At 41.2% G+C, this 144,179-nt stretch overlaps 3 protein-coding genes across 5 annotated transcripts; 2 read left to right on the forward strand and 1 right to left on the reverse strand.

The window, feature by feature from the left end:
* The first annotated feature begins 1,137 nt into the window (after positions 1-1,137).
* LOC104556675 (5-hydroxytryptamine receptor 5A) lies at positions 1,138-11,960 on the forward strand. Its single transcript, XM_062004770.1, has 2 exons — positions 1,138-1,920; positions 11,628-11,960. Exons 1-2 carry the CDS (start codon positions 1,138-1,140, stop codon positions 11,958-11,960), a joined length of 1,116 nt encoding a protein of 371 aa, XP_061860754.1.
* A 5,466-nt stretch (positions 11,961-17,426) lies between these two features.
* CCDC93 (coiled-coil domain containing 93) lies at positions 17,427-71,889 on the reverse strand. 2 transcript variants are annotated; one of them, XR_009819463.1, is made up of 24 exons: positions 71,764-71,889; positions 70,485-70,598; positions 68,113-68,207; positions 65,458-65,569; positions 61,308-61,406; positions 59,974-60,030; positions 55,540-55,640; positions 51,800-51,839; positions 50,291-50,383; positions 49,531-49,581; positions 48,462-48,548; positions 43,836-43,952; positions 38,904-38,966; positions 38,676-38,749; positions 38,044-38,125; positions 36,653-36,724; positions 35,480-35,551; positions 35,117-35,225; positions 31,103-31,185; positions 25,585-25,622; positions 24,176-24,260; positions 21,509-21,622; positions 19,384-19,497; positions 17,427-18,477 (listed from the first exon to the last, which is right to left on the reverse strand). XR_009819463.1 is itself a non-coding variant. In XM_062005074.1 (23 exons), exons 1-23 carry the CDS (start codon positions 71,803-71,805, stop codon positions 19,444-19,446), a joined length of 1,854 nt encoding a protein of 617 aa, XP_061861058.1. In that variant the 5' UTR covers positions 71,806-71,889; the 3' UTR covers positions 17,427-19,443. The 2 variants fall into 2 exon arrangements, 1 of the variants encoding a protein (XP_061861058.1); XM_062005074.1 differs by having other exon boundaries at positions 17,427-19,497.
* Positions 71,890-110,108: 38,219 nt separating this feature from the next.
* Positions 110,109-123,679, forward strand: INSIG2 (insulin induced gene 2). Of its 2 annotated transcripts, none has more exons than XM_062004669.1 (6): positions 110,109-110,152; positions 114,249-114,589; positions 117,119-117,243; positions 119,644-119,810; positions 120,228-120,327; positions 120,790-123,679. In XM_062004669.1, exons 2-6 carry the CDS (start codon positions 114,346-114,348, stop codon positions 120,829-120,831), a joined length of 678 nt encoding a protein of 225 aa, XP_061860653.1. In that variant the 5' UTR covers positions 110,109-110,152; positions 114,249-114,345; the 3' UTR covers positions 120,832-123,679. The 2 variants fall into 2 exon arrangements, with proteins under 2 accessions (XP_061860653.1, XP_061860654.1); XM_062004670.1 differs by having other exon boundaries at positions 110,116-110,197.
* The last annotated feature ends 20,500 nt before the right edge of the window (positions 123,680-144,179 follow it).

The following is a 144,179-nucleotide window of genomic DNA, read 5'->3' on the forward strand; positions in this document are numbered from 1 at the left end:
CTGTCTTAAATAGGACGTAAAGAGGGAGGTGTTCCCGGCCACTTAAAAATTTCATTGCATTTCAGAATGCAATTCCCATGTGCTCGGTACCAAACCCATCACTAACCTTACAGGCTGCGTCCGGCAGCAGTGCTCGGCAGAAAGAGGCCGCTTGCTCGAGGCGAGGTGAGGCGCTGGCGGGACCTTTGAGGGGAACGTGGTGGGCTTGGGCCGTGAGGAGAGGACGTGCCCCGTCACCTCACGGCGGCTGCGGGGAGAAGGGAGCGCACGGCCGCCTGAGCGGGGCTGCGGGGAGAAGGGAGCGCACGGCCGCCTGACCGGGGCTGCGGGGAGAAGGGAGCGCACGGCCGCCTCACCGGGGCTGCGGGGAGAAGGGAGCGCACGGCCGCCTGACCGGGGCTGCGGGGAGAAGGGAGCGCTCGGCCGCCTCACCGGGGCTGCGGGGAGAAGGGAGCGCACGGCCGCCTGACCGGGGCTGCGGGGAGAAGGGAGCGCTCGGCCGCCTCACCGGGGCTGCGGGGAGAAGGGAGCGCACGGCCGCCTCACCGGGGCTGTGAGACGGCGTCTCGTCGCCTCACGGCGGCTGTGGTGAGAAGGGCATGTGCGGCCGCCTAACAGCGGCTGTGGGGAGAAGGAGATGGGGTGTCCCGTCGACTCACAGGGGGTATGAGAAGGGCGCGTGCGTTCGCCTCACGGGGTCTGTAGGCAGAAGCGTCCCGTCCCTTCCCGGGGCCTAATGAGGCGAAGCTGCCGGAGGCGGCGTCTCCCACCACACCGGAGCGGCCGGCGGGGCTCGGCCACCGCCCCCGAGGCGGCCGCTGGGCGGGGCCGGACCGGCGGTGCCGCCCTCCCCGCGCCCGCCCCTCGCCGCCGTCCCCGCCAGCGTCCTCGTCGGCGCCGCAGCCGCCCGCGACGGGCGCGAGGAGCGGCGGGCTTGGGCGGCAGCAGGGCCCGGAGGTGCCACCGCTCAGGGCGCGGGGGCTGCGTTGAGGCGGCGGCACGTGGCGGGCTGCCGCTGAGGGGAGGCGCGGGTCGGGCTCCTGCGCGCCCACAGCGGGGCTGCGGACGGCGCCGGGGCTGCGGGTGGGCTGGGAAGGGGGAGAGTGACCGTGTGCAGGAGTAGTTGAGGGACCGAGCATGGCGGAGACCCTGGGCCTCTGCACCCCACGGGGCCAGTGTCAGGCCAGCATGGGTACCAACGCCTCATCGGCCAACGTAGACACCAATGCCTCCTCGGCTGACTCCGTGCTGGTGGGTGGCAGCACGTGGAGGGGCCGGGAGCCCTACTCCATCTTCACCATCCTCATCCTGACCCTGATGGTACTCCTGACGGTGGCCACCTTCCTCTGGAACCTGCTGGTGCTGGCGACCATCCTGCGTGTGAAGGCTTTCCATCGGGTGCCCCACAACCTCGTGGCTTCCACAGCAGTGTCGGATGTGCTGGTGGCGGCCCTGGTGATGCCGCTGAGCCTGGTGAAGGAGCTGTCGGCCGGGCAGCGGTGGCGGCTGGGCCGGGAGCTGTGCCTGGTGTGGGTGTGCTTCGACGTACTGTGCTGTACAGCCAGCATCTGGAACGTCACCGCCATCGCCCTGGACCGCTACTGGTCCATCACCCGCCACCTGGAGTACACGTTGCTCACCCGCCGCCGCATCTCCAATGTCATGATTGCGCTCACCTGGGCGCTCTCCGCTGCCATCTCACTCGCCCCTCTCTTCGGCTGGGGTGAGACCTACAGCCCTGAGCAGGAGCGCTGCCAGGTCAGCCAGGAGCCCTCCTACACCATTGTCTCCACTGGCGGGGCTTTTTACCTGCCTCTCTGCGTGGTGCTCTTTGTCTACTGGAAGATCTACAAGGCGGCCAAGTTCCGCATGGGGGGCCGCAGGAGGAACGCCGTGGTGCCCGTGCCAGAGGCTGCCCAGGTAAGGCTGGGAAATGAGGAGAGCCCCAACTGCCTCCCTCCCCCAGGCACTTGTGCCTTGCATCTGCCCAGCTGTCACCCCTGCATCCATGGTTTAAGCACAGCGAGAAGACACATGCCCCAGGGCTCTTGTGTGAATTTAGATCTGTTACAGACTGGATGGGAATGGTAATTGGCCAGTCAAAAAATGCTACTCTTGAAGAGTTTTAGTCTCTTTTTTTTAATTAAGTGTGCTGTAAGAGTAAGTGATGGGTGCATTTGCTGCCAGTCTGGAGAGCTATTTAAAAATAATGTCTTTAATCTGAACCTACCATTCCCTGTTTATTTTTCCTCTTTTTACAGTGTTTTGGGGGTAAACAAAGACATAAACAAATTCCTAGGTTGTGTACCAAGTGCATGCATGCACATTTAGGTGCCAGCACAGACTCTGAATGTGATCTATCAGTGCCTGAATAGGTTTTAATTAGCAGATTATGCACTTTATTAGGTGCTTGCACTACTTTACCATCAATAGTGGGAACATACTGTTAACTGTGTAGTATTGAAGCAATGAATTATTTCTATCCAACCCCCACCATTCTATGATTCTATTTTTAAATTACCAGCTGTCTTAAAAACCACATCCTCCTTCTTATCCCAAACATTGCCTGTAATCCTGCAAAGCCCTAGACATATGGGAGGTCCCATTCGTTTTGGGGATACAACTAGCTGAAGGGAAAGCTGTGTCACTGCAGAAGGGTTGGGGCCAGCCTCTTGTGCCCCATTAAGTCAGCCTGCCTTCATGATGATGCTGTCACTTGTGCCATGTCACCAAGGTGTCTCCTCCTCTCTGGACATTCAAACCCCACCTGGACAAGTTCATGTGTGAGCTACTGTAGGTGGTTCTGCTCTGGCAAGGGGGTTACCGACTGGATGATCTTTTGAGGTCCCTTCCAGCCCTTGAGATTCTGTGATTCTGTGCTTGGTAGTGCTCACTGTAAACTCCCTCTCCATTGTCACATACCCTGACTTTCACTCCTAGCTGTGGAGGAACTGACCATTTTTCTGTTCAACTGGGACTAATCCTGCAGAGCCTTACACCTCTGCTAAATCCCTCTAACTTTGATTTGAAGTCTTGATAGGAAATACTACAGTCATGAATTAAAGTCTGTAGGTTGTGTCCCTTGATTCTAGCAAGTGATAACAGCACTGGCAATTATATGTGGTCAGACTTGCAGATTTGTGTCCTGATGTCTTGAAGATATTTCTAGTATAGATTTATGAAGCTGTCTTCTATGCAAAAGCAGAAAATGTTTAAGAAAATATGAGAGTCTCCTCTCATGACGTTTTTTTTTCCTCTGCAGCTTTCATTTGCTTGTTTGCATGTAATTTTTTTCCAAGTTGTTATAAGTATGATTAATGTACTGCTTAGAGTTAATGTATAATCTTCCCAAGCACAGTAGGTAGCTGAATATTTACAGTGGTTTTGCATGCTTTATCTTTTATATACTTACATAGTCATGTATAAGATTCTGGGAAGCTAAATGAGCTGAGACATTGCTGCTTAAATTTTAGCCTATACAGACACGGGTTATTGGTATGCCAGTTTTAACATGAACAAGTCTGTCTCCTAATTGTCATTGTTCTGTCTGCAGAAGCCCTTGTGTGGGCACAGCAGGGCTGGCAGCTAAGTGCTTTTTGCTGATGCAGTCTCTGGGAGCTGGTTTAGGCTATGCTGACAGAAGAGCTCCTGTCATTGTGAGCTGCTACCTGTTTTGGAGGGATTGGCAGTGTAGCTGTTATTGGAATACCAGCAAATACTCAAGCCAGTAGCTCTTCATCTTTTGTTGGCAGTGATTGGCATATGAAATTGATATATAGCAGCAACTTTCCCCATTGTCCCAACAGCTTCATTTGCTGCCTTTATAAGTCTTTTGTGAGTTACATACAAACCTTTACTCCTTTACTTATCTAAGGGAAAAGCTGATACCCAGCTGCACATTTGTATCTTAAATGAATCTGTGGATCAAGGGAGCTGGCATTTGGGATGCATTTCTCCTTAGTTTTCTAAGTTAAGATACTGAGACTTACCAAGTTTATCCTAATCTCATGTAGAAGCAGGATACATCATGTCCACAGGAGCAGTAGTAGTTCCCAATGAATTCATAGAATCATTATGGTTAGAAAAAACCTTTAAGATAAGAGTCCAAACACTCATCTCACACTGCCATGCCCATCACTAAACCATGTCCCTCAGCACCTCATCTACATGGCTTTCATATATCTCCAGGTATGGGGACTCAACCACCTTCCTAGGCAGCCCACTCCAGTGCTTAATAACCCTCTCAATGAAAAAGTTCTTCCTGATCTACAATATAAATCTGCCCTGGTGCATCTTGATGCTATTTCCTCTTGTCCTATCATTCATTACTGGAGAGAAGAGACTGACATCCCACTTTGTTACAACCTCCTTTCAGGTAGTTGTAGAGAGTGATCGTATCTCCCCTCAGCCTTCTCCAGACTAAACAATTCCAGTTTCCTCAGTTGTTCCTCATCAGAATTGTTCTCCAGACCCTTCCCCAGCTTTGTTGCCTGTCTCTGGACATGTTCGAGCACTTCAATGTCCTTGTAGTGAGAGGCTCAGAACTGGACACAGAACTCAAGGTGCAGCCTCAGCAGCACTGAGTACAGGGCAATGATCACTGGAGCTGAATTGTCACTATTGTTCTTTTGGCAAAACACTATTTTGTTTATTTTTTACATGCAATCACAAAGATAACATTGCCAGGGGATGTGGCAAGCCTGGTGAGATGATCCAGCTTTGCTTCTCCACATCCAGGGGTAATTGGGCTGTCTTTGTCAGCACTTTCCTGTATGATGGGGCAAATTCTGTTCCACTAATTCTCTATTTCTTTCTCATCTAATGTCTCTTCTACCTTTATTTTCTTTTCTCCCTTCCATCTCTGTGAATCCTCACCTGTCATGCTCACCCTTTTGTCACTGTTACTCTGGGTGTGCAGTGCCCTCTGCATCTGTGTCAGTTCTCACTTGGAGTGCCTTGCACTAGTTGATCTGGGTGACAGTAGAGGAGCTTTTGGCAGCTGGTGCTGATAGCTGGCAGCTCTTCCCAGGCTGTTGGTCAGTAGTAACAGTGGTGATCCCTGCTGGGAGAGAGACACACATCTGTGTTGCACTCAGCAGTTAGCTGTCAGGTAGTGCTGAGTTGAAGCTGCATGCCAGGCTGCAGTTGTGGCTTGAGCTATATACCCAGCAGTGTAGCTGGTAAATACCAGCAAGTTAATTTAAGAAGAAAAAAATCTGAGGTCATAGTACTCACAGTAGAACAATGATGATGGTACCTTGATGTTTTTGCAGAGTGCTTTTCAGGCAACAGAGCCAGGTGCCAAAATGCTGTGCTGTGTTTCTATACTCTTACAGAGATGCTGAATAGAATAGCTACAAAATATTTTGAGGTGGTTTTGGTTAAAATTTTACTTGTGTTTTTGAAAAATGCTTGTAAAGTCTGAAAAACATGGAGGTGAGGGAGATGGACATGAACATCTGAGGTTCATCTCGTTTTAATGAGAGCTTGCTTCTTACTTTCCCCTGATAGAAAAAAATGCAGAATTAGGACCCTAAATTAGAGTGATGCTTGTGTAAATATTTGTCTGCTAACCATAAAACACCTTAAAAAGTGAGTTCTACAGTAAATGCTGATGCTATCCTAAAAAAGATAATGACATTCCATCACTGACGGAGAGCTATACTCTGTCACACCTTGCTGACAATAAGTAATAATTCTCTCTGTAAATAGTGCAATTGAAATAAATGACACTGCTTGAAGAACAGTAGATACTGTTGGATAGTGCCTTTTTAAATCAATGAGGTCACTTTTAGCATAGGTTCTGCCCAGCAAAGCCAAGATGACAGAATCTGAATGTCAGGATTACTGACATGTAGCAGTTGCAGAGTCAGGGAACATTTCTATGTGAGGAGTTAAAACAAGTTCTGTTGATGGCTGGGTTTGGATTTTTTTCTTTCTCCTCTCTCAAAGTACCTTGTATAGTGTATGAGTAATGGGGTCTGATCCAAAGCTTATCAGTTCTGTGAGATTCCTTCCCATCACTTAGACAGTATCAGGCCCCAGAGCTCCAATGGTGAGTGTTGTTCTGCATCTTGGCCCCTTCACCTCTCCAGACAACACAACTGCTCAGGACCAATATGGGAGAGAAAACATATTCTCCTTCTTCAAAGGAGCCACAGGCTTTCTATTTCTTATTTCTGCCTCTGACTGTAGAAAATGACCAGGAGTGTTACAGCAGATGTCAGCTAGGAGAAAGGTGAGGCAGGAAGCCAAGGGCAGCAGCTAGCTATTTCCTGGGACAAATGCAGAGCCATTCCTGCTCACAGCAGAAGACAATCCTGTGAGATTAAGCAGGTGTTCTTTTCACTATGAAATGTACTGTTTGCCATGTTGGTGGAACTTCTAAGAAAGTGTAGACATTCGTGTGCTTTGATCCTTCATGATTTTCCTTTTGGCTGGGGGTGACCTGCTGGAGAGCAGCTCTGCAGAGTCCTAGTTAAGAAATTAACCATGAGCCAGCAATGTGCCCTCGTGGCCAAGAAGGCCAATGGCATCCTGGGATGCATCAGGAAGAGTGTGGCCAGCAGGTTGAGGGAGGTTCTGCTCCCCCTCTACTCTGCCCTGGTGAAGCCTCATCTGGAGTCCTGTGTCCAGTTCTGGGCTCCCCAGCTCAAGAGGGACAGAGAACTGCTGGAGAGAGCCCAGCGCAGGGCCACCAAGATGAATAGGGGACTGGAGCATCTTCCTTATGAGGAAAGGCTGCAGGAACTGGGGCTGTTTAGTCTGGAGAAGAGGAGACTGAGGGGAGACCTCATTAATGCTTACAAGTATTTAAAAGGTGGATGTCAAGAAGATGGGGCTGCACTTTTTTCTGTTTTATCCAGTGACAGGACATGAACTAATGAACATAAGCTGGAACACAAAAAGTTCCACTTGAACGTGAGGAGAAACTTCTTTCCTGTTGAGGTGAGGGAGCCCTGGCACAGGCTGCCCAGGGTGGGTGTGGAGTCTCCTCTGGAGGTTTGCAGACCTGCCTGGACATGTTCCCGTGTGACCTTATCTAGGTGGACCTGCTCTGGCAGGGGGGTTGGACTGGATGATCTTTGGAGGTCCCTTCCAACCCTGACCATTCATGATTCTATGATTTCAGTTCCTCTTGTTCAAAGAGCAAGAAGTAGGCCAAAGCTGCACCAGGCAGTCAAAATGGTCTTTGGTAAATCACGCCATAATAGGCCAAACTCTGACTTGGTGGTAGTAAGGCAACTTGATTGATGTTTATCATCTTTACTGTTGTTTTGTCAATGCACACCTTGGAGGTATAGTACACATACACAGTACCTGCCATGAAAGACCAGTAATAGCAATCATTAAAGCTATAAGGAGTATTTTAAATCAAAGGATTTCACCAGAAGCTCCTTGGTGGCATGTCTTTTTATAATGCTGCTAGGAACTGGGAACATATGGCCCTGGGAACATACAGCCATTCAGCAGTAGTAATTTACTGGTGAGAGACAAACAACAGAAGTGGCACTAAACTGTAGCTGCTGGTCAATGCCCAGAAGAATGAATTCTGGAACTAAAACCAAACTCCTTTGTGTCTGTACTTGAGAGCTCTTTTCCTTCATTTCACTCCCTTTATGATCCTCTCACTGGAAAACAGTCATCTCTGCTCTTCTCAGAGCCTTTTGTCTCGGAAATAGCGATTTCAGGAATTCAGAGCCTAATTCTAGCTTCGGAATAACAGTCCTCTCACATCAGCTCTCTTCCCACTGCTCCTGACTCGTAGAGCTTGAGTGGATGCAAGGAAATCTGTGAGCGGGACATACTGTGCTGCTAGCCACTGAGGGAGAACTGTGTGCAACGTGGTGTAGATGCTCACATAGGAGAGAAGTCTCCAGTATAAACTAAGGCATCTCCTTGGATTACTTTAATTCAGAGTCTGTGACCACCTTTTCCCCTGTCACAGGCTGCTTGCTAGCACTCAGCAGCAGGCCCAAATTGGGGGACAGGTTTTATACTGGCATTGTCCTTTGTTCCACATGGCACAGGGATGACAGGTAGTCTGACTTACAGGAGAAACTGGAATCAGGCAAAGCCTCCAAGATTGGCATCAGAAACTGCTGGTCCGCTATATTCAGAGTGTAGTTAAAGAATATCACAGCTGGTAGGGCTGGAAAGCAGCTGCATCATCTTTTTGGCCTGTGCTCTTGTTCAGACAATGCCAAATTACAGTGGATTGCCCCATGCCTGCATCAGAAGGGGGAATCCTTTAGCATGGCTCTGCTGCCAGCACTATTGCCTACAGTAGGCTATACTCTCCGTGTACTTTGTGTGGGTTGGCTTGTTACAAACAGCCTTGATGACATAGTTTTGGGGGCTGATAGTTGTAGCAAGGATAATCTTGCACCAACCAGGCCAGGGGGATGAGTCAGGTCTGCAGCAAATTTTAAATTCTAAGGAAAGGTTGGACTTTTCCCAGCTTTGCAGCCTGCACTGGTACCTATTTTCTGACACAAACAGCACATCCATGGTTACCTTCAAAAATCTAGTGGGGCAGGGATGAGATGCCGTAGGTGTGTGGTCACCAGGCAGGGAGGGAGCAAAGCTGATACCTGCACAGGGGCACTGAGCACAAGGCCTTGCTAGGAAGGCAAAGGCTGTGAGACCTCACTGAGCATTGCTACTAGTTACCTTTTCAACAACATTCTGTGTATTCTTTTCAAAGGATTTATTATGGGAAATTCAAGCAAAATATCTCCACTCTGCCAGGGATACTTACGCAGTTTCTGTAATGGAAAGTTCCATAAGAGATGCCATTATTTTTTTCCTTCCTAAAACATCAGGTTGTTATTTGCACTTTTATTATTATTACTGTTAGTACAACATTATCAGAAGTCCCACACAGAACTAGGAAAAAAATAACTGAAAAAAAAAGCTGTGGCAACAGAGAAAGTAGAAATTATGTATATAGGAAGACAACTGCTGCCCTGTAATTTACAAAAAGTACCTTGATCTGTTTTCACTAGCTCTTTAGTATTCAGAAGCCTAACAACCAGGGGAGTTTGTGGAAACTCTTCTGATTTCAGTAGGAGCTTGACCAGGCTGTAAGTGTTAGGGAAAACACCTGAGGGCTATGGTACCTTCTATCAAAATAAATAACATCTTCTCACAATACGAAATTAAGTCATAAAAGAGTCATTCCTAGTGAATTTTGCAGCTCGGGCACAAACCTTCTGAAACCTGAAGTACTGAGAGGGCTCTGATTTAATGATGGCACACTAAAACTCTATCTTTTGAGCAAGAGCTGAAGGTTAAATATAGTACCAAGCTATGCCTGATGCTAGTGACAAAGTCCCCTCTATGGCTCTTCCCAAGAGGCATGCTTATGTAGCTACTCCTCAGGGCTAAGACGTAATCTTTCAGGGTTGCTTGTCACAAATTTGTCCTCGTGTCACGCATTCATCCCTTTTTGCAGAGCGTGTCCTTCTGCAGACAAATGGTGTGATCCTTGCTACATGAGGGGTGTCCTACTTTAATTGTCAGGACAGATGTGATTTTCATTTTCCTCCATTATTTGCCTGCGCCCATAATCCGCTGCTCTTACATCCTGCAGCCATGTCTCACGTCTGAGGGTGAAGACAGCAATATCCATCTTCAAGAGTGATTATCTAGCCACTGTCGGTGCTTCCCTCTCTGAGTTGCTGTGCTCACACTAAATAGAGGCCCTCCATCTATTATAAAGCTTGCACAGAGGTGGCAGGCACATGTGGAATATGTAGCTATTTTCACAAGAAGCCATCTTTGGAGTGGTGTCCAAGTCTTGTGGTGCCTGTGAACTAACACTTAGGGAAATTTTACAGCCTCGGGTTGCACCATTAAACTATTTACTGTGCTCAATTCAGAACTGTAGTGCCTAGAAGAACTTTGAACTTGCAGAGACTTTAATCTTCAGATTAAAATCCCAAGGGAGTATCTTTTTCTGCACAGACTCTTCACCGAGGAATGTCTTGCCCTTAGCAAGAGAGGAGGAGGCAAGAAGCCCCAGTGGCAGCTGGAGTAGCCAACATCTTCCCCCTCTCCTGTATAAGTTCTGTTTAAGCCAGAGTTGAAAAAGTGTTTCCCTGAAAACAGAATACTTTTTGTGTGAATATTGAGTAGATCTGAGTAAAATAAAGGTGACAGAAGAGAGAAAATTAGGATGAGAAAATGCTGTTTCTTGAGAGGTTCACTTTCCAATGAAATAATACTGAAATATTCAATTTTATCTCAGGCACTTATGATGTTTTGGGAGGTAGGGTAACAAAATATTGTCAGTTTCCAAAGATCAGACACATATAAACTAACATGAGCCAGCAGTGTGCTCTGGTGGCCAAGAAGGCCAATGGCAGCCTGGGATGCATCAAGAAGAGTGTGGCCAGCAGGCTGAGGGAGGTTCTGCTCCCCCTCTACTCTGCCCTGGTGAGGCCTCATCTGGAGTCCTGTGTCCAGTTCTGGGCTCCCCAGCTCAAGAGGGACAGAGAAGTGCTGGAGAGAGTCCAGCACAGGGCCACCAAGATGATCAGGGGACTGGAGGATCTTCCTTATGAGGAAAGGCTGTGGGACCTGGGGCTCTTTAGTCTGGAGGAGACTGAAGGGAGGATCTCATTAATATTTACAAATATCTAAATGTTGGATGTCAGGAGGTTGAGGCATCACTTTTTTTTTTTACTGTATCTTGTGAGAGGACAAGGGCTAAAGGAAAGAAGCTGGAACACAAAAAGTTCCATTTAAACATAAGGAAGAATTATTTCACTGTTGAGGTGAGGGAGCCCTGGCACAGGCTGCCCAGGGTGGGGAGGCTCCTTCTCTGGAGGTTTACAAAACCCACCTGGACACATTCCTGTGTGACCTGATCTAGGTGGACCTACTTTAGCAAGGGGTTGTACTGGATGATCTTTGGAGGTCCCTTCCAACCCCTACCATTCTGTGATTCTATGATTCTTAAAATTTCATTTGAAATCCCATTCTTTCATTAAACAAGGTTCTGATGGAAAGGTTTTCCTGCAAATTTAGCTGATTTTTTAGGTGTATACTGTGTCTGTTTTGCACAACAAGCAGTAGGGTCAAGCCTCTGCCCCCAGCAGGGATGGGATTTTGAGCTCTTTATCCAGATAGGCTGAAGAAAATAACATTATCTTGTAGTCAAAGAGGTGCACCTTCCTACTGCCGTAGAGAAATGACCCAAAGGGCCTGCAGTGGAATGAAATGAGTTTACGATTCAGGCCTGAAAAACCCTGAAGTTCACACAACAGCATAAGAGAGGCTGGGTTAGCAGCAGACAGAAGGCCTGGGCCTTTGTTATCCTTCCATAACAACCTGATTTCCGTTAGCTATCAAGGCATCCGATAAACAGTAATGTCCACAACACACAGCACACCAGTTACTCTCTATTTGGCTTTGCCTGTCAGTCACACGCAGCAGCTTTTCCAGCATAATGAGAGGTCTGGTAATTTTGTCACTCTGGGGTATTTTCTTTCTTTTAGCACAGAAGGAACAGAGTTGGGGTCTTTTGTGGTAGGTGCACAGATGCTGTGCTGTCATTTAAAAGTGCTACTTAGCTCAAACAAATCATCTTGGTAAGAATCCATGTTTGCTTTTGTTTTGAGGTGAAGGAAGCTTCGCCTGAACCACAGATGGTGTTTACAGCTCGTCATGCAGCTATCACTTTCCAGACAGATGGAGAAACGTGGAGAGAACAGAAAGAGAAAAAGGCAGCTCTGATGGTTGGCATCTTAATTGGAGTGTTTGTGCTGTGCTGGATCCCCTTCTTCATCACGGAGTTAATAAGTCCCCTCTGTTCCTGCAACATCCCCCCTGTCTGGAAAAGCATCTTCCTTTGGCTTGGCTACTCCAATTCTTTCTTTAATCCTCTCATTTACACAGCTTTTAACAAAAATTACAACAATGCCTTCAAGAACCTTTTTGTAAAGCAGAGGTAAAAGAGGACACAGAGGAGACAATGATTCCTGCGTTGTGTAATACAGACATTTGTCCAGGAAAACATGCTTGGGATATTTACAGTTTTTATGCACAAGAGCTACTTGAGGGGATTTAGGAACAAGAAAAAATAAGATGGAAGGTGTTTGGATATAAACCTACTGATGGTTTACAGTTTCCCCCGTGGAAATACTTATGTGCCGCTTCAGGGTTTGGCAAAGACCGAAGCTGTGCAGAGCTCTCTGCACCGGCCCGCGTCAGGGGCTGGGAGTGAAGCACTGCCCGTGACTGTCAGATGCGAGCAGGCAAAGCCCATCCCGCGGCTCTGTCCCGCCCCCATCCTCAGCCAGAGCACCGGGAGAACCGCTAATGGAGCACTGCTCAAGGGTTTGTCCTAAGAGCAGGACCCTGGCTTCTGGTTTGAGAATTATTTGGAAAGGAATAAACACGCTGTGTTCAATGAGTTGGTGAACTGATGTGAAATTAACATGGATGGCTGAGCAGCTGGACACCACAGCCCAGGGCTGTGTCCTCTCCAGCCAGCAGCAGCCCTTGGCAGGGCCTCTTGGTGTAAAATCATTCAGAGCTCCTGAGAACGTGCTCACAATGCTTGCACAGGAGCAGGCTCTAGTGTGGAGCTTTTTGTACTGTCCCACTCCTCGAGGCTCAGACTCTCCCCGTTTTCTGACACCCAGATGAGTTCATGCTAGACACCTGATCTCCAAGTGAAGGCAGACTGTATGCATTCCTGCCACCACATAACTAAGCATGCATTTGTGTTACAGACACCAAACACGTATTCACTCACCATGCTTGGCTACGTGGTAGGTGAGGAGCTGCCTGGTACTGTCTGGAGTCCTTGCACCAAATATTGTGCTCGTTACCCTTCCTGACTGAAGTCCACAATTTGTCAGCTTGCATCAACTTCCTCCTACTGTAAGAAAAGTCTTGATGTTATTGGGGCTAAGTGACTCCAGAAACCCCAAAGTTACCCAAAACCAAGCTTTAACTTGTTTTTTCAACAAACACCCCTGTCCCAACAACATATACATAAATAAAAGGTATTTCCACGCATACTGCTGAGTCTCTTTTCATATTTGTTCCTCTAGTGAGTTTCACCTCCTCTCCCTCCCTGGGAGGATGAGGGGTTGCCAACAGCACCCTCTCATCTCCTCCCAGAGCTTCTTTAGGTACCGTAAGGGCAAACCACTGTAGCTCTGATGGGGCTGGGCAACACTGCAGCTTCTTTGGCTCCCCATGATGACTCTGGGCACACCTGCATTTGGATTTTAATCACATGGAATCAGAGTTTATTGGGGGGGAGAAATATACTCCCTTGGGTTCTGGCCTTAATCTGCTAGGTGCTGCTTTCTACTTCCATGCCCATACTCCTGCACCACAGGCACAGTGTTCCTCCCACAGCCTGGGGTGCCAAACCTGTCACTCGGTGTGATGGAACACTAAGTGTTGAACAAGCAGCAGCCTTGATTAAAAGAAGGTAGAACTGGGGCTATTTTACTTACTCCCTCGGTGCTTTATTTGTGTGATTAATTACTCTTGTTATTAAAGAAAGCGTGCAAGCATGCCTCTGCCTGGCACCTCAAGTGTTACATTTTAGATCTTCATTTATTACCATGTTTTCCTTGATGGACCAAAGAAAACACAGAAAATACAACTCTAATGTGAACTAAGATAAAATACGCAGTATCTTGAATATCCAAAGAGAAAAAATGCACAAAACCCAGCTATTCTAAAACACCATTTGGCAGTGCTTAGACATACAATCATTTATTACCCCTAACAGAAATTGCCAATTTGGATTACACCAGTCATTTCTGCTTGTAAACTGTGGAGTACTAGTTTGGATTCTATTCCCTAACATTCAATCTGCTCCTACAAAACTACACTGGAGACTACTGCCCAGCAGAAGGACATTGCTGTATCCTGCAGAGGTATTGCAATTCAGGCCTCAGAGTAATGAGGGGAGTGGAGCACCTCCCTTATGATGAAAGGCTGAGGGAGCTGGGGCTCTTTAGCTTGGAGAAGACTGAGGGGTGACCTCATTAATGTTTACAAATATGTAAAGGGAGGGTGTCAGAAGGATGGAGCCAGGCTGTGCTCAGTGATGGCCAATGATAGGACAAGGGGCAACGAGTACAAGCTGGATCAGAAGAGGTTCCAAAGAAACACAAGGAAAAACTTCTTCCCTGTTCAGGTGAGGGAGCACTGGAAGGGGCTGCCCAGATGGGTTGTGGAGTCTCCTTCTCTGGAAACATTCAAACCCACCTGGACGAGTTCCTGTGTGACCTACTCTAGGTGATCCTGCTCTGGCAGGGGGGTTGCACTGGATGATCTTTCAAGGTCCCTTCCAACCCTTAACATTCTGTGATTCTGTGAATCCATACATTGTACAGAATTCAAAGAGCTTTGAAAGCTCAGAAAACACTGATAACTTTCAATGCCTCTCTCTCCAAGAGATCCACATCATGCTACAGTTTCCACAGTCAAAGCTTTTCATAGAATCATAGAATGGCAGGGGTTGGAAAGGACCTTTAAGAGATCATCTAATCCAATGCCCCTGCAGAAGCAGGGTCACCTAGATCAGGTCACACAGGAACGTGTCCAGGCGGGTCTTGAAGACCTCCAAGGAAGGAGACTCCACAACCCCTCCCTGGGCAGCCTGTGCCAGGGCTCCCTCACCTCAACAGTGAAATAGTTTCTTCTTATATTTAAGTGGAACTTTTTGTGTTCCAGCTTCATCCCATTACCCCTTGTCCTGTTGCTAGCTACCATAGAAAAAAGGGATGTCCCAACCTCCTGACATCCACTATTTAGATATTTGTAAATGTTAATAAGATCTCTCCTCAGTCTCCTCCAGACTAAACAGCCCCAGTTCCCGCAGCCTTTCCTCGTATGAAAGATGTTCCAGTCCCCTGATCATCTTGGTGGCCCTGCGCTGGACTCTCTCCAGCAGTTCCCTGTCGCCCTTGAGCTGAGGAGCCCAGAACTGGACACAGGACTCCAGCTGAGGCCTCACCAGGGCAGAGTAGAGGGGGAGCAGAACCTCCCTTGACCTGCTGGCTTTTCATAAATTTTTTCTTGTGCCCAGGAGCTCCTTTCAGCCATACTACAGTCTGTCCTTATAAACAACTGTTTTACATGAGGATTCTGAAGCCTTTCCTACATGAAGACTGATGCCAAAAAACAGCTGTAAGGTTTGTCTCTGAGAACAGCTTTACAAATCCCTGTGAGCCACAGCTCAGCAGGCAGTAGGGGCATCTGATGAGGGGCATAAGCCACTGGCCAGCGGCTCTGCCCACAGGGCTGGCGAGGGGCAGCGCCTACCCGCAGCAGCTCTGCTGCCACCGTGGCTGCAGGGACATTGTGCCTACAACCTGCTGTGTGCTCAGAAATATTTTTATCTGAAGGCCCATCCCTGGAGTATGTCATCTACCACCCAAAACGCTGCGTGGCCTACTTAGGTGCCTAATTTAGACAAGCTGGCGCTCAGGAGGTGGGTGTACCAGCAAAGCACAGTCTTCCAGCTGTCTGTTTTGCATGAGTACCAGCAGCTATGCACAGGGGGACCTAAAAGAAGTAATATCCTTTCTCTCCTGCAAATGATTTTATGTTTTAAGAGAAATTTCAGCAAAGCACTGCCATCTGCTACAGTGTACATTTGTACATGGCTGGGTACACCCATAGCACAGGGCCGACGGAGGATAAGGGGTAGAACCTGCTACCTTGCCACCCAGTTAAAATGCTTTTGCGTGTCACACATTTCTCCATCAAATACCGTTTGGTTCAGGAACCTACGCGCTAAGGTCATGCTTTAAGACACAGGTATATCATGAAATAAAGAGGAAGAATGGAAGAAACCTTGAAGAAAATATTGGTCTCATTTTAACTGGCTTTCAAAGATTTTCTTCTATTCAAATCAATAGTGATCTGCTGCAGTACTGCATTTGTTATATTGTAACAGGAAAACTGGATGTTGTGGTGCTTGGGTTTGAGTGTATGTCGCCCATTTCACTCAAAAGATATTTTACAGGTGGACTTGTGGCACTGCATTTAAAGAAAGCTGCCGTGGTCTAAAACACAAGTACATGCCTTGAGTTCAGAGACTGTCAGTTTCTGAAATGAAGAGAAGTCTTACTGTACAGGAGTTTATTCATCAGAATAAATATAAACAAACCCCTGAGATGCAAATTAAAGCTCTGAGCAGGCTCTATCAAATAAAAACAAATAAAGGAAGTTTTGCTACAAGTCCTGTAAATGTTATTTTACAAGCCTGGCAACACCAAATTAACTCAGGGCAAGATCTTTAAATGGTCAAATCCAGCAGTACTGAGAAACTCTTAGCTCCCCCCTTGCAATCAGCTGAAATGGAAAGTTACAACAGATTCTGCTTACCATAGGTTTGTACAGTCCTTTGCATACACACACCTACATTGAGAATTTAGTGCCTCAGCTGCACAGCTCCATCCCCAAACTGTGGGCATTCCAAATATTTGTTCTGTAGGTCAAAATAATTATGCAAAGAAGATCTTAAACCTCCAGAAAAGCCTCAGTATGCACTGAAGCTTACTGACTCGAGGGAAAACCAGCACTTCAGAGCACTGCCCTCCTTTCTTTGGAAACTCCACATAGAATTCACCTCCTGCTGCCCCTCACTTTGACAAATGTCATCGTGTTGCTGAAAGCCCTAATTAACTTGGTTGTTTCTGTTCAGCATCAAAGCATCTGGATACACCTCCCACAAATCCCCTTCCCACAGGTAGCCACAGCATGATATGTGCTTGTTTCTCCCACCACTGCTCACCAAGGACTGCCTAATCAACTGGTTAAGACTCACAGCCACCAAGGGAACGGGAGGAGGAGGCTGGCTGTAGTAGAAGTGCCTTTTGGTTCCTCCCCAGGTATCAGAAGAAATGGTACTCACAACACACAGAGTCCGTGACAAAGCAAGCCACAGCTGATGGAGCATTTCCTATACCTCTTTCCCCTCGTTTTCACACGGAGATCTGAATACAGGGATAGCATCTGTCTGCCCTGGATTTCAAATCTACTGTAGAAAGAAATTGAGCCATTACAGTAAGTTATAATCTGACCTCTGATTTACCTTCTATGAGCACCAACTGGATCTTCCCAAACCCCAGATTTATGTCTTAGTCAAAATCACTATCTCCTTCCCAGCCAGAGCAACACATCTAATGTTTTTATATTCCATGTCAAAGTTACCTGTTACACAGTAACCTGGAAAGAGTGAAGTTTAATGTTGTACTGAACAAATAATCCCATCAATTATTCTGCATGCAAGTTCACTACTTACCCTACCTAGGAAGTTTTGCTTGACACTAAAGCAATTTTGATGCAAGTCATACAACACAAGTTGAAACGTCCATTCAGGTTATTTCTTTACAAGTTCATGATATGCAAATGCATTTTAGCTGGAATTCACAAACAGGTTATCTTGGTGCCAAATTTAAATCCTTTAATTTACAAATTAGAAGGAGAATAACAGTTTTTACAGAGAGCAAAGTTTGTAGCCATAAATAATGTCTCCTCATATCAAAGCTGTCTACAGAAAGTCTGCAAGTAACACTCAATCCAAGTTCCCTCCTTTGAAAGAACTAGGAATGTGACTTTTCCTTTCTTTGAAGGTACTCTGGAATGTAATGTTGCCTTCATTGTTTCACTAGCTCGGGAAGACTGACTTTTTTAATAGATACAGAGAAGCAGCTGGTACACATTCTGTCACTAACTAGTGAGGGGAGTAAGGTACAAGCTGGCTCCGTAGAAAGGTTTTGGTTTTGTCTGTAGTGCAAGAGGAGGAAAAGTGTTTTGGGTTGTCACAAAACCAGTCCCATTTATAAGAAAGTATATCTCATGGACCCTGGTGTATCACAGTTCAGGCAGTTCACTGCATTTCACTTGGACAGACCCTCAGCTATCTCCTTGTGCAAGGCTCAAATGCTGAGGCGTCTCCATTTTCAATGCTGCAGAGTTTGCATAAATTCACACACCAATATCAAATCTCCCGTTGTATTCAAAAGGAGTGGAATCAGCTGTTGTAGTGTGATGAACTGCTGCCATCTCCACTGAGAAAGCTGTATCTTAAGCAGATACTTGTAAAAGACAAAGGTAACCTCCCATGGATCTCCTTTGGTTTGAGGGTTTGTGCCAAATACCAAAACACCAAGCAAATACCAAAATGAACACAGTAAGACAAAACAAAATGTTCCTGATTGCCATGACACAACAAAACACCCTTGGGAGGGAATATCGACACACATCATCTTTTAATGCACTTATAATTCAAAAGCATATGAAGGCTTCTGAAGGAAATTCCACCTTAAAAACACAACAGCAGGGAGTTGCTGGATTCCAAACATTCTTTATTTTCTATTTGCTGCCATGGAAGGTGATGGAACAGCGCTGTGAGTGTCCCTGGGCAAAAACAACATGGGCTTTCCTCTCCTGAAGGTGTGATGTACATTAAGAAGTCAGTCCAAAATCCTGAAGTACAAAAAGCAACTGAATTATAAAATACCATATATACAGATACAAAAGATGTTTCAGAAAGTGTTCCATAAAGTTTCTGAACTGTGCAGGGCAGCTCTTCAGCAGGGTAAGCACGTGGTTGCCTTCAGGGGCGAGCATCTGTTTGTCTCAGCAGAATGTCTGAATCTCTATCTTCTGATATTACAGGTGACACAGACTTTGCTTTTCATCCCAGCCAGGGATAACATGACGGTCCTAGTGTTTTTCCTGGAGCTATTAATTTAACAAGCACACTCTCTCTGTATATAAAAATGAAATTTCCAAGAAATTTATACAACAGCTAGACTTTATAAAAATATAGATCTATCATTTTACACCAGGAATTATCCAAGGTAAGCTTCCATTATGTCTTAACCATTAGAAATGATTTCGTTATCCTTTAGAATCTTATCTATGGCTAAAGTGTAAATTAACGTGAAGTTATTAGCTGGTGAAGAGAGTTTCCATTATCTCATTATGTGGCTTTATTTTTTGGCCAAAATTAACAAATCACTGCATTCTGCAGTGCTGAGCTTGTGCTACTGGACATAGTCCACAGTACATATCTACTTATTCCAGTATGTTGAGCTGATTCAGTGTTAAAACCTCAATGTAAAAAAACCCCACTGTCCTGACTGTGGGGGAAAAAAAAACCAAACCCAAACCCAAATAAATAAAATTAGACAATATTTCTATTTGCTGTACTATGTTAAGTCTTTACTGTGAGGTGGAGGCAATAATGAATAATACAGCCATGAGATGAAGGAATGTAAAACTGAATACATACTGGGAAAATAAACAGACTTTTACAGCTGTGCGTATATATTTTTATATATATATATATATATCTCTATATATCTACATTGCAGTTGGAACTGTCACCTCACAAACGAGGTTCGATGGGTTGAACAATCATCTGTGAACTTCAGCAGCTGGAGTTTCTCAGGATGAACCTGCTTTCAGCTTGGACAGCAGAAGTTCATTCTTACGACATTCCTGTTAACAGAAAGTGGACAGATAAGGAGGCAGTTGCTCTTCACTCTGCTAGTTTTATCTTCACATCAGCAAAACTAAACCCTTTCCCTCTGAAAGAGGGCACTGTCAGCAAGTTTGCTGATGATACTAAACTGGGGGGAGTGGCTGACACAGCAGTAGACTGTGCTGCCATTCAACGAGACCTGGACAGGCTGGACAGTTGGGCAGAGAGAAATCTAATGAAATTCAACAAGGGCAAGTGTAGTCTTGCATCTGGGAAAGAATAACCCCATGTACCAGTACAGGCTGGGGAATGAACTGTTAGAGAGTAGCGTAGGGTAAAGGGACCTCGGGGTCAAGACGGAGAGCAGCATGAGCATGAGCTAGCAATGTGCCCTCATGGCCAAGAAGGCCAATGGAGTGTATAAGAAGGGCTGTGGGCAGTAGGTGAAGAGAGATTCTCCTCCCCCTCTACTCTGCCCTCATGAGACCACATCTGGAATATTGTGTCCAGTTCTGGGCCCCTCAGTTCCAGAAGGACAGGGAGCTGCTGGACAGAGTTCAGCACAGGGCCACAAAGATGATGAAGGGATTGGAGCATCTTCCTTCTGATGAAAGGCTGAGGGAGCTGGGACTCTTCAGCTGGGAGAAGAGGAAACTGAGGGGTGACCTCATTAATGTTTACAATATGTAAAGGGTGGGTGTCAGGAGGATGGAGCCAGGCTGTTCTCAGTGATGGACAATGATAGGACAAGGTGTAATGGAAAGAAGCTGGAACATAAGAGGTTCCAAAGAAAAACTTCTTCACTGTGAGGCTGAGGGAGCACTGGCACAGGCTGCCCAGATGGGTTGTGGAGTATCCTTCTCTGGAGACATTCAAAACCCATCTGGACAAGTTCCTGAGTGACGTACTCTAGGTGCTCCTGTTCTGGCAGGGGGGTTGGACTGGATGATCATTCGAGGTCTCTTCCAATCCTTAACATTCTGTGATTCTGTGATAATGTTACTCCAATGTAATCGTTATTAAACTTCACAATGTTCAAGCCAAAAAAAAAGCTGCTCGACCATTCATCTAAAGCAAATCCATGTTCTCACTTATAAATTGAATAAACCCGAAACTGAAATTACTTTTAGGTCATCTGGAACTCCACAAGACAGTTTGTAAAAAAGTCAGTGTTCAAGAAACTACTCTAGGTCAAGAAATATATTTACATAAGTAAATACCACCCATTTTCAATACCACAGTCATGACTTCCTTTGTTTTTAAAGATAACAAGGTTGAGTACAAGTTCTCTCACAAGGCAGTTCAAGAAAAATGTCTTATTTATGTCTCCACAAGAAAAAAAAAAAAAAAGTAAAATTTCCACCTAACCTGCAACTAGGACATAAAATTCTTTGTCAGAAAAGCAGCTGAACAGTCCCTGTTATTCTCCAAGTACATTGTCCAAAACAGGAAGGAACTGTCTCAGAACAAAATAGGACCAATTACAGAACGATGTTTTTCCTTCAGACATCTGAAGTCAAATGACAATTTTGCCTGGCAGCAGTACTTTGTCATTCATTATCATGGAGACAATAATTAACAGAAGCACATGATGATGAAAAGCTCAGGAAAGGTGAAATCAGTGAAGTGTTAAACAACACTTCCACAGTGGATAGAAAACAAAGCTGGTTCCTACAGGTATTTATAACTACTGAGACTTTGGATTTCCTCCCTTACTCAGACATATTTCCACAACATTCTTTGCTTCAACTCTCAAATGCTCACAGATCAATCTTTCAAGAGATTCCATTTGGAAACTCAAATATACAGTTTGGTTGGTAACATTGTCCTTCCCCTGTAACATGAAGGGGGAAAAAAGGACTTCCACATTCAGAGTCCAAGAATCAAGTAGAAACAACCACTGAGAGACATCAGAAACATGGTGTGATAAGAATCACATCAGGAACCTTGTGAACATATTAATACAGAAGTCAATTCAAAATGGGTGACTGGACACTTGGCAGCTTACATTAGCAAAAACAGTCTTACCTCTTTAAATTCTTTCACTGTTTTAAAGTAAAGTCTCTGTTTCTCTAGAAGCTCTAAGTACTCATCATTCAACTGGTCTCTTCGCATTTTGTTTTCTTGCTTCTTCTTTTCCATCTGTTGGTATACAGGAAAGATGAGAGATCATACACACACACATATATAGTGTGTAAGAAACAGCTATCTATAAGACACAATGAGATGCAGATGTTTCAGAAACAACACCCCTGGCTCATACTTCAAAGGCAACGTTTAGGCCAGATCTTTAAAGAAAAACCCCAAACAAACCCAAAAGCTAATGCTGGAGTCTCAGCACCAGTGGCACTAGAGGTGCAGGAATCTTGCTCACTGAACAATCTTACCAATGACACAGTGAAATTAAGTAACAAAAAAACAACCAAACAAGTAAAAGGCTGCTGAGATCTTGTTTTGGTTGGTTGGTAGTCTCAAAGGAGAAGGGCAGGAGACATGTTTGCTTTCCTAGGCAGTGTGGTACTTGCTCAAGACCCATACTTAAGTTACATTTGTCATAAGAGATTTCTTAAGTCCCCTAAGCAAAAAGAGGACTAGTTCTGTTACAGAACACACTGCCTTCCTCTCAGGGGTATTTCTGTTGAAGTTCTTCCATCACAGACAAGTTTGCTGCTAGACTAGAGAGTACTCCTCTGGTGCTAAGGCACAACCACATAAAAAAAGCCCTGTTGTATTCTTCTGTCCCCAAAGTATTTTTGTATTCTTCTGACAGGTTTTTACCTCCTAAATTTTGACATAGAAAAATACCATTCCAAACCCTGCCAGAATCCCCTAAAGCCCAAACAAGCAGGTAATTGCACAGCAGCTGAAATTGCTGCATTTCTGGATGTATCTATCAACATTCATCTTATTGACTCTTATGCTTAATAGAAATGAGCAGATCACAAACTTGCCCTGACTATGAACACTGCCAACAAGGTACATCTCCTCTACAAAGCCAGCTGCTGTCCAAAGCAACAGGGCATCTCTCCTAATGTAACTGACCAGGGCCAGTAGGTTTAGCATTGCTAAAACATCTAGGAACTAGATTCTTGTGAAGAGATAAGGCCCTATTACTGTCCTTTAATAAATTGCTTCCCTTATGCACCACCATAAGGAATCTCTTGACACATTCAAAAACCAACCTGCTCTGTCCTGGGGAAGTCTCATAGGTATCTGTAATCACACTGAAAGGCTCGTTCACAAGTTACGTGCTCTTGGCAACAAGTATGTCTGATTTCTCCTTCGGCCTCTTTTATGATGCAGTTACAATATGATGGGCTTTGAAAGCAAATATTTCTGTTCAGGTGTAAGGTCTTCAAAGTTGTGCAGAAAACAATTGAAGTGGATGTACTTTAAGAGTGAGTTGTGAAACTCCCTAGTCCAATCCCCCTGCCAGAGCAGGTCCACTTAGAGTAGGTCACACAGGAACTCATCCAGGTGGGTCTTGAACGTATCCAGAGAAGGAGACTCCACAACCCATCTGGGCAGCCTGTTCCAGTGCTCCCTCACCTGAACAGGGAAGTTTTTTCCTTTTATTTATTTGGAACCTCTTATGTTCCAGCTTGTACCCATTGCCCCTTGTCCTATCATTGCCCATCACTGAGAACAGCCTGGCTCCATCCTCCTGACACCCACCCTTTACATATTTTAAAACATTAATAAGAACCTCAACCTCTCAGTTTGCTTTCACTCCTTGCATTTTCTGTGCAGTTACTCATTTCTGTGTAACAGAGGACAAGACAGAAAAAAATCCCACTGAACTCCTGTGCAGTTTCAATGTGGGGCAGTTGCTTGCTGCAGCAATTAAAATAATGTCATTCTTCCAAAAGAAAAATGTAATTACCTCCCAGCTCATCTTCACTAGTCAGAACTGCACTGTTGTAAAGTATTTTCATAATCTCATGAATATGTTGGCATATGAAAATGTAAGAGTGAAACAATGCAACAGCTGCAAGTTAGTAACTACCTGTTGTACATAAATATGCTTGACTTGGAGCAGCTGCTGGGCCTCATGTTTTCATTGCCCCAAGGCCACTTAACAGAAGTCCACCAAAGCTGTGCTTTTATAAAATAGCCCCCAAATGTCACCAGAAGCAGTTTTGCCTTCTGCTCATTCACAAAACCCTTTTCACTTGCTGGGACAAGACACTCATCAGCAAGGCTGACCCTTTGTAAATCAGGTTAAAACCAATAAAACCAATTCCACAAGGTGTCAGGTGAGCACTGCAGCAGGGACAAAGGAAGGTGATGGCTGGGCCTCTGAGGTGCTGCTGACCCTCTTCTCAGCAGAAGGCAGCTGCAGTCAGCTCCTGCTGCCTGAGAAATTGAATCTGAGAGGCAGATCTGACTGCGCCCACGCAATCCCAATGCAAGAACTCTCACTGACTGCAGGAACATCCAGCAGTCCAAGCACTGCCAACAATAAAGCTAGGGGCATAAGCTTACTGTCAGGAGAGAGGTGTTACACCTCTGTTCTACTCCATTCATTGACATTTTAGTGGTGAGAAGTTTCTTACAAATGTGAAAAGAAATAACACTTGTTAGTTGCTTGCTTAATTTGCACCTCACATGGATTTCTCCATATAGCTGTTACCCAAGAGGCTTTTCTGAAATGATTCCCAGGTTCTAATAAAGAGAGTGAGAAGAGTCTCAGACCTTCATTCGATTCTGTTTGATGCCTTCTACAATCTGCTCCATCTGCCGTAAAAACTGCTCCCGAGAACCAGAAGATGCCATTGCTCTGGAAAGAATAAAAAGATATCAGCTGACAGGGATGTGTCTCATCTACAGTTGTCTTCCTTATGTGCCCATGTCCAAGAATTCACATTGCTTAGTGTTCTATGTAAAAATCAGTCTTCTTAATCACTGATTTTAGGTAGCAGTGCAGCTCTTCAGCTGGTATAAACTATCAAAGAGATGGGAACAGAGGCTAGAGAGCTGATCAAAAGTGCTCTCCCTGCCAGCTCAAGTCTGTTCCTTTCTCTCATGTGTTGTACAGTAATAAATTGCTATTAAGTAACCAAAAGCACAAACTAAAGAAAACCTGCTGTTGTGTACATTAACAAGGTGAATGGAAGACTGGGAGATCAGTGAATAAATCAATCATTTCACACCCTAATAGGGAAAGCCCAGAAATAATTTTGGACTGGCAACATATCAAACAGATTAAGAAAAATAACAACAACAAAAAAATATAATCCCCTCTTCACAGCCACCCAACAACAACAAAAAGAAACCCCAATCCAAATCCCAGTGTAAGTTTTCTACTGACTGGACAGAATCAAAAGGATCTCATCATTGAGCAAAACAGATCTACAATCCCTGATGCAAAGGAAAACATCTGACATACTTAAACCTCATTTTTTGTTGTAATTAAAGGGACACGAGTGTATAGAAGCAAGTAAAGAGATAATTACTCTGGGGGGATGGGAGAAAGCTCAGCAATTCACAGCAAAATTATAAAAAGATAAGAGGAAGAATAGTTTAAAATTGTGGAATGGCCATCTCCTCCTCCACAACTCTCATGAACTGTCCTGCTGTGATAAAATTTCATCCTGGCCTTTGTTATTCTGAAGTGAAAAAAATCAGCAAAAAATAAATGCTGCCTGCAACACAGACTGATATTTGACTTCAAGTTCCAAGGAAGCCAAGATTTTACCTACAAACTTCACATTATATTCAAAACCTTTAAATAGAGAGTTAGTTTATAACATACATGTATGAAATATGTCAGAGTCTAATGTTTTGTACATGCTGTAATAACCACTACTTCACAAAATGGAGAAAAACGTTTCAATGAAAGCCAGGAAAATTAGGACAGGACTATTTCTTTCCCTAACTGCGACAAAGCCAGGTATTAAAAACATATGTTGACTATAAAAGTTAAGTAAATCCAAGTCTGTAATTTCCCAAACATTGGCTTAAACAGAATTTAAAAACCCCATTTTATAGAAGTTTATGTTCTAACAAATTTTTAGTTTCTATAACTTGTGCCCACTCCCATTTTTTTCCAACCAACCGTACTGCTCGCTGCAATTACGAAGAGAAAAAGGTCCATTACTTACTGATGAAAGTTGTCATGAATAGAATTCAGTAAGTTAACCTGTGAATTAGAAAAATAAGAAAATATACATATATCCTTTCCAGTGTGATTTTTCATAGGCAATAAAATGAAATTTAGTTTAAAAAATTTACTACATAGTTATTTCCCTGGCAAGCAGCCAGCTGTGTGGAAAGCACCATCATCTTTCTCTCAGATGAGGAACCACAATCCTTTTGCATTCATAAAATCTATCCCAATGGAAGGGCCACAGAAAGTAAAAGCAAGTCTTGGACCACAGTTGAGGTTTTTGATGTTACTGACACTTGGTTTTACCCCTGAGAAGTCTCCTCCAGACTGAAGCGATGAGGTAAATGGTGTGTACATGTGTTCAACATGTGTTGAAACCTGACATACAACTAACTTACTGGTGCTCATCCCATGTTCAGCTGTGACAGAACACAAGCTTTTGCTGTGGCTATGGTAGGTTCACATAATTAGGCTGCCGCGTCCTGCACTTGGGCCACAATGACCCCATTCAGTGCTACAGGCTTGGGGCTGTGTGACTGGAATGCTGTCCACTGGAAAAGGATCTGGGGGTGTTAATTGACAAGAGTCTGAACATGAGCCAGCAGTGTGCCCAGGTGGCCAAGAAGGGCAATGGCATCCTGGCCTGTATCAGAAATAATGTGACCAGCAGGGCCAGGACAGTGATTGTCTCCCTGTACTCAGCACTGGTGAGGCTGCACCTTGAATGCTGTGTTCAGTTCTGTGCCCCTCACTACAAGAGCGACACTGAGGTGTCGAGAGACAGGCAACAAAGCTGGAGAAGGGTCTGGAGCACAAGTCTGATGAGGAGCAGCTGAGGGAGCTTAGGGTGTTTAGCCTAGAGAAGAGGAGGCTGAGGAGAGACATGATCACTCTCTACAGATACCTGAAAGGAGGCTGTAGGGAGGTGGGGGTCAGTCTCTTCTCCCAAGTAATGAGCTATAGGACAAGAGGAAAAGGCCTCAAATTGCTCTAGGGAAGGTTTAGATTGTAGATTAGGAAGAACTTTTTCACTGAAGGTTGTTAGACACTGTCCCAGGCTGCCCAGGGAGGTGGTAGCGTAACAATTCCTAGAGATACATAAAAGCCACAGTAAGATGAAGTGCTGAGGGACATGATTTAGTGGTGGGCTTGGCAGTGTGAGGTAAGTGATGATCTTAAAGGTCTTTTCCAATCATAATTATTCTATGACAAAGCAGAACTGTTTCACTTGGGCATATCCCTGACTATGTTTACATGTCTAACAGAATAGCAAATGAAGAAATATTATTTTAAAATAAGAATAACCACCCCCGCAAAGAGACCCAGAAAAAGCCCCAGGCAATCACTGCCCAAACAAAAGAAACCCAGACTTTATCAACAGTATTGAAGGTGACAGCTTTGAAGGTATTGGCAGCATAGCTTTACCATGAAGCTGCAACTCAACTCATCACCCTAAGCAAAGGATTGCCTTGGGGAAACAAACCAACCCAAACTATAAAGCAACACAAAACCTGCAATTCTGCCTCTGAGACTGGAGCCACTATCCCCACATGGTAAAGACTCACCAAGCAGTGCAGCAACAGTAGGTGAATTTCTGCACTGCTCTCATCCTGCAGATGAGGTTTTCATGCTTCCCAACAGCCACACACCATTACTTGCTTTGCCTATATGTATTTTACAGGCTGTTTAAAGGTGCCATTCTGTACTTTTTAGAAGTTCCCTTCACACACATGGCTTCTCATGTAAGATTCTAACTCTGCACTGAATCAAGATGAAAATAGAGATTTACAACACTTTCTTCCTACCAGTATAGGCTCTCCCAGCTAATTAAGCTCCATATTGACTATTCTCATAGAATCATTTGGCCTTCTGTGTAACCACCTTTGATTTTTTTTTTCCCTTCCTTTCTATTTATTGCCAAGAGCAATGAAATTCACCAAGTAGCAATAAATGTGGTTCTCTCTCTCTGCTTTGAATGCTTCTTGCAAATCTCCTGTGGTTAAACCTTCCAGGCAGTTTCTCCTTTTGATGAATATTTGAGAGTGCTCAGTACTAAACAAACCAAAGTGCTGCAAACAGAACACATTTGCCCCACTGCTATGGAAAGCTAAATTTAATCTTCCTAAATCTAAACCCTTCCATCTGAATGAGATAGTGATAAGCACACAGATGGCAGAATCTACAGTTGTTCCTGACCTTACCTTGAAACATTCAAGCAAACTCTGACCAGACTCCAAAGCAGCTCAGAGGCTTAAGAACTCCTGTTACTCAGAGGGAACAAACTATTGCACGACTCATCAATATTTGCCGAGTCCACAACCCTGCCTCAAGTTAATTCCAACAAGTATGTGTTTAGGAATGTAATTACAGTTTATACTGCAAAGCACTGAGGTCATGAAAAGCAATACTGTACAAAGTACTGATGTGTTCCATCACAAACAGGAAAATCAGTGCATAAACTCCAAAAGTCTGACATGAACAAATTAATTTAAGAGCATTTTTAAAATTAGTCTTTCACAAACTCTTATTAAAATACCATACCATTACCATTTAATGGTAATATGGTAATGGTAATACCATTACCATAAAATACCATACCAATACCATTTCCACAGAGACCTCTTCTGTCAGAACTATAACCTTCACAGCCCAAATTCCACTGTAGAACAATTCCTGCTATTGTCATTTTAAAGCAGTTAGGAAAATCTTTTATGAAACGGTTGGTTTGGGGAAAAGGAGTGGGGGAAATAAAAGACAAGAAAGAGCACAAGCCTATTGCAGAAATGTCTGAGAGGCATAGATGCCAAAGGCTTCTTTTATACATTACAATATTTGCTTTCTGAAATATTGTCTCCAGTATTAAAAGCAGCATAAAGAACCCTATATTATACATTTAACAAAGTTAAGATTGCACCATAAGACATTCAGACCTCTCTCGTGACTGACATCAAGCTAAAAGAAACACATGATCTACTTATTTGTCTTGTGAAATTATATGCATGTAAGTCAAGCTTAGAACAGAAAAGAAACCAAAAAGAACTCCCCAAACCAACCAACCCTCTCTGCAAAGGCATTCAAATATATTGGCAAGAGTATTCCCAATTTCTACAACCATGAAATTCACCTGTTCTGTATTGGTGGCTGGTTTTTATGTGCTCATTTAAAAAACCTCTTTTTAAACTTGCAAGCTTGTCCTCAAAATAAATAAAAAATGAATCTGTATTAACCTCTAACCTGAGGGAGAAATTACATTCTGTAACTGCTACTTGGTGTATGTAGTATTTGAAATCTGGTATATTGTTATCTGCAACTTGCTTTATATTATGAATACATGTCACCATTTGGAATAAGAAAATGAACCCAATGAAAGACCACAGGAAAAACAAACCATGTGGAAATGATCTGACAGATTTAGGTAAGGCATTTGCTAGGACCACTGGCAGCCATTAAACCACCCACTCTTGCACAGGGATGCAAGATTTACAGCTTGGGTTCCCAAATGTTCTGTGTGTAACTGACATGACATGGCATCATCACTGGTGGTTTGTAACAAGCTGATGTTTTGAATACTTTCAAGGGAGTATCTTAATGGTATCTTCAGGAGATGAAAGGTAAGTTATATCACTAATTCCAAGATAATTTACTTGAGGATCTGCAGGATTGTCTTCTGCTAAACTGAAACCTCTCCCAGAAACTAGGTATTTCTAGATCACGTGTAGGTAGATCTGCTTTAGCTGGGGAGTTGGACTAGATGATCTCTAAAGATCCCTTCTAACCTGTACCATTCTATGATGATGATTCTATGAACATGTCAATCATCACTGTAAGTTGAAGTTTGGGAAGATCCTGCTTTGCATCAATCATAGAGCTAACTCAAAATACATACATATAAAACTATACACACCTTACCCCCAATAATAAAAGCCACAAGGCTCTAATTCAGCACAGGACTTGAGATGCTTTTTACACATATTATTTATGTGTGTTGATAAATCACACAGTAACAGAAGTTAAAGATTATTGTGATGCAGCTTGGATTCTGACAACATTCATAGAGCAGGACAATACTTTTCTGCAAAAGAAAAGGCCATGACACTGCAGTCATGCCTTTAAATATTTCTGTCAGGGTAAACTGGGGAAAGGTAAAGTTTAGAATGGTAGTGTGAAACAGTATTCTGGGTTGGGGTTGGTTTTTTTTTTTCATCTTCCTGTCCTCCAGAAAAATCTCCAAGAAGCCAAGTCTTCTGTTTGCTATAGGAAAAACATACTATTATCTCTTGAGTATATCTCGCAGTAAGTTCTGCACAGAAGTAGAAGATGGATGAGTTTTCCATCAGACTCGCACTGAGCACTTTTTAAGGTCATCAAAATAGAAGCAAGTAAACTGTACTTGGTTACTGTAGAACTCAGTAAGGGAATCAGGAAGGGGTGAACTTGTTTTTTTCCCCCCACAGTTCACATGCTCTTGCAGATGTCCAACGTTATGCTATCCTGAAGGGTTGCTGTTTGTCCAATGTTCCTCCTGCTCCCTCAACTACTCCTCCTCACAGTTTTACCAGGGGTGCAGGACTCACAGCATCGGTTAACTGTTGGAAAATATTCTTTCAGCAAGCAACTGTCAGGATCACACCCACTCTAAAGGACCTACATAAATTAATGACTTGTCTGCACTGAAACACTGAAAACTGTCTGGCACATGTATTAGAATCAGCTGCTTAAGGGAAGGAAATGGTTCCTCATCTTCAAACACAGGAGAGAAAGTGTCCTTATGTAGAATTTTGAGTGCTGCTTGTCTCACAATCTAAACAAAGATATTTAAGTAACACAAAACTAACTAATGTGTTCCTATTTGATTAGGATAAAGAGAGAAGCCTGAAGTATTGAAACATTACATATTTTAAAAGTAATATCATAATTTGTATCAAGTCTTGACTTCACCTTTACTAAAGTCATGTCCTTGTCAATAAAAAAAAATACATAAATCACTCGATTAAGTCATCCCAAGAAAAAGGTGAACTCTATATAGTAGGGAGAGACAAAAATCATGTCATTTTCATGAAAACTACTCTTCTGATCCTGATCCAGTAAAACCACCAGTGACTTTGGGATAGGCAGGCTCTGATGTTGCTGAGAGCAGATGGAATTTGCTCTCCACTGTTACTTGCTGTAACATTAGTTCATAATTAATTATTTACCCAAAAAAAGAGGAAAAGAGTGGAATCTGGTCCTGTGATAACAAGAGAGAGAGATTTGCTAATGAACTGTTACTCATGTTTTGTGAACCCAGTGAGCAGTTTAAAAATGCTGTACTCAAAGCACTTCTTTTACATCACTGGCCATTTCCCCTTCAATATTAAAAAGATTCTTATGAATCAGTTGTTTCCTTTTTACTTACAAAGACTGTTAACTCTGCTCTCACACAAATGAATATGGTAAAACCAAATAAAAACTCTTTTATCTCCTTCTCCATAGACTTTTAGAATATTTAGAAAACAGTCATAACATTTTCTTACCTCCTTTTCCAAATATACTTTCTTATCATCCAGTGTATTATAAAGAGTAAAGAACTGCTTCGTTTCTTTGTGAGTTGCCGAGACTGCAAACAACAACAAAAAAAGGGTAGAATAATAACAGAGCATGAGGTGAAATGGCATCTGTAAAAATACTTTGTAGGCTTTATATATTATTCTTTCCACTATCAATAATGGAACACACTCTTTAATACATTCTGGAAGAATATTCCCTCTGCATGTAAATCTCCAGCAGGGCTTGCAGCTATCAGATTTTATGAGAACAACAGAGCTCAGTGTTTAAATTAAGCCTCAACTGCTGACAGTCCTTTACGCGAACATATGTTGGCACTATCTGCTGTGCTTCCTTGCCACTGTCTGCTCATCCTTCCTTCAAAAGCTTTTCCCTTAAATCATATAGGCTGCTGTGCTGCTGACAGTTGCCCTGGCACATCTTGCCTGTGGTGGCAGAGATGCAGAGGCTCAGCTGAGGCAGGTAGGAAACAGATAATCCCAGAGTACTCTGTGGAAAAAGATATACTCCTACGTTTCAGCCTCCACATATGCAAGATGTCCAAAAAAAGCTTTTAGTGTTTTAAAGCCTTTTTTCCTCTCCTTACAATTTATTTGTGCTGATAGAATTAAAGAATACTGTCTTTTCAAATAATACTTTCTGGTGTGGATGACTGTAGATGTTGGTCATAGGCCCATGGGGAAGGTATGGGTCAGGCATGCATTCCCTCTGGGCCTGTAAGGTGATGACTGAGACTCAAATCTGTCAAGTGTTCATCTATTCCCCAGTTCTTCAGTGCCCAAGGAAACTCAAGGTATTTGTGATTCCCAAGTAAAGATCTCAACAGAGAAGGGCAGTTAGCAAAAATTATTATGGTTCATATATTGAACACTGTCTAGAATTCTGAACCTGGAGAACAACATATGGGTTAAGAAAAGATAAACCTGAGTGAAATCATGTTCATCACATTAATTCTAAAGGCTAACATGTTGCCATCTTTAAACAAAATAGCAATGGGCTTGGCAGTGTGAGGTTAGTGGTTGGACTCAATGATCTTAAAGGTCTTTTCCAACCAAAATGATTACATGAAAAGCTTCACTGAACCTTTGAATGAAACCATTTACATTTCCTCCCACCTCACAGCATCATCAAATAGCCACACTGTAAAAGAAATTCCAACTTTTGATTTGTACAGTTCCATTCTCCAGCTGAAGCCTGAAGGTGAATGCTTTAGCGACAGAAACCCAGCAGTGGCCACTTTTGCAGCAGCAAGACACTGGGGACCAAAGAGCTCCCTCACTGCCACAGACTGACCACATGCTTGGCACACGCTGTGGCCTTGAGGAACATACTGGGTACTGGGAGCCTGAAAGCATCCTGGGATCCAGGAAAGCCTGGGGTAGGTTGACGAATTAGTAGGGGCTGTTCAGCATGTTCCACAAAGATTTTCCAACTACTGAAACCAAGCTGCTCCTTAAAAAACTGCCCAACCACAGGGCTCGCCAACAGGCTTGCTTCAAGGGTACTCTCCTTATTAGTTTGGCTTTTGCAGGACTGCTGCCAAATGGGAGAGGCTTTTCTCAAACTGTTTCCTTTGTGCATCTCTTTCCTTTCTTACAGCAGCTCTGGGAGTCACACATCTTTCATGAATGGATTCCACATACCAAGTCAGAGAAAAACTTTTCAGGATTCCTATTGGGTTAGGAGGTTGTACCAGCTTAGGGGCACAAATCAGAGCCCATGTAAGACAGACAAAGAAAGAAGAAGAAGGAGGAGACAACTGGCTCATTGATTCTCTTGAAACCACAACTTTATGTATTCAATAAAGGGATTAAGTTAGGTCAAAAATAAAAGTCAGAATATTGGAACTGAAAAGTATTCTAGTACAGAATCACAAATCACTGGGGTGGGAAAGCATCACTGAAGACTGTCTTGTCCCACGCCCCTTGGATCAAAGTTCAAAGAAACAGGTTTTCTAGTAACTTTGAAGGTCACCTAAATTTGGCTAAATTAAAATCTACTTCAAAACACCACAATTCACGGGAAGACCTGCTGGAGATTTTCAGCATGTTTTTCCAAAAGCCTACTCTGTGCAACGCAGGTTCCCAGCCACGACTGTGCACTGCGTTATCCTAAGTTACCACACAGCTTTTGTACTATACAAAACAAAGTCTCATAAAATTCAAAGTTTCTTAAATCTACATCCAAAACTGCACAAGTCTCTTCAACCTTAATCTTTCTATACTTCAGATATAAATGCCAACCACATCTTCTGAGCAGGTAGATGCTCTGACCATAGGTTGTCTGAATTGTCTCAGATGTGACAAACAATCTGTAGAAAATTTAATGCAAGACAACAAAGTTGCTTTTATAGCTGGACTTGATTAAATAAACTTTATGGTACATAAAAAGCAGTAGAGGGAGGAGGAAGTACTGGATTTGTACTCTCTAAAGAAACACATCTACTTCGTGCATGGAGTTAGACAAGACACATGGAAGACGGCACACAACCCTCCTCAGGCAAGGGATTTGAATCAAAACTAGGTAACAATTTTCAAACTGCTCAACCATCAAGAGGTTGGTTCACACACATATTTAATAAATGCAGAAAATCTTTAAAATTAGCTAGTTCTTCTTTATGGGAACCTATTTTAGCTTATACTGGAACACCATCTACGTTAAACATACACCAATAACTGGCCTGTTATCACTTTAATGGAAAAACTTCTACATCTTATCCAGTTTGTATGGATAAATCCACACCCTTCCAAAAAGTCAACCGAGTACATTTCTCCATTTTATAACGTCTTAGCATAAAAAAAACAAAGGCAATTTGTACTCTGATCATACAAGATATTGCAGGACAGTTATAAATCATGAACGAAGGAGAATAATCCCTTCAAGAACTTGCTTTGACTTCATAGTTCTTGACATAGTTTGGTTCAGAACCAGATCTCTCAAGTTAATGAAAACAATCCAATGTTAAAAGCTATTAATTAATTAAACAAGCATGACTCACATTTACAGCAACCTCATTTGTAAATGTGAGTTAGGAACTTCTTAAACACACTGGTCATTAACGTAAATGACTGGACCTGTTGCAGACAAAACTTAATCCAGAGGTACCGCACATCAAGTTTCACCCTTAGGAATATTCTTATAGGCAGCTCTGTGGAGAGAGACCTGGGAGTGCTGGTTGGCAGCAAACCAAAACTGAGCCAGCAATGTGCCCTCATGGCTAAGAAGGCCAAAGGCATCCAGCGGTGTATTAAGAAGAGTGTGAGGAGCAGGTGGAGGGAGGTTCTCTTCCTCCTACTCTGCCCTGGTGAGGCCTCAGCTGGAGTCCTGTGTCCAGTTCTGGGCTCCCCAGCTCAAGAGGGACAGAGAACTGCTGGAGAGAGTCCAGCACACGGCCACCAAGATGAACAGGGAACTGGAGCATCTGACAAAGAAAGGCTTCAAGAGTTGGGGCTGTTTAGCCTGGAGAAGACTGAGGAGGGATCTTATGAATTGCATATATATTGTATAAATACCCAAAGGAAATGTGATGAGAGGATGGGGCCAATCTTTTTTTCCATAGTGCCCAGTGACAGGACAAGAGGTAACAGGCACAAGCTGGAACACAGGAAATTCTACGTGAACATGGGAAGAAACTTCTTTCCTGTTGAGGTGAGGGATCCCTGGCACAGGCTGCCCAGGGATGGAACGGAATCTCTTTCTCTGAAGGTTTCCAAACCCACCTGGATGTGTTTTTGTGTGACCTGATTGAGGTGAACCTGCTTTAGTAGAGGGTTGGAATGAATGATCTCAATAGGTCCCTTCCAACCCTGACCATTCTGTGATTCAACTTCTAAAACATAAGATCTATAACATGAATACCAAGTGACCCTTAAAATACTACAAAATTAGCGAGTGCTGTTGTTACACGCCATATGCTCAAAATGTAATTGCCCTCCTTCCAGGGCTTTAGTCCTCAGCAGGATGCTCCTGCTTGATATACATACCCTGACTGTAAAGTTCAATAAATCTCTTCTGATACTGTGTTAGCTCAGCTCGGCTGGGTACTTCATCAATCTTGCGTTGTAAAATGGCTATTTCTCTGTTTCTTCGTGCCTGAATAGAAAGTTAGGAGGGGAGAAAACAAAGCCTCTTCTTGTTCTATTCTTAAAACGGATGAAGTTCCCCCCCAGCAACATTTTGTTACTAAATAATTAATTTAAGAGCAAAACAAACAGTACACATTGGCTGAGGCTCAATTGATTTGTGACAAGAAAACTTTTAAAGTAGAACAATGAAAAGAAGTATTAGAAGTTACAAGGTAAGAAAATAATGTCAGTAGTTTTGTGCATTTAGAAAGAGTTACTCACCAGTAAGAGTCGGATCTTTTGAAGTTTCTCTTTCTCAGTTTTGTACTGCTGTTCTATGATCTTATTTGGCTCCTAGGATTTGAGAACCCAAAACAATTGGGAATTACAAGAGCATATGAGAGCTGCAGTGCAAAAATGTGCTGACTGGGCTTGTTTTCTGTATTTTTCTATTTCCATCTAACGGCCCCCACAATGACACCAACATTTGCTGTTACTGTTTTTAACAATGATTCACGATCTGAATTAACTGACATTTTACTGTGAACAAGTGCATTTTCCTAGCTTTTAAGCCTTTGATGTTTCAGCTTTTAAGATTTGTCGACTTTTTCTACTACTTTGCAACAGTCACACTTAAAGACATGTATCAGAAATTGTTCATCCTGCTTGTCTGAGTTGTTTATACTTTGATTAAGTGGTAGAGTTAAGGATAAACATGGCCCAGGACAGAAGAGAAACCCTCTGATGTATATTTTCAATTTCCTGGGTCGTGGACTTTAAGATGATTTTTCAGATGATATTTTTTCTTTGAATTTCCGATTTCAGTTTACATTTTATCTTGTTCATGCTGTGCTCAGAAGGACACCTGCATCACCAAACCTGCAATCTGTATCATTCCAGAGGCAGAGATATATCAAATGTGTACCCACTGAAAACACAAGCCATTCAAGCTTTTCCTCTTCTGTTCATTCATTATTCATTGCCATCAGGCTGGATGCACTTGTGTTAAAGACTAACCTCTGACAGCTGCTCACGGCATGTAATGTACTGAGCCACTAAAAACTTGTGTTTTCATTCCTCAAAGAAATCCACTTTTAAGAAAAAAACAACTAAAATAATCATGCTTTCTGGGAAAGACTTGCTTTTGTCAGAGATATGCACTGGTCTTAACGTCCAGAGATTCTTCTCTGGTGCTACAAAGAAAGAGGTAAAAGCCACAGAAGCGTCTATGAGTAAGCCCCATGGATTCTGCACAAATAATGAAGAGCACCAGAGGTATTTTCAGGCTACTATATTGCTATGACTGTTAGCCTGAACTGTGGCTTTACCAGTGGGGAAGAAGAGAATTTTTCACACTGCAACAGATACTTAAATGTTTACAAGAATGTCACAAAAGTCAGAAGGACCTAAATCAAGATTTTAAAACATACATTGAAAGTACAAACTTGCTGTTACCTCTTCCTCCTCATTTTCCAATGCCTCAGCTTTCAAGCACTCAATGTTTTGTTGGAGTCTCTCCATTTCTTCCTTTAATACAAAACAACAAAAAAGTGTTAACTGAGGCTTGTCCTTTTCACAAGGGAGATTAAGAAGCTTGACTACACACACCTTTAACAAAAATCGAAGAGCTGACCACACACTTTAAATTTGGAAGATTAAACAGCATTCCCTGTTTCAAGGCAAGGCATCCATTATTACTCATCACCTACAACTGTCTGCTTCTATCAAACACAGGAAAAGAATTATTTATTGCTTGCAAATATACTACATCTAGCCAAGTCATCTAATGAGTGACATGGAAAATGAAACTGCGGAAGCAAAGGAATATCACAAAAGCAACAGAATGACAAGGAAACACAACATACAGCATTTCTAAAAATAAACAAATGTAACATTACTTGCAAGGTAGTTTCCATTACAATCCTTCAGAGTTTTCCAAAGGAGTATGGATGGGAAAATGAGGTTCCTATGCTCAGTCTATGCCTCAGAGCACTATTTCTTTTTACTTCTTTGCATTCTATTAAATCCCATCCACTACTGTTTAAATAGAAGAAAATGAAAACAATTATCTCGGATCATATTTCCAGCCAGTCCATAAACACAGCAGCAACGGAGAGCAAAACACAACAATTAAGCAGTAAAACTGAAATGTGCTCTGAAAACTGCCATAGCTTGTAACATTTCCTAGTACATCCCAGCCTTGTTTCTTTTAGAGTGCTGCTCCAACACTAGGGCTCTTCACCAAGCCCTCCTCTTTGTCACTGTACCTCTCCTCAGGTCACTGATGGCTGCATTACCCAAGAAGAGAAAATCCATTTAAGGCTGTGAACAGTGCAGGTGGGTATCTAATACATCTCAACCTTAAACTTAGGTGTTAGTGCTCCCTGTCACTCCAAGTCAGTCTCTGCAAGGCAGTCACGGGAAGGAGAAGAGCCACAGCTGTGTCCACTACAATGCCAACCTGCTGTGATATCTCTAGGAGCTGCCCTCTATGAAAGAGTCCCCAGGCAGAATAGAACATTGAAGACCCTACTAATTCTGATGCCTTAGCAGCCTTCCCTACATGTCCCTGCCCCAGGACAGGGGGCAAGTCACTTCTGGTTAATCCAGTTCCATCCTTCTTGATCATCTGCCTTGTTGCAGATTTGCTACTCTGCAGAACTGGGCAACTGCCCATCATTCTGCTGCAAATGAAGCTGGTGGCAATACTCTATAAACCTGCAAATACCAGTAAAGGGGCAGGAGGATACATGACAGATAACTGACAGGGACAAGAAATTGGGAAGAAGTGTAATGCTTATTTACCAAGTTTTAAATGAGTCCTTACATAAGAAACTAAAACTTACCCTACAGTGTGCTTTGAACTCTTGCTCCTGGCTTTTTAGGTTTTCGTTCATGGCTACCAGCGCCCGCAGACTCTGTAACATGCTAAATATGAAGATCCAGTATACCACATTAGATTTTCAGTTTCTAATTTAAACAGATGGAGAACTGAAAGACTTTAGAATAAGCTTAGTTCTGAACACACTTTGCAATAAAATCTGTGGAAACCAAAACCTCAAATACCACCACTGATAACACCAAGGTCAAAATGAAAATGTCATTTAACACCGAATACTTTGATGGCTTTGCTATGTTCTGATCTCATTCTTGTGGAAGTTTTGAGAGAGACTCCTACTTAATTTATGTGAGATGATGGCTTCAAATATGAAGAAAATAAATCAAGAAAGCCTCATTTACTTGTCAAATGTGTCTAGGGCTCTTCTGCTTTAAACACCTACAATTATTTTCAACTACAGACTGACACTTTTCATTCTGACTGAATACCATTTTCCTGTCTCTAGAAAGTGAGCTGGAGAATTATTTAATTTAAAAATTTTAGTTATTTCTTTAGGTTGTCAAAGCAAGAGACATTGAATAAATCATTTTAAAACCATAATTTCTCAGAATTTCAAAGGTCACAAAGGAAGGAACTTACCTAGAATCTGCTTGAGATTCTATTGTTTCTAAAGCTGCCAACTCTTTGTCCAGCTTTTCACTGTAACTCTTAACCTAAGGGTTGAAATTAATAATAAATTGAAGTACACATCCACACATAACATGATTCATGGTCCTTTGCTTTCCTACACCATGGAATCAGTGAGTTGTCAAACACTTTCACCAATTAACACATCCTTCTAAACACAGGAAAACAAAGAAAGATTACCTCAGTTAATGTCTTTGTTGCTTCAGTACATTTTGCTTGTAGATCAGCACATTTGGCCTGCAACTATTATGAAAGAGAAAGAGAAGAGTTTGGTTCCATATTCAGTACTTGCACCTGTAATGGAGAACAGCAATATTGGAGCTGCTAATGATGGCTGTCACAGGCCAACCATCATAATACTGTCTTTTCTTGTCATCCACTCTGAAAGCATGTGATTGCAAGAATCACGATTGAATAACTGATTAATAACAACAAGCATTTTCCACCTAACTTTTTAGAAGTACTCGGTCCAAGAATAAACAGCAAAACTTCTGCAGGATGGATGCCAACAGAATGGTAATTTATGGGAAAGGTTCTCTGTCAAAAGGCTTAAAATGATTTAGCCTGGTTGTACTGTCCCAATTCCTCAGAGGGCTAAGACAAGAGGCCTATTTTGTACTTCTGCAAATAAGTTAAGGTGCTTCAAGTGCCATAGCACCGTATCAGAGACATGCCCATACCAAAAAAACAAGCTGGTTTATGATTTTCTTCTTAGATTTTCCATAGTTACACAGAAGGAAGCAGAGAGCAAAACACTGCTGGATATTTCACTTGGCAAATAACTTACAGAGGCTAATTTTAGAAGAACATCCTTCTTTAAAGTCCTTATGATTGAAGAAAACCTTGCAAATAGTAACAACAAAAATAGGACACAGGTTACAAAAGTGGTGAAATGCTGCAAATGAAGAAATGAACATCTGGCTTTCTGTTCCATGTCTTTTCAAACTGATTTAGTTTGCTATTTGCAACATGGAACTGTGACTCAACATTCCACTCATCTCTTTCCAGAGCCAAATGTACAAAAAGAAAGCCTTTCCATTGTATCTTTCACCAAGAATTCACCAACAGACTGAATTCTAACTAGCTGAATTATAATTTAAGCCTGCAGTCCACATCTGGTGAAAAGGGACATAAAAATGAAAGAACTACTTGTTAGGAGAACATTTGCTGAAATTTATTGTAGTATTGAAGCTAGAACTTCACAAACATCTTTTTAAAGAGGGGACTTGAATTCAAAGCTGTCTTTGGCAAGCAGTAGGAAAAAATTCAGCGAGCAAATTTTTACTAAAGTGATAAAAGACTTATATTTTGCTCATAGCTGTCAGTACTTTTGTCCTCTATATAGCACTGAGACTCTCAGGTACTGGAAATAAGCAACAGAGAATTAAAGGGCCCTCAAGTGTTAAAGTGACAAACAGCATGACAAGAGATTTTGAAAATACTTCAGTTTTTCCTGTGTGAAGTTCATTTGGCAGTTAAAACTAGATCTGTAATGAAGTAAGGACTCTTCCAATTTTGTGTAGCTAACAACCATGTTTCCTCCCCACCCTTTCTTCTCAGCAGTATGTGGAATGCAAGCAAATACACTCATTCATAAGCCAAGGAAACTGGTAAAGGAATGAAAATGCAACGTATTGCATATACACACATATATCTAGTTACAGGCATATTCTGTGTTACTAATTCAGTAGCCACACTATGCTACAATTCTCTAGAACATAGGAGCCATCTGCTACAGAGAAATTGCTTTCGATGATTTCAGTCATTGAGAGAGCACACAAACCGCTGGATCCTTTCTGCTTTTCAGATCATAACAGCACAACAGAGGATAGCTGCAAAAGCCACCCACAACTGCTAAGGTTGTTCACCAGCCTCACTCACTGCTCAACTAGACAGGAAATATCAAGGAAACACTATGGCTGGAGAACTGTGCTAAGACACATTGTCATTTTTTGACACCTCAGCTAGCTGTTGCAGTTTACTCGTGCCACTCGTTACCCACACACACACACACTGAACATGCGGCCGGTATGTCTAACACTGCCTGCAGAAAAACTGCAGGTGGACGTGAGCTGCTGGACAATCAGAACCCATTCAAAATCTGTACAACTGGACTAGGACATCCTTAAACCTGAGCAAAAGTGCCCTCTTTTGTAACAGGGCAGTGCTAAACCATTGCTGGTTATGACAACAAAGCTGCTAATCTGGAAGAGGTTTGGAGTTGCTCGCTGACAGCAGACGCTGAGCACACCTGCATCCAGCTCCACTCTGCAACACACACGTGGCACATCCCCATCTCCCTCTGTACCTATGTCGCTTACAGCCTCGGTGGTTTAAAGTAAGACACACTCAACATCCTCCTCTTTCCCCTCACTTCTAAAATTCCAAGGATATCATTCTGTAATTTGTGTTTCAGCTTCAGAAAAACACCTCAAACTAATGTGGGTGTTCACACAGGATTTACCTGTCTGTAAGCCCATATTATGGAAGGCCAGACACTTCAGCTTGCATTTACATGCTAGGTATTGTCAGTATTTATTTCTTTACTAACAGTCACTATCTTGACAGGGCACCAAAGTTCTGTTTGACATAAACAGACATGGAAAGAATAAAAGACTTCAGTAAAAGAGTATATTTCATTCCACTATATCATAATACAATTATCATAGATATAATTCTTTCTAATATTTCACTCTAAAAAGGGGAGGAATTGTGATGGACATGGCTTACTATTTTCACTGTGTGTCAAATGTAACTGATGTGCTTTTAACTATGAAAAAAGCTATTTCTAACAGATAAGGCATGCCAGAGGGCAAAAAATCCAGAAAAATAGGAGTTTAGGAAGAACAAAATTAATTCAGCATGTTCCAAAGGAAATGCATTCTAATATTTACTAGTTTAAAACGTTTCCTTTCAAGTAAAATAAATTAAGAACCTACAGTGGATCTCCATAAAGCTTTTTGTTCAAGTTGGAGAGAAACAACCAACAGGGTAGGCAATTAGTCTTTTCAGCTTTCTGTGCATAAGTTGAACTTCTATAGCTTTCTTTTAACTTATCACTTGATTGTTATCCAGAGACTTCAAAAAATGGTTCACAGCATATGCTGTACTGAAAGGTTATTCGAGGTTTAAAGGGATAAATATCCTTTAAAGAAAAGACTTTATTGCACTGTTAAAGACTTTTTAATTCTTTTTTTTAAAAAAAAAGGAGAAAAAAAAGTTAAGTCTAGTAAGTGGCTGAGCAGGGAGGTTTAAAATCTCGTGTTCCCATAGTTATACCATAGAAGGTAAGGCTTTCAAAGCTATCATTCTTCTACCTCTGTTGTTTTATAAGACTGAACATACCACTGTCTCATAAAACATGCCACACAGACATCTATCATTCAGAGCCTCTGGACTCCCAACATTTACTAGCCAAACCAGTTAAGATGTAAGGCTGATTCACCACAAGGTTGTGCTGTCATTCAGTAGGATGTCAACCAACTTGAGAGTTGGGCAGAGATGAATCTCATGAGGTTCAGCAAGGGCAAGTGCAGAGTCCTCCAGTTGGGATGGAACAACCCCATTCATCAGTACAAGCTGGGAGTTGACCAGCTGGAGAGCAGCTCTGCAGAAAGAGACCTGGAAGTCCTGGTTGATAATAAACTAACCATGAGCCAGCAATGTGCCCTCGTGGCTAAGAAGGCCAATGGCATCCTGGGATGCATCAAGAAGAGTGTGGCCAGCAGGTCAAGGGAGGTTCTTCTTCCCCTCTACTCTGCCTTGGTGAGGCCTCATCTGGAGTCCTGTGTCCAGTTCTGGGCTCCTCAGCTCAAGAGGGACAGAGAACTGCTGGAGAGAATCCAGCGCAGGGCCACCAAGATGATCAGGGGACTGGAGCATCTTCCTTATAAGGAAAGGCTGCGGGAACTGGGGATGTTTAGTCCAGAGGAGACTGAGGGGGCCGTTTAGTCCAGAGGAGACTGAGGCGGCAATCTCATTTATAAATATCTACCTGGTGGGTGTCAGGAGGTTGGGGCAGCACTTTTTTCTTTTGTATCCAGTGAGAGGACAAGGGGTAATGGGATGAAGCTGAAACACAAAGAGTTGCACTGCATGGGTGATGGAACCCTGTCACAGGCTGCCCAGGGAGGGTGTGGAGTCTCCTCTGGAGGCTTTCAAGAGCCACCTGGACACGTGCCTGTGTGACCTGATCTAAGTGGACTTGCTTTAGCATGGGGTTGTACTGGATGATCTCTAAAGGTCCCTTCCAACACCTACCATTCTGTGATTCTGAGATTAAGATGTTACTGACAACAGTGGGACAAAACAAAACAAAAAGCAGATGAAGGATGCTGGAACACTGCTGTTCTTGACAGAGTATCAACCACATAAGTCATCAGTTTTTCCTCAAATATCATTTGTTTTTTGGCAAGCTCTTCCAATTACTGACTCAGATGAAATACGCTTCCATCAGATTTTGCAAGCTAAAGATGGCCTAGTGCCAATTACAGCAGTATGCGTAATTAAAAGCAGCATTTCACTAATGGCATAGCTATTCCACTTACACTTCTCAGTATTTAAATGGCAACAGCCTAAGTATGTTGAAATACAGGAACGGTGGTCTTGCTCTTACTTATAGATATGAACAGAAGATCAATCACAAATTCAAGAGCCTTTCCCCTCTAAAACAAAAGTGAAGGTGTGAACCTGGCAGTGACTATGCATAAACATCATCCCCCCAAAAAAGTCTTCTAGAATTTTTTAGAATAACTTCCTAAATTGTTTCTTGAAACTCTGAAAACAGTCCATTAAATGCCATAGCTAACAAGTCAAATGAAGATTCTCTCTTCCTCTCCAAGAGAAGTAGGCAAAAACAACCCCAGAAAAGCAAATTTTGGGTTAGCTAGCCCCTTCCTCACAGACAGGCCTATACAATTCTTTAATATGAAACCCACTACATTGTCTCAGTAATAAATGTGCAAGCAAGACATTCAGAGATGCCGAAATGAATGTCCAGCATGACAAATTGCTGGTACAGAAGTTAGCTTGCAAATCTTTTCTGGATGGCAAAAACTTTGTGATCAACCACATTTATCAATGTTTTATTCTTTATTACACAACAATACTTACCTCTTCTAGAAGTTTGGTTTTCTGTAAAATCTGTTTATTCAGAGATGCCACCTTCCTCCTGTGTTGCTGGGCAGCTCCAAGCCTCTCTGGTCGCTCCTCAGCAGAAAGTTCAGATTGCTAAAACAAACAACAACAGCTTGTTAGACCTCACACCATTAATTTTTTTGGTTGTTCAGTAGCTCAGGAAAAGCCAAAACTGGACACACTTGTGATATTCCTTATCACAAACTGTGTCCCACTACTCAACAGAAAGGATGACTTACCAGTTTATCATATATAAAGACAAGGAAGCAGCTGAACAATTGAATTATACCCTAAACGTAACTGGTAAAGTAAGCTAAAATCAAAGTCAGATGCCTTGGAGTGGGTGGGAAACACTGCAGTATACAAGAATAAATAATTTTTTTGCATCAGCATTACAAGTAAAACTGGTAGAGTTCTTAAACAGAAAAAATACCAACATGCTAAAACCCACTTAAGCAGTGGTATTTACAGAATTTGTTGAATCAGAGCTGCTCCAGACCTCAATGAGTAGATCTAGAACTTTGAAAAGCCTTACACAATTGTTTATTCAGATTCTGAAATACTGTCTTAGATACATCTTTATGCTGAATCACAATGACATACTCAGTGTGGTAGATACATTTACCACTCATGTTCTATAGACATCAGTCTTTGAAGACTACTCAATTCAAAATGCATTGCCAAGAAAGTGTCTCAAATACATAATGAAGACAGCAACTGGGGTCCAGTCTCCTGTTCTCTCTGAATTGTGAAAGAAAAGCTGCCAGAAACATTTCAGGAAAAAATACTTATAACAGAAACTGTGTATTTGCAGTAGACAAAAGAATGACTGAAAAAACCAGTGACAGATGTCTAAATGATTATCTGCCTGAACATTATTTGTACCTTTTGAAAGCCCTCACTTAAAAATTTAGATCCCTTTTTGTAATTTGCTTCATGCACTTAGACTTCTTTTTCCAGTTAATCCAATTTCCAATACTTTGTTAGAAATCAGTTTCTAACACTTTGGGTGCTAATTTGCAGAGTCTGTTAAGGACTTCAACACTAAGTGCTTTTTGAGTAATTGCCAAATATTGACGACCACTACAGTGTGTAATCAATCAGCACAACTGTTACAATAAGTATGAAATGCTCCTCACTCACACTTGCTCCTGGTACCCACTCTAGGCAGATGAGTAAGCAGGTCATCATTAACAGTTTAATTTTAAATCAAAGGAAGAGGCTAATGTGTTTTACTCTCCTCAACTTTCTGTGTTACTCATACTAAAGAGCACATTAACGATTTGTTATACTTTTACATCCACAAAGACCATTTCTTACATCTTAACCCAGCAATTCACATATGTACTTTCCATTTGCCTCAGTAACAATTGTAACAAATACACACTCAGATTTACTTATTCCTCTCAGTATCTAGCCAAATCACATGCCCACTTCCCGTTATGCATTCTAAGAACCCATCCTTCTCAATATACCATTAGCCTGTCTAATATGCATGACATGCTAATCAAGAAAAACTGTAAATGCAAGAGAAAGAAATGTGAGCTAAACCAGTGTGACACCAGTCTTGCAAAAACAGTAAAAATCCACACAGCACAGCTGTGGTGTAAAAGAAAAGGTTGTGTCTCAAGAAGTGGACTGTTAGAGCTTGCTTTTTGAAAATTGGAAATAACCATCACTGTAATACAGAGGTTTCTGTAGAAAAATCCTCCTGGTCTGCAAATGAAAAAGCTGAGGTTAAGCCTCACACAGGTAAAGTCAACTAAGGATCTGCTCTGCAGCAACATCACAGCTTCAAAGTTACTCAGGAATTGGGTTCCAATTTGTGGAGAAAAATGCATCTTTCACCACAGAAGGAAGAAAGCACAAACTCTAAAAACTACTTTGCTTTTGATACTATTTTTGTTACCTGGTCTCTTACTGGACTGAAACAGCAGTTGCCTTTTGAACGTCATTTAAGAAAGCTGTACCTGAACAGTTGTGCTTCTGACTGTTTAAAGCTACCAATTTGCTGCACTATCTCACAATAAGAACTTCAATTACACCTGACAAAAAGGGATACACGGATATATCCTCCAGCTTTTGTTAACACACATTATCCCCACCATTGACAGATTTAGACTCCCTTCTGCATTCTTCCCTGCTCCATGCAACTGCTCAGCTGCACTGAAAAGATTTAGCCAATTCAAATAAACCATATCAACAAGAAATGTTGGTAGCCTGATTTTCTATGGCAGAGCTTGTTCAATTAAACCACCAGACTAATTATGCATTAGGATTACTAATCTATAGTAGCTCAAAAACTGCTAGCCAAAAGAAGTGCCTAATTCTAGACTTTAAGAGCCTGTTTTCCATTGTTCAAAAGTTTTAAATGGGAAGGAGGAAGGAAATCCATGCAATTAATGTTACTCTTTGTAATGAGATTCTCTCACACACTTTAGTGCTATAAACTTTCTGATAATTAAAAGAGAGAGAATTCCATCATTACTCTACAGAACTTCACTTTTTTTTCCCCAAAAAGAAAAAACTCTCTGTGCAAACATAAAACCTTGTAGAAGTAAATTTTGATTATATCTTCATGTTCAACCAACTCCTACTAGCAAATAGTCTTCAGAGGTTTAGATCTGTGACTAATTGCATCATAGTTGCCTCACTTTGAACTCCACTGTATGAGGCTCACTGGATAAAAAAAGCCCAAACACTTCCCAGCTTCCAGTCCCATAACAGCTCACATCTAGTTTCAGTCAAGTTCCACAAAGACTTTTAGCAGTTATTCCAATGCAATTTGCCATCATTTCTCTTTGACACTTTCTCGAGGCTCAGGAACTCAAAGATAAAAAACACTGCATGTCACTTCATCTTTGAGGGTTTCTTCATACCAAAAAATATAAGAATATCTAATTTAGTATCTTCCTTGAATGACAACCCCTAACCATACCAAACAGTGGAAATGCTTATTGTATGTCACTTCAACCTGACTCTGTAAAGTGCATAGTAATCTGCAATGTAGGATTTCAGAAGTCCAAAAATATTCTGAGTCAACTTCTCAGGATAAACTTAAAAACAGCATTTAAAACTGCTGAAGAGGATTCTCCAGCTATTTTTGAAGGGGGTTGTTTTGAGACAGAACTTCCCTAGTTTTAGTCATTTTCTTGTTTTACCAGGGAACAAGCTTTTTCTCTTATTCCACTCCTGGCAATACCCTTCGTTATATATGACCATACTTACAAATTCTCAGAGGAAGAATACTTCTTACACAGTAAAATCAAAGCTAATTTGGATAATTTGCATTAGAAATCTATTGATGAATAGACAGATAAAAGTCAGCTTAATTTTCTGTTGGGATTTTTAGAAACTGAGGACTGACACTAGAATCTTCCTTCCAGTTTACCCAGCAAGGTAGCACTGCAGCAGAAAAGAGGGGAAAATGTAGAAAACTGCCAAAAATGACATCTTGTAACAAAGGTCCTGGCATATGTCAACATCAGATCTAAAATTTAGTTTGCCAGCTATCTTCACTGGGCATATGGATTCTATTAATACTCTGGTAGGCAAATAAAAACCACTGATTCTTTTAATAACCCAAACATCGTTGATTCTTCAATAAACATCCTTAATTCTCTTTTCCTGGTGCATGCATGGTCACACACTTTTTTTTTTTTGGTCACATCCAATAGATTTGAAAAGCAATATATTTTTGGTTTGACTTGCATCAGTTCTTACTTTCTAGAGTATTAATCATTATTCTACTATAACAGTCAAGGTCCTGTTGCCTTCCCTCAGAAAAGAAGAAATGTAACATTGAAATATGACCCTTGGGCTTCTGTTCTTGCAATCCTTCATAATAAAGAAAGGCCAAGAATTTGCTATAGACTCTGTTGAGTTATAGGATTTATCTCCCAAATGGGAAAGCTCCATACCTCATATATGTCAACCAAAGGGAAGAAATATGAGAACACTATTGGACAAATACGAGCGACCTATAACTCATATGTGGCAGTGATGTATTGTATGTATTAATTGCTTGAAGAGCCAGATTTTCTTTTCACATTACTGTAAAAACCATCACAGTTGAACACAATAAATGGAGCTAATGCGCAGATTTAATTGCCTTGACCTCTATAAGCAACAAAGGTTTGGTTTTGATGAAACTAGACTCAAAACTAGAGACCTAAGGCACGATTGAGAATTTCAGACATTCCAGTGTCTGAAAAACTGTGGAGGAAACTTGGGACTCTTCTTTAAGCAGGGCCATGGAAGTCTAATGCTGAGCTTAACATTTTAAAATGCATTAAGAGTATAGGCCTCTAGTTTGAACAGCTATCAACTTACGCTCTTCTTTAGTCATGAAAACATTTAAACAGGTGCTTAAATCCAAACTACTAATCCATGCAATTCAGTAATACGTACTATGGCAACAAAACCTTGTGCATGTTTAAAACATTTTCCTGAATCCTGACTATGTTGCAACCCACCATATGTATAAAATAGTGTTTTATACAGAGAATAATAACACAGAATTGTGGCATTGTTTGAAGCTTGAAAACTAAATTAATAAACTATCAGACATGACTTGGTAAAACAATAAGGTCACACACTTACCTTTTCAGCATATTCTGACACTATTTGCTTGATTTCATCTGATTGGAGTCCAACAATCTGGCCAACAGTGCTTGCTGTCAATTTGCCCTGCAATTGTGTCAAGAAGATGTTTGGAGTTTTGGACCTGCTTCTGCTTTCTATCTGGCAATTTCACAAAGCTCTATTTTTACCAGTAAGGTACAAAATCTTTATACTGGGTAAAAATCTCTAATAATTAAAATAGACAAAAGAAACATTCCACTCCCCAAAAAACTTTGCTGATGGAACCTTTTAGCAAATTTTAATTCAGATTTTCAAAACAAACCTTATTTCTTCTCGTATTCTCTATACTGAATTTTGCATGTGCAGTAATAAAACTCACTATTATTCCACATTTTTGAGCCAAACCATAACAATGCAGCTGTGTGAAAGAAAGTACTTTTGAAATTGGCTGTATGTACGAAAACAATCTTCAAGTAGAACTAAAGTCTACAACGGATTTCAGTAGAAAGCATGTCAATCAACTTTGAGGCTAGACTAACTACTACTTTCTCTCCTGTGACTTCAGTATAAACAGGAACAAAGCGTAACAACCGAATTTCTTCCCAGTCTGATCACCCAGAAATCAACATGAAGAATTTTCAATTACATTCTATCATTAACAAGACCAATTGAGAAGATACATATCCAGTATTTTCAGCGTCTTAGACTAATGGTGTTGTTTATAAATCAGTGTTTAAAAAAACATCTTGAAACACATACACTTTTCCTCCCCTCTCCCCAGTAAAACAATTACTCCTCTGGATATCTTCACAAGATGAATGAAGTAAGATCATGGTTCCTCTTGGGCAGCTGCATTGTGATGTCTTTACCTTTACTTCCTCTTGTAGAAACCACTTGAAAGAGGCACTTATTTTTAAGACACCAGCCGCATAAAAATTACTGTCTTCCTAATTCAACCAGACCTTTCACGAAAATTTAAACATAGTCATTCCAAGACTTCAGACTCAACTGCAACCCAAATTTAGGAATAACTGCCATAATCAACCATAATTTAGACCAAGCTGTACCAGCTTTAAAAGCTGCTTACCTCTTCTGTTGCCATTGCAGCCATTCCAGTCATCAGAGTTTTAATGCGGAGCTAGGGCAAAATGCAAGGAATTATAAAAGGAATTATCCTGCATTATTTAACTTACTTCTGCCTAGTGACAGGGACACATGTATACAATTAGTATCATATCATGTGCATTTTAATGCATGTCATGAGACAGTAAGTCTATGGAAGTTAAAGGTGGCTGAAGTTGCCAAATGTAAGAAAAATTCCTTATAACAGTACATGTTCACTCAGACTACTCAGCTCCAAATGTCAACCAAAACCTGATCATTTTAAAAAGTTTGCATTCAGAAACAAAAGTTGATTTTTTTTTTTTTAGTATTAAACATCAAGAAACATTAAATTTTGTGCATCAATTTCAGGTTCCCCATTCTCCAGTGATAAGCAACTCGCACTTCAGCTAAGTATGGAAATTTTCCTTCTTGGAGAGAATGACTGGGCAGTGATAACTGCTGCCCTCCCCCCAAGTTAGTAGCACCCACAGAATCACAGAATGTTCGGGGTTGGAAGGGACCTTTAGAGATCATCCAGTCCAATCATCCTGCAGAAGCAGGTCCACTTATATCAAGTCACACAGGAATGTGTCCAGGCAGGTCTTGAAGATCTACAAGGAAGGACACTCCACACCCTCCCTGGGCAGCCTGGGCCAGGGCTCCCTCACTCTCACAGTGAAATAGTTCTCCTTATGTTTAAATGGAACTTTTTATGTTTCATGCCTACTATGTATGTGGCACACCTCTTCAGCAGCCTGGAGGTCATCTTCATCACAAGGGTCAGCTTTTCCTGCTGCTGCAAGCCCTGGAGGTAGCACAACTTTTTTATCTTCAGCCTTTTAAAGAAAAATTAAGAAAATATTATCTCTAGTTCCAGCATTCTAAACAACTAAGACATCAAAGAGAAAACTGGAATATAGCTGTTCTGTTTTTATGAATACATCTCAGCTACTAGAACATCCTCACACTCCAATTCATGCCAAGTGAAATGTAACCTTCACTGATTTCACAAGTATTTCAGCTGTTCAAGGCAGTGTCTCTGGCATGTTACAGACACATTTGGGACAAAGATCCCTTATTCCACAGCCTTCTCAGAACTACCAACCCCACAAGGCAACTAGCTACCCCAGAATATGATGTCTGTTATATAGGAGAAAGATGACTTTTACATAAATCATTTTTATAACTTAATATTGGTATAACAAACATCCAATATTACCAAGTGTAAAATGGCCTGGTTCACTCAGAAGAACTCAAACCACTGAACTAACGAGAACTGCTGACAGATAGACTCAACTTCTAGTTCACTCTACTGCACCATTAACCTAATCTTCTATTTCTGCCTCACTGGAGACTCAATTCACACAACAAACAGGATGACCATCTAATACAGAATATTCCACAGTCAGTAATATTTTTGAAGAAACAAAATTAACCGTATAAACATGACTGTAGTCTGGCAGTTACTTCAGGAGAAAAACGGGTATACGTAGGTTGGGAATCATCTCCACGTATAAAAGTTAAATAGTAAATTTATACATGGAATATTGAGATAATGAAGAAGGGCAATTTTAATATACTGTATATATTGTTGTGTTCATGATATGCTTAATGCATTTTGTCATTATCTCTGTCTGCAATAAAAACTTGTAACCAAAGCACTATCTGTACTGAAACAATAAAACTGCAAATGATCTGACAAGGACATTTTATGATTCCGTGATAATCAAAAGCACAGCAAGGATGCTGCCTTTCAAGAGGCACTATGATTTATTTATGGCATAGTGTCATGCTTCTCAATCACATTAAATAGCCTGTTATGTAATAAATGCTAAAAAAAAATCTCTTAACAAGCTGAATAATTCTTTAAAAAGAAAAGAAAAAACTCTTAAATCATCATATCATAGATCACATAGTTGAAAGACACTCTCTAAACAGACAGGAGGTGTCATTATCTCACATTAAAAAGACCAAAAACAAACAAAACACCAAAACTCCTTCTCTTCTAAGAGAAAAACATTTGCAAAGTGTGATCTCTGAGTACAGATGAAGAAAATCCTTTAAAAGAGAAAGGAATCTACTGCATCTGTCATGGCAGGCAAATTTTTACTTCCAGTTAGCCATGTTTGAGAGATGGTAATAACAACTGCAGTTATAGCTGTTTATTCTGCTTCATTCCTTACAGAAACCAATGCTTCAACAAAAACAATGCAATTCTTGCCATAATTGGAGTATTTATAATGATTTTTTACCTGTTCTGTTTTTCCTGCTTGTCTGCTAAATCCGTATCTCCTAAAAGAACAACAGTAAAATGAAAGAAATACATTGTTGTTTACAACTTTCACAGATACATCTATCATTCTATCAGTTTTAAACATAAGAAATGCATTAAAAAATTAATTGTTTAAGAAAACAAATAGTTTTGGAATGTTCCAAATAAACTAAATAAACAGTTACTGCAGCATATTTACAGAATAATTTCGTCTCCATTTACTCCTTCCATCATGATCCGCAAATCTAGGCTGTTCATGTAAAGCTCATGAAAGGAAAAAGCAATGATCTCTTCCCTTTGGAAGTTAATCCTGAGCTATTAACTATATACCACCAAATTTTGAAAAGACCTCAGGAAACTCTTAGTGCAATCTGTACTCCCCAAAACCACATTCATGCTTGTGTGCTTTCTGCAATTTCTTTCTGAAGCACAGTATTCAGAGCTTTGAACACATACACACACAGATACACAGAGTTTTTTACATGTGCTTTTTGAGCATGAGCTAAAAATGACATTTGAGCTATGTTGTTATTTTGGAAATGTTATCTTAAAGAAAAAACAGGTAGAAAGAAATTTTGGATATAAGCAAGCAATTGTCTTCAATACTACACAACACTAAACAGAGATATGAAAAGAAACAACGTTCCCGATTGATGAACTGAGAGCTACAACTGTTTTATTCCTCAAATACTGCAGAAGCAGGACTATTTATAAGCCTTTTATGGCTAAAAGTTATGTGATCCTCAGCAGCAGTATCGTCACCAGTATTCCATTTAATTTTCAAGACTTCACCAACATTGTTCTCTCTGCATTTTAAAGCTTGGCAAGTACAAAGTGTGTGGCAGAACATCACCCTTCCACAGCATATACTTCAAATTGTATTAGTATAAAAGCATTTGTAAATAGTATTACCATTATCATATATCTGTTCTCAATTTTTGTAGAAGCACAATCTTATTTTCACACAGGCTAAAAGCTGCATCCAAGTAATGAACTGCACCAGAACAGTAATAAAACAAACTCAATCATCAGTTATACTAACAGAGAATCCAGTTGCCTCCCAGAGTTTAACATTTCATATCTGTTATACGAACTAACTTTGTACTTTGCAGAAGAATTGCTGACAACACACAAAGATGAAGCAGTGAAAGCCCTGAGCTAAAACAGACTATGCAACTGTGTGGAAAGATGCTCACTGGCATCATCCTGCTCTCAGGCCAGGCTCTGGTCTACCACATTCAAGGTGGTTTGTGATAAACTCTAAGCTGGAGGCCACAGGATCAAAATCCGATTTAGAACAGGGCACTGTCCCTGGCTGTATCTGAATAATAGTGCATCAGGACATTGCAAGTCCCTATACTATTTGTTGGACAATGAAAATTAACTTTTATGATTAACGTGCACTGAAAGGTGCCATTTTTATTACAGTCAAGGAGCATTTAGGAAAAAAAATCCTCAACTCATAATTTCCTATAACTGCCCTGTGTACACAGTAAAAGAATGAAAAGCTCACTTCAAATGTTCAAATTATTGAAATATTCAACTCTTAAATCTACCAAAAATTTACTATTTGCCTTTTTCAGTAGTGTTCTAGTACCCCTAATAGTGTTAAAGAGAGAACAGTAATCCCTACTGCCCCACAGATTTCTGCATGTATCTATGACTGAATCCTTATAGTCTTGCTAGTTTATTACCAGGTGTACAGGAGACATACTATCACCTTTAAGAGTTTCTTTCTCTATAAAACCACACAAACCAGATATTTGTATGTTTCACTACTGTAATTTTCTCAATGTTATTTTCGCACTACATTAAAAATAGCTTTCTGATCAAGAGTTTTAGGCTTTGAGAATTCATTAAGAAATCATCACCAGAACACATTCAAACTCTGCAACTATCCTAACTTTCTTCCACTTCCATCCAGTTCATGTTTAGCTCTTCATATCAAATAGCTAACTGTATTTGTCTTTAAGTACTGTCCTTCCTTTGTGTCACTAAATAAATGCCCAAACACCAACTAACTCTTCTCCTTTTGCTTTTCTGCTTAAGACCTCCCATACCATCAAGATCATCTCAACAAATACTATCTGAAGGGGTACTTTCCTTCCCAAAAGCTCACAAGCTCTTAGTTGTCTTAATCAGAAACCACTCCTCGTATCTTTGTACTGATGCACACTATACAATAGAAGTTCCCTTATATGTTCACTGCCTCCTGCTTTTCTATACTTATTTTCTCTCTCTGTACTTTAACTTTCTCCATCATTCATTTTCATATAAGAGATTTTCTGTTTTCCCAGCAGAAATGAGCTTTACTTATGTGTCAACTGTTCCACAGTATCTAAAGCTAAAACAAGCTGTGAAGATCTATAGAAAACATCTTTTTATTTCAATTTTCAAGCTGTACAGTGATTTCAGGTTTTCCCTCTAAACAAACCCAACCAACTAACTAAAATTATTCTAGAAAAATCATATAAGAAAATTCCCTTAAAGTGCATATACTATTGTATACAGTTTTTGTTTATTTGGAGTTGTCCACTGACACTAACATATAGTAATGACACTGAAGCAGTACAAGCAACTATAGACAGCCTAGGAGTAGATTAGTTCCTAATTTTTCCACATGAGCCCTTTGGATTCCCACTGATGAAATATCACTGACCTGCTCTCCTTCAAGACTACACCCACAGAATTTCTGAATGTTGCATTAGTAAAATTAGCTGTTTAACACATATATAGAAGAGGCACTGTAGTTCCTTGTAGCTCTGTGTTTTGAGCAGATTAGCTCATTAGAGCAACCAGTCATCTCAGGCTTTTAAATCTGCTTCAGATTCTTCAGATAACTGCACTGAACTCCACTGGTGATAGAAGAAAAGTTCTACAGTTAACCATTTGTATATAAAGTTTATGCTGTATCAGAAGAGCTCTGCTGAATAATAGGACACCTAGATGTCTCTCAATAGTTTAATTTTATTAGGAACACACTAAGGATTTCACCCTACTTTAATGGAAAATAAACTGGAAGACATTAATTTGTCCAACACTGCTTCCCCACAATACTGCCACAAATGAAAGGGGAAATTAGAAGCAATCTGCAACCAGGACACTTGTTGATTTCCACTGTATGTCAAGAGAAATATACAAAAAAGGTAAAAGGAAGGTACTCAATATAGTAAGACCAAAAGAAAAATTAAATCTATGGCTTTGGGGGAAAAGCCAGAGCAGATACAAAACGAAATTCAAACGTCATTTGCATTCATTAAGAGCTCAGACAGCAGACAAGTTGCACACATCACTGAGCTATGAAAAGAAAACTGGAAATAAAAACTAGAAACTCTGTAATATTAAAGTGTTTGGAGAGCTCTCAGTAAATCAGAGGAACTTCCAAAAGTAATGGGTAACTGCAAACCTCGTTAACTTGGCCTCTATAAGGAAATTTGCAGAAAGTAAGAAGACAAAGCACTAAACCACGATTCAGCCTCCTCAGGTAGCAAACATATTAGAACTACAAGCAGCAATAACAACTATTTTTTCCCCATACATATGTGGATAGTCCAGTCCCAGAGTATTCACAGTACGGACAAACTGCAACTAGATAGAAGTAAATCTGAAAGCTTCTCAAGCAGAAGAAACTACCCAACTTCACCCTAATCCTAATTTATGTGGAATGCTTCTAAATACACACAAAACAAAACCCACAGACAACTAAATGAAGCCTTTCACCTGCCATACTCCAGAAGCGTAGCATGAACCTTTGATTCCTCGTCTAGCAGTTCTTCAGCTCCCTTCTGACGTCTATATTTTCTCTGGGGTTTATAAACCTCCTGTAAGACAGTGAATGAATTCAGAATCGTTATAAAAGGCTTTTCTAAAATAAACAATGAATTGTTATCCAGAGTGATGTTCACCACTGTTTGTTTTCCAGCTCAATGTACTTACCCAAATAATCATCCTTCACTTTCTCTCTTTGTAATTACATAATAAAATCTTACTGAACTTACTTTTAAACAATTTGCTATAGAGACTGTCTTTCCATGTTTCAAAAAAATAAGCTATAAATGGATATTTAACAACAAATGGGACTTCAACCTTCTCCAACACGTTTGAAAGATGATTAAAAATTAAACAGTCAACATCTATTAAAAAAAGGCTTTATTTATCTGATAATGTCAAGTGTCTAGAAATGTCTTCTTTGCAAGTTAATTATTTCTAATGTCTTATTAGATAATTAACTGTAATTATTATCTACTCAAGGACAACAAGTTGTAATGGAATTAAAGCAGATTTTATTCTAATTTAAGAAACAAAAACATCTTAAGATGTCTGGTACTAAAATCATTTGCTCTCATGCTATCCCAATGTGATGGACAACAGCCAGTAATATAAAACAAGGATTCGCAAGTACTATGAAGTCTATTTTGTGCTGTTAGAGCTACTTCCAATTTCAAGACAATATCAGAAAAAGAATTCTATCTCAAGCGCAAACAAAACAAAACCAAAAACCAAGTCAAACAAAAACTCATAATGAGATTCTCAGCTTCCCCCAAAATAGAAACTGGAATCAAGATAACATTTACTTTGACTGGAATTTTTTTTGTTGTTTGTTTGGTGAAAGATTAAGTTGCAGTTGAGTCTATATTGCAACATTTCTGTTGCTGGAATAAAAAAATTTGAAGTTAATTGAAGTCTAGTAGCCAGTGCAATTCTGCCAGCAAGGAGACTGGAAAAAAAACTAACCAAAAACCTGTTATGCAAAGGTGGTTTTTACAGCAATTAATATTATTTTAAAAAGTGGCCTTAATCAATGAGATAACATTTTCTCTTCTTTTTCTGAAAAGAAATTCCAGTCCCCCATCACAGCAGAGAGAAACATCATAACCACCAAATAATTAGCCTCAACGCTGTCCTCTCTTCTGGTCTCTTTTACATCCATATATTTGAAATCCTTTAAGGGCCAGGCTCAGAACACTTAACAAAAACACATTACACAATCAAAACTTGAAATCAGAGCTTGAGTTTTCCAGGTGTACTTTTAATTTCAGAAAATATTATTCACATGGGACAAAAGATTCAATGCAAGAAGTTATCAGCATTCTAAAAAAAATTTTAAATGAAGATTATTTTTTACTTGATCTGACTTTTTGTACAACACAAACTATTATTTTCAACAAGTGATTTCTGCACCATAACATTTCTGAAATAGCTTTCAGTCTTTATCAAAGACACGTAATCCCAAAGTATATTCACATAAGTGGAAATAGGCAGTATTCCTTGGCAAGTTTCTCTTGAATTTGTCAGTTACCCTTTGCAATTTTTACTTCATTTCTAATCTTAAATTTCTGTCATCTTTGTTACCAGCTATTAAATCTTGCTGCCTTTTGACTGGCATATGAAAAAGCTTTGTATGATCAAGAATCTCTCACAAAATGTACTTTCACATCTACAGAAAAGCACTGTAAGTCATGAAATTAATTATAGCTTTTATGATGGCATTCGGTATTATACTTGTGCTATATGAGGTATAGGAATTATAATATAAACATTAGTCTTGGCATCAGATAACTGAGTAGCTGAACAAAACCACTGCAAGATAATTTCAATTCACTAGACAGTCACCTTTCAGCAGCAGTAGTTCTTATTCCAATAACCATTACTAATATTTAATATTCCATTTTCTAACCTTTTGGCCTGATTGTGACCATAAATCTCACTGTATTGCTCTCCTGAGAAGAGTATGTTCTTAGACCAGAGTTGCAATAATGAATTCAGACAAACAGACTAATCTTTCATATCTGCTGGTCCTCTCTCAGGAAAGTGTATTTCTCTTACAATTCCAATGCAAAATGATTTAAAAGGGACCTTCCAAAAAACCCTTCATCTAGTAGCTGTCACCTTCTTCTTCCAGTTAATATGGACAGGTAGGAAAGCTTGTGCACTTTTTCCCCTGAAAAGTCACTCTGTATTGTTCTACACTACACTTGTGTTGCCTTATGAGATCTCATGAACTAATCTTCTGCTAAGAAGATCAGATGTCAGTTGTAGAAAATCCTGACAGAGCTCATATATTTAAGGAAGGGATGATTGTCTAAGAGCAATGAACAAATGTCAGAACTTTAGCTACCAGGAAGATGCACCTAAAAACTAAAGATCTATGATTCAGGGGAGAAATACAATACACCTTTATAAACCCTGCAGACAGATCCAAATCGGGGACAGTTGCCAGCATGCTCAAAGGCAGGAGAGCTATTCAGGACAGCTGAATAGTGCAACATACTATCAAACTTTTAAGACTGTACCTAGTTTTCTTTACTTTCCATTTTCTGTTTAATTCTTAGATTCAGAATACAGAACTATTCTCTTAGCTGCAGAAGTAAACACATAGATATCTGATTCCAGGACTGAGACCTAGGAAAATTAAGTGCCCCAATATACTAAGCAAGTAAAAAATCAGTTCAATGGCTTCAATCAGCAAAGAAACATCTGATCTGGCATAAATGTACCTGCTTCATATTTGCCATGTTATTCTTTTCAAGCTCTAAAAATGCAATTTCAGAAAACATGCAGGTAGATACATAAGGGGGAACCCACTCACACATCACTAGACTTTTGACAAGCCACTTGAATGGACCTGACATTTGCCAGGTAATTGAACACAGCAAGTAGATTGCATTCCTTCTTTTCAGACAAGTTCTCCCAAATAAATAGATTAATGAAACACAATAAACTTTAAACCCCAAACTACTAACATATAAAGACTAAGCCTTCAATTCACTCCTGTTCCTCAGCAATCAAGGGGATCCCTTCAGCACTGTTAATCAAATCTTCTGTATACTGTTAAATGAAACTAAAAATTCTAGGTAGTGGCATCTCATAACAGCATGGCAATTACTTTATTTCTGTCTCTTCAGTGATAAGGTTGGTATCAGTCACTTGGATACAGAATCTTTAGTGCTATCTAAAGGCAATGCAGGTAGAAAATGGAAACACTTGAAACACCTGAAAAATCAGGGTAATTATTCAGAAAATGTAAAATAAGCACTCAAACTTCAACACACATTGGAAATTTATTTTCTTACATAGGTTTGCATTCTCTGTCAATTTAAAGGGTTATATAGGTGCACACACAAAACAGAGGATTTACAAAAGGGGATAAATTGTAAAATGAAAACAGATCTCACCAGAAAGACAAGTATTGCTGGCTGGAGTAAAAGACTCATTATAAGTCTGCTAATAACTAGAAATAACCCAAATCAAACCATAGGGAACAACAGAGAGACTGTAATTGAAATTTTCAAAGCAAGAGTAATTACTCAAATAGATTATCTCGGAATTTGCATTGGTCATCACCTGGAGACCTGGCAAAACTGTGGTTTTGCCACCTATCAAAGAGTTTCGGAAGTGTCCCATTCAAAGTACACCCAGGTTTCTCAAATGCTGGCCTGTGAACTTATCCAGATGGCCAAGAAAACAAAATAAAGGTAGCAAATTGTTGAGGTCAGAAACGGCGAATTGTCAGTCCCAAAGAAACAGAGAAATTGTAGAAAAAGCAAGGAGAGAAACTCAACTTGCTAGCTAGACATCTGAATTCAGGAAGGAGACAGTGATATAGCCTAGATATTTTACATGTCACTCTGATAGTGTTCAAGAAATAGATACAAGCAAACAGTTTGTGCAAGAGCTAGAAAATCTGCATCTGAAGAGGGACAACCAAGTGATATCACTTTTCCCAAAACAAGGTGTATTCTTGTCATTGCTAAAATAATTAAACATACAGGTCCTGAAATACAGACATTTAAATTGAGGAGACCATCATAATTTGGATTAATTGCAAGATAAATAGTCCAACTGTTGCAAACAAACAGTCTGCTGAGGGTTTGATAGCCTGTAAGCTACCTTGTGACTTTGGTAGCACGGAACTCCACACTCTACCTGCAGGCAGCTGATACAGTTTATCTACTTGTATAGTGCACATCTAAAAGGTTTTCAATCTGACATGTTGGCATTTGAGATCTGTTCCAAGAATGAAGCTCCACATGTAACTTAATTGGGACTTTCCCATGAGAAAACCCAGGACTGGCTGCATTAAACAGACTTCATCCCCAACATTTCATTACTAAAGCCATTTGCTTCATGATCATAAAAACCTAATATACTTACAAAGATATCGGTAACAGTTTTGATAGCCTTCTCTTTTCTTTGCATAAACTCATCATCCTGCAAGACATTAATGGAAGTGATTAAAAATATCAGGAATGGAGATTAAATCTCTACCATTGCAATGAGTTAGCAAACAAAGCTGTCACACTTTCTAACTGAGCTTCCCAATTATTTGGTGAAATATTAGTGATTTCCTATGACACAGAAAAGTATTTGCTTCTCTCATCACATAGGCAGGGAGGTCCTTAAAACTATATGCTTACACATTCTCCAGTCATCCAGTCAGAATGGGCTTAATGTGGAACAGAGAAGTTGTTATTTTCATTTCTATGCACTAAAACCAACCAAAATCCAAACCACTCCAAGCTAATAACATCTGTCTGCCTTTCCCGGTCCTACAGACATCTGCCTTTAATGCTGTCACTGAATTAGTGACAAAACTTGGGTTCTAGCTTTTAAATATGGAATTATCTTGAGATATGCATGAACTGAACTGATGGCTTTACACTATAGGCACAAAACCAAACTCATTCTAGCTCTCCTCCCATGCCAAGAAAATTTTGTATCATTACTGAAGAATAGGAAAAAGAAAGGCTAACAACACTATTCTAAGCATGTAACTTCAAAGCAGACAGCATTTCACTTATCAGGAGAAGGAATGGGATCAGGGTATCTCAAACAGTGCAAACACTTCTAGATAAAACTGCATCTCTCATTTCTTGGGCAATATTTTACAGAGACTTATTTCCTTTCAACTCAAACGCATCCCTCTCTGTCTTTCCCTGAGTTCAGTTTTTGAAAGAAGATTTTTAGAAACTTAGTTTTCAAGAACAAATTCAAGGGTTTGGATACAGGGAAATGAGAGCTGCCTTTGAATACTCAACCAAAACCCAAGTAACAGAGCATTACCAGCACAGGAATTCTCATTTAGCTAGATCAGCTGCTCCATCGCACACCAAATGTTTTCAAACACTTTCCAGGTGATGTAACTCCAGTAACATGATTAGCCTGGATACACTACACAGAGCTCTATTATGTACTCCAGAAGTGAGCTACCAGGTGAGCCAGACTGACAGAGAAGCACCAAATATTGCAGAAAAACTAAGGCAACTATTAAGCAGAAGTTAACCAGTATCTATGAACTCTCTGTCATAACAAGGTTTCAATTTTTTTTCCCCAAGCTGAATGTGTACATGGATTCCTCTAGGACCAATGAACAAAGTGTCACCAAGGGTAACTCTGGTATATTGTGCCAATTTCAGAGCTGTGAAGCTGGGACTGCATCTGAGCATTTGACATACTATAACAGAAACAAGAAACTAGCTTGATCTTACCTCTGGTAGTGTGTGGGTTTTCTGAAACTGTGATATAGAGTAAGAACGGATATAGTCTCCCATTTCTTCCCTTGTTTCTATTGCACGTTTCACCAGCCACTGAAAAGAAAAAGTTTCCATCATTGGAAAGGGGAAGAATAACAGCAACAAACACCAAACTACTCCATGAATATTTTAGTACATGATAAAAGCAAAAAACACATTTCAAGCACACAAAGAAGAATATTTATTTGTAAACAAGGTTAAATCACAAACTTCCTCCTAACAATGACTCAGCATTACCTATTTTATAGACTTCATGTTTGCTCTTCTTCTACCTACTAGGAAAGCTCTGTAGAGCAATTAGATAATGTGTAAGCTAAGAAATCACATGGCTTTTCTTTCAGTTCAAGTTTTACATATAAAAACCTAAATACTCTTCATCCTATTGAACTACACTGAACCATACAAACCTCAATGAGTCATACTGGTCACACTACAGTGGGATTCAACAGTCCAAAGAAAGTCAAACTGCCTTCCCTTATAAGTTCCTCAGAGCAGAGCCTGCTATCCTGGAAATCTCTATTATGAATGTTCTCTGTAAATAGTGTATTGCAGAATTAGTTACTTTGTTGCACAAATTCCCCTTTATTTAGCTTGCACTGTAGCTTCTCATATACTTTTACATTCCAATTCATTTCTTATACTAAGTATAAAAAGAAAATTCTGTTGCAAGTATTAGGAACTTTTAGTTGATGATCTCACTTGTAAATAGAAACATATGAAATCTTTACAAGTATAAGCAAAGTTCATCAGGATTTAGCAAATTAATTTCTGTTATCAAAATATTTGTATCTCCAATGAAATAATTGCAAAAAGGAAAATGAGGAGCATCTGTGAAATTGAAATATATGTGGGCAACTTTAAACATTATTCCTTTAGTTAGTATCTTTAAAAGAGGAAAAAAATAAAGATATACATCCTCCTCCCCCAAAAAATCCAACCCTAAAATGATCTCCCAAAAATCCGAGTTGCATAAACCATATATGCTAGCATAAGTCTACTAGGCCAAAAATGTGTTTTAACAAAGTACATCTCACCATGCTAAGTAGTTAATATAACTGGTATTCATTGTTATTACTTGTCAAAACCTTAATAAACATGTAAAAAATACACATTAGTAGCTGACAAAACATAGGAATGTTAACTTTCTGGGGCTTTCTTTTCATCTATACCATGAAATAGCACAACTCACAACTCACCAGCGCAAGAGTGCATGGGTACCAGCCTGTACAACATCCATCCTATCACATGTTCAAAGAATTCAAAACTCTACTGTACTCTGAAAGCTATCAATGTTGCCCTTCTACTCAGCAGGACATACTGAATAAATAACAAATACCTCAGTTCTAGGAAGCGTTGGATTAACAGCACATATGCAAATATGTGATTATACTCTGCAGGCATACAGGGTCATCCCACTCTGTTCCAAAGAAGCCCTTGAGAGCATGCTTTAAAACAAATGGATAGTCCAGGTGGGCTTTATACAGTCTGTGAGCTATGGTATCATCATCCTTCTACAAAGCAGCTTAAAAGTGTTCACAGCACACATCTCTACCAGTCTAACCAGAAAGATATGGGCTGAAGCTTCACTGGAATTTGAAGCAATTAGAAGTTAATTAGAAGTTGTTGGACTCTCAGTGCCAGGACCCAACACTGAATTTGTACCATTATACCCTGTCACAGGCACTACTTGGAACACAACCTCACCTCATTAACCTTGGCTGTACCCTAGGTAGAAGCCATTATAGTTAAACACATTTCTATCTAACTTTCCTACTGTAGATCACTTGGTATTTTCAAAAACTACAGCTCCACTTTGAAAAGATGCATCTTGAAGCTTACGAAGTGTTCAAGAAGAACCACATGCCCATGTAAGAAAAAAAAAGACTTCTTCTGACATTTTTAAGACCACACAAAAAGCCACAAAAGATTGAAGCACATTTTAAGTAACATCAGAGAAGATAAATCTTGTGGGCTGTTGACAGCCTGTGCAGGAGGTCACATAAGAGATCAGACCAATCCTGGGATCCAAGTTTGAAACAACAACTGTTTTCTCTGCTATAACCACGAACCCCTGGAAAGCGAGGGGAAGATGATGACAATGAGAGAGATGAAAATTACAAACATATCTCAACACAAGATTGTGTACATACCCTCTCTCAACATAAGAAGTTACTAGGAAGAGCAGCACCGTTTCTACCCATTGGAATATTTTTCAGTCTTTTAAAACTATATATATATATATACACACACACACAAACATATATAAATATATATATATATGTTTGGGTTTTTTAAGTTTACAGTTTCTGGCAGTAAGCCAACTCAATCTAATTCCTCCCTACAGGGAAGGATTCATCTAAAATCGTTCCCATCGAGTTTACCAGACTAGCTTGCACAGTGCAAAAGCTATTGGGACACAATAGCAGGTGAAGGAAAGACCTTCTATATTGTTTAGCAACTGATTTGAGATTTACAGATACAAGGTCAAAACTTTAACAGGGTAGTGAGTCAAGTGTCACTATCAAATGCATAATTCCTACATGCCATGGTGTGGTAAGTCTACTACAGTTCTTTCATGGTCTTTCTCAGAACACACCAGTATACTGGTGACACCAACAAAAGTTTTCTTGAAAGCCTGTCTTGGTTGGGATGAAGCAAGCAATCAGCAGTATCCAGAGAGGCCAGAACATCACAGCGACTTGACAGAAAGCCACAATTACTTAAAAAACACCCTCTACATACAAACACCTAAGTTCATCAAGAAAGAATTCTTCACCAAGTATGGATTAAATCTAACACCTACTCGCTAGCTACTAATAAATACTGAGAATCACTGTTCTCAGAGATAATTAGAAGCCGATTTCCTCCTTGCTTAAAATTAAATGCTGCTTCTTTGCACGGGGAGTATCCCTTATCAGGATTTTGGACAAAGCAGGTCAGACAAAAGAATATCTAACACTGTAATTCTAACAGCAGGAGTAACTGTCCATTTTCTTACTTTACAAATTACTTTTCCTGTGAGAGAAGTCTTGAAACTGAAAAGTGTAAGCATTCCTTTTCATCATCATTATTCTCAAGTGACCAGTGGAAGAAATTAACTTGGGTTTAGTTTTGATTTTTTGTTTTGGTAGCAAAATACTAGTTGAAAAGTAAAAACTGATATAAACTTGCCAACTTAGGCAGCATCAGCACAGCTTCAAAGCTGTATAACAGTAACACACACCACTTAACTTTTTGTGGGGAGCACAGTTAAGTGTAGTTTTCCTCAGGAGCCTCCTACTAGATAACAAAATTGAGACAATTGGAAGTTTTCCTAACTTCTTGCAAGCTGGAACTTAGATTAAAATTTTACTAGCTAATTCTTTTACAGCCAGGATATTCAATGAAAAAGAAGCTTGTTTAACAGTCTTCATTTCCCCTATTTATCAAAGACACATTTCTGTGTGCAGATGGAAGTAAAATAAAAAACTGATAATGACATACCAAGGATTTTCAAGATACCACACGTAACTGGAACACATCATGTGTTAGCTTAAACCTTAATAAAATGGAGAACTATCAGCATGCACATGTGGTGCTCAACAAATACACAGTGATAGAGTCTTACGTCACAACCACTTATTTTTCCACCCATACAGTTTTTAAATGATACAAATGGAACATGAATTATACTTAAAGAAACAATTCCAAGTGACTTTCACCTTATTCAGATTCTTTTGATTGAATGCATCACTTACTATCTGCATCACTTACTCCATAAGGTTAAACATAGACTGTGAAGATATTTGTTCTGTTTCTTAATCTGGTGAAGCAGATTATCAGGTTCCAAAACAAGCTTAAACTTCCGTTTGTTTAAGCAGATGTTGCACAAGAGGCAGAATCTGACTCCATTTCAAAGAATTTTAGGAGCTTGTTTTGTATTCTCCTTAAATGTGAATAAAGCAATGCTTAAGAGTTCTATCAACCACAACATCACTCCATTCTTTGAAAACATTCACTTAAACTACTTCTCTGTGATTATTCATTCCAAAGTTAAATAAAGAAACAATAACACAAGTTTTAGGATCTTTTTCGACAAAGTACTGATATATCACAAAATTATCACCTGTACAACAGGAAATATATGAATGAAATCCAGTCCCTGGATCTGATGTGGTTCCAAACGATGAGGACACTTCATTTTTGGTAATACTGACACAATTTTTTCAGTTAAGGCACTATTAAAAAACAAGAAACAAACAAATCTATGTATGCTACAATTTTCTTTTGTAAATTACAAATTATTTTTGCAAACACAGTTAGTAGTTAAAAGGTTCCCTCTAGTGGCTTCCATTGCAGAAAGCTGTGAAAAGCAATCAAATTGTCATTTACAAAACAGCTTTACATTGCACTCTCTCTATACGTATATATATATCTGTATATATAAGTCTGTGAGGTGGTGATTACATCCCTCTTGCAACCTCCTTGCTTGTGACTTCATTTGCAGTATTACACACAATATTTTAAGATCTGCATGTTCGGTGAGATGAAATGCCTATGCAAGATCTACATATATCTACAAACACCTTTGAATATTATCACACATGCATACACGAAGAAACACTAAGAACAGTTACACTAAGTAAAAGATACACACTCAAAGAAAGCACAGAATCAAATGTAAGGTCTTAAAAATCTGTGCAGCAGAACTCCCTAAATATATCTTGACATTACTGCTGAAGTTTTATGAATTTATATATTACACCTAAAAGCTAAATACACAGTATGCTTCACACAGTTTTGAAGTGAGTGAAACTGAATTTGCTGGCAATCTCTCATTCTACACCTCAGATAAAGTGAAATGATTATCCTAATACATGGGATTCATCTACAGGAACATTATTCTGCTTCCATTGAATCTCTTATTTTAGGACAAAGTGTTTTTTTGCTGCCAATGCTGAGAAGTACATTTTTAAAGCAGGTATGAGCATTGAGGATGAACACTGTACTGGGAAAACTAAACCTATTTTTCCATGAAGAAATAAAAAAAGTGGTCCAGTAATGACCTCAGTGATCCTCAGTACTGCTCGAATGGACAACTGATATTCTGGAAGAACATCGGGGGGCAAGAGATAGAAGATAGAGACCAAGGTCTGGGAAAAGAGCCAGAAAAATTGTACTTCTTAAATAAAAACTTTTAACATAAATCTTAGAAGGCAATTTCCACCATGATACCACCCTAATATTTTACAACATGAAAATAGCAGCATCTCTCAGCATAATCAAAGTAAATCCAATAGATGAAAGACCTTCTCCTAACATATGATTCCATGTTTATTTCAACCAAGCAATTAAATAATAGGACACCATCAAAACATCTTCAGAATAATCCTAAGGAAACACAACTGAAATTTTCCTTATCTGGGAACATCACAGAAGCACCGAACCCACACCAATATAAACATTACATGGCAACCAAAACAGCCTATGCTTGTGTGACTTTGAAGACTTCAGATTTACAAATAAATCATTGTTGCTGTTTTGGGAGTGGTGCCTGGGTTTTATTTTGCCAGTTTTGCATCCAGTCAGCTGGAAAAACAACGGAACATTTTAGAACAACTTAACTACTTCCTATTCTGCTGTTCTTAGGAATAGCAAAGATGGCAATTATAAACATTGTTCCCGCCATCTTCATTCTTAGTCTCTGCTTCATTCTCTGCACTTAATGCTTTATGTAGTTATCTATGATGACTTGAATGTGAACAAGTTTAATGGCAATAATTACAAATAATTTATTTTTAATTTTTATTAAGTTAGTCTTGTCAATGTAAATGACTTTCAGGGAAACAGCACAGAAAGATGTTCTTTTCAACTGTGTTGAACAAACAAGTCTCTTCATGCAACTGTAACTTGACAGGCAATTCTCACTTCCTGCAAATTTTAATTATGGCTCTTTTATCACAGAAACACATAAAGAAAGAATGTGGTTTAGAATGTATTCCATTTCCCAGCACAAACAATTTTTACAGCCTCCTCAATATAGGATTAGCTGGCTTATGAGCAAAGTCCACGCATAAGAAATTAATAAAACCAAAACAGTCTCATCAGGAAGGAAGTCCTCCTTCTCAGTATGGGCTAGGTAACTGTTTCACCAACAGTGTCATGCTTTAAATTCTGTTTGCTACTTAATGCCTACAGTTTCAACCCTGAACCATAAAGGAGAATCAGAGGTTATTTATATAGCAGAACTCCAGACAGAGAACTCAAGGAAGGTCTCCTAATGCTCCACTCCAGTTTCCAGCAGTGTGGTCTCCCTCTGCCCTTTGTTTTGGCCTCTGTATCATCCCCTTGTGCCAGCACAAGCATCTGTGCAGCTGCATAGGGAACTGCATCCAGGAACTGATTCATGTTAAAACAATTTTCCCCCTTTTTACTTTTTTTTTTGGTAGCTTTTAATCTGGATCAGTTCCCAATTCAGTTCAATGTGAAGCCACATAAATGCTTTCCCTGCTTAGTAGGGATATAAGAACATGGCAGTCCAGAAGGAATAGCACTGGGTTTCTTTTTTTCTTTGATTACGCTTCTTTCTGGCTATAAAGTTTTTCACACTAAAGTCTGCGAAACCCAGAAACCAGTGCAACGTTTGGCAACCCAGTAGTCTTGAAAAGCAGGAAACTTGGACTAAAAATCTTTCTTATTAACAAGCAAATACCAGGTAACTTCCCCCCACCCACCTGCTTCTTCTTTTCTAAGAAGAAAAAAAAATATATATCACACTTACATTTTTTGACCAATAGTAGAGTTTTCCTGAAACAATAAATTGACATCGATATCAAAGCTGCAGGTGGTGATACACCATGTCATGCCGCCTACCACCTGGCAAAGGAGCAGCAGTACAGTTAGTTCCATTTTAATCTGAAGAGGTAAAACCAAATACATCTTAAAGGCTTTATTTGCTTTACCTTAGTATTTTCCCCATTCCCAGTATTCTTATATAGAGTCTAAAAACATATTGATAGCATACAACACACCTATACAAGATGACAGAAAAAACCTAGCAGACAGTGACATTCTAAGTTCCTCCCTTAGCTTTATATCTTAGTTTTGAAACAGCTCTCAGATTTAAAAAAAAAAATAATAAACATGACAGTATGTTAAATGTCACGATCTTTAAAAAGTGACTGTATCAAATCGTTATCAAGGATCATCATTTCTGTATTCATATATTTACTTTTATGTCACAGAATCAGAGAATGGTAGGAGTTGGAAGGGACCTTTAGAGATCATCCAGTCCAACGCCCCTGCAGAAGCAGGTCCACTTAGGTCAGGTCACACAGGAACATATCCAGATGGGTTTTAAAACCTCCAGAGAAGGAGACTCCTCAATCTCACTGGGCAGCCTGGGCCAGGGCTCCCTCACCTCAACAGTGAGGTAGTTTTTCCTTATGTTTAAATGGAACATTTGTGTTCCAGCTTCTTTCCTTTACCCCTTGTCCTCTCACGAGATACAGTAAAAAAAAAAAGTGATGCCCCAACCTCCTGACATCCACCATTTAGATATTTGTAAATATTGAGATCCTCCCTCAGTCTCCAATCTGAACAGTCCCATTTCCTGCAGCCTTTCCTCATAAGGAAGACACTCCAGTCCCCTGATCATCTTGGTGGCCCTGCGCTGGACTCTCTCCAGTAGTTCCCTGTCCCTCTTGAACTGGGGAGCCCAGAACTGGACACAGGACTCCAGATGAGGCCTCACCAGGGCAGAGTAGAGAGGGAGCAGAACCTTCCTCCACCTGCTGGCCACGCTCTTCTTGATGCATCCCAGGATGCCATTGGCCTTCTTGGCCATGAGGCCACATTGCTGGCTCCTGGTTAGTTTATTCTTTGCTACTATTATTCTTTACTTGCTGATATATGAAACACCAAGTGCTAAGCACAGTATGAACATAGTAATGAAAATTTATGGAGAAATCTCTGTTTCAGGCCCTATCTATTCCTATAGATAATTAGGCATATTCAAACTCCTGAGCCATTTCATCAACTTTACATAAATTACATAAATAAAGATAACCTTGCATAACCATATGCAAGATAACCTAAAGGCATGCAAAGACAGAGAAAAGGGTATTAAAATGTAGAATCATGTAGCAACATAACACACCAAATCAGTTTGTTCTATATAAGATATTCCAATGTGTTACCCCCCTCACGTTCCTCTCTGAAACAGTTTAACCAGTATCCCTTTTATACTAGCAGCTAGATCATTTTCAATAGCAACGCTCAGCTTTTGTAAGGAGTAGACATTGTCTTTGCCAATGGTAACTCTGCAATTGTATTTAGGCAAGTATAAACCTGATGCATTCATTTATTATTGCATTCTAAGGCAGTCTGCTTCAACCTACTTTGTGTCTATGCCCAGCCTCGTGAGCAGCTAAGGTCAGTAACACCAAGCAGTTTGAAGAAAGTACAATTTCACTGCAAAGTAAGGCTGTCGCTAAGACCAAAGAAACAGCAGAAAACAGAGTCTGTTTCAAGGCTGCCGTAGTTCTGTGTTTTCAAACTTCAAGGATTTCTCACATCGTCAGCACTAAATCAATTCAGCAGTCCCTTTTCAACCTGAACTTTACTCACTGTCAGTATCTCATACTTCCTGTTTAGGACAATGAAAGTTTAAAATACGTGACATTCTAAAGATACATTAAAAACCAGCTCAAAAATAATCTCACTGTGTTAACTGTTCCATTCTTATACAGAGCTTCTCAAGACAAATACTTCCTCATTTTTCATTAATGGACACTTTGTAAAATTATCAAGTCATCTCCAAGTCTAGAGTCTTTCCAGCTATTTTAACTGCAGTTGAGAGATAAGCAAAATTCCCTGCACACGACTCTAACTTAGGCCATAACACACACAAGAAAGCACACCAGCAATTAGCTTGCACCTATTTGTCTCCTTTGAAACAGGTCCTGCTGCACAAAATCGTTATTCCAAGACTAAGGATGTCTATCTGTCTGAAACTGGGTCGTTTGCTTAATTATGTACATAGAAAAGCCTCATGTGTTACAAGTGCCCTTTTTTTTTAAGGTCATCTAGAACTGCTAAACTACCTAGTAAAAATATGTTATTCTCATACACCTGAAAAAGATTTGTTCTCACCTTGTCAAAGGGTGACAACCCCTTGATTCTTGCTCGAAAATACCCAGCAGCCACCAACAGTTCCAAAATTTCACTCAACTTGATGTTTTGTTCCTCATCTTCTCTTGTTTCAACCTGACAAATGAACAACACAACGTTCATTCAGTGTTCCTCTTTCATTCTGCAAATGAACAACTTCCAAACTTAATATAGACCACACGTCAGGGCAAATCTTGTCCTCCATTAGCCACTTCATGGTTAACTTGAGGGATATTTAAGATGTATGTGATGCATTTCTACATGGATTTTTTTGCACTAAGTTAAGTACTTTAATTTGCTTTTGCTGTTCAAACTCCTTGGGCACTGCTTGCCTCCACCTAGACAGACTGGTCCTATTGCCTTAAGACAGTTAATTTATTCTCCATTTTGCACATTTCTTTCAATTTCAGGGTTCACAAAATCATACACCTCAATTTAACGCTGCTATAGCCTTTTTACAAAGATGGGAAAAAATTCATGTGGCACTCCACTTTTTGGATAATGCAATTTTAAGCAAACTCCAAGCACGGCAGTAACAAAAAGTGAACTCTGACCGACAGCCTGGATAGTTTCAGTGCTCCAAAGCCTTATTACCACAGCAACCCTGTAAGAGTGCTTTTGTCCCCACGTTACTGAGCGAAACCCTGCAGCGTCAAGGATATACATTATTTATTAGAGACATCGAGCACCCGAACACCTCAGACCTAGGCCTGAGAGACAGCTAAAAGAGCTTTAGGCTTTGCCCTCAGGAGCTGCACGGACCCATCTACACACCCTCCCCACCTCCCTCTTCCACAAAATCTTTTCGACAACCTCCTCCTCTCCTCTCCCCATCCACTGAGCCCACGGAAACCTGAAAAGCCTCGCAAGTGGAGGGGACGGGGAAACGTAATGGTGCGCAGAAGGTGACCTACACAGGCGCTGCCTGTGGTCCCACAGGGCCTCCCCGGGAGCAGGGCGGAGAGGGGCCCGGCTCCCCACACCGCCAGGGTCTACTCTCCCGGGGCCGGGGGCCGCGGGCCGGGGAGGGCGCAGGGCCGAGCCCGCTGTCCGGCACTGACCCGCGGGCTCCTGCGCAGCCCCAGTGCGGCGGCGAGGGCCGGTCAGCGAACCGGCCCGCCGGGAGGAGGGAAGGGAAGGAGCGGGCAGGGGGAAGCCCAGTGCAGCGGGGCCGGAGGAACAGCAGGCGGCCGCGCCTCGCCTCGCCAGCGCCGCTCTGCCCGCGGCCGGTGGGGAGCTGGGAGAGACGCCGCTACGGTACCTCCTGGGGGGCCTGATACTCCTGTCCTCTGGGGACGACCATCGCCCTCCGTCTCCGGCAGCCTGCGCCCAGCCGCTCCGCCTGTCACGTCCGCTCCCCCCCGCCGCAACGCCCGAGCGAAGGGATGTTCCCAGCCGGCGACTGCCGGGTTCCCCCGCCCCCGCTCAATGGTTCGCCCGCACCCTCTTTGCGTACAAGCGCATCCGGGCCGTGCCATTCGCGGCCAAAGGGGTGCGGGGGAAGAGGGCGGGGGCTGCGCGGCTCCCCGGCGGCTCATGTGACTGACTGCATGGAGCGCAACCGCCGGAGCGCCGGCCCGCCCCCGCCTGCCAGTGTCCCCGTGCCCGGGGCCGCGGCTGGGCGGTCGGGTCGTTCCCTCATGGCCAGTCCTCTCGCGGCCCGGCTGCTCCCTGTACGCTTCCCCTCTGTTTTACCGGCGTTCGCCCTTCTCTTGTTTCACCTTTTTCCCCCCTCCCTTTTGCAAGGAGAGCCGAGGCCTCTCACCGGCGTAGAGACAAGTCATGGAGTGCTCCGTGACAGTGAGAGATGCCTCACGGCCCTGATGCCTCCCAGGGCACTGACATTCCTCATGAGCAGCAGGGTCTGGTTGAGTGACCTCACAGCTGAGGGGAATTTAACGGTATTTCCTCTGTCCTGCACACAGGTCCCGTGCTCCAGAACCATTGCAGCCTCTTCAGCCAGGGCTGCCTCCACCACTTGGCAGCAGCAGGGCCTGTGTATGAGCTCAGCTCCGTTGGGATCACGGGTGCCTGCTGGCAGGGACTGGGTGTGATGGAGCCTGGCCTCCCATCCCGCCGTTGTGATGAGTGTCTGTTAAGCTGTGCCCAGGCACTGCTTGGTTGCTAACACACTTCGGACTTGTGAATAAAATTACATCAATGCACAAGGATTTACTGGGTGATAACAGCCTGGTAGTAAACTGATCCACAGACTGGAGAGTAGCCTTTTCTTGTTCACAACAGCTTCAGAAGTACCTGACAGTGGTCTCTTTCAAGCCTACTTCTGGCATTCAGTTTATAGGCTCTTCACCTTCACCGTACACAGAGCAGTATAAAAAAATAAACTGTGTGTTAGGCTGTGACTAGAAACATCTCAGGGAGGCAAAGAAAAACGACATGAGAACGTTTCTTCTATCCTTTGGAGGGCAGCAGAGCACGCACAGGCCAGCCTGTTGTGACTGCTGCCCTGACTGAGTGATCCAACCAATCATAATACAAGCAAAAATACACCACACTAGCTCATGCCATGTACTGGTGTAACCACAGGCCACATCTTAATTAGAGTTGCAGAATACTCTTACGCAGCCCCAGAGGCTACCACGCTCACCAGAGCAATACAGGCCTTTTACTTTCTGTCTGCCTTCTCCTCACAAAGAACTGTATGACTCTATGTCGATTGTCATGGAGAGGAAGACTCAAACAAACAAACAAACAAAAACAGAGACAAGAAGAAGGGTTGAAACAGAACAATGTTAGGAAGGGATGTACATGACTTTCAGATGCAATAGCCAATGCAGGATGTTAAATAACTACTATAAAGAAAAAGAACTTGGAAAAAAAGGTTTCTGAGCCATGATATGGCCATAAAATTCACACAGAATCACGGAATGGTAGGGGTTGGAAGGGACATCTAGAGATCATATAGTCCAACCCCCTGCTAAAGCAGGTTCATCTCAATCAGGGAGCACAGGAACACATCTAGGGGGGGGTTGAAAACCTCCAGAGAAGGAGATTCCACACTCTCCCAAGGCAGCCTGTGCCAGGGCTCTCTCACCTCTTACAGTAAAATAGTTTTTCCTGCACGTTAATGAAAAAGGATAAATAAAAAGCCAAGGGTAGTATAAACTAAGATCTTAAGTAGTAACTGAGTATCAGAAAAGGGAGGGATCAAACCTACCCTGGAAAACTTAACTGTTTCTCTGGCTTTTTAAAGCATAGTAAAAGAAAGAGGAAAGACAAAGCTAATTAACTGCAATGGACTTTAAAACTGATGCAATGTGCACCACAATCACAAAGCTGACTTGAAATGATATAGTTACTTATACAAATGTAAGAGGGTATTTTAATTTGCTTTATGTCTGTGCAAACACAAGGACTGGAAACATTTTTCTCCCTTACTATAGAGGCTGGAATTTCCCTTCATCTGGTACATGGTTAGGAAATGGAAAAGGAAAGGCATGACAACACAAAAATTTATGTCTGTTGTCATTACAGCTCATCTTGGATGGCTTGAACCTCAATAATATAAGAAGTCATTGCTTCAAAATACCTAATTGTGATGCAAATTCAGCCAGTTATCCCAACAGAGCCACTGTCTCCTAGGACATTTGGATAATCAATCTTCTAAATACCAATTAGGTTTTAAAAAGCCCCAAGAGGGGTACTGTCTAAAAATGAAAAATCTTTCCTTCAGATCTTTAGATTTTAGGCTTGCAAGTCTCTAGCAGGTTCAGCTTTAGTCTTTGCTTTCCTTTTCCCTGCTCTAATTTGGTCTGTGAAGGTAAGCAAGCTCTGGCTCTTGGTGCAGCTGCTCTGAACAATCCTGTCTTGATTCTTCAGTTTCATTAATCTTGATCCCATGAAGCTGAGCTAAAGAGCTTACTCCTTTTTTCATAACCACAGTATTTATTTCACTGTTCAGCCTGGACTTCTGATAACAGCAGACTTGATCACTGCTGAAAACGTGGCCATAGCTTTCACTGTATCTTTTAGTACACATTTATTTTGTCTCATAACAAGAGTTAAAACATGAGATGAGGTTATAAAAGCAACTGCAAGGGCTTGACTTTGTTGGGCAGACACAGTTAGATAAATAAATAGATAGACTTAAGTAAGTCTTCAAAAACTTTTTATGCTGAGAAGGCCTAAAAGACAAATTTAATTCCATAAATTCAGCATAATAGATAAAATAAAGTAAATATAACTCCCTGTGCAGCATATTTTTTCTTAGAGTACAACATTCTTTTATGTATGTCATAAAGCAAAGTGTTATGGAGAGATCTTGGAGTAAATGGAAAGAGTTCCAGTGGTTACATTGGGCTGTGGGCCTCAGTTATGCCATGGCTGCCCCTTCTGAGCTGCCATCCTAGTTGCAGAAGAAGCTGAAGCTATCTGTATGAGACTGAACCGAAGTCTTCCAAAGACAGTATCAATTTTTGCATTGTGTTCTGTGGCTCACATCTTGCATGAGCTCTGTTTCCAACCCTGCACAGAGATCACTTCCATCCTGATCCATAATGAAATTACTTCTGCCATGCTTTCGATCTACATTTCTGGAATTAACAGTACTGCCAGGCACAGCGGCAGTGTCTTCCTCTGTATTCATTTATTCTTCTTTCTTTGTTGTCTTGGTTGGATCCCATCTCCTTCCAGTTATTCAGCCCCTCCTTTGTCTATTGCTTCAGAAGTAGTAGTCAGGAGGAACCATTCAGTAGGCAATTTCAAATTCCCAATTATCATCTGTGGAAATGAGACTCTGCACTGTGAAATGAAAAAGTCACAGACCTGTTACAGTAGCCATTGCGTTAGAGGCTGCAGCAGACCATTGCATCCCATCAGACAGGCTGATATGTTTTGCAAGGTATAGTGCCCTTTCAGCAATCACATATAACATTAAATGGTGATGTTTAAAACATGCCCATTCTCACATCCATTGATGACATCTGGAAGGTACGTTCCAGACAAGATCCTCTTCAGCCTGTCTCCTGAACGATTCCTGTTCTCAGCATTTAACAGTTTAAAACATAAGGGGAGACAAGAAGATATTTTTCTTGAAACTGATGTTTGTGTCATTTTTAATAGTCTTTTGTTAAGATTGCCAATATTAAGACCGTCATTTTTAGCTCTACCACGCTGTTAGTTCATCCTAACCAAGCCCAAGGCAAACATAGGTAAAACAGGTGGGAGTAAAATGGATGAGAAAATGGAAGAAACTCCTGTTCGTGGTCACCTGGATGATACAGTTAGCAAAAGGCAACACAATAGTTCCTTTTTTAAACAGGAGGAAGAGGAAACACTTAATGGCCTGTGGAATTTGTAGAGGATAAGGCAAGACAATGAAAATACAGTCTGTCTGGAGAGTAAGAGAATATTATAACAAAGCATGTGATTAATTAAGATTTTTTACCAGAATCCTCTTTTGTGGTGTCATGATTCTGGTCACATCACTCAAAAGACTGGTGGACAGAATATTCAAGTAACTAGCCCTTTTGGGTACTTTGATATTTGAGAAGCTTCAAGAGGCTTGATTTTCAGAATGCCTACTGTGCCCTCTTCAAAAATCAGACTACTGAGGAGTTTCTGTTTCTACTTTGTTGCACGTTGCAAAGTCCAGGGAAGGACAGGCACAGATTAATTGTGCCCGTAGTGATGTCTGTTTGGAACAGTGACGTTACACGTCTCTTCTTAAAGTCTCTAGCTGTTACAGTCAAGAGAAATTAATCTATGGGAGAATGAAGTTGGTTTTTCTGACTCACATATCATCTGTGGAACAACTAATTAATTCTGACTCATCAAGCCTTTTCTTGAGAAGGTACAAGAAGATGAGAACAATTGCACTGTAAGTGCGTCACACAGTCCTCGATTTGGGCCAGGATATTAAATTTCAGATGGCAGCTCTGTAAGTAATGCAGACAGAGCACCAGGAAGAAATGTTTTGTTTCATTTTTATAGTTAGCAAATCTGATTTGGAATTTTTGGAAAACAAAAGAGCCCAGCAACTTATAATATACTTTCAAAAGGTAAAACTTTTGCAAAGAGAATCACAGTCTAAGATTTATTTGATGCTTAAACAACAAAAGAACATAAGTTGTTGGATTACTGGCTATCTTGGAACAAATCCTTACTAAGGGGCAGAGGTATATATTTTCATGGTGGTTGTTTTAGGCCAAATATATGGATATAGACCTTGCCTTTTACATGTCATAATAGTACAGCACATCCTTCACTTGAAATAATGGTAAGAATGAACAGTTAACTTCTGTGACAGAGTCAGATAATCTGAAACAGTAACAGACTTCTCACAGGTACACCTCACTCCTGACAGAAAGACAATCTAATGTGGAGGAGTTTCTTTGGCTTTTTTTTTTCTTTGTCAATTTTTGTGAAACAGAATTGAAAAAGCAGAGAAGATGTAAGAGGAGTGAGGGAAAATATCAGTGATGTTGAGGTAGTATAGACGGAAAAGCAGAGATACAAGGAGAGCACTTGAAGTGTAACCTAGCACAGCACTAAACAAAAAGGAAAACAGGCTGAAGACTGAGTGGAACAGCATATGAAGTACTGAACAAAGAAATTCCCACTTATCTGATTCCTGGTTTATTCAAGGAAACAGGACTTCACCTTTTGTGTGAATTACAAGCACTGCATCAACATTTTTTTCACTTCATTAACTTTATAATCTAAAGTATTTTTTTAATGGGAAAAAAAGGGATGAAAACTGTTACCTTTTATAAATCCTCCATCATCTTATACTAATGTCTCATTATGAGTCTGATAGCACAACTTTAAGGTACCCAGGATCACTGAGAAACTACTTTACAATGCAACTTGTCTGCAGAAAAAAAAAATTAGCTGTCTGAGTAGTCATCAGGTTTAACTTGAATAATTTATACATGTATGTGTTCTGGACTGAAAGAGTCCCACAGAGCAATGTTTTTTAAGGGTTTTGGCCTGACTGCAACTTAACCCTAAATGAACAAACTTTGCTACTGTTCAGTCCTGCTCCCTCCTTCTTCAGACTGCTTCTAAGCAGTGGATTCTGGCATGATCCAAAACTACCATTAGAACAACATACCTTTTTAAGAATCAAATCTTGCTGACACCAAGGCAAACCCTTTGACAAATGGTGGAAGAGCACCATCTGGTGACACCAGGCACATTGCTGTATTCTGCTGCCATTTAGGAAATATGTTTGTGGTGTACAGCCTGCGTTTTGGAAAGCCTGTCTCAATGTGCTTTAGTATGTTTGAATTCATTATTCAATTATGAATAAGGAGTACAAGAGTGATCATCCTGAAAACAAATCTGAGCTGCCAGTGACCTTATCTCTGCTGTCCCTTAAATCACTGAGAAGTTCTTGTAGTTTGAATCAAACATTTTCTGAATTGTTCTGAGCCTTTTTTTTTTAGAAGGCTTTGGAGCAGATTTTACGGGCATCATGAAATGCAGTCCCAAGTTTTATTACACTGGACATTTCAAGGTTTTTCTGTGTGTGATCCAAGTATTTTCTTACAGTGTTCAAGAAACTTGGCTTAGCTGTCTTTTCAAAGATTTTCTTTTTCCACAGAAGCAATTGTTAAGAAAAATGAATTACCTTTTGCCATTCTAACTATTCAGAGGTAAGGAAAAAGGATAACTTTTAACCTGACTATTATTTGAAAATCACAGCTAATTTCAGCAGAAATTGAACCTGAATATGTTAACAAATAAAATACATGATTTTTCTGAACAGGTTCTTTTTTATATTCATGATGGCACCCGTTTCATTAAAGTTCAAGGGCAAGTTAATGTGAGTTTAGTTAGGAATTAATAAAAGCAGTTAGTGATTAATAAAGCAAAATTAATTAAAAAGTGGTATCTCCTGCTTCCTCCCACCATCTTGCAGCACTGGGATGGTAAACCTTCAGCCTGAGATGCCATCTAAAAGTTTTAAGTTTGTTTCAATGTGAGCACACTGTAGCAGAAACACCCAGCTGGTACGTCTACTGTTTTGTGCAGTGAGGGATATTGAGGAAGATTGTAGTAGTTGATGAGTTGGAGAAAATGACTTATACTAAATAGCAGCCTTGAAAATAGGTCTGTTATTGCCCAAAAGAGTGAGGAGGGAAAAAGTACATCTCCAAAAACTTTAGCTTCCAATTTGTGCAAGACTTCTAAGGCTTCTTAGAGTGCAAGAAGTCAAATATAGAAGGCAAGAGAGGCCCAGAAGTCCCAGGCTCTATATCAGTTGTTGAAAAAACATCTAGTAGGATTACATTCCCATTAAAGGTTCGTCAAATTCCATGCTCTCTGCAGCTTGGAAGAAGCTATCAAGTACAGACAGTAAGCAGTTTACATTGATTCATGATAGATTTCCGTCCTTTCATCAGCAAGACCAGATGCTCACTGCAGCCACGAAGGTGTGTGTTTACAATTGAGAGTCAGCTTCAGTGGGGGTTCTTCCTTTTAGAATCAGATATCTGCAACTCAGTCTTGGCAAAGGTCTAATGTCACATACCAGAAGGGGAAGATTCCTCTTTGGCTGATTTACTTGGTCCAGACAAGATTATTTCCTTTTCTTTGTGCCATGGAGCCATACTATTGCCATTACTTGGTGCATCTGCAGTCATTCATGTGTCAGCTCAGTTTGGGAACAGCCATCAATGCCTGCTTTACCTTTATTCTGCATATCCTGCTTAGTTGCAGTCATATAGGTAACATCAGCTCTCAGTGCTACCTGCTTCTTTTTCCCTTCACAAGTGCTATCATAAAAGAACCAACTGACTTGAGCTTGGATCTCTTTGAAGCTGTTTTGTTGCCAATTAAAGGACAGGCCACTTAAAAAAAGAAACCTCCTTTTGGGTTTAGCATCATTAGTGTTACTAAACAATGAATATTCAAAATTCAGTCTCTGTAAATAACGTTATCAATTTAAATCAGGTGGTTTCATATACCAAAATCATGTATCAATACAAAGGTTTTCCTATCTGGTTTTTGGTGGGATTTTCTAGGTTTTGCATCCTTGGAGATGTTTTTTTTCCAGCAACAACATAATGAAGAAAACCTTTCTTGATTGTTTCTTAATTCAAACAGAGACTTTCACCTAATCTCTTGATTATAGGAGCTCAGCTTTAAACAAACATGGAATATTGCAAGGCCCATTAAAAAAAAATAGGGAGAATTTGCAATGCCTTATTTCACAGTTTCCCATTCTTTTGCAGGGCCACTTAGGACAAAGATTTACCTCTAAGGTTGTTAGCATTTTTCTTATCAGTCAACTCAAAAGCAGGAGTTTGGCTGACTCCAGTGACTGTGTTGGATTTTTTTTATACTTCAATGCTAATGAGGTCTTTTTGTTGTAGAATTCTCCTAGCAATTTCTCCACTGTCTTCAGTAGTTCATATTCTTGTAAGTTTGAAACACTGGAAGTAATATGTTTGGAGTTATACTGCATATCCCCAAAGCATAATGTTATCAGTGACTATGCCTCCTAGAAACTCAAGGTGAAAGAGGATATCTTGTAACTTCCATGACTTTTGAAAACGGGGAAAAACATATTATAGATGCACAAACATCTGGGCTACACCATATGCTGACCAGTCTAGTTTGTTCGGAGTGGCTACTAAAGTCACAGCTCATGCACAAAGAAACTGTTAAAAGCTCCAGCAAGCTCTGCTTCCTGTTGCTGCTGCTCTCTTTCTTGGGATCCATGTTGCTTTTGCTTAGTAAAAGAAGTAGATAGGTAACTACCTCTTTTCTCTTAGATCTGCCTCTGTGGAGGGACTATAACTTCTTTAAGCTTCCCATGTCTTGCTACTGCTCTCAGAACTCACTGGTACTCCTTTAGCACTGTACCTCTGTATGTGACCACCTGCAATTGCAGAGACGTGTTACTTCTCATATTCAGATGAAAATGCCATCCTATGAAATCATCCATTCCCTGTGGACTTAGAAGAAAGTACTTCCTTTGGCTTTGGGAAGCCCAGTGCTGGTGGGGTGCTGAGAGCTGAGCAGAGAGCACTGAGCAATGCTATAAATTGGCAGTTCAGCACAGTCCAGGTGAAGCAAAACCGACCAAATCTAGTCGCTGCCTCTAGGGGAGTTGCCTCCTTTAAGTCAGGGACTGTAACTTCCACAGAGAGAATAATTAACCTTTTACCTTGACTATTGTTCTACTGAGCTTAAAGCCACTTCTCTACTTCTCTATCTCCACCTCTTCTGGCCAGACTCCCTCCCAGCTCCCTTTCTGCTGCAGATATAAAGAAAAATCTGATAACACATTTTCTTTTTTGTTAGTCTCTGCTTCCCTAGCAGGCTGCCTTGAAGTCAGTCCTTGTGCTATACTTCTCCCTTTGTACAGCAGAAAAAAAACTCTGCAATTTTGTTTTTTATTTAGAAAATAGGATGAAATGAGCTACATATGCTGTATCAGAACATCACATCAGGTTTCAACTGCCTTTAAGTCTGGAAATGTATATAAAGTGAAGCAGCATGCTCCACAGTTGCTTAGAGAAAACAAGTCTGTGTTGATCTGGGAGAGAGAGAAAAGCTAAGTCTGCTTTCAGTAAGATGAAGTGACCTGGATATTCCAAAGTGAGGTGGGAAGCAGTGGCTCTCATGCTGTGCTGGTCATAAGTACCAGTGATTTCCTATGAACTTGCTAGCAGAACTTCAAATGTTGAGTCAGTTCTGAAGGCATTCTGGCTTACAAAAGTTTGCCTGCATATCTGCTGAATGTGCAAAACAGTTCATGTTTGTAGGAGAACATCCACTTGATTCATAGGAGAAACGAAAGGACATGGTGAAAGGGTTCGTCGGAACAATTCTTTTAAACACTTTGTGGAGAAAGAAAATATAAAGAGAAAAACCCCACATCTCTGTCCCTTGACTGTGGTCAGCTCTAGACTAACCTCTTTCCAAAGTGTTTCACTTAACTCCCTCAATTTAAAAGTATTGTATTCCCTGTCTCATACAGAAGCTTTTCAGGCAATCTGGACATGAGTGTTACCATTAATTCCATTTTTTTCTACCAATCTAGTTGCTCTGGGGGATGTTGTTCTACTTGGGAACTGGCATGGTAGTGTTCCATCCTGATGCTTTTCCACTGAATTCCATATCAAATTCACACCATTTATAAGGCAAAATAAATGCCAGGTCTGCACTTCACATAGTATCTGAAAAATCAAGCTACATTTTTTTCTGCCATGTAGTTCATAACTTAGTTTTGATAGCAACAGATACCCTGAGATTAGGATTGAACTGCAATTTTATTGCTAAAGCATAAGGTGAGATAGACTGCATGTTGCTTTTTTTACAGGTGTATTGATTATCAAGCCTTTTAATTAAAAGAAAAAAAATCACAAAAACAAGGAGACAGTAAATGTTGCCATGGGGAGTGTGTTAGGATTTGACTTGCTTCTGACAAGATTCTATCCCTGGCACTGCAGAAGTAAACTAAACTATTTGTAATAAATTTATATAATGGTGTAATATCTGCATTCACCTTTCAAGCCCATTACATTAACCAAGCACATTTAGTTTAATCTTCAATTATCACTTTAGCATGCACAGAAGTTTTAATGACAGTCTCATCCAAAACCTGCAGAGATCAAAGTCCTCTGTTGCTTATATTGCATCAGGCCAAAGAGTTAAGTCATTGAGTCAAATCTGGATAAGTGTACATAGGAAGTAATAGAACATGTTGTGCTTTTACAGACTTCTTATTTCTACCTGAAAATAGCACTTTTTTCCCTATTTTTAATTTTTTTTTTCATATTCAAACTCTATTTTTATGAATTCTGAGTCTTTATACACAGCCTTGAGTTGTTTGGGGTTTTTTTTCTGTATGCAACCCAATACCCATACTGAATGTATTTCTATTTGTTAAACACAATGAAAATGCCAGCATAAAGTAATTAGACTGGAAGGAACTACCTGACATACTGAATGACAAGAGCTGATGATCCATCTGGTCCAGTCCTCTCTGCCTAATCAGCTGCCAGTGCTTCCAGTGCACAGAATGAGAGATGTTATAATTACTGATTACTTTTCAAGCTGTTCCTCTAGGTTCCTTTAAGCTAAGTGGAAAAGATGGGGTTTTCCAGGCTCTGAAGGAATATAGGGCAGTAGGGCTGTGAAAGGGTACATGAAAAAGGCTTTCTCTTTAGAGCAAAAGAATGATAGAATTACTTAGGTTGATGTTGCTGGAGTGGCCATTAGTCAGTGGCCATTTTAATGCTTAATTTAGTAGGAGCACGGCATCTTCTAGTGGTAGCATAGTGTCCTGTGAGTCACAAGCCTTATGGGCAAATGTTTCCCTCTTGTTCTTTACAGCACATTAAAACGTGGAAGAGTGAAGTGCTATGGCAATCAATATCTGGGTGCACCACAGATGTTTCCCAGGCTTGCAGTACAGGTTCTTTTCTTTTACAGCAGATGGCAGTGAAGTTAAACAAATGGGTGGAAAGAAATCCAGAAAGTGTGGCTTGCCTTCTGGATGGTGATGCTGCAGAATGCTCATAGAGCTCCATGCATATTCAGAAAGTGCAAGGTTCATTTCCAGCGAACAGATCACTCGTGGCACGTTCAATTAGTACAAAAAATTACTTCATCTCATGTTCATTTTGTTTGTGATGTTTTGGGTCACAGAGACCGCAGAGCAGATAGAATCTGTTCTAATGTCTTTCTTTCTTACATCTATATTTAAAACCTGTGCATAGCTGAACAGATGAGGATGAAGCTCAGTTTCAAGTGAGTAAACTTTTATTCTTTATTATGTATCATGTACTACATCTGAGAGAGTGAAGATATATCACCATGGATTGCTTTAAAATTTTTTAAATGCCTCTTATTTTCTTAACACCATAAAAATCTGCTTGAAAGGGTTAAGAAGATATGAGTTTAAAGGCAAAAGAACAAAGGGATTGAGAGTAAACTTTTACAGTCCTGCTTTACACTATAAATTGATCTCAGTTCTGGTGGAAGGATGGGAGAGAAGGATGCTTGTTTTCCATTTTCCAGCAAGAAAACGATGGAGATGTCAGTATAGATATTTGATTGCATCTTTTAAGTTCCCTGTCTAAAGTGAAAAAAGAGATGAAAAGATAGTAGGGGTATCTACTTAATGTCATAAATATCTTAGTTCCATAGCAGTGTCATGAAAACATGCTTGTGGGGTTTCTGATGATAGACCATCAAATACAGTGTCTATTTCCCTTATTTACTGCTCAGTGCTTGAGCCACCTGAGGAAACCCAGCACAATTCTCTCTCCCACATACCAAGGTAATTACTCAATCCTGTATGGTTATGCAAAGCACTGGAAGAATGCCTTGCATATAAGGTACTAAAGGCCCAGATCTTCATTTCAAAACCTGTTTGAGACATTAGCAAGCTCTGGCTGAAGTCCTCAGCTATTAATAGTGCTGATGTGAATGTCAATACTGTGACAGCCAAAGAACCTCTCTTGTCCCCCTCTTTATGGCCATTAATTCTCTGCAACATACACTTGGACTCTGCAGTTTTGTTCCTAGGAGAGGTATCAAGCTGGGACTGCTCAGGAAAAAGAGGGCTTCAAGGCCACTCTCAGGAGTTTGATAGCTCTTACTGTAGCATGCATAACTACCTATTTTCTTTTCAAACTCATATTTACACATACTGTGGTCTGAATATGCTTTCAGTCTTCCAGTTACATTAGAATTTTTGGTTAAAAATGTGCACGACACCCAGCAGACATATCTATAACAAGCAAGGGCACAAGTCTCAACCACTTGTGAAGAAGCAGCGTTCTTAATCTGTCAATCAGTCCGTGCACAACATGCACAGAGCATCAATTGCTTTTTAGGTTATTTACTGTGACTTATGTATCTGCCAATAAATCTAAAATACAGGTCAACGAATATGTAGCTCAAGTAAATCCATAAATGCAGCAGAAAAGCTTCGCTACTCTACCTCAGATTGCCAAAGCTGAGGTCATTTCCTTGTTGTGAAAAATACTGAGGTCCATAAATTATTTTTATCACCTCTGGGGCAATGCAAACTGTTTCCCACAGATGCTGAAAGTATGATATGTTTTTTATGTAATATCAGAACACCAGTTTTACACAGGTCTTAAAATACGAGGTCCAAGATTCTGCTTATGCTTTAAGGCCCCAATTCAGCAACATATTACAACAGATGCTTCAGGTCCTGACATTAAACACGTGCCAAAGTGCTTTGTTGCATAGTCATAGGTTGCTGAATTGGAGCCTAAAGACTAAATCTTTTTTCCCACGAAAGTCAGAATTTACCTTCCATTTTCCTTCAAGGCAAACAAGATATTTATTAAAACATAACATAAATAAGCATTTTAAATCAGTAAAAAAGGCTCATCTTTCAGAGATTGCTGGGTGAGCAATAGCTCTGGAGTTAAACCTGGCACAAAAGCTGACATATTTTTTTGAAACAGTTTCACTGGTGTTTACTTAAGATTAAGTTACCACTCACTGATTCCACAAAGAAAATAAAAATACCTTGAATGTGTAAAGAACATAAGCATGAATGGTGAACATCCTACAGAGAACTTTGGAGAAAACACCACTGAATTAACTTACAGTACATTTGTTAAACATGAGCAGCTCTAATAATGACATTTCATTTAACAATGCCCTTTGTCTTTTCAGTTCATCAGTTACCTATTTCAGTAATGAACTGCAGTCATACCATTCTGATTTTCTCCTAATGTAAAGGCTGAGATCACTTCACTTGCAGTGGAGCGTGATGCTATTATTCTGTTTGTGGCTTAGGGGAAGAAAAAAAAAGCTATAGAATATATCACAATTGTAATTGGCTAACAAATATCAAAGTCTGTGATATGGGGAAGGGTACCAATAATTTCCATTAGCTTTTCATGGAAACAAGTGAAATTTTTCTTTTAAGAAGAGAAAGAAAGCAAAAAAAGGGAGAAATGGCTGAAAATACTCCATCTATTTCATGAGCAGAACTGTAAGTGTTCAGCTGGGAAAAAAAAATGAGCCTTGCATTAAATGTTATTTTAATTTTTTATCAAGAGTCCATGCATAGAACTTAAGAGGAATGTCTTCAGTTGGGCTGAATCATCTCAGTCGCAAAAAATAAAGTGGACTTGTCTGCCCCATTTAAGGAGGATTTTCTAAAGAGCTAGAGGAAGTCAGATTAAATGGATAATATCCCACTTTGCTCTATGTAAATACAAGGCAAATATAAAAAACATCATCTATCTACTTGATATGATCTGTATATCTTACAAAGGGTAATGGAGACTGCTTTCACTCATTTACCTCTTTTTGGGGTTTCTTAAAACTTCAACGGCTTTTTCATTGCTTTTCTAGCTGCAAGAGAGGCATTTCAACCAGGCTGCTCTTTTCACTTTTCCATTCACCGTATTCAAAATATTTCCAGAGCTCACCAAGAGCATTTAATTAGCAGAGACTGGTGCCCAGCACTTCATAATCTTTTCCTGACTGAACCAAATCTGCACAATTTACAATAGATCTTTGGAAAGCCGCTTTTTACCGTGTGCCGCATCTATAGATCTCTCTCAATTACCCACAGTAAATTTAGGCATTGTACAAGAGCAAATTTTACAGTCCATGAAGAGATGAAGTGAAATCTAGATGAAATTCATTGTGACAGATTCTCAGTTAGTGCCCTGATGTGTCTGTATTACAGAAGATAGACATTCTATTAGCATGGAAGCTCCCATAATGGACTGTGAATCATTTCAGGTAATAGAGATGCCAACTGGAATGACTGAAAAGCGCTATTGAATTCCATTAGAGCTCTTTGTTTTTAAATCAGTCATTTCTTTGTGAATATCCAACTATATACTTCTTGACCCTAGCTGAGAGTAATAATTGTGAACTAATATTACAAAACATTAATCTGAGTTACTGTTCAATTAATGTTTCTGCTCGAGGGTTATTTTTATGCTGCAAATGTGAAGGAGACCGTGGCTTCTATTACAAATATGTATTTGGACTTGAGCTAGTGCAGAATGCAATTTTCAGTTATATTTCTGTCTCCACTGTATTCAGTCTCATCTCATTAGCTGTAAAAAGACTCAGGTATTGGCTTTTCTTTTTCCGAAGTCATCCTACCAGAATAAAATAACTATAATCAACAAATCTATAAAGATAAACATTTTTATAAGGGATGCCACAAATAGTCGTCTTTCATTTAGGTGCTTGGTTAATTATCAGCAAAATAACTATCACCATATCCTGTTACCCAAACAGCCCCACCTTATCTATCAATCATGTATGATTTATCAGACTCGATAATTGCTTGGATAATTAACACAGAATTTGGGTTTACTCAGTGTGCTGAAACCTCAGAAATGCTTGCATAATTGCCATTTGTGTAGTAGATGAAGTTATGAATAATTCTTTTTCACGTAACTATGAAGGCTGGATTGCAGGCAGCACATATTTCCTCAGCCATTGCCATTAATGCAGATGTCATGTCATACAAGTGCTAGGGCATTGTCACATATTAACTATAGGTCTGTAGTTAAAGTAATTAAAATACATATCTACAAAAAGAAGGGGGGGGGAATCTTCCCCTTTGTTTGTAAGTACTGCATGCTTCTTTCATGAGGAAATGCAGAAAGAAGATTGAAGGAAAATTAGTCTACTCAGTACAGTGGCAACGGGATTTGAATCTCAGTAATATTCACACATAAATCCTTTGGGATGACTTTAAAAAGAGTAGGCTCTGTATCTTCCATCTACCATCATCTATTTTCACATCAGAATGAGCAACATTATCCTTATATGCTGGAGTATCTGTGTCTACAGCTTGAAAATGAGACTCTCCTTAATGTTGTAATGACAGGTGTAAGATTAACTTTGTTAGGTGTCTAGCCACTCATGCAAACTAAATTAAATTAATGGAACAAATTTCTCTCATAATTAAGATAAAAATTCATGTCAGCTGTAACCTTGCTGTACACTAATTATATACAAATGATTTATCATCTGCTTCGCCCAGAATATTAATCCTCAACTCATTGATAACTGCAGCCAGTGTTAAGAGATGAGAGTTGATTAACTATGACAGATTGGGCAACCGCAGTACCAAGTGCCTGAACAACCAGTGAAACCAATAATATTCAAATAGCACTTCTTATTTAAAAATGCATTCCCATGGAAACAGATGCATGTTTAATGAGGGATAGGGAGATTATTTCAGTAATGAATGATATTGGAACAGTGGGCAGAACCAATCAATAATAATTAAGCCCTTAGCCCGGTTAAGATACGGTTCTATAAAGCAGGTTATATACACATTAGCGAGATACTAGTTGGGGCCATGTTACTTCTAACGTCTTCATGCGTTGCTGTTATTTATTTTTCCTGTTGAAGGAGGTATTGCATAGTTTACAGATGTTAAAAAGCCAATAATCTAGTCTTTTCTCCCACCAGTTCTAATAAAAAGAAGAAGAAATTGATGCCGCCAACAGTTCTTTGAAAGTCCAAACGGAAACTCCTGTGATAACTGTGCTTTGGGAAATTTCTTCATGAAAGAAGCATCATCTGTTAAACAGACACTCTTTGATATCTCAGGATATGACATAACTTTTTTATTTTTAATGAAAATTTTGCTTTTTGGATGAAAAGCATTAAAATTAACATGTAACCTTTAAGAAAAAGATATTTGCTTTTGGGTGTATTTTTTTTAGAAGGTGATAGGGTGTCTTGTGGAAGATTGATAGTTAATAATGTATCCTTTAATGAACAAAAAGTATGCAAAACTCCAGACATTTTGAAGATTTACAGGTTTGATCTTGGGTTTTTTAGTACTAATTCTGTCTCCCCAGGACACCTTTTTTAAACTAATTGGTCACCGAGACTCCAAGAATCTCTGTCAGAATGAAGAAGAAAGCCAGCCTTGTACCTACACATTAATAAGGCACGACCAGCAAGCTGCATGAACTGAGTAACATTGCTATAAATGAATTATTTCCCTGCAATTTGGTGTGTCTGAAGACGAGTTACATATGGAAAGGAAACCTAATTGTTAAGATAAAAGTGAAGGCAATTATGAAGTTAACACAGAGTGTGAACCTGTTACTGACACTGGCAAGCTCGGATGAGCCACTTGAAGTGCTGCTTGGCTTTGGGTGCAGATGGGACAGACGAGGTGATACTTTTTTCTGTAGTGCCCAGTGACAGAAAAAGGGGTAATGGACATAAGCTGGAACACAAAAAGTTTCACTTAAACACAAGGAAGTTGAGGTGAGGGAGCCCTGGCACAGGCTGTCCAGGGAGGGTGTGGAGTCTCCTCCTCTGGATGTTTCCAAACCTGTCTGGACACATTCCTGTGTGACCTGATCAAGGGGAACCTGCTTTAGCAGGGGGGGCTGGACTGGATGATCTCTCTCCCCACCATCTATGATTCTCTGATTCTAAGTCCTGGCCTTCAGTTGACAGAGATGAGAGCTGGAGAGGGGTCTGCAGAGCAACCCTCCCAACCAGGCATTGCAATCAAAACTCAAGCTTTCCTGGTGACCCAAGTGGTGTGATTCTGGCACAAAGGAACAAAATGCAAGACATTGGCTCCTATCCTATTAGCTGCTTGGTGACTGGATTTTAAAAGATCCAGCCTTTCTCAGACTGCTAATTCTTAGTAGGAAGATACCTCTTCTTTGGCACTGGAATGTCTTATTTCACATAGGCTACATAAGGATTATATTTTAAATGTGAATTTGAGCTCTTTCTTGAGATCACATATTCCTCAGCATCCACACAGGTGCTCTTGTATAAGTAGCTCCAAAGCTTGGCTTGGATGAAAATTTAAGCTCTTACTACTGACTGTAGAGGCAGCTGCATGCCAGCCCACCACAGAGACACAACAGATGGTGTGCTGCAGGTTTGTCAGTGCTTTGTAGTGGCATTACAGGTTGCTATTGAGCAGACAAACCAGGCTACCCCCTAGAAATATTCAGCATTGCACATAGCCTGAGCTTCAGCTGCCAAGAGAAAAAAAAATACAAAGAACTGAAATACCAGAACTCAGCCATTCCAGCTCTGCAGTCTCAACACTTGGACAACAGATGAGAGGCTGCTTTCTACCTGCCAGTATAGACTCAGCCTCTCAAAAAATATCTGAAATACCAGCCTAGGAAGTGAATATTCTACTTTATGATAATGGTCCTTTTCAGCCTCCAGTCTCATGAGGGATTTCTTTCTTTCTTTTTTTTTTTTTTCCTTAGCATTTGTCTTCTGTTCTTCAAAAGACATTAAAATCCCACATAAATGAAAAAGAAAATATGAACTTTACGGGAAATAAAACTTCAAAGATTTCTTTCTCTACATTTCTAGCTATTTCAGAGCTAATTGCCTTTGAATTTGTAAATGCAGATAATGAGAAGAATCATATGTATGTAGAATTGAAGATAATATAGCAGAGTAAGTCAGGTGCTTGATATCCAATTTAACTTGGAGTTGGATATCAACTTTAAATAAGCAAAAAGGCCATAAGTTTTCTTCATTATCTTATCCTTAGGGGATAAATATATATATATATCTGTTATGAGCCTAATCAGATACAAGACATCACTGATTCTCTCTGCCAGTGTTAATGAATGAATTACATGGCAGAATGGAGACAAATCATCAGCACTACAGGTCTGATGTGGCAACCAGATATTGCCCTACACATTTCTATCAAGACTCAGTGGATGAAAGTTCATGTGTAAACTGCCTTTCAGGTCTTTGGGAACATGAGACAGAAGCAATTACTGGTAGAAATACATTACAATGAAGGCATCAGAGAAGTTTCTCATATCATATGACTTTTCTGAACAGTTTTATATGTAGTGTGACATGCAAACCTTCACCTCCCAATGCCAACATGTAGTAAGGAGGTGAGCTAGGCTTTGTCTGCATCAAACTAGTGCTCCAGTGGACTGCTCTGATGCAGGCATGTAACAACCACAGCAGCCTAGGCTGTGCTGCAATTTCCAGCATGATTTCTAGCAAAACAAGCAGCAGTTCCCACCAAGCAATGGTCCCATTCAACACTTTGGCCCTGCTGCAAGTAGGATTATGTAGCTGCTCTGGTGGTTGGAGTGTGTTGCAGCTCAACAACAGCTACTACTGCTCTTTTTTTTTTTGGTTTGGGGTTTTTTTTTCTAGATTAAAATATCCAGACATGAAAATAGCTACCTGTCTTTCTACTGCATGTAGGAGTTAATGGACCAATTTCAGAGGAAATATCAATGTGGAAGGCATTGGCACTCTTTGCTTAGGAGAAGTGAACTAAAAAGAAAGTAACACTAGTTAGAGAGAAAGCATGCAGTCATTTAGCACATCTTTTCTAGCAGAAACTCAGAATGGACATTTGACAGTGATAGTATCTAAATCCAGCCTCATGGGAATGGCTAAAACAGGTCTAAATTGATTAGTGCTACTTTGACTAATGGCTCGAGATAGGAATTAGGAACACACTGGTAGCTCTCATTGCCATCAGTTAAAGCTATAGCTGATAGACCTAAATTTGCTCATACTCACACACAAAAGAAAATACACCACCTTTGATAGAGTTCCTCCAGTTTAACAGGTACAAAGAGAAGCAGGTGCCAAAAATGGATAGTGTTTGTGTCCTAAACCTCTTTTGCACAATGAATTAGTCTTACCTCAAGCATTTTCGGCCCCCTTCACTCAGAGTAAGAAGTAAGATTATGCACTGCCATCTGACTTCCCCAGCAGTAACACTTCATTCCATTGATCAGGCTCTGCAAACAATGCAATTATTTCAGAGGAGAGTGCAGTGAGCCCTAGTTTTGCTACTTCCACTTATTACTGAGGAGCATCAAACTACCCAGCCATTTTCCTGCAGCCATCTTTAAAAAAGGCAATGATCTCAATGTGCTGCTAACCTAATGAGGGCTGTGTGACAGAGTCATAGATATATTTTCTCACTAGCCTAATGAGGAAAGTGACAGACAGTGAAACAGTTCACACTTGAGTAATTTTCTAGTCATCAGCCACTGCAGTGTTCATGGTAGCAGAAGCCAGAGAAGGGACAGAGCGATACACAATAAATACACATTGGCTCCATTGGCCAGAATAAGTTATCACTAGGATAGAGGTCTTGGGGCAAATTCCCTTAGGAAATTCAAACAAAAAGAGTCAATTTAAGGCTTCTCTAGCAGTGCATTCAATTAAAATTAAATTTAAAAAGTAGGATCAGCTGTTGGGCTGTTAGGCCACCTGCCCAAAGGAAGAATAAAAAATTAGAGACGTAACGAACCTTTACTCCCAACGTCTGCAAGCTGCTCACAAATGACCAAATAGCATTGGCTTCTCACAACCTCCCAGTCAGCAAGAGGTGCAGTTCTTCTTTGCCTCCCACCCCAAGAAGAAGGAAACTCGCAGCAGATAGCTCATTATCCACATTGACAGCAATTGTTTGCATGATAAAATGCTGTCCTTCTTACATTTTTTAAACATACTGGCAACTTCTTCCAGTGAAATTGCTATTTGTCACAGGAGTGTTATTATGAGCCAAGCCTTGGGACAGCCACTGGCACAGGCTGCAGGGATAGAGGGAACAGCAAAAGCTGTGCAGAGATATGCAGTTCTCCAGGTAGTGTGTTAGTGCATTCCAACACTTCTCACTGCCCTGATGGTCAAGTACAGGTGTGGAGAAGAGCCACAGCCCCAGTGCAAGGGAAGAAGCCCTTCACAAAACTGTTAAAAACAATTAGTCCAAGGAGAAGTGTTTCACCTGCCACTGGTGTGATTCAGATCTTGAAAGGAAGAGATGCCACATCACACCTTCTTATCCCTTCTTCCTCCCTTTCCCTGGATATTGCAGTTTTTACCAGTGACAAAATATTGTGCCTGCCTCCCTTTCCTTCTTCTCTCAGACAAAAACAGACGATGTTTGATGCTGCTGGGACAAATAAAGCAGCAGCTACACATAGTCCACCTGCCTAACTCTAGAGCAGTCCTCCTTTGAACTGTCCTGACTGTCTAAGCAGAAGGATGTTAGAAAATGAGTCCTCCTGTGGTTCCTCACCTGGATCCTTCTGCTGTAGCTCTTCCTGCCATGTGGAGTAACCAACATGTGGGTAGAGGGCCAAGCCCTGATAGCTTTCTAGCTGTGCTGGAATCCCTTCATGGAGAGCCATGGACATGCTTTGGAGGTGCAGCATTGATATATGGCAGAGCTCATGCTACCCTTCCAGATCTGGTACTGCTCTGCAGGCAGCAGTGATCTGGTGCAGCTTCAGCACAGCTTCACATAGCTCCTTCTTTGAGGTGCTCCGTGGGAGCTGGATGATGCCCAAAATGCCTAAACTCACCTCCTGCTGCCCTAGTCACAGCTTCAGTACATGAGGCTGCTGAGGCAAGTACATGAGCTAGAGGGTGGATCAAAATACCTCTCAATGATCACAGCAGCAACAGATGATCCCTTGTGCAATTAAATCTTACCCTGTAAGAGCTGTCTGCAGATCCCAGACAGAGCACTCATCGCAGTCTCTTCTACTGAGAGCAGAGCAGCTCTCTAGCAGAGCTTTTGCATCTAATTCCCACAATCACTGTAAGTCATTTCTGCCCTAGCTTTGCAGGCTGGTGGAGAATTAAAGACCTGCCAGGTGTCAGCAGAGGCACAGATGCAGTTAGCCAGGAACCCAGCTCAAACTACTGGGCTGTGGTCCTCAGCTTTGACTCCTCAACCAAAACCCATTTATCCAAGCTTCTACAAGCTTGGATCAGCTGTTGTTTCCCCTGAGGTTGCTCCTTGCCTGCGTGAAAGCTCAGCACAGCATGGGGCAGTGCAGTTCAGGGCTGTGCTCTCATTCCCAGCTGACTCCAGACCTGAGTCCCCTGCTCTGGGCTGCACTGAGCTTCCATCTACTTCTGGACAATGCCAGGTACCCTTTGCCACATCTCACAAACAAAGCAGCCATGCACAACCTGTACATACTCTATTTTCTTCTTTTTGAAAACACAAAAGCCCACAGCCAGTATAAACCCAAACAACCAAGTGTACATCTTCCTGAGTTGCCTAAGAGAGAGGCTTGAAGACCCTTTACAACTGGTGCAGCATTTGGGCTTGAATTACAGCTATGGGTAAACCAACAAACACTGGGATTATCTAAAAGGCATAAGGGAATGATGGGCTTATCTTTCCCTGACTTTCACTGGGGCTCAGAATTCAATTCATTTGGGCTATTTTAAAGACCCCTGTCTAGAAAAAGAAGTTAGCCTTTTTGGGCTCAGCACAAACATGAAACTACTTTGAATAACTCTCCATGTGGAACTGCTCATGTGCAATAAAAACGGCAGTCCTTTCCAGTATAAATAATCATTCATTTCTTGAAATCATAAATCTTTCACTTCTTGAATGATTTGGGTGTCAGGGGATAAACTGTTAAATCTATATTTACTATCTAACTCAAAGTCCTGCCTGATTTTCAGAAGTACTTCATCCTCTTCAGATGAGAGAACTTGTACATCACATCCTTTATGTAAAAGTGCTTAAATTTGAAGCTACATGCTTACACTTGAAAACTCCCCCCGACACTTACAGATAATCTGCAAAGGAAACTGAAAATGAGTTTAAAACTGTTCTGAGCATTCAAATAAATTACACAGTGGAAGGTATTGCAGCTGGGATTGTGTTTTAACTTGTTTTTCGTAAATGTCTTCTTTCTTGTAAAATTCTGTCTTGCTCATCAAAGATATCCTGGAATGTGATAGCTCTGGCCATGACAGCCATGCATGGGGTGACCCAACAAAGGCAGGGAGCAAAGAAACAGTCATATGGGGGAAAACAACCAGTTGTGTCAAGGAAATGTGGCACCCGAGCGGGAGAGAGCCTGGGGTGCAGCGCTGCAGCAATGTTCCATCCTCATGGTGGGAGATGGGAGATGTCAGCACACTGTGTGATCCTCATCACCAACACCCTGGATTTGACAAGTCTCTATACCACTAATCTAACTGTAGCTCAGGTGATTTTAACACCCCAAACCATTCTGAGTGTCTGCATAAAAGTTTGTCCTGGTTTAGATATGGTGCAGCATTTTTAGATGGGCCTTAGCGAACTTGTTCCACTCCCTGCGTAGAGATGGACACACAGAATCTGCCAAAAAATTGTTCAGCCAACCAGGAAGTGTCAAGAGGATTTTATGCAGGGAAAAAAAAGAAAAAAAAGATTTGAAGAAACTCAGTGCTTAAGTCAATGTTCATTTTACTTTGTAATTCACCTTAACTGATCCTGTATGTGAGCCAAAACCCCCCTGAGACAAGAAACGTGTGCAAAAGATATAAACCTGGGAAACGATGGGACAAATAGTTCCTTCTCTTCTAGTAAAATAAAACAGCAGCTACTTCTGAAAAGAACTCACATGCCAAACCTGTAAATACGCTCTACCTCTTTTTATGCTGCTGCTATAATTAATGTAAGAACCTTTAAAATTCCTATCTGATCCTTACACTTGTTATAGCAACACATTTAATTCCAGAGCTACATCTTTTAGCAGATTCTTTTACTTCATTCAAATTGCTAATCGTTTAGATTCTCTCTGAAAGTCTTTCCTCCCTTGCTCCCTGTGCATGCTTAACCTAATTAACTATAAATGAGAAAAAATGCTATTCACATAAAAAGAAAATGTTAACCTATAAATTATCCAGCGCTCTCTCCTGAGGCTGGCAACGCCTCTTGCAGAAAAGCTCAAATGTTGGTGCAGTATTCTTGGCTTCCTATCCAGTTTCTGCCACCCAAAATCATTTTATACAACACATTACTCTGCCATTTTGTACATCTGGCAACATTTGCTGATACTAAGGCCTCTCTTGTGTTTTCAAGATTACACGATGGAGGATTTCTAGAATGATTAATTGGGGAGAGAAAATCATCCCTTTACATTTCAAGGAACATTTGCAGAAGACTAATGGTCATTTATGAAAATATGGCCTCTTTATACCCACTAATGACTTCCAGGGATCCCTGCGGGTCACACAATTAACCACCCTTTTGTGTTTCTTTGCTGCCATCATCACAAGTCCCCTCAGTTGTCGCCATCAGTTGAAAATCTTCTGCTTTGCCACAGCCAGATCAAAAACCCACTTGGATTTGTGAGGCTGAGCCTTCTAAAGACCAGGGTCCTTCCTCTATATGTTTCTCCTCAAAATCCACTTTTTTTCCAACTGCACTTTGCCAGCTTCCACCCTGACAAGCTTTACCAAATGTATTTGTAAATCCAAATAAAGAGCAGAGGTACACAATCCTCTATTTTGTCATTCTATTCCCATTTTGTGACCTTATTTGTCCCACTCTCCAGTGGTGATGAAAGGGGCTTTGTTGTGCCCAACACAATATTGTGTGCTCCAGAGTACTCTATTGTACTGTATTATTGTTGTTATTATTATGGTTATCATTGTTTGTGATTAAAATATTAATTTCCAGTGAAGATTGACACAGCAGATACCTGTCTGGTATCGTGGCAAATGTGTGCCAAGGTATCAGCCCATTTCCTGGGCACCACCAGGGATGCTGAGGCCCAAGTGAAGATTGGCACCAGGCACACCTGGGGAAAACAAACTTTCCATCACATTTTCCACGGGTCTCTGCTGTCCGCTGCTATCTCCCCAGCAGTGCAGGAATGTGTCAACACCCTGAGGGCACTAACAGGCCTTAATGGCAGAGAGATTAGTATAACACAGTATGTTGCCCCAATTTTTCCCCTTTTGCCAATGAAAGGAGATTGTCCTGGCAATGGATTCTTACCAGGACATTTGTGTACACTCCTTCATGGAATTGGCATTGAATGAGCTCTTGGTTTAATTTACCCTCAATCCCATTGCAATGCTCATTGTTCACTTCATGCACTATGACCTCCAAAAGATCTGTATGTTAAACCGGGAAGGGCAAGGTGCTTACAAATGAGACAGGGAGTATGGGTTATTACACATGAATGGCAGTATTTTCTTTCCTTACCCTGTCATTACCCTTTCTCCTTTTGATTTAACAAAAGATTTTAAAAGTATGTTGAATAAAAGGCATGGTGTTATCAAACTATTGACGATTTTATCATGTTTGATGATACCATCCCTGTAACAATCCTAGGGTCAGGAGATGAGTTCTCAGTTGTTCCCAAGCACATGTGGTGTTGCCACCTTCTAGTGGGGATGGCTGAACAATTTCTTTTTCCAGAGACAAAAGTGTTCCAGCAGTCAGTCAGCACCAGGCATGGGTAAGTGTTGGTATCTGTGGTTTGTTACAGTTTCCTTTACTGTACATGTAACTTCTTACAGGTATTGTACAATGTGCATAATATCAACATGACATTTTTTGCTCTTGATATCAAAAGAGACATACCCAAGCATAGAAGAAAATGAAAAGACAAAAAGAAGAAATGAGGATAAAACCAAGGAGGAATGCTATATCAAAGCACAGCAAGTTAAAGAAAAGACAAACTGCTTATCTCTCCATTTCCAACTCCCTGAAATTTTCCCCATTTTGATGGTGCTTGATCACAAGCTGAGAAGAGATGGGCCCTCCAGCTGTGAGGAGACAGCCCCATAACGAAACAGAAAGAGAAGTAACCTACTTGCCATTCCTGAACAAAATAAAATGAAATGGAGAGAGAAAAACTTAGGAAGAAACTGCTTTAGATTTCTACAGAGCAAAATTGTCAAGACATGGATTTAATGAGTGTCTGTGGGTTATATGGTTCAGGAAACGCTGTTATTACACAAGATATTTGAAATTTTTATAAGTACACAAGTCTGATAAAATACTTTTATTAAAGGTATATAAAAGGTTGAGGAGAAGATAATGTCAACCAATCTCTTCTTGTTTTAACATTGCTTCAGGATGATTTACAGCACTGTCACAGAAAATGCAAAAGCTGCTCCACATACGTTCACTCTGATTTTTACCTTAATTTTTGCACAGGAAGCCCTGTGCTCTTTTCTGCGGTCACTCAAAAGATTTAATCAGGACAGTAACACCTTGCAGACAGACCTCCATCAAACCTATCTGCCATGTTCTCCCCCCATAACCTCTCTCAGAGCTAATCCCTCCATCTAAACATAAGGAAAAACTATTTTCCTGTTCAGGTGAGGGAGCCCAGGGAGGGTGTGGAGTCTCCTGCTCTGGAGGTTTCCAAAACCCACCTGGATGTGTTCCTGTGTGACCTGACCTAGGTGGACCTGCTTTAGCAGGGGGTTAGACTGGATGATTTCTAAAGGTCCCTACCAACCTTTACCATTCTGTGATTCTGTGATTTCGTGTTTCCAGGTTTCTCCTGGTGCTGTATCCATTTCCTCCCTCCCATTTCCCTGTAGAGACAGAGCCCATTCCCTCCCCTGGCCAAGGCAGCACCAACCAGTCCTACAGTGAACTCATCGCTTCCAACGCCCACACAGACTCCAACCACTTAGTTTCCTGTTTGTTGCTTGGAGACCCTTTCATCAATGGGTTTGGAGGAATATATCAGTTAAGAATTTTAGTTAATTGGTACTAATTACAGTTAACTGTAATTAGGGGCACATTCACAGGGGGGAAGTAGGGCTGAAGGAGAAGAAATATAATTCAGCATGTTCTCAACTCTGTACATCCACTTATTTGAGTAGTTGAGTAGGGTTAATAAGAGCATCAGCCTGGTCTCCAAGCACACAAGAGGTAAATAGAAGCCATTTTTCATGTTTTATTCTGCAGAGTACAGTTTTACCATGGCCCATTTTACAAGTGAGGTAAATGAGTCATAGAAAAAGCAAGTAGCTTGACCAAGGTTTTGCAGTAAGACATCGGCAGCACAGAGTGTTGAAGTAACTACTTTCCAGCCCACTTGATCCTCAGGAGAACAAAATCTTACACTGTTGTTATTATTATTATTATTTCTGTGTAATAGCTACCCTCATCTGCAGCATCGGAAATTTCAGACTAAGCTGTGGCACAGCTGCACAATTGAATCTGAATTAATCAATCCCTAATCCCTGATTAGGGGAACATAAGAAGAGGAAACTATCTGACAGAAAATAAACTCCTGTTAGGAGCAAAAAAATATTATTTGTGAGACTAACACCCTGCATCAATTTAAAATTGATAAGATTCAGAAAGCAGCAGTGCAAAAATATTAGAAAGTCTATTAGGAGACACTTAGGTGAATGTTGTGTTCCAGTCTTTGAAATCCAAGCTGTGCTTTAAGATTGTAACTATCATCTTGTTCCAGAACAACAACAACAACAACAATAAATTGAAAGGCACGACTATTAAGCAAGGATAAAGGTTGAGTCATAAGCAAATGTCATGTTATAGATTTACCTACCAACAAGAAGGCGGCGGGGTTCAGGTCAGAGGTTAATGAAAGGCATCCAAAGGTCATTCAGTGATTATGTGAGAGCATGAGCTTAATAGGGCACAGGGACGACAGACACTGACAGAAGATTTATACCAGAGGTGATGACACTGCTACGAATACTGCTGATAAAAAGAGCCCCAATATCGGGCTGAACAGAATGATGAATGGCGCACATGTCTACTCACACTTCTCATTATAAGCTCCTTCACTCATGGTGGCACTTAGCGGCTTTTATTTACTGTGGTTTGATGGTACTGAGCAGAAGCACAGTATATCCAATACTTTAAATGTAGACTTGCCATATAAAAATGAAACAAGAGATAAGATTAGACCATTGAATAATTGCCCAGCTTTCCTGCAGAGATTATGTTCACTAGTGCTAACATTATTTTTGCCCTAATGTTCTCATGTACGAACAGCTCAAGTGAATTAATTTTCTAAGGCAGAAGGTCAAAGGAAAATAACTGATAAGCGTTGTGCCTGCTATAGAATATCACTTTACAATATTTTTGCCTCCTCATTTGTCAGATAGGGAATAAGAGATACTATAATAAAGGTATATAAACATATTTTTCAGCACACCATATTTAGTTTTAGTTGTCCAAAGTGTTATTTTTCCTTCTGGCTATCGGTAGGAAGAGGATAAGAAAAGTGAGCCAAATATGTCAAATAAAAGAAAAAAAAAGAGAGAAAAAGAGCCAACCTTAGGATCAAAACCAAGGAAAACCGAGACCTGATGAATAACATTCACTGCGCCAAGAAACTCCTTTCCAGACTGTTATATATTTATCAAACCACTGGAGTGTGAATTTATGAATAAGTCTTATCATCTTTCAGGCAGCAGGCACAATAAAAATTAGAACTATGGAAAATTGTGGGTATTACAAAAGGTTATTTCTATCAACTCAGACTTATCTGTAGATGGGAATGTCATAGAAGAAAGTTCTGTGCGTCTTTCCCCTCATGCCTTCACCCAGAGATGGAGCAGTACCGCATGACGTCATATTTCACATTTAGTTGGACATGGAGCAATATCAATAAATCCTTACTTGATTAAGAGGTGTGGTAAATAGTGTATGTAATTTTGAGAGGTGGAGAGATGTAACATTCTGAGCATATACTATCATCACTCTCCAATATAGTTAATTCAGTTACCTCACGTGTGCTGCTATTATTGCTACTTCCAAATACCCTACATCTGTATTTTATACTGCACCCATCTTATAGTACCTCTCAGGTAACAGAAAAGGGAAGCAGCCACAGAAATGCATTTATGCTATTATTTCTGTCATTACTGCTTATTATGGTTCATATTGAAAGCAGTGTTTTCACAGAGGTCATTTGGGTAAGCAAAGGTTTATTACAACAGAGATTCACTGTCTGGTCCTAGAAATCCACAGAATCACGGAATCTTAAGAGTTAGAAGGGACTTCAAAAGATCACCCAGTCCAATCCCCCTGCCAGAGCAGGACCACCTAGAATAGTCACACAGGAACTCGTCCAGTGGGTTTTGAATGTCCTCAGAGAAGGAGACTCCACAACCCATCTGGGCAGCCCCTTCCAGTGCTCCCTCACCCTCACAGTGAAGAAATTCTTCCACATATTTCTTTGGAATCTCTTCTGTTCCAGCTTGTACCCATTGCCCCTTGTCCTATCATTGCCCATCATTGAGAACAGCCTGGCTCCATCCTCCTGACACCGACCCTTTATGTATTTGTAAACATTAATGAGATCACTCCTCAGTCTCCTCTTCTCCAAGCTAAAGAGTCTCAGCTCCCTCAGCCTTTCATCAGAAGGGAGATGCTCCTCTCCATCATCTTGGTGGCCCTGTGCTGGTCTTTCCAGCAGCTCCCTGTCTTTCTTGAACTGAGGGGCCCAGAACTTGCTGTCCACCAAGACCCCCATGTCCCTTCCTCTACACTACTCTCTTAACAGTTCATTCCCCAGCCTGTACTGGTACATGGGGTTATTCTTTCCCAGATGCAAGACTACACTTGCCCTTGTTGAATTTCATTAGATTTCTCTCTATCCAACTGTCCAGCCTGTCCAGGTCTCGTTGAATGGCAGCACAGCCTTCTGCTGTGTCAGCCACTCCTTCCAGTTTAGTATCATCAGCAAACTTGTTGACAGTGCCCTCTGTTCCTTCATCAAGGTCATTAATGAACATATTGGACAGTACTGGTCCCAACACCGGTCTCTGAGGGATTCCACTAGACACAACCCTCCAACTAGACCCTGTCCCATTGATCACCACTCTCTGCCTTCTTCCCTTCAACCAGTTAACAATCCACCTCACTATCTGATTATCCAGCCCACACTTTCTCAGTTTTGCTGTGAGGATGCTGTGGAAGACAGTGTCAAATGCTTTACTGAAATCAAGATAAACCACATCCACCTGGTTACATCTTCATAAAAGGCTATCAGGTTGGTCAAACATGACTTCCAATGTTACAGCAGTTTCTAGATGTCAAAATTATGCTATACCTTGCTCTTACTGTAATGAAAAGATGCTGCCTCTCCCAAAGAGCTTGCTATGCAATAGATCTTATGTCCATGAGGTAAAGGCTGGGGTCTTCACAGCTGCACACAAGGTAGGATATCACTTAGAGTGTGAGAGATGTGTTTGCTGGGAGACTGTGTGCTTCTGTAATAATGTTGTGTTAGATCCTCCATCTTGAAGAAAGCACACATAGAAAACGTCCTAGCAGATTGCTTGTGGCTAAGTTTTCTAAAATCATTTTCCTGAAAGAAGGCCAGTGCATTCAAGTTACGGCCTCTAGGCATTCTCTCATTAAGGAATAAAATGTAAGCGTTCAGAAAGCAGGGTGGTATTTCCACTACACTTTGGAACATTGCTTCCCCACAGAAGAAATACGTAATAAACAAAAAAATAAACCCAAACTCTACCTGCATTTCAGAAAGAAAGAAGTATTTATTGGGCTATCTTGAAAAATCACATATTGATATCTAATATCTGAAGAGCATCTGAAGGTCCAGTTGTTCCTTCAGGATAAGGGACCTCTCAGACTCCAGAAGACCCGATTCATGTCAGGCAGAAGTTGCTGAGGTGTCCTCAGTAGCTAATAGAGAGAAGAATTACAGACTCTTACAGTTGTACTTGACTAGTAGGACTAAAATAAAATGTAAGTAACACCTTATCCCTGTGCAGCATGAGAGACATATGCACTGTGTAAGACAAACAGGAACATAGGTGGTGCTGGCTTTGTAGTAAGCTTCTGCAACACGGTCAATTCCAATCTGAGTGGAAGAGATGTCTCTTGTTCCAGACCAGGTATTTCACCAATTTGTACCCTTAATGTGAGTCACAGAATAGCTATTTTTAGCAATGATTCTCAGTCATCTCTTCTATCTATGCCCAGAGCAGATGGACATATATATATACTTTTGTTTCAAGGACCTCACCCAGTTTTCCAATGTTTTTCTAGTACTGCAGAATAATTTACCAAAAATGTTTTTAACCAACATTTGCCAACAGCAGGATACTTGCCAGTCTTTGAGATCTTGGCACCTGCTTTCTCCTTTCAAAAAAATAATGTAATCAGTTTTATTTGACAAGGCTTTACTCTGGGCTAATCACTAAATATTAATGTAAATATATCAATAAGGCCATGCCTTCATTAAAATACAATGAGCAGTGGGTTGTACACTCAAATCTAGGAAAACTGATGAAAAGGCAGGAGGCAAAATGGTTTTTCTTTAAAGCTCTATAGTCATCAGTGACACGCTGTCATTCAGCATGTTTTATTGTCCACTTGAATCAAATGAATAGAACGGTCTAATGGAAGCCACAGTGTTTCTGGATAGACAGCGTATTTGTTACTGAGGCAGACAATGAAATGTTAGTAAAGCACCTGAAGCGTCTCTACACCAAATGAGAATGAGATTTCTTATTTATGAATAGGAAAAATAAAACTTGAATCACACTGCTTATTTATTATGCATCAAGAGGGAAAGCCAGGGCAACTGAAATCCCTCTTATAGAGCAAATAGAAAATGTATCATTTTTCTAGTATGGCCACAAGAGACCAAGTTTCATCTGAAGATATAAGATGTAAGATCATTGCTCAGTATGAAGGCAAGATCGCTTTTTTTCTGAAGCAGCAGAAATTCACTGATGACAAAACATTACTCATTTTGGCCCACATTCTGGTTTCAAGCACATCAAGCTACTTCTAAAGTCTCTAATATATAGCTAAAATTTCATAAGTGGAGTAAAACATGATCTTTATTCTGCTGCACCACAAATGCTGGAAAATATTGAGCTAAGAGTCAAGAAATTGTGTAAGCAGATTGCTCTCAAGAAGACTGGTGCATGAAATTCCCTTATTTTTCATAACATATTTGGCTACTGACACGTGGCTTTGAATTTATTTGGAATGGAAGATCTTCATATAACTCTCAGGTAGCACATATGAGAAAATGAAAGCAAACTGCAGAGAAGCTGGTGCCCTTTTGCAAATTAATTGTGTCATTTGGAGTCCTACATCAACCCTGAAGATTCAAACTCGAAGGAAACTAATAATCAGATAATCTAACCTGCTGGATCTAGATCAAATCCTCTAAGATCTGACTGTCAATTATACATATATGCATGTATATAAATCTGTGTATCTGTATGAACAATATTTTTAATACTCTCTATTAATTTAATTAATTTAGTTCTTGAAATGCTTTCTTCTGAGAAAAGCCAGAGAAGAAAATGTTCTGACAGCAGCCATAAACCCACAGCAGAAAGTCTTCTGGGTAGGTAGCAAGGGGCACAAATTGTAATATTTTTTCTGATTTTAAAGCATTTGCATTCACCTTGGGTATGTGTGTTTATGCAAGTCCTGGCCTGCTCAAAGTTCTTCAGTTCCTAGGTAATTGAAATACTATCAGAAACCTGAATCTCATCATCTTTTTTCGTAAAAAGAAGAAGAAAAAAATCCTACCAAAAAAAAAAATCCCAAAACCAAAACCCAAACCCTAGAAACAATCCAAATACACAATACTGAGATTTAATTTGTCTCTCTGCAGTGTGAAGGTCAAATTCTTCACTAAGGTAAATTTGCAATGCCAGCAGAAATTCAGGTTCAAAGTGTACAGCCTAGGAGCAAAGAAATAAGAAAAAATCCAGGAGCCAGTTTAGGCTGGTCATAGTTCAGTGTTCCACATCAGCAATGCACCTGGGTACATATTTTTCAGTACATGCAAATTCCTATGTGCTTTGGTTCAACTTGTGAGTCACAATTCTACTAAAAGGGGTAAGAACTGATAAAAGGCCTCTTCACTAAGCCTTCTTAAGCCTTCCTCATTAAACCTCAAAAAATATGTAGAAGATAACTATTTCTTTTAACAGAGCCATTTGCTGTCATATTAAAATTGAAGTTCAGAAGGTTTGGAGCCCATGTTCTGGTTCTAACACCAAATCTTATACAATATGGCTAAACCCCTGCTTCCATCAGAAAAGGGCAAGTTGAAGCAGTGGCCCAGAAACTCAGAACAGCCTAACAGCTATTCACTGACACTAACTGGTGGATCACTATAGAAAAAAAGAGACAATTCTTTGTATTTTCACAAATACCATAGCCAAAGCAGTAAAACAAACAGGAAGAAAGAAAAGGGTTTCAATCTTTTAGGCCCAAAAACCATATGACAAAAATACCATTTATGCTACTTTATATTATGTTCCTCTGTATTCTTTCCCTCTCCAGCACACAGCCCTACAGTGTTGCCTCTGTGATTCCATGACTCAAAAAAAATAATAGTGCTGTCTCAATTAATCCTTCTTGTCTTTTTATAGCTTCAGGGAGAGCTACAGGGAGTTGGTCGTCAGCTACCACTCTTTATCCCATGTTTCTTGAACAATCTGGTTGCCAGACACCAGATTTGACTTTCTTCTTGCCAAGCTTGCTGAGGCAAGAAATGATTCTATGATTCTATTGAGATGCCACCACAAGAATTCCTGGCTCCTCTGCTGTAAAACCAGAAGGGGCCAAATAAAATGTCACAAATATAGAGTTAGACTCCATAATACTATGCTGCTGACCTCTCGCCCTTATCAGGCTCTGATAGTCCATTAATAACAGTATCAGATGGGATGTTTTCTTGTTTCAAATTGTAGAGATTGTAGAGATTGTAGAGATTCAGAGAGTAATTGCCTAACTAAGGGTATGTGATGCTGTTCTACATGTCCTAGAGTGCCTCACCCCATCCTTTCTTACGCAGGTCTGTCACATCCCCAGCTCCATTGCAGGTGTTTTGGAGGCCTTAAGGTGCTTCTAAGAGAGTCCCTGAATTCTATGGTTTAGGCACTTGTATTCCTTACTGACTGTGAAAAGCAACTAAGCCAGATGAAATATACTTCATTAAAACTGCTTTTAATGAAAACTGTGTTTCTAAGTGAGATCTTGATTCCTTTATTTTTTGCATTGTGCACGGTATGCTTTCTGAGGGAAAGGTCAAATTTGTGAGGAAGTGGAAAGCTGCAAAGTGGAAGTATTTGTTGGCAATGAGCACTTCTGTTATTTGAATTGTCACTGTAAATTTGTCGATATCTGTTGGCTAAGAGAAACAGACATTTTTCAAACTGCTCTGTAATGTGTCCTTCCCAGCAGTGTCAGTGCCAGCAGTGATTGCTGTCTGACACAGCCATGCCCGCGACTCGCTGCAACACAAACGTTCCTCAAGGCCGACCCAGATAACCCAGGCTGTTGAACAAATTACACAGGATAACATCATTATCTCCTCATTCTGAGGCCTGAAAGTTAGATGTCTATGCAGTTTGGCATCTCTTCTGTCTGCAACAGGTGAAGGAAAGAAACAGCCTCCTCCAGAAGACAATTTTTAAAACTTAAAATAGACACATCAAACGAGCAGAAGGATCACTCTGTATGTGCTGTTACTTCTCTCTACCACCTGTAGAGGAACCTGCCGCTTCCTCTAGGCTGTAAACTCTGCAGGAGTAGCCTGGTCCACATTCTGGTTTGGTACATCAAATAGCAAAATAGGGGTGGGTTATTGCCCAATCTCAAAATAAGTTAAAATGGGCTGTTGACATTTTTTTGTGGGCGTAAATATAAGGTCTGTATCTCTACAAGTTAATGTCAAATGAAATAAGTTCAGTCACCAGTATTGCCAAATGAAACTGGCATTGTAATTGCTTGCTAATGACTACATGGCAAGCCTCGTGATACTGAGCAGCAGTTTTTCAAATGCAGTTGCTATACTCTTCTTGTTCCTTGTGAATCTGAGATGCCACAAATGCAAGGAAAGAGAGAGGGAAAGGAAAAAAGGGAGGGAGGGAGGAAGGAAGGAAGACAGGGAGGAAGGCAGGAAAGAAGGCAGGCAGGCAGGCAGGAAGGATATATTAAATATATTAATAGAGAAACCATTCCCTTCTGTCTTTAATGACACATCTATTTAAAGTATTTTCAATTGAGTTCAGAAAATACTTTAACTTCTTGTGCAAGGCTGCTTTCCTTCTTAGACAGTTTGCTTGTTTGCATTCTCATGTCATTCTTTTCATCCACTCAGCCACCTATTTTTAGCTTGATTGGACATGAATTTCCTTCCTGCCCTTTTCACATGCACTTATTCATCTACAGTGACCTTATTTTGACTCTTACCACACACTTATGATGCAAGCACACACACCTAGGACTGGAATACATTCGTATACATTCTCTGTGTATCTTCATGCACCATACTGTCCTTGCTTCACAAAATTTATCACTAACAAAACAATGCCCAGGTGAGGCTGATTATTCTGCCCATTGAATCTAGATGCTGTATGGTGCTACAAAAATACAGTAGGAAGTCTTTAATTCCTAAATTCCATGTTTGGGTGTATTCTAACATGAAGATGATTATCTTACATTTTCAGTATCTTATTTAAATGTCATAGTCCCTAAGTAATACATCTGTTTGTGGCTCTTTGGTGGGTGACGCAATGAGGTTATCTTGGTAAACTTCTGACTAGGCTGGACTCCATATCTCAGAAACCATGACCGTGGCTGGCAGTGTTTACTCCTTAGGTAGCTATTTCAGTAAGTACTGAATGAATGTGGAAACTAGATCAGGGCTGAGCCACACTGGCAGAGCAATACAGGGAAACTCATGCTGCATTTGTCCACGCAATCCCTTTCAGTAAATACATAAAGGACTTTAGCATCTGGAGCTGATGATCCAGAATCTTCTGCAGGTGGCTAAATAAAGAAACAAAAAACACCTTTGATATCAGCCCTAGAATGGTATATCCTGTTGTTAACCTGAGATAAGCACAAGCCCTTCCTATATGTAAGAATGCATGTGATCCCACGGCTTTGCTTCCCTCTCTAAAATGCCAATCCTACTGGAAAACTGGTTTGATAGAACTTACCCACTGCACACCATGCTCTTGCCAAGACCCCAGACTCGTTCACAGTACACTGCCTCTTTGTGCATAACAAGCTCTCCAAATGTTGCAGGACTTGTCAGCCATGCTGATCTTTGCCTGTGATCCAGCTGTGTGCTCACTAGGATGGCTACTGCACCTTCTTTTGCAGAAAATAAAAGATACAAGACAGCAGCCTCAGCTAGTGAAATAAAAGGCATTTGTGGAAAATGTGTCCAGTTCTCTAATTCTTCATTTCAGAAGGCCTTCCAGAAGCCTCTGCATGCATCAAGAACTTCCAAGAAGGCTTTGAAAGAGATTTATATTCCTGAAGAATGTTTTCATTAAAAAATTTCTATAATTTCCAACATTTTTTTAACAATCTGTGCTGGTTTAGATTTAGATTTAATTTTCTTCAAAGTAGCTGGTATGGGGCTATGTTTTGCATTTGTCATGAAAACAGTGTTAGTAACACAGAGAGGTTTTTGTTACTGCTGAGCAATGCCCACATAGCATCATGACCTCTTCTGCCTCTCACTCCACCCCACCAGCAAGTGGGCTGAGGGGACCACAAATAGTTGGGAGGGAACAGCTGACCCTAACTGACTCCGGGGATATCTTAGACTATACAGTGTCAAGTTCAGCATATAAAGCAGGGGAAAGAAGAAGGAAGAGTCTTTACAAAATACAGCTTTTAAAAAGTCACTGTTATGGGCATAAGAGCAACTCCACTTTTTGCCCACAGCTATGTGGCTGCTCTAGGCTCTTCTGCTTTGTAAGAACTGTGATGAGTTTTTCATCACCAGAACTTAAAATCATATCACATCCAGAGCAATAGTTACATCCCCAAAACTAAATGGTCTGTATTGTCTTGCTCTGCAGCCAGCGCAAGGAAATAACTCTTGTGCTGCTTCTCCCATGATGTTTCATAGCAATTCCAGTCAAAGTCTGAGCAAGTGACATTTCTCTGCAGGTCATATGTCTGCCTCCTTTGTCTGCAAAACTGTTTGCTGATGTATTTATTTTGGCTTTTTCCAGTTCAGATACGATATGCTTTTCCCTCATGCTCCTCCCATTTTTGTGCAACAGGCCATTGTACCCTCTAGGATAACCACTAGATGGGTGTAAGGACTGAGTCTTCAGCTAGTGTAAATTGGAAATGCCAATAAATTCCTTGGAGCTGCACTGATTTACACTGATAATGGTTATTTATTTCCCCATGTATTAGCTTTATTAATACTTCTCTAATAATATAGCTAATATATTCTCAAATTATAAGTTTAATTTTGCAGCGCTTGTAATTTCTTAGTACCAAACACAGCAGCAGACTTGACTATAACTAATCTGAATTATTCATAGACAAATCATTATCTGACACGTGTCTAGGAAGGAAAGACACAGCAGTCACTTGCAGTCTCCATCTACTTATGTCACACTTTCCTCTCTAACACACTTACTTTAAGTTCAGAGTTTCTGCTTTCAGGTTTTCTACTGGTCCTGGTCTTTAAAGAGCTAGGGCACTTTACCTTGGGCATGTCACTGACCAAAGGCGACATTAAGAAAATCTGACATTAAGAAAAATGATATTATTTTATTACAAAATCTTTTTGTCTTTCTAGATCCAAAACGTGGAGTTGAAATACAGTAAAGTATCTAACCCACAGAAATGGGGCAAGCTGCTCTGTAGGAATTATTGGGAATAAAAAGACTTTGCTTCTGTGTGATGAAAACCAAAGTTGAATGATTTGAAAACTCATTTATTACTCATCTAAACCACAATGGGTTTCTGCTGCTGTAAATCTTTCCTTTTTTCCATTCATAATGTGTCTATTACAGACTCATATACCCTCCTCTGAGTTTATATGTGTTTAGTGCCACCGTTGCTCTCAATGTACCAGAATGAAGAAACCACAGTTATCACTAAAGGTGCTATTACAGCAAACACAAATTCTATCCTATCCTATCTAATCATTACCTTGGGAACTGTAAGACGATCAGCACCGAAACACTGCAGACCTTGTATTATGGAATGTTCCATCCAAGTGTTTGCAATGAACTACCAAGCTTGGGGGAAGGCAACGTGCAGCTGGTTTTAATAAATTGTATTCATTATCAGTGCAATGAGAATGGAAGATGTTCATTAATAGAATAATAATGAATATATGATAATGAATATATGTATGAGACATAACAGTGTGGTTCTCCTACACCCCTCCCCACATATATACACTGTATACATGCAAGGACATGGCTTAGTGGTGGGCTTGGCAGTGTGAGATTAGCGTTTGGACTTGATGATCTTAAAGGTCTTTTCCAGTTGTAATGACTCTGTGATACAAAGTATTTTTTATGGTGATGCCTTCACTACTCGTTAGGATAGATTAAAGCAAACTGTTTTCCACTTCACATTGTATGTTCTCCTTGAGAGGCCACAGACTGCTGATGAAAATGTGGTTTCTGGAGTAATAAGCCGTGGCTTTTCACCCCGATCAATAAAGTCAAGCACATGTGAACGTCCCGGCAGGATCAAGGGCTGAGCTGAGCCGGGGCCACGCTGGCAGTTTGGACTGGGGAAAGTGTTATTTCCTCCTTCTGTTTTCTGCCACTGAAACGTCTAACAGGGATATTGCACAACCCTTCATCGCTCAACCGAACGGCACAAAAAGCCTAACGGCGCGTCTTTTGGTGCAACCCGCTCTCCAAGGCAAGCACAGCTCCGTACAGACTCAACAAGAATCCTCGGCCGGTTCCTGTAAGTCCCGTCACAACGGCCGCGTTTGAGCTACGCCTGTGCGGGGATCGGGGCGCAGAGCTGCCCCTGAGCTGGACGGTGAACCCAGCCCCGCTCCGCGCCCGCCCTCGCCCCGGCAGCGGCTGTCGGAGGGCGCTGCGCAGCGGTGCGCTGCGGAGGCTGCGCGGGGCGGGGACTGGAGCGGGAGGGAGAAGATGGCGGAGGCCGAGTGAGTGCCGTGGTCGTGGCGGCTGCAGCCGTACGGAGGGGACGGGTGAGGGGGCGCGCTGGGGTCGTGGCTGTGCCAGGCACAGGGGACGAGCCGGGCCGGGCGGGCAGCGGGCGCTGCCGGCCCCGTGTTCCCCGCGGGCGCCCGACCCGCTGTCAGCGCCGCCGCCGGGGCCCTGTCTCGGAGCGGGGGTGGTGCCGGGGCCCTGCCTCGGGGCGGGGGTGGTGCCGGGCCCCGCCGCGGCCGGGCTCGCTGGGGAAGCGGAGCAAGCGGCGGGCTGCTCGGCCGACTGTGCCAGGAGGGCCGCCGCGGCTGTCCGACGTGCCCGAGCTCAGCGAGTGTGTGACGAGGAGGACGGCGGCGGCTATTCACCCCGGCAGCGGTGAAGCCGCCTGCCCCGGAGGCCTCCTCGGGCAGGGCCCTGCGCGGCCGCTCTGCCGGCCTTGCTTGATGGCCCCGTCCCGGGCTGGAGGTGGGAATGCCCCAGGCGAGTAGGAGCCCTTTGGCCCGGCGGAGCCAGAGCAGCCCGGCCGGGAGAGCTGCCTTACCTGGTGTGCCGAGAAGGGTAGTGGTTTGCTTTTGGCTTTGCCTCGCAGGAGATGATGCTTTCTTGTCATGTCACCCTTTTTGCCATCTCCTGCCTGGTATTACCTAAATAAATCTCTTTCCTGTTCCCCACCACGCTGTGTTCTTCCTAATATGTCTGTACCGTGTCAGCCGTTGTGACTTGCGTGCAGCGCACTGGGGAGCACTTGCAGGATGAATCTTCTACTTAGAAAACAATTAAGTGATTGTTGTGAAAATATCCAGGATGATAATTTACTTGTTAACTTTTTGCGCAGCGCCAGAAGTCACATGATTGCCTTGCGAATTGTATATAGTGTTCTCGTGTGATATGTCCAGAAGCTGGGGTTGTCACCATGTCACCATGTGTGTGCCACCGAGGAGGGGAAGCGCAGCTGAGACCTTCTGGCAGTGCCAAACTTGCCACTTTCAGTGTGGTGTTGCAGTTTGGAATGTACGTTCCCGAGAGAGGAAAGCTCAGAAGTAACATTGGTTCAATAGGTGAATGATTCCTGTCTGAGTGGAAATGCTCAGTAAAATACAAGGCATGTGTCTTCAGGCACTCTAGCCCCCTAGTCCAGAAAAAGGAGATGGTTTTCAGAAAGCTTAATTTTCTTTTTGTGAAAGGTGATGAAAGTAGATGCTCATCACCTTTGCTGTATCTGAACATCCTCAACTGTAGCTGTCCGAGGCACTGAAGAATCTGTACGTGAGCGTTGGTCACCTTGCTCCATACCCTCGTTGCTCTGTTTGCAACATGACAGAAGGTCTCCGAGGCAATGAGTAGAGAAAGTTTGGAAACTGGTATAAAATAAATAGGAACAATATGAGTGAAGTGAGAAACCAAGATGGAAACAGCTGCATCAAGCTAATTTGGCACCTTGCATTACTTGTTATAAACATTCACTGACCCACCCAAGCGCCCCTGCTGTGGTCAGGTTGTTTACCTTGTAGTAAAAAATCTGTTGCTTGTTCCTTGAATGACTTGCAGCTGCAGTATTTGTGTAAAAGCAGGAAGTGATTTCCATGTATAACTAAGCCTTGTTATGTTTTGATCAGCCTTCAAATTTAACTATATTTGCTAAATGACAGATAAATGGAAATCAGGTAAATGCGAGGCTTAGATTCTCAAGCTGCTTTATGCAGCAATAAAATTGGACTTTTATTTGATCATCAGCATTTGGAGGACAGATAAAGTAAGATATGGTTAGTGTTTACGTCAGTATTGCCATGTGGGACGGTTGATGATTCCTGATTAAGTTAGGTATTGTTTTATTTGAAGAATTACAAGAAGCAGAATCTTGTTAGAGGGAGATAGCAAGAGATGTTGTAAAATGGGGAAATAATGACTGTAGGGAAACTATTATTAGATTTTTGTCAAAGATAGGGTCTTGATCTTGCTCAGTATTTTAGTTGATGACTTTGATGCACAAAGTAGTATGTTGTGGTTATATTTGCTGATGACCCAAAGCTGGGAACTGTTTGCAGGGCCAGAGAGGACCGGGAGATGCTACAGAAAAAATGGAGTGGTGTTGAGTGTCAACATAAGTAATAGCTGTGGACTGAAATTCAGCATACAACGTTTGGGGCCGGTACTAAGGAACAAGAAGTTCAGTAATAGGGAAGAAGAGAGACTCGAATGAAGTGGTGGATCACAGGATATAAGCTTTATGGCAGTACAAAAAGAAACGGTGCTTCTGGGTGTGCAGCAGAAGAGCTCATTTAAAGAGATACAGAAGGATGAAGTTTCTTGTACAAAGCTGTGAGAGCTGAACCTGGGATTGTATACATCAGCTCTGGTCGTGCATCTGAAAAAGGAACATACAGATTTCAGGAATTGCAAAGAGCTGTTGGGATGATGAAGTAAATGGAGAATCAAGAGTTTAGCTTGTCCTAGGCAAGCTAAAGCTAAGAAGGAATGTATCAGTTTAAAAGCCCCCATTAGGTGTAGTATTCCTGCAGAGTTTCTAGTTGGGACCTACAGTCTCCGGTGTATTGAAAAGACTCCAGGTACAGGGGACGAGGCTCTCAATGGAATTAGTGAACTTGGTGACTCTGTGCTTTTTTCCTGGAAGCTAAATGTATCATCCAAGCTCTACTGCCATGCCATCTGAAGGAGGGGAAAGAAAAGTCTGGAGCACCTCCTTTTTGCTTGAGGGAAGTATGTTGCAGTACCGGTGCCAGCCTTGATGTAGACATCTGCTCAGCTGAAGTCAGTAAGCTGACTAAGAAGACCAACATGGTGCTTGCCCTCATAGAAGAGATCTTCTGTTCTTAGGGGGATTCTGCTGCTCCTCAAACTGCCAGTGGGAAGTTATGTGGGATCTGCACCTTTTTGTCTGTCCTTTGTTTTGGTTTTTGGAACTTTTTTGGGAGTACTGCATCCCAAAGAAGATGCAGCATCTTCTGTGCCGTTACCTGTAGTGTATGAACTAACCTGGATGTATTTAACTTCCCCTTTGGCTTTCAGTCAGCAAAAGTAAACACTCTGCCCTCTGTATTTCTGCTGTGTCTTCAGGGAGCTTCCTGGGGACCTGCTGAAGCCGGGGAGGAAGGAAGGGGGATGGATACACCCCTTTGGCTCCCCTTGTGCCTGCGAGGCCGTAAATAAGAGTTAACAAAAGCCGCCACCGGTTGGCAGTTTCAAATTTAAAAACAATGTCAGGCCTTTTTTTCTGAAGTTCCAGGTGGCTAAGCTGTCCATCAAAATCGTTGTTATACATGAATGTGGCACTGAATCTGTGTATAACAAGACTCTTGATGGACAGGGGTTTTTTTAAAAGAGGGATTGGGAAGGGAGCTCTGCTGTGCCTATAGTGCTGGCGGTTACTCATGTAGGTGCTACCTAGTGCTCGGGCGAGAGGAGCTCTTCTTGCACTCCCAAGTTCTTTTGTGCCTCATTACAATTACAGTTTGTAATAAAGTACAACAACTTTCACCAAACTTGTGTTGCTTTGGTAAATATTGAGTTTCTCCATATTGAGATTACTTCTCTGGTTCACTGAGTTGTTTGCTCTTACTGGGGTTCTGAAGATTATTGTGCTGCAGGACTGCTGAAATTCTGACTCTATCCCAAAAAAATATTTCACTTTCCAGCTGAGAAATGATTTCTGGCATCTCTTCAAGAAGAGACATATCTATAGACCTCTGTGACTGACTTGAAACTAAGGACTGTGTTTATTTGCTTCTGAATTACATATTCTCCAGTTTCTGCTTAATGGAGGAGAGGAAAACAATTTATTGTTGCTGCAAAGCAAGCCTTTCTTCCATCTGATACCAGTTTCATTTCACCTCTTCTCCCTGTGTTTTCACATTCACATTTGGCCTTCTCTGCTTCCTAGTAGATAAAGCTATTTGCAAAGCCTGTTTTCTTTGTAAGGCATTTTTGTAGCTATGGTTGGTTCTCCTCTCAAATGACTAATTGCCTTCTCAGAAGTAAACGTTTTTTACCCCAATGTCTAATTTACTTAAGAGAAATACATTTATTATGTCTTATATCTGCATTTTTCACTCTTTTTTTGTTGTTTTTCAGGGTTTGGGAATCTCCTAATTGAGGAGAGTCAAAATACTACTTGCAGCCAAGTCCTCCTCAGTCAGCCTGTTGGATGTCTCTCAGTACATAAGAAGTCATGGCAGAAAATGATGCAAAGCCAACCTTACCAAAAAAATGTGGCCCATATATTTCATCTGTAACCAGTCATGGCATGAATTTGGTAATTCGTGGTATAGTGCTGTTTTTTATTGGCGTATTTCTTGCATTAGTATTAAACTTGCTTCAGATCCAGAGAAATGTTACTCTCTTCCCCCCTGATGTGATTACAAGCATCTTCTCCTCAGCTTGGTGGGTACCACCTTGCTGTGGCACAGCTTCAGGTAAGTTCAGTTGTGTGTGTATGCCTGGCATGGAGGTGAAAGAGTGAATAGGTAGTTATACAGTTACAAAAAGCTACATGAAAAGTGTGGAAGGTAGAAATTTCTCTTCCGATATCATTGCCCTTTTTGAGCTATTACCATCCTTCTCATCTACCTGTGTTTACACAAATAGGCATGCCTGTCTCCAGAAATTGCTCTTCTGCTAACTTGTTCTGACGTGATACTGTTAGCAGAGCATGGCCTTTGCTTTTTCTGCTGAATTAGAGTACAAATTTAATAGGCTGTAGAAGGTAGTGCTGTGTGTAATCATGAGGCTAGATTCTGGGAGTGTGCTCTACAAGAAATTCCCAGGAAGTGTCAGACTGTGCAGCACATGGTGCCTTGTTTTGAGGGCAGCAAACACCCTGAGTAATGCTCCCTTTTGTGATCCAACTTTCCATCTGTTCCTCAGTCCACTTCCAGGCAGCACATGAGCTCCATGAGGCTGGGAGGGGTGACTGTGTCTCAGAGAGTGAGGCTGGGCACCAGCTTGCGGTTTTGGAGGCACGTGGCAGAGCAGAGCACCACAGTTACATCCATGTGTAAGCAGCATGATATGAACCTGCTCCCTTTCTCCCATGGCCATGCAGGGAGTTGAGGCTTTTCTATTTTTAACTAGTTGAAATGAGATGTCTACTGAAGGTAGTAAGAACTACCCTGCTTTCCTCTTATTTCATTTTATCCAGACCTATTCCATGTTAGGAGGTTGATGGAATTTGGCTTTCTACTTGGCTCTGAGGATCACTCATCCCATGGGTCAGTTTTACACTTTACTAAGGGAATATTCTTAGCAGCTAGTACTGGAGGATTCTGTTTTAGCAAACCTTTCCAGTAAAGGTGGTGTCTTCTTGAACTACCTGAAAAGGAGGTTGTAGTGAGGTGGGACTCCGTCTCGTCTCCCTAGTAACAAATGATAGGACAAGAGGAAATGGCTTCAAGTTGTGCCAGGGGAGGTTTAGATTGGAGTTTAGGAAGAACTTTAGGACAGACTGCCCAGGTAGCTGGTGGAGCCTCCATCCCTGGAGGTAGGTAAAAGATACATAGATGAGGTGCTGAGGGACATGGTTTAGTGATGGGCTTGGCACACTCATGCTCTCATGGGTTGTCTGCAAACCCTGTCAGCAGCTGCGTGTGGGGAAGCCACGAAGGCTGGGGCTTGCCATCATCTTGGAAGGAGCTTTTGGGCCTTTCTGCTTCTGATGGGTTGGTGGTTTTGGTTGAAAGACCGGATAGCACTTGTAAAGTGTAGCAACGTGCTAGGCATTTGGACTGCTTGATTTTTAAGCCACTTGGTTTAAAGTAATTACTGCCTTAATTGTCATTTCCCTGCAGAAGTGACCCTTGTTGAGGTGTTCAAGTTCTTTCTTTTTCATTATCAATCTTCTCCATTTTCTTTCCTTATCTCCTCTGCTAGCATACGTACAGGGGAACTTTTGTGGTAAAAGCTGATAACTCACCCATTTTCTTACCATTTGTACTTGCACAGCCTTTCTGGAATTGACATGAACATTTCTCTGCAGTATGACTTCTTATTATGAACAAAATAAAGCTATTTTACATATTTATAATCAGCGGTGATCAAAGCTGCTTTCAGAGAAATCCTTTCATCCGTCACTGTTATTAGTCATCAGTTTGGCCCGATGCCTTTGGCAAGAAAATTTCTCGGGCATTTTTTCTTTCCTACCCATCTTTACTGGGGATTTATTTTCCTGTAACTTACAGATCAGTTTCTGCTCTGTCACAGTAAAGTGCATTTGCCATACCATACCTGCAACAGCATGACAGACTGAGGGCACTGGAGTCTGTAGCCATGACTCAGGTTCTGCTCATCTCCTGCAGCACCAGTATTACCCCTCAACAGGGCTGGTAACTGCAGTTGCAGTAGAGAACACATTTATGAAGAAGTTCTCTGGGGCTGAAAGTCCTGTTTGCTTTTTATGTTCAACAGCTACTTTAGGTTCTTGGGTTTTCCTCTTCTGCACAAGCCTATTATAGTAACACAGAAGAAGAGAAACATTATCTAAACAAAAACTACTTGTGACACAAAATATTGATGTTATAAACCACACTGTGCCCTTGCTGTGGTGTGTTTGTTTTGGGGTTGTTTAAACATACATGCCTGATACCTGGGATTTTCAAACATGCCAGCCTGCAAGCTATTACAGCCCTTTCTGAGCTACAATGTGAGGCTGCAGATTTTGCTGGAGTGCAGAGCTCTTTATTGTTTTGCCCTTAGTTCAAATTGCCTCTCTTCTCCTCCTTCTGCTGGGACAATACTGCAGTGGTTGAAGATGCTGCTGAAGTTTTACAGGGCCTTTTTAAATAATTACATTGTTTGAAATTCCTCTTCTTTTACAATGTCTAGTTTGTACTGTTATTTTTAAAAGATCTATTTTAGCAGCCACAATAATTGTCAAAGTCTAGGTAGTCTTTAGTTAAATATTGCCAGTGCTTTAACCTCTGGGCCTTTTTTCTTTCCTGTCTCTGCAGCTGTGATTGGATTATTGTACCCATGCATGGACAGACATCTGGGAGAACCACATAAATTTAAGAGAGAATGGTCCAGTGTAATGCGATGTGTAGCGGTCTTTGTGGGAATAAATCATGCCAGCGCTGTATCCTATATTCTAATGAAATTGGTGATAACAAATGGGCTTCCACTAAAACAAAGCTCACACAGTCAGTCATGGTGAATTGTTGTTAAAGCTGTAATGTGCAGCGTTTTTGGAAGGGAAATGCGGAATACTTCATGACAGTGTTAAACTGTCATAGTAGTGTTGGAGGTGATAAATCTCACATCTTTTAGTTTGGAAAAGTATTGGGCTTTATCTTGTTGTCTTTATTTTCTTTGAATAATTAAAGTAAGCATGGGGAAGTATTTATGTGGTAGCTATTACACAAAAGTGCTTTAAGACATTCCGAGGGTTGCTTGCTGTCCTTTTACCACTGTAGTAAGCCCAGTTTTGAGGTCATCAGTGAAGCACGTGCACTTTGCAAAGCGTGGGGGAAACTCAGGACCAGGTAATACTCAGGTCTACACAAAGCAAGTAAGTGTTGTAACCCAATTTGGAAATCATGCCTTGATGATGAGAGAGCAGCAACTGTGCCTGTAATCATTCAGAGCAGTTAGAAGTGAGCTGTAGTGTTGCAGTACGTTACGCTCCTAATTGTGTGTCTGTTCAGATAGATCCTTGCACATATGTGGTTATAACTAGTGTCTGTTCCCTTTGAAGCAGCTGGGGACATGCTGGGTGGCAGAGTGCTTGTCACATGGACTGACACACCTTACTGGCAGTGCCGAGTCTTAGTGAGTGTGTGCAGTCATACCTAATGCCTCCTCTGTCAGGTAAAACCAGAATCTGACTGTGGAAACTGGGTGCTTGTAAATTAGAAAGCTGATCATCTCTGGAACTGTGATCTCCTTGAGTGTCAGCTCCAGTGTGGTTTGCAGAAACAATGCTAAGAACTTCAGATTCCATGCTACTCAATCTCTTGATGTCCAGGAAAAAAGGTCAAGATAAGTGAAAGATGTGGGAGCTGGCTGGGTTCTTACTGAGGTAACTTGGCTCTCAGATGGCTTGGATTGTTTTGTTTTGTTTCCAGCAGCCATCCCATCCAGTATGGCCAGATGAGCTGGAGCTGCCAAGGTTCGGAGTCATTCCCACTGTCTCTGGCTGACCTTGCTTTCCTGGCCCAAGAGGCATTCATCCGGTCCTGTGGTTCTCCCTGACCTGGGCAGTACCTGTTGTTTCAGCACGTGTGACTTTGCTGCTTTTAAGAAGTACAGGAGGATTGATGATTTCTCTCTGCATGGGTCAGCCTATTTGCACGAAACCTCCTTGCAGTTCCCTAACAGCTGTTGCACATATTCCAGGACATCATTAACGTGCTGTCTGTATTTCATCCTTGACAGCTCTTCAGACTACTTTCTTTCAGCTTATTACTGGTTCTGCACATTGCTATATTTAGTGTATTTTTGGCCATTTGACATTTTTTTTTTCTTGTGCTATTGATTTTTGTCCTGTAATTGTTTTGGTGAGTTGAATTTCTTTCTTACTTCCTCTAGGTCTCTCCAGGTCTTTGTGAGAAAACAGTGCAGTGTTTCTATGTTTTTACCCTGTAAATTCTCTTTCAGGCTTATGAAACTTGACAGCCTCCTTTTTAATAGTATTTTGGAGAGGAGTAGTGAGCATGAGTTAGAATTTCCAAAACGTTTTGGAAAATGTGATACACTACAAAAGTATCTGGAATGGCTTCACGCTTTTATCACAGAGCTGACAAAGCTGATTGACATGACTAGTTTCACAGTAATATTTACTGTTTGTTTTATAGAAAACATTAATGTTTTTAATGTTTAGCTGAATGTAAACAAGTGTGTAAATGAAAATCACAAACGAGGAAGAGTGGTAAATAAGTTTTGTTCAGTAAGTCCATGTCATCTGGAAGAGTCTAATGCTAGATCTAAGGTATCATGCTTGGTGTCGTGAAAGACTGTGTAAGGATGAGATGCCCTTACTCTGAACAGTAAGACGTGCATAAGAAAAACCTATTTCACTGTGAGGTGAGGGAGCCCTGGAACAGGCTGCCCAGAGGGATTGTAGAATCTCCTTCCTTGGAGGTCTTCAAGACCCGCCTGGATATTTCCTATGCGACCTGATCTAGGTGAACCTGCTTCTGCAGGGGGGTTGGACTAGATGATCTCTAAAGGTCCCTTCCAACCCCTACCATTCTATGATTCTATGTCTGTATAAAACTCCTGAATTATCTGATTGTCCAAAAGCAAAGAGACTGTGCTAAGACCCTAAAAAGAAGCATCCTAAGTTTTTAGTTTCCTGATGTATTGGTAACACTTAAAAAGCTGATTTCCTTGCACCTGATAGCTGTGTGATAGCTGATACAGATACTGCTGCATCTTAATGGTATTTTTTTCTGTTGTGACAAATATTGATGAAGTGAACTGTTTTATACTTGTATGTGATATTTCCAAGCTTATCCTTAACAATTAATTAACACAGAAAGTGGATTTTGCCAACAATATCCAGCTGTCTCTGACATTAGCAGCCCTGTCAATTGGACTGTGGTGGACGTTTGATAGATCACGAAGTGGCTTTGGTCTTGGAATAGGAATTGCTTTCCTGGCCACATTGGTGTCACAACTTCTGGTCTACAATGGAGTTTATCAGTAAGTATTTACTTCTTTAAGGTTAGGTGATAGTCTCCTGAAGCTGTAACATAAAATCAGAATGACTGTAAGGATGAAATTTGACATGATGTCCAAAGTTGCCAGCACTTAATTTTGAGTGTAACATAAACTGGACTGTTCATTCAAGTTTGTATGTAAATGAAACTTTTAGTTGGAAGTTGCTTATTTCAATAAAATTACTGCCTCACCAACAATGCAACATGTTTTTTCTAGTTAAACAAATGGGATCATAATAAGGACCCTTCTTTGTTATTTACTCCAAGTAATTATATTTCTGTAACACGTGTCTTCTCGAATCAAGATGTCCTAATATTTGAATTTGTGGGTTGGTCTCACCTGATTGGAGGACTCTGTGTCTTGCAACATTGAGCTCAGAAATGTGTTGTTTTTTTCCAGATACACATCTCCAGATTTCCTTTATGTTCGTTCCTGGTTGCCATGTATATTTTTTGCTGGTGGAATAACTATGGGCAATATTGGTCGGCAGTTGGCAATGGTGAGTTTGGAGTGGGGGTCGATTGCCTTCTAGTAAAAGTTTTAATCTCCCTGTCATTCCTTCCTTCATATATACCAACTAGCTGTTTGACTTCCAATCTTTAAGATCTTGTGATTCGGTGACTTGAGGATATGGAGTAAGGTAAAAATCAATAGTCACTGCTTTTGATACAGTTAGTGAGCCATTAGTACTATTACTCAGAGCACAGCCTATGACTTTGCTCCAGCGTCTGGGGAGAAGTCAGGCTATCCCCTGAGTCTGATCTGTTCTTCCTGCGGCTCAAGGAGACAGGAATTGCAGCCAACAGTGTGTGCACAGAACTCAGGGAGACCAAACTGATCTGGGTGAAGTGTAAGCTAGGCTATTTTATCACCCATTTTGTAGGATAGTCCTCCTCATAGCAGGCTTTTTCATTGGTTATCAAAGTTAATGTTACTAATTTTATCAACTTCTGTTTTTCAGTACGAATGCAAAGTCATTGCAGAGAAGTCTCACGAGGACTGAGGAGAAACAAACAATATGCACTTTTTAAACAGGAAAATATCTGACAAATGACTGTTGGAGGAGCATAAGGAACACTTGACTATGAAATTGCCAAAATGCAATTTTTTTTCCCTTGAGTGGTATACTTTACTGCAATCTGTGATTGCTGCTTCTATAGAAACCTTTACGTCTGATTTTGATTACTGTGAAGTTACAATAGTATGCAATACATCTGACAACATTGGTTCAATTACAGGATTCTTTTTTTTTCCAAATCTACACTGAGTTTACCATAAACTCTCGTCTGTCCATAATGTTGCAGTGCCAAACTGAACCTTTGCACTACGTTTCTGTAGCTGGAACTTCTGCTTAACTTTATCTTGAAAGTTTCGACAAATTTGTTCTTAATAGCTCAATGAAAGTCAGGGGGTTCAAATTTAGGAATGAAGATCTCTTTTCATGGTGATAGCTCATAATATCTTTATGAAATTAATGAGTGAGCTTTTATGCAATAAGTAACTATTTCTGCCTATTAACACACTGTATCCTTCTTTTACTCACATCACAGGTGAGGAAACTTAATACAGATCACATGGGTTAGTGCCATGGCATTTCGTTGGTCTGTGGCACGTGCCCAGTGTCACAGAACACAGAAATGGAAACTGAGGCTGGAAATTATTTGCTGTTTTTCCTCTAGTACAACCAGTATCCGTGTTTGTACATGAATGTAGGTGGCCTATCAGATGTGGACGGATTCCAAAACTTCTTATTGTGTTGGGTAATGGGATACATTTCCGGCTGTTCTTGTACAATCACTCAAGCTGACTTGTCTTGATCCCTTCTGAAAAAAAACCCAAACCTTAGGGAATTTTTATTGTGAGACTTAACTCTGCTGAACTAAATCAGCCACTACCATATAGTGTCATAAACCTCTCCATTACTAATGTTACTCATAATAGTTTTTGCCTACTACCTGCTCTGTTCACAGGGATCAGCAGGAGGAGGCAGGGCTCTATTTTAGGTTACTGATGTAGCTCTTTATTGCTGTGACTGTAGTCCAGGCAACCATAAATACATTCGTTCTTATAGCAGTTTTCTGAGGTAGAGAAATGCTGTTACCCCTATTTTACAAGACAGAGAGCTGAAATAGGCTGTGTGCAGATTGATTTCCTTCTTAAGAAGAAGGATTTTTAGTGTGTGACCCATATTTAGGGGCATACGTGGAATTTCCTCTTGGCTTTGCAGCTCCCTTTTAAGACCATGAAATAAAAGAACTTGTGCAAGAAGACAGAAAGTAGACTTCAAGAGGACGCTGCTAACCTGTGCCAGCAGATTTGGCATGGAATGTCTCTGCTTTGTTTCCCCCTCCTGTCTCTGTGTTGATGATGTTTTAATGTATTCGTTTTCATTTTTTGTCTTGAAGTACTATCTTTTAAATCTTCCATGAAAGGTTTATAAGACATGTTACAGTCACCTAGGGAGACTGGAGTTGGTCCAAAGAACAAATAGATGTTTAGACAAGTTTTTGTTAATAAATGTGTATATGCCTTTGTACACGAAGCTTGAAATAGACAACTGTTTCAGCTTTATATGCTTACGTCTGAAAAGTACGCAATGGAGTGCTTCCAAAAGCGTTGTAACAAAAGGGGTGGTCACAAAAGGAGAATTGCTTGAATTGGAGAAGTGTAAAAATAATAAATAAGCAAATGCTGTATAAAAAGCTTGTTTCTTCAGCTCCACAAAGTTCCATCAGCTTATCAGGGTTCCGTGACAATTCAGCACCCAAAGTACACTTCCATTGGGTAACGTTTCAGGAAAGCACTTAGAGATGCACTTTCCTTTAAGCAGAGGTAAAACATGTTTTAAGTAGATCCCTGACTGGAGATTTTCTTTTACTCAAACTGTAGTGTTTCATTAGTAAAACCAAGAAACTCTTAGGGCAAAAGCTAAGGCATGAGTTTCTTTAGGCAGGCTCTGACATTTCACTAAAGAGGCTATTGAGTCCTTTTCCATACAGTATTTCACCTCATCCACCTTCTTTACCTAAACACGTGGCCTCAGCTTGGTAGGCAGCATGATGGTAATTCCTATTTAATTACCAGGGCATGAATGGCATAAAATCTTTACCCTAATTGTCGGAAATAACACTATACCTCAGTAGCCAGTGTGCTAACTTGGTAAACAATTCAGTTTCATCATGACCAGTAAGTGCATACAACCAGAGATGAGTAGTTTTTATTATTCATTTGGTGGTAGAACTACTTTTACCTGCCAGTCTTAAATATTTAAACAGGAGAAGCCTTGTTATCTGTGAGAAGTGGTTATTGTGCATCTGTGGCACCCACCTTACAACACTTAGCACTCAAGATTTGTCTAAACCTGATTCGACTGGGCCGTTCGCTGCCTTGTTTTAAATTTCGTTTTGGAAATTTGGAGCATGTTGTGCAAAGACAACAATCATCCAAAATAAGTTGGGGTGGAGTCCTTCCTTATACGTGTTTTATTATGTTTATTCTTGTTTGACTGGAGTCGGTACAGGGCTCAAATCTTGGATGTCATGGTTTTGTTCCAAACTGCAATTGTCATGTTGTGGCTGATATGTTCAAACCCTGAAAAACCTTCACGATGAGAATGCTGCCACGGCCTTAACTGTAGTGGTGTGAACATGCTGCTACTGGATAGCGTGTAATTATAACATTAGACTTGTCTTAAAAATGTTGTTCAATAGAGAATGGATAAGGTATATTTTAGATACCACTTTATAAGCACTATAACCTCTTCACTCATTAAGCGTTGTAAGGTCTATGCTGTTTAAACTGGCAAATTGCTGTTCAGAGCAAAGCGTGCATTAAATACAATTCCAACCTTGTCTGATAGGTTTCTTTCTTTCTTTAAGGAATGATGCAGATTTCTGAAACATACTGAATTGCTTTTCTATCAGCAATCTCCTACTAATTCTGACCCTTGAGCTGGCATAGTGGTTGCACAAAACACCTGTCTAGAAATACTGAAAAAGGGAGCAGGCAAGATGGAATGGGCAGCGATTCCCTCATAATTAACACACTGAGCAGCCTTTGAAAATTTGCCCTTTTGAATCTGCAATGGAGTATCTGAGCTGGGGGAAAAGAAGCCAGATAACTTCAGTCCCAATACAGAAAATAGAGATTTGGCTATAAATAGCTGCTTTGAATATGAAAGAACCCAACCACGAATGGCACAGAATCTCTTAATGTATTTGTATTAATGTTCTGATCTGGATGGGAACTGAATGTCATTCTGGTATTCACACACTGCCCTTTCGTAGTGCCCGTGGCTCTGCCTCAAAAAGAGATGTAACAAAGAGAGGTTTGGAAACGTGTGCTGAAATAGCCTCTGGGTTATGAGGAAAGGGTGGGAGCAGAGGTGTGTGTGCTGGAGAGGCAGTGCCGGCAGCAGGATGGCACTGCAGGGGCAATTGAGAACAGGCGAGAATGGAAAAGGCCCAAAAATCCGACTCTCTGGTCAAAATGGAGCCCCCATCCTTGGAGATATTTAAAAGACATGTAGCTGAGGTGCTGAGAGACAAGGGTTAGTGGTGGGCTTGGCAGTGTGAGGTATGTGCTTGGACTCAGTCATCTGAAAAGTCTTCTGCAATCTAAACAATTTCATGATTCTATGAATATACAGAACCCTGGGCATGCCAAGGGTCTGACCAGGCAAATCACAGCCAAGGATAGAGCGAGCTGTGATTTTATCTAGTCACAGTCAAAAGCACACTGGCAAAGGTGCTTTGTTGGAAACTCAACCTCTCCCTTTCATCTGTGGCCTCTCCATGAGAGCATCTCCCCAGGGAATGGAATCCTAGCTGCCCAGGTTCAGCCTGAGGGATGTCCAATGGAAAGTTGCTCGTTTCAGAGAGTATTCCACAGAATCTTAGAATGATGGGAGTTGGAAAGGACCTTTAGAGATCATCCAGTCCAAAACCCCTGCAGAAGCAGGTTCACCTAGATCGGGTCACACAGGAACGTGTCCAAGTGGGTTTTGAAGACCTCCAGAGAAGGAGCCTCCACACCCTCCCTGGGCAGCCTGTGCCAGGGCTCCCTCACCTCAACAGTGAAATAGTTTTTCACTGTTTTTATGTTCCAGCTTCTTTATGTTACTCCTTGTCCTGTCACTGGATATGACAGAAAAAAGTGCTGCCCCAACCTCCTGACACCCACCATTTAGATATTTGTAAATACTAATGAAATCCCCCCTCAGTCTCCTCCAGACTAAACAGCCCCAGTTCCCGCAGCCTTTCCTCATAAGGAAGATGCTCCAGTCCCCTGATCATCTTGGTGGCCCTGCGCTGGACTCTCTCCAGCAGTTCCCTGTCCCTCTTGAGCTGGGGAGCGCAGAACTGGACACAGGACTCCAGATGAGGCCTCACCAGGGCAGAGTAGAGGGGGAGCAGAACCTCCCTCAACCTGCTGACCAAATGATGGGCCCAGGCTCCTGTACTGCCCTTTATAAGGTGACTGCTGTAAGCAGCTAGAAGAAGAATAAACAAAGAAACTTCTCCTCTGTAGCTCCTCTCCTTCTGCCATCTGTCAGGGAGCTGCTGTGAGGACCTGTGGGCATACACCAACCATCCCCTTTTATCTCTCCCAGCATGTAAGGAAGGGGAACAATTTTACCAGCTGTGTCACCCTGGATATTTTGCATATGCTTTTTACATTTTGGAGCAGTGTTAGCAGTAATTCCTAATGGTAATGGATGAATATAACTCGTGGAAGTGATGTTAAATATCAAATACAATGCTTATGAAAGTCCATGCACAGCTGGGCAGGGTGCACGTGTGTCTCGCCGGGGGAATAGCTATCTAATGCTGTTAGTTTTGATGCCAGTACTAAATGCAAAGCATGAGTAATTTTGCAGCTTAATGTTCAGTACTAAACAGTAAATGAAAGGTCAGTCCAACATGTTAACTGTCATGGAATAGCAAACACTACTTTAATTGCTTCATGCAGCCAGCTTGGATTTTTGGTGTGTCTGTTGTCATGTTTTGAGCAGCATGGTCCAGAGCCTTATCCTGATTACCACCCCCTGGTCAAATGACAAAGCCTCAAATTAAAGGATAAACTTTATGCCTGAGCTTTTCATGCAGCATACTGGGAATCTGTGCTTTGAATGCTTAAAAGCTGTGCTGGAGGAGAGGTAAGGGCTGTTTCTTGATCTGGTTAGAGCCAAAATATAACTTGAAATATAGTTCTGTGTTTTCTTGAGGTTTTCCTTTCTTGCTCTTAATTTCTGAAGCACTGATGTTCAGTAGCTCCTGTTAACACTTTCACAGAACCTTAGAATGGTAGGGGTTGGAAGGGACCTTTAGAGATCATCCAGTCCAACCCCTTTGCAGACACAGGTCAACCTAGATCAGGTCGTTCCTTGATCTTTCAGCTTACGCAGCACTACAGCAAACAGGAAACAACACACACAAATAAGAAAGAAAATAAAAGCAAGGGACTGCTTAGAAGTTTCCCCAGGCCAAGCTGAGAGCTCAGTAGTGTCCCATATCAGACACATTCAAAGCCTCCCCAGAGCTGAGTTCACAGCCTTAACTTTTGCACTTAAAAACCTCCATGCGGGGAGTGACCTGTCATACTGTAGTTATGCAGGAATGCAAGCACACCTTGCAGGGTATTTGCAGTGGCAAAGTCCTCAGGTATACCCATAAGGTCCTTATTAGTTGGTAGAAATCCTGAAATTGTGCCTTTTAAGCAAATAAGTAAAAATATTTGTTGAAAGAAAATCTATATTTACAGATACGTTGCTATCTGAACTAACCATGTAATTCTGCTATTTCTGTTCTCTGATTGGTTCAAGGTATGCCTTGTGTTATTTGAGATAAACCAATGATGCTTTTTTGATAATCAAACCTCAAAGCAAGATTTGTTTCATACAGTTATTCAGGGAAAAAGTGTGAACTTAAAGCTGGAACAAGCTTGCAACTTAATTTACCAGATAGAAATTATGCAAGGAAATTATGCTCCAACATTTTGCACAATGTTGTAAGAAACTGAAAGACAGTAAGTGATTGCTCTGATTTCATCCTGGATTTTGAAATCAAAGGGGAAAGGGAGCCTCACAGATGCAGTGCATTCATATTGGCTTCTTCTGATGTTCAGCTGTCCTCCAAAGGCATCGGTTTCCTGGCCATGGTCTCCAGGGCTTTTGGACTCATCTGTTTTCCCTCTAACTCAGCTGTGCCAGTTGTTTCCTCAGTGACTCGGGATGCTTGGGGTAAGCCTGGCCATGCCACCAGAGAAGTGGTGGGAAAATGGCTTTAGCAACTTCTTGCCAAGATTGACACAGTCCTTTTGAACGGTGTGAGAAACCAGTGATGTGGCCCTGGGCACTTTGGTTGGTAATGGTGAGGTAAAGGTGAGGGATGTGACTACATGTGTTCAGATGGGGACAAAAGTCCCTGTGTAAAAGCATTAAGTGCATATGTCAGTTATAGGTTCTCAAGAAAAGCAAAGCTGACCTGCTCTACAGGCCATCATTTCTTGTCTGGAGTAGTGAGACCTGCCATCAGTGTGCCAAAAAGGGAAGAATATGCTTTTTTTTTACCTCCTCTTTACTCTTCCTTTGCACAAATACGTAGGAGCCTGAGCTAAGGACAGTTAATCCCATTCTTGGAACCTGGACTATGTGTAGGCTGGGTTAGCACTGAAAGACTCCACTGTTTTCTTTTTAAAAACAAATGCTTGTTCTGTGCTGCACGTCAAGTGCAATCATTGCTGAATGAACTGACATGCAAAGCCAAGCTCTCAGCTGAACTGGCATAGCTCCATGGATTTCAGTGGATATGCAGCATTTCATGCCGGTTGGGAATTTGGCCCTCTGTGTTTGGAAGGGATGAAATTGTTTCGACCTCACTTCATCTTTAGTGTGGTACAGGTCAAAAAAACCCCTACATTGTGCAACAAGTAAGGGCAGCACACTGCAGAATCTGCTTTTGCCTTTTCTCTTTCACTGCTGATGAAAACTGTCATCATTCTCTGTGATTTACAACGTGTGCTTTTTATATGGTGTATCGGCTCTTCAGGAGGACTGACTTAGAAGAATCAGATCTGGCAGATCAGATTAATAATGATGGAAATGCAAAATGTTGGCTGCTGATGAGCCTATTGTCATAAATGCTCGCCATGGTCTGGGTTGGGATTTTTTTTGTCCAGTGTTTTGCTTGTAGGAAATTCAGCTGAGGATTTGTGTTGGACCTGTGCCTGCTCTGATTAAACTGGAGAGAGAGAAATAATACTGCTTTGTGTGGTTTCAGATTCCTCTTACCAACCAGTTTCCTCAAATCAGTGTAACAAGTGAAAATACAGCTGGAGTACTTGCTTCAGGAAGATAAATTGAAAGATCCTGAAGACTGATGTTTCCAGGACATGAATCGATGTAGTGATGTATCCATGATGGTGACAAGTGGTATAAGAAACGATAGACATGTAGTATTCTGTAAGTAATAAATGTAGAAATGCAGTGTTAAGAAATAATGAACCCTGTGAGCTGTGTACACATTCCTGGAAACATTTTGGGGGTTTGTTTTGCAGATTGTGGTCATTGCACTGGTCCAGGCGATAAACTCTGGGGCAATGAAGAGCAGTGAGCCGAGAGGTCGCTTGTTAAACTGGCGGAACACTAAAGGGAGTTCAGTTTAGATGTCAGGTCAAAATGCCCCACACAAAACCAGATGCTAATGATATTTGTATAGTGCACACACACTGGCTTTTTGTTTTTTTTAGACATGTAACTTTTTAAAGGAGAATCACCTTTAAGTACCAAGGGGCAGAGAGAGCTATCACAAGTTGCGTTTGCATTGAAACCTTAATTTCCACAGGAGTATAATCAAAGGCAAGAAGAGAGTTGTTTCTCAGACCCACGTGTGCTGTTTTAAGGTGCTTTTTCAAACCCCAGGTTACTGGATTTGAAGTGCTTACTGGGATTCAAAATAAGTGGTTTTCACCATTCTGGGTCAGTTCATGGGTAAATAAGGGTGGTTGTGTTGCTCCCCCAACATATGGCTTGACAAATCCGGTCCCTTAATCTGCTGGAAGAAATAAAACAGGCTTAGTTGAAGCAGGAGCAGTTCCCCAGCTCCCTCCTTTCCATTGCAGCACCAATGCCCAGGTCAGTGCAAAGAGAAGACCACTTCTTGCCAGTGGTATTGGCTCTTCTGCTCTTGCACTTGTTGTAAAAGTGAGGCACCAGAAATACTATGCAACAAGAAAGGGATCCAGTTCCTACCAGAAACCCCCAAACTGTCTCACCAGGAACGTTTCAAATCTGTGGGGACAGCATATCCTTTCTGGCATTGTCTGAGTCAGCTTTTCCTGGAACACTTAACACTTTGATGAACTGTCAAACTTTGATAGTTTGTGATTCCTAAGGTCACAGTAACTAAGGAAACCCAGAGAGACGTAGTGAGGATGGTTGTGTAGCTGCTACGTGGCAGGTTAATAAGGGATGCAACCTAGAGAAGGGACCATGCAACACATCTGATGTCTCTCTTCCACGGCTGCTGTGAGGCACATGCCGAGATTTCGCTGCACAAGAACATAAACAGACAACTGACACTTGTATAGACAAATCTTTACAGCATTTGATCCCCTACCTAACTCTGACTGATGTTAAAGGGTCTTAACGGGCAGGAAAAGCTGCTAGAAAATTGTTGTACTTGAGCTCAGATAAATGGGGCAGACTATCTGGTGTGTGCAATGAAGATGAACATATGTTCATCACTTTGACATCTCTTAAATTATGAAGGCCTATTCATTCTGCTATCTAAAAATTCTGGTAAACAATATCTTATCACCCATTGCACTGTTCCCCTCAAATGGTTCACAATATTTTTTATCGTGAGCACAGTTGATTAAAGTGGTAACTTCCAACTTAATCTTCGCATGGGAAGAAAGTATTTTAGATATTAGTTTCCCTGCACTCCTTCAATATCAGGATTCTCTTCATCACAGCACTATTTTAAATTCAATCTGTGAATTCTTTCTTATGAATTCTAACGTTAGAAAAGGCTGATTAAAGGCCAGGCATGATACCTTCTCTTAAAAGAACACCTGCATTTTATTCTGACAGCCAGTTAACATCTAAAACATACACCTCTAAACATTTACATATGTCCTTAGCTTTCGGGATGTCTTCATCGAGCCGATGTGCCTGAGGCCTGCCATGAGTTGTTAGATGATGCCGTCTCGGTCGCTGGGAGCAGAGCGTGGGGGGTGTGTGTGAAGCACGGAGGTTCTGGTCTGTGTTCGGACCTTGAAGGTGGCTGCAAGCAGGAGGTGGAGACTCACCTGCTCTCCTTCATTCCCACCAGTTCAAAGGGACTCACCAAAACTGTACTCGGAGCCAAGTGAGAATTGTGCAGTTTTATTTTACAGTTAACCGAGCGTTTGGGGGGAAAAAAGAAGAGGTTTCTTTTCAACAGCATCTTGTCAAAATGCCAGATGCCGCTTGTTTTTGACATTCTCAGCTACTGTTAAATAATAGTCTTGCTTCTGTCACAGCTAATGTTGACTTGAAGGAGGTTGTGCGTTTCTCAACTCAGATGCTAAGCAGACAGGCTTTGGGTCTTGACAAATATTTTCCGGGCTTGCCCAAGGCGAGTAAAAATGAGCTTCTAGTTAATCGTTTGTTTTAAAATTCAAATTGGTGAAATAGGCAATTAAAAAAATGACAATTTTCATCAAAATTTGCAAATTAAATGTCTCTCTGCAGTCAGAGCGGGTTCAAGAAACTGCAATAGATAATTGCTATTTGAAATCAGTGAAGTATCCAGCGTTTTAGGGCCACGAGGATTGCGGCTGTTCTGCCTTGGTAAACCTTGATTGATTTGGTAAATAAGCATTTCAACTTCTCTCTTTAAAATAAATAAGCAATTTTATTGCTTTATTGCTTACCCCTGTATGGGAGGTAAACAAACTCTCGAGCAGTAACCCCGTAATATCGTGAGCCCAAGTGCCATCTGTCACCGAGAATTTTGTCCCTTTATGCACAATAGCTTCTTATGGCATTAGGTCCATTGTAGGTTAAATGATTAGCAGAGATCCTCCTTTCAGTTGTTCCTGCCTTTCTTTGCTAAAGGACCATATCTCTCATCTCCATTTCCTTTTCTCTCTCCTGTATTAGCATACTAATCACCCTGAACTCCCACTGCTAAAAAAGTCTATCCATTTCTTAGCATGGGGAGGGGAGGAGGAGAAGGGATAAACTGGCATTTCCTGAGAGATTTACAGATGCTTTTTTTCTTTTATGACGGTTAGAAGGGAGGAAAAGAAAAGAAGAAGTGGTGGCAGAGGTAAATAATGCACCGTGCTGGCTCTAGTATGCCAGCCAAAGCTGAGCCTATAGCCACATAAATATTAAACACATTTGAGAAGCACTATTAAAATAAATATCAAAGGCAAAGTTGCTCACACATCTGTTTCTCCTCAAATTTTGCCACAGCACTCTACATTTGTTTTCTCTCCAGCTGTTAACACCTGTCTTTCTGTCAGCGGTAATAACGCAGTTTGAGGTGGGCTACGGAGCTGACAGTGACATGAAAGAACTCTCTATTCCTGATGTAAGAAACTCCTCTTTCAAAACTGAAAAAGGGGCTCTGTGAACAAAGATACATCCTTGTGGTAACCCTTCGGAGCAGTATATGGATTTTCGTTGTTGTTTTAGGGTGGTTTTGTTTAATCAAAGTACAGAGGCTTGGGCTTGTATTGCACAGCTGAACTTGAACTAGATGAGACATCCTACAGTGGGCAGCTACCACTTGCCTTTGTAGTTCTCATTTTATTGCTGACACATACTCAGAAGGTTGTGTGTGCATGGTACTCCTCTCTCCGTGTGATGCTTGTTATCTAACCTCATCAAAAGGGTATGCTGTGCATTGATTGCTACCAGAGGACACATCCAGCAGTGATGTCGTCTTTATTTATCCCTTCAATGAGCACAATATTCACGGGGCTGCCTGAAGAAAGCGTTTTATGCCTTTGCTGTAGCCATCTCAATAGAAGGGTGATAGGAAATGCTCTTGGCATTGAAGATAGTAGGGCAGATCCTCAGCTAATGTAAACTGGGAGAGTCCATTTACTGTGCCTGTTTAGCTAATGCAGAAGAGAAAGCTGTTTATTCCTTGTTGGCCTATGGAAACACATCCTGAGCAGCAGGGCAAAGCATTAACATACCACACCAGATACATCTCAGAAAAGTAAGACATAATGATGTAAATGTGTGCATTGGCAGGAAACACTCTTCACTCAATACCAGCTTAGACTTCTGACTGGGGTGCTGTAGGCTTAGACTCAAGGCTGTTGAGCCCATATTCAGTCCTCCATGCCTTCTTCTCCTGTGAGGTAGTCCACGAGTGAAGAAGCTCCCACCCACTGCAGGAATTTAAGTTTACATAATCCATAATCCCTTCCTGTGATCCCCAAGGAGAAAAACATGGCTGAATTTTGCAGGTCTTTCAGTGCAGATTGTCTTTGATGCCTTGGTGAAGCCCAGCTGGCCCTCGGAGATGTTTTGCCAAGAACTTAGGGAATGTGACTGGCATGGCAAATAGACATCCCTGTCACTCCAGTCTGATCTCCAAGCTTATTTTGAGTGGTAAGTATGGCAGCTGTTTCAAACTAACAGTAAACTAAGCTGGAACACAAAAAGTTCCATTTAAACTAAGAAAAACCTATTTTACTGTTGAGTTGAGGGAGCCCTGGCACAGGCTGCCCAGGGGGGGTGTGGAGGCTCCTTCCTTGGAGGTCTTCAAGACCTACCTGGACACTTTCCTGTGTGACTGGATCTAAATGGACCTGCTTCTGCAGGGGGGTTGGACTGGATGATCTCTAAAGGTCCCTTCCAACCCCTACCATTCTATGATTCTACAATTCTATGATTCTCTGAATGAAATTATTTGGTTTTTCAAAAGTTTTAACTTGCATCAAAATTTGCAGCCAGGGAACTGAAACCAACTTTAAAATAAGTAGCCTTCCAATTCGGAAATCACCATCTTTGTCTCCTGTAGGAGGGGATGGATGGATGAAGCATGTCATGGCCAGCCTCCTCCTGTCAGCCACTGCTCTCAGAGCTTTGTGGATGTCAGTCCAATGAGCAATGGGGGGGCTGCAGGCTGCCCCTGGATGGCAGCAGCCTTCCTGGGCGGGGATGGTGCCAGCCTGTGAGCTGTAACAGTTAATGCAGAGCGGTTGCAACGCTCTCCCCTGCCCTTGGCACCATGTCTTCACTTCCCTGCTGCAGTTCCTTGTGCAATGCCTGTTTATTCAGGCTTCACACAGGGATGAAGCGTTTGACCCATTGTGCAAGGCCGGGTGCGAGGGGAGAGATTTTCCGGAGCGCTCTGTTCTGGCTCTGCTCTTCTGCCATTAAAGCAGTGGGGGGAGGGTAGGGGGGGGATCATTGTTTCCAACAGAGAGAGGATTTAGGCCAAGGCTGAATGCTTTAAAAAAATAATAAATCCCACCCCAAACATCTGCAATAATAGAAAATTGAACCCAACTGTAACTCTGACAAAGGGAGATAATGTTATTGCATGAGACGCTCCCTCATACTTTCTGTTTGCCATAGCTGCAGCACATGCTTTGGGGAAACCTTTTTATGTGTTTAGTTCATACTGGAACATTTTCCAATGCCCAGGGAAAAATCCCAAGGTGCCAAAATCTGCTGTCACCCCCGAGTCAGCTCTCTCTTGTTTTATGTGCTGTTAGTGCTGAATGGGTATCCACACCATATTAGAGCTCCTGGTAACTCTCAGAAAGTCAAATATTGTGCAAATTAGAGCCAGGATGTTCAGGGAGCAGAATGTTCCTCTCCTAGCAGATGGCTGCAGCCCACAATGTCCTATAATCACAACATAAAATATTACTACTTTTGCATGTTCTGTTTAGGAAACGTGCCATAACCTATATAGGTTTTGTAGGACCAGAAAAGTTTCTCCAGTAGGAAATAATTTGTTTGGAGAGTTTGGCTTTGAGTTTATTATTTTTGTTTCTTTTTCTTTTTGTTGTTACCAAATAGATCTGTCTTCAATCTGCAAGTACAATAGGTCTGTGAATACATCACCATCACATAGGTAGCGTGGGAAAGACTATACTTTCCCTGCAATGGGGCTTGAGAGTTTAAAAAGTCTTATAAACCTATTTGAGCTGACTGATCTGGCATTGCTTTAGAGGCCTTTTTACCTTGGGAAAGTCGTAGGGTTTGGCTGCCCTCAGGACAGAAGCCCCATGGGCGACAGTTGGCCTGAAGTGACTTTAGTTGAACATTGTTCTGCTGCTGCTGAGTGATTCTCCCAGATGATAAATGACTCCGTACATGGAGTGCGCAGAAAAGAGCATCCTTCCTCCTGTAGACAAATTACTTTCTAGCTCCTGCAGGCTGCATGGTTGTGATTTTTCCCCACGATGTAATCTGTACTGCGTGTAACGTTACATAATACGCCATTAAAGACCAGCAATGACTAAGAAGGTAAGCGATCAAATATTTTACCCGAAACGCGGGTACACATCATTTATCTCTCTTTCCTCACTGAAGAAATTAAACCAGTTTCCTTAGCTGTTGGTCCAGGGCAAATGAAATCCTGAACTCGATTAAGCACTGATCCTTCTGCCTTGAGTTCTCCTGGAGATGTTATTCAAATTTTGGGATAACATCAGCCCTTGGAATGGATCTCATCAAGTCTTGGTCCATATGGTTTCTCTTGTGGAGCGAAGAAATGAAATCAGCTGGGTTACTCTGGAGATTGTAATGTCATGGCAAGGAACTTCTCATACTTGATACAGAGGTTTGCTGGCCAAACAGCATTCTCCTGTCCTAGGTGTAAATGATAAAATCCTTGGTGTATGCTAGGGCAGTACCTATAATTTTGTCTAAATTGTGGCTCTGTTGCGCTTCCACTCTTATGAATATGTAATTCCCAAACAGTTTGTTGATACAAATGATAAGCCATTGCAAATGGATGAAGCAAGACAAACATCAGGAGAGATGCCTTGGATGAGAGAAAACAAAACCTTTAGTATAAATGGTACTATTCAACTCTTGAGTTATTTAGCAAAGTGTAAATCTACACATAATAAGCTTAGTTCAACATCAACAGCCTCAAGAAGTTTCTCCGTGGTAGGACACTCGCAAGGTTGCCCAGATACCCTGAACTTTCTTCCTCTCCATGCTGTCTTTGTAAAGGTAGCCTCAAATCCAGCTGAAACGATGGCTGCAGCACAGCTGCTGTCCCAGCTCCTCCACAATCCTGGGCTGTGTAGCAACTTCTTCATGCAGATGTAGGAGGAACCCATGCAAAGTATAGTGGGGCACTTAAAAGGAGCATTCACATCTGATCTCATTCAGGTTTTGGTTTTTTTCGTGTGCAACAAATCACACATCTCCAGCCAAATTCAGAGCATTCAGTTTGCTCATCACAAAAGCCACCAGCACAGCTGGCAACTGTCACCTTGCCTCAGACGATGGGGAGGGTTGTAAATAACCCTGCAGCTAAATTTTGGATGAACAGTGTGTGTGTGTAAAACTACAAAACAACACTGTGCCAAGGAGAGAGTTAAATGTGGAAGACAAACAGGACAGGACATTTAGTGTCTTTGCAGTAACAAATGTATTAGAAGTGGAGTCAGGCCACAGATGCTGAATAGGAATTGAAAACTTTCCAAGATTTGGGGATGTTTCTATTAGCTGGAGCTTTCAGAACCTTCCAAAACAGTAATGTCCAAATACTTTTGGACTTCTCTAGCATGTATTTGATGAGGGTGCATGATAGAATATTTTTTCCAGGCTTTGCAATACGTCCCCTCACAAAACTGGCTTCTCCCTTCACAAGGCTGACACTGGGACATTGGATGGTGTGCCTGGGGGTGTGTGGTGAGCAGCCAGCCCTCAGCATACAGAGGTGCTCCACCACTAACATTTCATTCCACTCAGGCTGAAATATGGAGTGTTAAAAGGTGCCGTTTCCCTTCTTCCAGTTGCATTCCTGAGGGAAATTTTGGAAGATGGCCAAAACCAATTGAAGGCAAAAAATCCCTTGGCAGAGCAGAGCAGAGCAGAGCAGAGGCAGCAGTAACACAGTGTGCCGGGAATGCCTGGGGCTGCTGGGGCAGCGGCAGACGAGCAGCATCAACATTTCCTCTGCCCTCATCATCTGCTCCTATGCTTCTTTTCTTCTTTGTCATCTAGAGCCAAATCACAGGGGTCACAGCTTTCAGGCTCCTGGGGAGAAGTCAGCACCTGTGTCCCAGCACCAGGAAGAAGCAGGGAAGGGCGGCAAGAGGAAGCAGAACACAGGAAAGGTTTGCCCTCCCCACCTTGATGTGCACCTGGAGCACAGATCTGTTCTCCCTCTGCACAGCGTCCCCTCACTTCCACTAGAAACCGTGGCCATTAATGCAGTGACAGCACACTCTGCTTCAGGGCTGAAATGCTCATGGAAGAGAGAAGTGCTGTTGCTCTTAGGCATCTAAAAAAATGGTGGTGAGGGGAAAAATAAGCATAATTTTTAAAAATGTATTTAAAAAACCCATGAAACAACAAGTAGCATCAGTGGAAGATTGAAATGCACAGGCTTGGCTGTTCAGAGACAAAGCTACAAGCAAAAATGCGTTTCAGCGATTATATGTTTGAGAAGCTTGAACTACATGTTAAATAAAACGCAGAAAAGGTCACAGAGACGTTAACAGAGAAGGTATTAGTCAAACAAGCATCCCTATGAGGAGGTGGCAGAGGCTGCTGGGTGTCAGGGTCACACAAGCAATGTCCATCCCTCCTGCAAAAGATGTGGATTCTCATTCCCTGTTCTGAGGGTCTGTCGACATCAAAGGTGCTTCAGAGCAGATAAAGACCATAAGTGAGATCAATGTCCAGCTTCTGCTCTGGAAGGTTGTTGCAGAGCAGCATCATGCTGTGTAAACTGTTCTCACACCAGAGGAAAACTATAGAATCATGCAATCACAGAATGGTAGGGGTTGGAAAGGACTTTTAGAGATCATGTAGTTCAACTACCCTGCAGAAGCAGGTTCACCTAGATCAGGTCACACAGGAACATGTCCAGGCAGATCTTGAAGACCTCCATGGAAAGAGACTTGAGCAAGTTTTAATCACTTTTAACACACATGACTCAGGCTCCTCAGCTGCCAGCCCTGGCCTTTACTGCAGAAGGTGAGGTCTCATGTACTTCATCAGTCCTACCTGCCCACCCCATACCAATGTCTCAGGTCCTCAAAAGAATCCCATCACTGGAGACTTGTGTTTCAGCTGCTGAGCTTCATGCTCTGGGTTTTAATTCCTCCACACACAAAGGCAAACTGTGCCTTGTTCAGAGAGCTTCTGGGAGGGGTAATTCAGTGACAGTGAGGACCAGCTTCATGATCGCTGATGCAAATTACCATCCTTAGAGAAGACAACACATCCAGTTGCTAAAATAAATGGCCACCCTGCTAATCAGAAAATGGCAGTATTGAGCCCAGATGGAGTTATGTTCCATTGGTACTATTTGGCACAAGATGTAATGTGCCCACCTGGAAGGACACTGCAAAGGCTGTGCCAGACAAAGACTTAGTAGAGATATGGGTGAAACTTAACATAAATATTTGAGGCTCAAGGGTCACATTGTCATGTTTTCTTTCTCATCCATGTTTTAATAGAGCTGTTTCTCCCTGGGACCTGTCCATCAGTTCTGTTCCCTGAAGCCACTCTGAGGATCAGATTCTGCTTAAGACACAAGGGAAATTGCATGAAAATTCCTACTTCAGCCACTGCTCCTTGTAACATGAAGGCACAATGCTCCTTTCAGCAGCAGAGCCGAGGAAAACTCCTCAGAAAGGCTTCTCTTTTTTTCCACGTGGGAGTGTTTTCACTGTACCAACTCCAAGAAAGCCCTGCTCTTGCTCTGTTTAGTTCTACCATAACTCAAATATGTGACACATCATCTGCTTCAGGGTGTCTTATTCACAAAATGGGCAGTTTTCTTAGTTTATCCTGGCAGAAACGTCTACCTGGATCCGATGAATAAGGATGAGGTCTTCAGAGCACTTGAATGCTGCAGAGGCAGTGTGTGTGCCCTTGGAGACAGCAAGTTGTGAACCGTCCACAGGCGAAATCAGTTGAACTCCGGTTGCTCATTGAGCAAAAGGAGAGGGCATGTAGCTTCTGAGGGAACCAAAGGACCTTTAGTTATCACCTTCCAATGGAGTCTCAGTGTCAAGGTGAGATGTCTTAGGGGTCTTGAAAAAATCTGGGAGCAAATAATAGATTTTTGAGGGCTTTTAATCTTTCTTTTTAAAAAAGACTCAGCCAACTGAGCAACGTCATGTTAAAAATAAAGGATCACAGGATTTAAGCCAATTTTCTCTCTCTGATGCAGTATGTTATGTATCTGAACTATCCAGAAACAAGCAGCCTAGGCTTTACTATAGTTTGTAATAGTAACAAGTACAATTAAACAAGTTTATTTCTTTTAAAAAGTGTATTTAATTTAAATGAAAATTATCTTTGTAATCCATTTGGAACGACCCATTCCTTTCTACTTTGATTTAATCTACTGTTGAGGGCTATAGAATCCAACTAATTTCTAAAGCAAGATAGTCCTGGGGATTGTGGGTGTTTTCATCGCTAATACATTTCGGCTTATTTCTTGTCCAAATGTGTTTAGCTTCAATTTGCAGCTGCCAGATCCTCCTGTATCTCAGCCTGTTAGCTTAAAGAGCCCTCTGCTGTCAGAAATTTCCTCCCCTATGTTACATATAGACAATAACTAAGGTACTGCTGGATTTTATTTTACTGGATTACATGGAAGGCACTTTGAATTACAAACCAGATTTTTTACAAACACTGAATCATTTCCATGGCTCTCTTTTGGAAGCAATTTCAGGCTGCCTTTGTGGATTTGCAGGGAGTCCCAACCCCTCTCTGGGGAGGCACAGGAGAAAGGCAGGAATGGTGGTGGGACGGCAGCTCTGGCATTGTTGGGCTTCATCACTTCTGTCACCCAGAAACATTTTGGTGCTGCAATCCTGGTGGTAGGAACCACTTTGGGACAGGTGAGGAAAAATATCAGCCCATCTTGAGCATCAAACAGTTAAACATCAACACTCTGGGCTCTGGGTTTGAGATCAGCTTGGACAACACCTACCAGCATCCTCACTCCCATTTTCTGGAGCCTATGTTTGATCGTCCATGTATTATGAGACTGGAGCAACCCTGGATATTTGGCTGTATTAAAGGAACCTTCTTGGGAACCACATTATTTCTGAGCAAAAGAGGCTGATTCAGCAGTATAATGTACCAAACCTGATGGGAATAGAGGAGGGATCTCAACTAGTTGGCACAGCTCAGCACAGCCCACAGTGCTGCTGGTGGGGTGTCCTCCAGCTCACCTGCCAGCTGGACTTATTGTGTTCTGGGGAGACAAAAACTGAGAGGCTGATAAAACTTGAGACTGGAAGTTTCTTCAAGTGCTGTTTGTATTTATATATTTACCACTTGTACAATTTGCCTAAAAAAACAGTTGAAAAACTTTCAGCTGTGGCAATTTCCCCCCAGTCAAAAATTTTCCCGTCTCTCCCTATTTGTGAAACCACAGTTCCTATGTAGGTTATCCAAAGCACTGCCCAGCAAGACTGCATCTAATACACTCATTTTCATCTGAAAACGAGTGATGGATGAAAAAACAGGGCATTCCAAAGCACCAGGCAGTTTCTGATTAAAAGCTCGGTTCCCCTTCTTAAGGGAAGCTTGGAAATGAGTGACATGTGAATTCATGGCTCGTGTTTCCTCTCATATCATCACTGGGAGAAGTATAAAATAAATTAAGGGGAAGTTATTTATTGTGAGGGCTTAAAAAAACCCCTGATCTGCAGCTCTTTTCATATCTCTTTCAGTAATTGCATCTGAAAACATTCTGCGTGTCGTACACAATCCATGAAGCTATGAGATGCTTAGCTTTAATCCCCACCTGGTCTTGGGGGGCTGTGGGAGGCTGAAGATTAACCATGGGTGTTTGAGGTGTAGGCTCTACAGGAATTTGAGGGAATTTGTCTGTATCAAGAGGGGTCTCAACTTCAGTGGTCTGACACCAGCTCTTACAAGTATAGTAAAGGCAAATTCCCCAGGGAGCTGCTGCATGAGCTGTTCGTAATGCTTGAGGTGGGCAGGTTATTTAGAATGAACTTTAATAAGAGTTGGGAGTAGTTTCATCCTGTGTGTGACATCTAACAATTAGGGTTCCCTCTATGCCTGTATGAATCATTAACTACCAAACGTGCTAGCTCAACCTCTGACACAGAGCCGTGCATCACCACTAACTGGTGTTCACCTCAACCCAGGCACCTGAGCAACTCAGGTGAAAGAATCCATCTCACTTGGGCGGCCTAAGCTGAAATGTGCCTGGAATGCCACTAACAAACTCCAAAGATTAGAAAATGCTGGGAGAGAGCTAAAAGCTCAAGTTTTAGAAAAGTTTGCTTTCTACTGGATTTTTACTAACGCTCATGAAACTTTTGTGTTCATGTTGGGGTTAGCCTAGGCATGTCTGAACTGTAAAACTTTAATATTTTCATGTCAGAAATGATTTTGCTAAAGTTAACTTTCCCCATACTTTGACTTATCAGTCTCAGTTGTGGTGGTGTGCATTTCAGCTGAAGTTTTATTACATTACGTTGGCAGCACATTATGTTTTTTACACATGGATTTGATTGAGAAATGAAACTGGAATAAGAATGAGGTAGCAGCAGCATCTGCCGGGAGAGGCAGCTAGTGCTGGTGTCAATCAGTCTGATTGATTAAATATGGTGGCACACATTTTATTAAAACAAAATGCTCTCCCTGAAGCAGACTATTATGCCAATATAATACACAGCTTCCCTAAAGAATGTTACAAAAGAGGTGGCCTGTTTGTGAAAGACAATACTTGTAAATAACTGGAAAGAACTGAAGAGTTCAAATTACATTTGGCTGCTCATGGAAACAGCTATTTAATTGTTTTGGCATGCAGTAGCTGGTATTGTTGTGTTGGCAAGATCAGCAGCGCTGATGGAAGTTTAATTATTCTGCAGGAGGACAACAAAAAGAATTTACACACTCGCTGATGCTATTAAACAGGTCTGAGACTTGAAAGTGATCGGTGGCTTGTGACCAGAGTGTACAACAGACTGGCTCAAGGCTTGGGACAGAGGCAGTGCATGCCTACCCCATGCCTCTGGCATGCTGGGATTAATTTCCAGGTAGCCTTCTGACTCTCTCTTCGCAAGGGCAGGCATTCACAGGCCAGGAAGATGCTCCTCTGGGAATGGATGGTCATCAAAGGTGCAATTACCTGCCTTTCCAAGTACAAGGCAGGATGGCTTTGACTTGCCTCCTTTCTCCCAGAAACAAATAGCATGTGCAACAGCTCCACCCCCAAATACAGCTGGTGGCAAAAGAAACCATTTCATGGTACATTCTCAGCTCTCCCAGGGGAAGGTCAAGGGAAACAATGAGTGATTATTTTAGAAGTGCTTAGAGACTTATAACGATGGAGAATTTAGGACAAAAGAAATCTTTGTAGTGTTTCCTATCCACCTAAAATTATGGATTCTGATGGATTTCTTAAAGAATCAGTCATAGTTTTGCTCTGGCTTCACTAAGTTTTAGCCAGTTCCATTTGTATTCTACATAGTAAGATGAATTATGAATTTTCTTAACCAATGCTGGTATTTCGCACACTTTCCTCCAAATGCAGATGTTCATAATTTAACACAGGTTTCTGCATGCTTCCCTCCTCCTCACTAAATGCATCCAAATAACGTTTGCTTCAAAAAATAATAAAAAGACTTGCATCACAGAAGGATGCTGCATCCTATTCTGTGTGAGTGTGAAGACTGGGGATCAACCATTCTTATGCTCCAGTTGGACATGGCACTGCAGGAACAGGTTAAGAGGGTGTTTCTGCCTTTGAGGCTCCTACCACCTGACATTGTCCAGGCACACAAATCCAGTAGAAAGACATCTAATATGCAAACTGTGTATAGAGCAATAGCCTACAAATCTTGCTGGCTGGTGCCATTCTTGTTTTCAAGATGAAGGTGCTCTTTAGCTCTCTGAGGTCTTTGAATTCTGTGAGGTGAGAACCAGTGGGCCCAAAGATGGGGAAGGGAGCAGGAGAAGCCTTTGATGGGATTGCCAGTGAAAAAGAAAACAGCTAAGAGAGAAAGATTAGACTAGAAGAAATCAAATTTGTATGGGGAACATCCAGCTTCCAGAGGAGAAAAAATGAAAGTAGAAATCACAGAATCGTTTCAGCTGGAAGAGACCTTTAAGATCATTGAGTCCAGCCTTTGTCCCAGCCCTATCAACCACTAGACCATTTCCCTAAGTGCAACATCTATCTGTCTCTTAAACCCCTCCAGGCAAGGTGACTCCAGTACTTCTCTGGGCAGCCTGTCCCAACTCCTTCAGGAAAGAAATTCCTCCTCATATCCAGCCTGAACCTCCCTGGGTGCAATTTGAGGCTCCTTCCTCTTGCTCTGTTGTTACCAGGGAGAGCAGACCAACCCCCACCTCACTACAACTTCTTTTCAGGTAGTTGCAGAGAGTGATAAGGTCTCCCCTGAGCCTTTTTTTTCTCCAGACTAAACAGCCCCAGATCCCTCAGCCGTTCCTCATGTGAAATGTGCTCCAAATCCTTTACTAGCTTAGTAGCCCACCTCTGGATCCTTTCCAGCACCCCAATGTCCTTCTTGTAGAGAGGAACCCAAAAGTGGACACAGTATTTGAGACGCAGCCTCACCAAAGCCAAGTACAGGGCAATGATCACCTCCCTACTCCTGCTGACAACACTGTTCCTGATCTAGGCCAGGATGCCCTTGGCTTTCTTGGCCACCTGGGCACACTGCTGGCTCATGTTCAGCTGCTGTCAATTACCACTCCTAGGTCTTTTTCCCTCAGACAGCTTTCCAAACACTCTGCTCCTTGCATGGAGTTGTTATAGGTTTCAATCCACTCTCTTTTCACTTTTAGTGGTGGAGTTTTTCATAGTAACCTTTCTGGGTCACATCCTCTGGCTAGCATGCAATTCCTTGTCCTGTTTTATTTCACGAGGTGGACACAATGTGTTTGAGGCACCATCACAGCTGAACCCCTGTAGCTGTTCCTCGAACCCCACTGCGGTTGCCCCTTGGCTGTCTAATACGGTGAAATATTTCAGTGGGTGCTTAGAATTAAAACCAGCCCCAGCAGAGAATCTCAGCATGTTTAATGTGATGGCATCAAAACGACATGAGTACAGACAGCTTAGACAATATCTGTGTTGAATATTTAATGGAAGGTTTGGAACTATTTTTAAGAGCCTACTGTTATTTCTCCTGAGAGAGCTTTTCTTAGCAATCTAAGTAGAAAATAATAATGAGGGGAAAAAAACCCCTTGCTAGGCAACCTCTTCAACACGCAGATGGTTTCTGCAGTGACACTTCTGCTGAGGCTAATCTTTCAGGATTGAGATATTTTCAGAAACATCCATTTGTGGGTTATTTTTTTTTACTCACAAAGACACAGCTTTGTACATAAATCTTTTCTCCATCCCCACTCACTTATTTGGTGGTTTGAGGCTTGCTAACAACTTTTTGTATGAGCAGACATCTCTGTTGTATTTTGCAGACCTCAGAAGTGTAGCTAATGATGGTGTTTGTACTGATGAATATTCTTCATCTGCCTCCAGCCTTCAGTCCTTCATAGAGGCCATTGGCTTTCTCAAAGGTTTGCCACCACATACATTATCTTATCTTGTAAACTTATCCCAGTGAAGAATTTCTCTGAAGAGCATCAGAGCACTGATTGTCCTGCTTTACAGTGGTTGATGATTTATTGGAGTCTCCTTCCTTGGAGGTCTTCAAGACCCGCCTGGACATGTTCCTATGTGACCTGATCTAGGTTGACTTGCTTCTGCAGGGGGGTTAGACTAGATGATCTCTAAAGGTTCCTTCCAACGCCTACCATTCTATGATTCTATGATCTGCTTAAAATGAGTCACTGAGGTAATTTGAGCATGTTGGTCTTTGGCAGGTGACACTCCCATTTTTTTCTTCCACCTACTTTCATCCCCATTAATCTTCTGTACTTCTCAACTTTTCAGGAGCTTTTCCACTAAGTTTCCTTGCTACTTGGATGCTGCTGGGCTGGAGATTTTCTAGTTTATTGTGTTTATATTGTCACCCTTTCCTGATGGAGAAACCCAAAGGCAACATAGTCTTTGGATTTATGGTTAATGTGCACAGACAGGAAAAAGCCTCAAGTTTGTTATGCAAGTCACTTCAGGTTTCAGTAAGCATCTAAACTAAAGTAAATGCAGTGACACC

The sequence above is a fragment of the Colius striatus genome, chromosome 11 (genome assembly GCF_028858725.1).
Source record: "Colius striatus isolate bColStr4 chromosome 11, bColStr4.1.hap1, whole genome shotgun sequence".
In the NCBI taxonomy this organism is placed as follows: domain Eukaryota; kingdom Metazoa; phylum Chordata; class Aves; order Coliiformes; family Coliidae; genus Colius; species Colius striatus.

Bases quoted from the DNA above. Each gene is read 5' to 3' on its own strand.
- LOC104556675 (XM_062004770.1), top strand. From the start codon at position 1,138: ATGGCGGAGACCCTGGGCCTCTGCACCCCACGGGGCCAGTGTCAGGCC. The intron at 1,921-11,627 runs GTAAGGCTGGGA...TTTTGTTTTGAG, and splicing joins CCGTGCCAGAGGCTGCCCAG to GTGAAGGAAGCTTCGCCTGA.
- INSIG2 (XM_062004669.1), top strand. From the start codon at position 114,346: ATGGCAGAAAATGATGCAAAGCCAACCTTACCAAAAAAATGTGGCCCA. The intron at 114,590-117,118 runs GTAAGTTCAGTT...CTGTCTCTGCAG, and splicing joins TTGCTGTGGCACAGCTTCAG to CTGTGATTGGATTATTGTAC. The intron at 117,244-119,643 runs GTATCCTATATT...TAATTAACACAG, and splicing joins GAATAAATCATGCCAGCGCT to AAAGTGGATTTTGCCAACAA.
- CCDC93 (XM_062005074.1), bottom strand. From the start codon at position 71,805: ATGGTCGTCCCCAGAGGACAGGAGTATCAGGCCCCCCAGGAG. The intron at 68,208-70,484 runs GTGAGAACAAAT...CTCCTTTGCCAG, and splicing joins GGTTGTCACCCTTTGACAAG to GTGGTAGGCGGCATGACATG. The intron at 55,641-59,973 runs GTAAGTATATTA...ACTGTCTTACAG, and splicing joins AAACTGTTACCGATATCTTT to GAGGTTTATAAACCCCAGAG.